This window comes from Serinus canaria, chromosome W (assembly GCF_022539315.1).
Source record: "Serinus canaria isolate serCan28SL12 chromosome W, serCan2020, whole genome shotgun sequence".
Lineage (NCBI taxonomy): Eukaryota > Metazoa > Chordata > Aves > Passeriformes > Fringillidae > Serinus > Serinus canaria.
The window spans coordinates 5,466,506-5,588,048 of NC_066342.1; the positions used below are offsets into that span (position 1 = coordinate 5,466,506).

General features: G+C 43.5%; 3 protein-coding genes and 2 long non-coding RNA genes across 14 annotated transcripts in view; 2 read left to right on the forward strand and 3 right to left on the reverse strand.

The window, feature by feature from the left end:
- Positions 1 to 511: 511 nt before the first annotated feature.
- LOC127060953 (endogenous retrovirus group K member 19 Pro protein-like) lies at positions 512 to 1,564 on the reverse strand. Its single transcript, XM_050986296.1, has 2 exons — positions 1,298 to 1,564; positions 512 to 691 (listed from the first exon to the last, which is right to left on the reverse strand). Exons 1-2 carry the CDS (start codon positions 1,562 to 1,564, stop codon positions 512 to 514), a joined length of 447 nt encoding a protein of 148 aa, XP_050842253.1.
- Positions 1,565 to 21,802: 20,238 nt separating this feature from the next.
- On the forward strand, positions 21,803 to 84,997 carry LOC103827276 (mitochondrial nicotinamide adenine dinucleotide transporter SLC25A51-like). 3 transcript variants are annotated; one of them, XM_050986444.1, is made up of 4 exons: positions 21,803 to 21,951; positions 33,891 to 34,147; positions 35,948 to 36,099; positions 82,763 to 84,997. In XM_050986444.1, exon 4 carries the CDS (start codon positions 82,802 to 82,804, stop codon positions 83,672 to 83,674), a length of 873 nt encoding a protein of 290 aa, XP_050842401.1. In that variant the 5' UTR covers positions 21,803 to 21,951; positions 33,891 to 34,147; positions 35,948 to 36,099; positions 82,763 to 82,801; the 3' UTR covers positions 83,675 to 84,997. The 3 variants fall into 3 exon arrangements, with proteins under 3 accessions (XP_050842401.1, XP_050842399.1, XP_050842400.1); XM_050986442.1 differs by lacking the exon at positions 35,948 to 36,099; XM_050986443.1 differs by lacking the exons at positions 33,891 to 34,147; positions 35,948 to 36,099.
- LOC127060979 (uncharacterized) lies at positions 67,821 to 74,817 on the reverse strand. 8 transcript variants are annotated; one of them, XR_007780335.1, is made up of 3 exons: positions 74,188 to 74,817; positions 73,750 to 73,866; positions 67,835 to 69,013 (listed from the first exon to the last, which is right to left on the reverse strand). XR_007780335.1 is itself a non-coding variant. In XM_050986439.1 (2 exons), the coding sequence occupies exon 2, from the start codon at positions 69,960 to 69,962 to the stop codon at positions 69,057 to 69,059; it is 906 nt and encodes a 301-aa protein (XP_050842396.1). In that variant the 5' UTR covers positions 69,963 to 70,221; positions 70,593 to 70,971; the 3' UTR covers positions 67,830 to 69,056. The 8 variants fall into 8 exon arrangements, 3 of the variants coding, with proteins under 3 accessions (XP_050842396.1, XP_050842395.1, XP_050842397.1); XR_007780333.1 differs by having other exon boundaries at positions 67,821 to 69,013; positions 73,750 to 74,817; XR_007780331.1 differs by lacking the exons at positions 73,750 to 73,866; positions 74,188 to 74,817 and adding an exon at positions 69,692 to 70,971 and having other exon boundaries at positions 67,821 to 69,013.
- Positions 84,998 to 100,108: 15,111 nt separating the features above from the next.
- Positions 100,109 to 121,543, reverse strand: part of LOC127060993 (uncharacterized) — a 33,682-nt gene continuing 12,247 nt past the window's right edge. The window contains exon 2 of the long non-coding RNA XR_007780357.1: positions 100,109 to 100,419. This is a non-coding gene — a long non-coding RNA (uncharacterized LOC127060993). The remainder of the gene's footprint in view (positions 100,420 to 121,543) is intronic.
- Positions 102,304 to 105,383, forward strand: LOC127061001 (uncharacterized). The gene is made up of 3 exons (XR_007780369.1): positions 102,304 to 102,621; positions 103,193 to 103,248; positions 105,097 to 105,383. It is a non-coding gene; the product is annotated as an uncharacterized LOC127061001 (long non-coding RNA).

Sequence of the window (121,543 nt, forward strand, 5' to 3'; positions counted from 1 at the left end):
AACTTCTGCCAATCTCATGATGCCCTTCCTGAAATGTGGATCTTGATACAGTAATCCAGAACTGAGCAGGGGACAGGCAAGGAGGAAGTAGTCACAGCTGAGGGGAAGAACCTAGCTTTACACCACAACAGCTTGTAAAAATCCATTCCAGGATCAGCAAAGGGTCTCGAAGCTGTAAGTCCCATTGGAAAATCAGTCCATGGAATCGAGGTGCTTTTCCCAGGATGATGAACTGGAAAGGCAGGCTGGGCTCGAAACGATGAGCCTTGCGTGAGGATAGGGCTTCCTGGACCTTGGTGATGGAACCTCAGGCTTCTGTTGTGAGAGTGCATGGAGAATCCAGGTCTTTGGTGCCACGCAGAAGGTTTAACAGAGGAGCAAGATCTTCTGTGGTTAAACCCAGCAAAGGACGAACCCAGTTGATAGATCCGCATAAGCTGTGTAAGTCTCTCAGGGTTTTTGGGTTGACTCGTATGGTGAGCTGCTAGGGTATGATTGTTCTTTCCCGGATCTAGACTCCAAGATAGGTCCATGGGCTGGTGTACTGTATTTTGTCCTCACGAATCTCAAATCCTGTCTTTACTATGGTTTCGATGGTCATTTTGATCGCTTCTTCTAAGTAACTCTTATCAGATGCACAAACTAAGATATCATCCATATAGTGGTAGATGATAGCACATGGAAATAGTTCCTGAACGGGTGACGGGATGTGAGCAACATACCACTGGCATATAGTTGGAGAGACTTTCAGACCTTGAGGAAGAAAACCGCCAGTGATATCTTTTGAGTGGGGCCTCTTTGTTAAGAGAGGGTACAGAAAATGCAAATTTTGGAGCATCTTGGGGGTGCAGTGGGATGCTGAAGAAACAGTCCTTAATATCTATGATAGCAAGTGACCAGTCTCTGGGCAGCATCGATGGGGAGGGCAAGCCAGGCTGGAGAGAACCCATGTCCTCGATGACCTCGTTGATCTTGCGAACATCGTGGAGGAGCCTCCACCTGCCCGTTCCAGGTTTAGGTAGTACGAAGACTGGAGAGTTCCAAGGGCTGGTAGACTCTGTGATGTGGCCTTTGTTGAGCTGTTCCTTTACCAGATCTTGTAATGCGCACAGCTTTTCATCAGAGAGGGGCCACTGAGGGGTCCAGATCGGTTTATGGCATTTCCAAGTTAGACGAGGATTCTCTGGCAGTGCACGTGCCTCAGTGGCCCCAATTAAAAATCCTGAGTGGGAATGCGAAGGGTAGCACCCCATTGGGATAGAACATCTCTGCCCCAAAGGGTGATTGGAGCCCTTACCACAAATGGGCGGATGGTTGCCAGCTTGCCTTCAGGCCCTTCGATGAGGATGTTGTTCTTGCTTTGCATAGATACAGTAGCCCCACCAATTCCCGAAATCATGCCTGCAATGGGTTGTAGGTCCCACTGTGATGGCCAATCTGAGCGAGCGATGATGGTCACGTCAGCACCGGTGTCCAGCATCCCCGGTAGGTGGATCCTCTCCCCTTTGTAGTTAAGGCTGCACTCAATGGTAGGCTTGCTTGGACCCACAACTTGTGCCCACATTGCTGTAGGGTTGGAGGAACCTGTTCCCTGTGATTTTTTGGGAGTAGAAAGGCTTGTGAGATTGGAGTTCCCTTTGAAAGAAAAAATGCTAAGTCCATGCAACACACCTGAACAAGAATCTCTTGTCCTGGGAGCACTGTTTTCACTTCAGGAACAACAAAAATTTCCTTTGGGCTATTGAGAGTATCACCTATAATTAAGATGTCAGAAGGACTACCTTTTGGTCCATATTTACCTGTGGGAACATGATAAACCTTCTTATTTTTAAAGTCAATAGACAAAGCAGTTACCAGTTGGCGACGGGTTCCCATCTGGATTGCGTCGCGTGTTGGAACCTCCTCCTGTGGTCCTGGACCTCCTGCGATGGAGCGTGGTTGGATCTGGGTGGCCTTTGATTTGTTGTCATAGCCCGGAGCTCCACCGGGCTGCGCGAGGCGTTTCCTGGATGCGGCTGGTAGTGGTCCTGATATTGGGGTCTTTGATAGGTGTTACGAGGATATCGGAGAGGTGTCCTTTCTGGACAATCCTTTATATAATGACCTATGTTACCACAGTGATGGCATCGAGCCTGTTCTTTAGAGGCTATTACTGCAGATGCACCAGAGACACCTTCAGCAATGCCCTTAGCAACAGCTTGGGCCACTGTATTGTCTGTGGATAGGTGATGTGTACAACATTCCAGCATTTGCTCTATGGTAGGGTCTGTATCTATAGGTAGAGACCTCAGAATTGTTTTACATTTTTCATTTGAGTTACTCATGGCAAGCTTGCATAAGAGTTCCTTTCTCGCCTCTGGGCTCTCTGTCTGTTTTTCCAAAGCATCTTTAAGTCTGTCCACAAATTTGAAAAAGTTTCCATCTACTCCTTGCTTAATAGTAGAAAAATGCAAATTAGGCATAGATTCATCATTTATAAACAATAAAGAGGTTTTTTTTGCTGCAAGTGCCACATCTTGGAGAGAATCCTTATTCAAAGTTTCAAGCTAGTCAGCTGGTTTCTGTAATTCGCCTTCCCCAGCCAGCTGTTCTACTGTAAAATTTGTTGTATCAGCATCTGCTGAATAAGAGTCCGATAATGTTTTTAATTGTTCTTTCCAATGTCTTTCCCATAACATGTATTCAGCTGGCGAAAGCAGGCAATGCGATATGTTTTTAATATCATGTGGAAGCAAAACATATGCTGAGAACATAGCTTCTAAGAAATTTCTAAAAATTTGTGAACCTCTACCATGTTCTTTGGCTATATTTCTTAATTGTACTAGTTCCTTATTTGAATTAGGCTTCCATGTCTTAATTGCAGACTCTCCTCTGTTCCTCCCCTGTCTATATTCTACAGGGAAGGCGTTTATTTTTTCTGCCATCTGCCAATCACCTGCTTTGGTTGCCTCTATCTTAATTAAAGACAAGGATCAATTTGCAACGAATCAGAGTCCGAATCACTGGCACTGCTGTTATTCTCCAATGAGGAGTTAGGGCGGGCAGACCGTGGCCTGTGCTTTTTGCAGCTTTTAGAAGCAGGTTTATTCAAAAGCTTTGTACTCTGTGAGGAAGCACTAGGTGTTTGACCAGAGGGAGTCATCATTGAAACTGGAGTGGCACCACAGCAAACACAGACATGAGGGCGGGGGAGTAACACCGTGGGGGGTCCCTGAGATACTGCAGCGGCTGCATTGAGAGTGGGAGGAGGGTTGGGTAACATGAGAGTGGGGACAAGGAGGGGGCGGGGCAGCCAGATCGGTGTGTGACCGCTCAAATGCAATTGCTGAACTTGGGGCATGGCTGCACCCCAGGAATCGTCCTGCCGCTGCGAGCAGGCTGCAAATAGGGGGGGAACTCGCGTTTCCGGGAGTGGGAACAGTCAGAGCTGCACCTTGGATCGGTAACGCCGCGACCGAAGGGCAAGGGGGGGGAACGGGGCCGGGGGTGGGGGGAACAGGAAGAGGGGTGGGAGATGGGGGGGAGGTGGAGGAGGGGACTCAACGGAAGGGGATGCTGAAGTTAGCGCGAGGGAAGGAGGAGCGGATGTCTGGGAAGCCGAGATAAGAAAGGGGGGGGGGGAAACAGGGGCCGTCGTGACAGCGAGCTGAGCCCCGGTTGAGGAGGCAAGCAGAGGTGCAGCCTCTCTCTCAGAGGGAGAGCTGTTTTTTTCAGCGATTGGGGGAATATGTGGGGAGGGGGAGGGCAGCACAGATCCCGTAGACGGAAGAGAGAGAGGAGGTTTCGGAGCAGACCTCGCAGAGGAATTTCGATGGTTATCGGGCTCATTAGCATGTAAAAGAACATCTGCCTCTATTACGCAATCAAGGCTCCTTTTGTTAGATTTTTCGACCGCTTTGGTTATAACATGAAAAAGAGGCATGTACACAGTTAAAGAAAAATCCTGGTTAGTCTGTAAATTATATATTGTTTTCCCAATCATATCCCAAAAGTAATCTTTTGTAATTGTTTCTGTGTTAGTATCAGGAAACTGAGAAAGTATCCATTTTATAAATCTCTTTAGTTTAGTCTTAGAAAGTTTACCATTTGATAAAGAAAGGTTATTAGCAGATAAGATTTCTAGGATTAGTAAATGTAAATCTCTCTCAATAGGGGATAATCTTAAACTCGAAAATTTCATCCCCATATTATCTATTCCCCCCAGCAGCTAAAACAAGAAAAAAAAGAAAAAAACACCCCAAAAAATTCCCTGAAAAATTTCTAGCGCTCTTAGAGGCTGGAATAAACTTACATACTTCTTCAGCTGTGGGTCAAAGGAGCTGCTGGGAAGATGTCTGCTATGAGTCGTCTCCTCGGAATTCTATCCAGATGTCTTAGGTGAGGGTCAGCGATCCCCTGCTGAGAGGAGCCTGATAAAACGAAGGAGCCACTTTACAGGAAGACCCAAAGAAACGGCAGTTACAGTTTCTTGAAGAGAAACGCTGCTCCATCAGTGAAGAATTTTTCTTGTTCATCTGTTTGATGCGTCAGTTGTAAAAAATGAAGCCACAGGGGCTAGCTTCTTAGACAGATAGCTGAATCCCCGTAAGGTCAAAGCGCCCCAGGCAAGTAGCCTTAAGGCCAGATACCTCAGCCCTTTGGGGGCTGAGTTTCCGAGCCCGAAACTACTGCACAGCTGTGGCCCCTTAGCAAGCTCAGTGATTGTCAGCTCTTAGTGATATCAGCTCTTTTATGGTTTCAGCTCTTTAGCTTGCCAGGGGCTTTGGCTGGTCGTGGCTTTCAGGAAAGCAGACGGAGATGAGAAGGCTGGCATCAGAGCATTCCACGACGGTTTATTCTGAGGGATTCGCGAAGGGTCCGAATGCAGCTCTTCCAACAAAATGGGCCAAGACAGCCCCTTTTATAGGGTTAGGGGGGCTTAGAAACTGACCAATTGTAAGGGTTAGGGAAACTAACCAATTGTAAGGGTTAGGGAAACTAACCTATGGGGTCACAGAAAGATAAGCAGGCCTGCAGGACTGGAGCGAAGACTTCCGGTTCAATTCTTATGACTCAGCATATTCTTATCTCTAAGTATTCCTCCATGGGGCCGTAGCTGGCCCTGTGCCTGCTACAGGGGGTTACCAAAGTTGCCCCAGCAAGTTCATCTGGCCAAGAGGTGGGAAAATTTCTGGGCTATTGTCTCAGAACAGGTGTCAGCATATAGGGCGTGTCACCCCTTGGCAGGCTCTGCTAGAAGCAGTCATTGTAGACACAGCTACAAACAATCACTTGGCAGGCCAGAACTATGCTCAGGGGCCTCAGGATCTTGGCGTGCATCCACCTCAGGCAGGCCAGAATTCCGATCAAGTTCCTCTGGGTCCCGAAGCCTGTCCTTGGAGTGGTCGTGAGGCAAATAAGGGGAACTTCAGACCGTCTTTCACACCATGCTGTGGTTCCATTCTTTCGCGAGACAAACGGCCAGTAAAATGACAAAGTGAGAGATAAAAGCAGTGAGAGCATCCCCCGTGGTAACTGGGCCTGGGTCTCAGTGAAGGGGTGGGACCCCTTGGAGAGAGGGAGCCGAGGGTTTTCCTGGCACAATCCACTGGGAAAGCAGGATAAAAAGTGAAAGGGGCCCCTAGAATTTTTGCTAGGTTGAGGGTCTAAAACCACACAAGAGACTCGAGCGTGTCAAACACAAGAGCACCTAGGCTTAAAAGCTGCTAGGCTGAGAGTAGCAAACACTAGAGACTCAGGGGTGTGGGATTCAAGTGCACCTTGAAATAGCCAATAACATCTGAGATTTTGACAAGTGATTTGAAAGTAAAAGGTACCTTATTTTTGTCTTGTTGTGTGTCAGAGTGAGTGACACACAAAATCAGCTTCAGCTTCCTGGGTGGGTGGGGGGCTGTAGCAAAAGGTATATGTGACCTGCAAACAAGCCATTGTTCCCTCGTGTGTGGAAACCGTGAGGAGAGAGAGTGAGTCACATGCAGACAGCCTAACAGGTGAACTGGCACCAGAGGTGACCAGATTCAGGGCCCTTCCCGGAGGCCTGGCGGTACTGAAGCCCAGAGAAGCCAACACCAAAGCGAGGGAGGGCTATAGTATCATAAGGCCTTTTAGCACTGCAGCTGCAAGGGGTAGTTGTGTGGCCCATTCCCTCAAGGATACGGGGAGTGGGAAGTCCAGCTTGAGCAAGGTGCAGAGGTCCAAACCCCTGACTCTGAGGCTATCCCTAGGGAAGAGGGATAGCCAAACTTCAGGGGAGGTGGAAGGGGTCAGGGTGGGGGGGCCTACACGGACCAGTGGTTCTCGAGCAACAAGGGTCCGCTTCGTTTAAGTCTAAGAGTTTTGCTAATGTTTCCTTCCTCTGTCCAATAAAATAAAAGGAAAATTTATGGGGCGTTGAACCTAAGTCAGTAGGGAAACTTAGGAGTATCGGTACTTAAAGTTCTGGGGTGTCGAAAAAAAAGTACCTTACGCAGTCCGGGTGGGTCCGGCACCAAGAACCAAAAACTCGGCTAAGCAGAAGTTGAGAAGTATGAATGAATAGGCCTAAGGGTGTGAATGAATGTGTGAGAAATAAAAGTGAGTAAATGTAGATGAATGAATGTATATGTAATATAGATGATTTATTTTAAGATTCACTATATCTCCTTAGAGGGAAGTGTATTGTATTGAATTGTATTGTGAGAGGAAGGGTTTTTATGTGTTGTGGGAAGAAGGTAGTATTTAAGTTGTTAAAGTGGGAAACAGAGGCAGGAGACAAATAGATAAGATCTTGAAAAATGGGACAGAAAACCAGTAAGTTGAGTACTGGAAAAAAAAAAACCAAAAAAAAGGGGAATAAAAGGGTACCAGCAGAGATACCCCAAGATAGCCCTCTGGGAGTTAAGTAACAGGGATACAAATCCTTGTACAAGGAGAAAGGACAAGGTAAAGATGATCCAATTTTGTATGATAGAATGGGCAAAGAAGGAAATAAGATCTGACCACGTTTATTGGCCTAGATATCGGTTTTTTGATGTTTAGATTTGTCAAAATGTATTTGTAAATTCAAAAGAACCATTTAGTCCAGAAGAAAGAGAATATGCCGCATGCTGGATGGGAGATAATAGGAGAATAAAAATCTTTAAAATTTTAGAAACTCCCGAGACAAAGCAAGAAAAGAAAAAAGGGGAAAGAAAAGGACTGGAAACAAGAGGAAAAAAAGAAAGATCCTTTACAGGTATTACCTCCTCTGTTCCCGCTTGCTCCTCCACCGTTCGCAGCCGCACCACTCCCCCCAGCCCCTGTCCCAGCTCGTCTTGCCGCTCGCAGCTGCACCACTCGATCCAGCCCCTGTGCCGGCTCTGGCCCCGGCAGTGAATTTGTCTGCCCCAGTCCCGGCCGTCTGGCCCTCGGGCGCTCCACTGGCCATGCTGGGCGTCCCTCCTGCCCCGTGGTCTGTGGTCACCATGCCGACTGTGCCAGGGGTCCCGTCTGTCTCGGCCGTCCCATCCCCAACCGCTTCTCCCGTGGCTGTCCCCACTGCCCCACTCCTGGCTGCTCTGCTCGTACTGACTGCACTGGGTGCCACCACTGCTGCTGCCCCCACCCTGCCTGCTTTTTCTCCATCAGCAGAGCTGGGAGCTGCCGACCCAGCCGCCATAAACCATGTGCGAGCCATCCACGCTCCAGTTTGGTTTCCACTGGAAGATCCTCCTCCTTTGGCGGTTCCGGCAGCAGACCCTGCCTATGCCCTCCCCTTAGAAGATCAAGACTCGGCACGGATCCCTTCCCTCATCCCCTTTCCTCTGACACTTCCATCTGTCCCTACCCTAGGTCCTGTTCCCTTGGTAACGACAGCTCCTGCTGTTCAAGAAAACTTTCTCCCTGAAGAAGAAGCACCTTATCGAAACACAAGAAGCTCAGCCAAAAGATAGCCCTCCCCTAATCTTTCCTCAAAACAAGGGAAAAATCCCATAAGCACAGATGAACAATTAGACCAATTCTTAAGTCCAAACATTTTTACTCGAGAAGAGATACAATCTATAACGAAAATAGGTTTTTTTTTTTCAGGAAGAGAGACAAATGATCGGGACTGCTGGAACAAAAATTTGGGAAAGGGAGAACCAGCAGGGTCCCCCAGGAGATTAGAAAATGCCAATAACACCTCCTAATTAGGGTCAAAATAATGAGGAGGGGAGAAAACACATGAATGATTATCGTAATTTGATAATCAAGGGAATAAAAGAAGCAGCACCCTGAAGGCAAAATGCTAAAAAGGCTTTTAAGGGACAGCAGGGGAAAGAAGAAACTCCAACTGAATGGTTAAACAGACTTAAGAGAAATATGAAACAATATTCTAAAATAGACCCTGAGACTATTGTAAGACAAGCTCTGTTAAGAATTAATTTTGTCACTAATACCTAGCCAGATATTTTAAAAAAACCCAGAAAAAATAGAAGACTGACACGATAGATCACTAGATAGGTTATTAAAGGAGGCTCAAAAGATGTATGTCCAAAGAGATGAAGAAAAAGCTAAAGTGAAAACAAAAATTATGGTAACCACTATGCAAAAAAGTAATTTTCAGAAGAATGTAAAACCCCCAAGCACCACTCCTAAACATGAAGGTCGTAGAGACAGGGGAAAGGCAAAGAACAGAACTCCAGTAAAAACCAAATCTCAGGAGCATTCTTGAAATATCTGTTTTTACTGTTGAGTCAAAAGACATTATAAAAGAAATTGCCTTGATCAGATAAAAGATCTAAAAATCTTCTGAGAGACGGGCCCAGAGGAAGAATAGGGAAGTCATAGGCTATATTTTTTAGAAGACAAATACCATCTAGAGGCTGTGATAACTTTAAAAGTGAGTCCCCAAGAAGAAAAATTAGAATTTGTGGTAGACACAGGAGCAGAAAGAACCTGCCTATTAAATATTCCAAAAAGTTATAGTGTAAGCAAAGACACTGTAAAAAGTAACAGAAGCAAAAAGAGAGTTTTATAGTACCTGTCACTAAAGATGTGATAATTGAGGGAGAAACTAGAATTTGGATGGGAGGTGTCTTATTAGTCCCTGGGGCAGGTAGCAGCTTATTAGGAAGAAACTTACAGATGATATAAAATGGACCAAGGAAGATGATGTTAAATTAGAAAAATTGAAGTTAAAACTGGCCTCAGTACCAGCTTTAAGCTAACCCTCGTTAGAAAAACCCTTTCATCTGTACAAAAATGTAGAAAATGGGGTAGCTCATAGAGTTCTAGTTCAAGAGTAAAGAACAGTACAGAGACCAGTAGCTTATTTATCAAAGATGATAGACCCAGTGAGCCACGGCTGGCCAGTATGTATTCAAGCTATAGCAGCTACTGCAATCCTAGTAGAAGAAAGTCGTAAGCTTACTTTTAGAAATAAACTAGTTGTGTGTACACCTCATGCAGTCTGAGGTGTGTTGAATCAGAGAAGAGAGGAAAAGATAAGGAAAAGAAGAGAAAGTAAGAAGAGAAAAAAGAGAGAAGTTAAAGAAAGGGGAGAGATGGTTAGCAGACTCTAAGATGTTAGAATGTAATGATGTCAGTGCTAAAAGAGGACAAGAGTTTGAATACAGTTTCTTTATGAAAGGCAAGGAAGTGTCTAACACATAGTTGTTTAGAAATTGTTCAATACCAAACTAGAGTCCAAGAAAGTTTAACAGAACAGGCTCTCCTTGAAGGGAAAGAAGATATATAAACTAAGGAAAAAGAATGTCAAGAGCACCTAGGGACGCCAAGTTTAGAGTTGTCCAAGTTGAGAAGTGTTTGGCCTCTCTCGTATGAGCGGCGGGGTCTTGGGGGCTGCAGCATGGGCCAATTCATAGGGGTGACCCGGCGCAGCAACTCCCAGTGTTCGCCCACCCACTAGAAGCGGTGCAAAGCGCAGTTTACGTAGAGCACCGCTAGGGTTTGAGAGCTAGTTTAGTTATACCAATGTCCCAGAGAGCAAAAGGTTGCCAGATGCACTTGCCGTCACGGCGGCGGTGCTAGGTGCAGATTGCACGGGTTTGCTGCCCAAGAGCAAGCTAGCTCAGTGGCAGAGCTGCAGGGGCTGGCTCCAAGCCTGCCAGGGTCCCGAGTCCAGGATGGCAGCCTCTGCCCCGGCAAGTAGGTCAAGAGAGAGAGTGAAAAAGAGAGAAAGAGAGGTAGAGAGAGAAAGAGAGGTAGAGAGAGAGAGAGAAAGAAAGAAAGAGAGAGAGAGGGCAAAAGGGAGCCGAAGCATGCCCCCAGGGTCCCTGCGAGGGTAGCTGTCTGCGAGTTCTCCCCCTACTCCTGCTAGGGCAGAGTCCGCCCTAGCCAGGGCCGCTGCGGTGCAGTAGCAGCAGCGGAAGAAGAACAAGGGACAGCCGTTGAATGCACTGCTGTGAAAAGAAGGAGAAGGGCCAGCACTAAAAATAAGATCAAAGCAAAGATAGCCTTAATCTCTCGCTAGCTCTCCAAATCTCACAAAGTTATTTTTTTAAAGCAAAATTTCTTTTTTTTTTCCTGTTTGTTACTTTTCTTTTTTCTTACTGTTAAAAAGAAGCTTTTGTTCTGAAGAATGAGTCTGTAATGCTAAAACAGTTAAATGTTGCCCAAAGAGTAAAAAGCAATAGATGTGATTGATTGCATGTTAAAATGGACTTGACCTTTCTTGTTTAACTAATTATAGCTCACAAAAAAAAGAATTTGCTTCTACAGCTGTTAGCACAGGTGGATACAAGAAGAAGCGGCTGTAGAAAAAAAGCTTTTTGCTAAACCTAAAAAGTTTTGAAGAAAACTAATAGCAAAAGTTAATGTAGTATTGTTTTCCTTTTATCACTGTCCCTGTCCCCTTAAGAAGCCCTTTTCAAGTACTACTAAAAGAACAATCCAAACCAAAGAAAAAGAGTAAATTCATACCAGCAAAATCAAAGAACTTATTAAAAAACCTAAAGAATAGACTATCACATCAAAACCAAGTAATACTAAATTAACTTTCAGAGACTAAGTAGTAATAGTTTACAAAGACCCAAATAATCCAAAGAATGTACAAAAAACCACACCTTCTTAAGAAATAAAGCCAAACTTACATCACTAATTTCAAATACTACCTAAATAAACCCTAAGATGCTCCAACACATCCTTAAAGAAAAAATACTTCCACTTCAAACAAAAAAATTACGACTATTTTAGTCAGTTCTCATATTCTAACCTTAACCTATAACTGTTATAACTCATCTAAATTAAGTACCTGTAAGCAAAACAAGAAAAAATATTAGATTACAAAAAACTTAAGAAAAAATAGTAATAAACAGAGAATTGAATGTCCAAAAAGAATGAGATAAATTGTTTTACATTTACTCTTATAGTCCAAGATTCAATAAAAAACAACTAGTAAACAAAAAAGTAAAACCAACACTGCAATCTAACTCTGTATTAACCCCAAATTATATGCTAAATCATATTATAAAACTCCAAACAGTTATAAAGATGATAACAAAGCTACTCAACCATTAAAGTTAATGTCAAGTCAGCAAAGCCAAACAAAAACTGTAATATATCAAAATAAGTTAGCTTTAGACTATTTATTAGTTAAAGAGGGAAGTGTTTGTAGAAAGTTTAATATATCAGATTGTTAAAAATAGATGACAGCCGAGATGTCATCCTGAGAAAAGCAAAATATATCAAAAAAATAACCCAGGTACCAGTCCAAAATTGGAAAACAATGTCAAAAACTAGCTAGTAGAGTAATGTATTGAAGATAAGATAGTAGAAAAAGTTAAGATTCTTCCTTTTATGTGTTACAAGTGTTTTGATATTTCTTCCTTATTTAATCCCCTGTTTTATTTAATTACCAGCATAGTCCAAAGAATGCAAGTGTGAAATACGCCAATCACTTGTTTTAAAATTTTAAAAGTTTAATAGCAATTAAATGGTTATAAAAATAGTAATACAAATTAGAGCAATAAGAATTTGGACAATCAGAGTTAGGACAATAAAGGACAACAAAAGCAAAGAATTATGAACATTCGTATGCTTTCCTTAAAAAAAGCATGGCTCGATAACAAAGGATTAACTCTTAAAAGCAATAGCCTGTTGCATATTCATATATCTCATACATGATGCATAAATTATTTTCAAACAAAGGGTGTTCTCTGGTTATTGTCAACTTCTCCTCAATCCTGTTGGCACCTCAAAGACGAAAAGGAGGTGGAAGAAAGTTTGTCTTTTCAATAATGAGGCAATATTTCTTTTCTTGGAGCTTGTTGCTGTTATCTCTGTGCGAAGAATTTCTTGCTTATCTCCTTGCTTTCTTGAGCTAGTTAAAGAGTATTTTACATAGCATAGTTTCTGTTTTAACATTATTTTATAACCTAAAACTATAACACACTACTTCCGAGAATTAATACATCATAACTTTCTAACATAACACATATAATATTTATTTCAATATTTGCGAAAAGCCAATCATAAAGTAAGCATTTTTCACACAAGTAGACAAGAAATATTACTCAAACCAAATGATTTATAAAGAATAAGAGGGGGGATTGTGAAAAATGCATATTATATGATTGACTCTTCGCAAAATATTAAAATTAATACTATGTGTGTTATGTTGGAAAGTTATGTTGTATTGATCTCTTTTAAGTAGTGTAGTAAATATAGTTTTTAGACTATAGCATAATATTAAAATAGAAACTATGTGATGTAAGATACTTTTTGTAACTGCTCAAGGAATAGATAAGATAATCAAGAAATTCTTCACATAGAATAACAGCAACAAAACACCAAGATCCCAAGAGAAAAATTATTGCCTCCCTATCAGGACACCCCAGACTTTGAGAGACCAAGAGATTGATTTACAAAATAAAAGGGGGAAGTTTACATTAAGCAGAAACACCCTTAGTTTGAAAGGAATGTTTGAATCATGTATGAGATATATGAATATCCAATAGGCTATTGCTTTTAAAGGTTAATCCTTTGTTAGCAAAATATGCTTTTGTGGCAGAGAACAAAAGTACCCGGATGTCCATAATTCTTTGCTTTTTATTGTCTTTAATTGTCCTAACTTTGATTGCCCAAGTTCTTATTGTTCTATTTCTTATTACTATTTTTATTATTATTTTCATTACTATTAAACTTCTAAAATTTTAACACAGTAATTCGAATAGCTGTTAAGAGTTAAGAATGTTATGAAGAGGAGAGAGAGACACAGACAGAGAAGGGGCAAAGACTGAAAGGAGAGAAGGGCAAGAAGGAGAGGTGCAGAGGAAGAGACAGAGGGAGGCTGAGACCAAGAGAGTGACAGGAGGGGGCAGAGAGAGAGAGAAAGGGGAGAAGGCCAGAGAGAGAGGGGTAAGCCTCTTAGGAGAATGGATCCATAAGAAGGAGAGAGACAGAGAAAGGGGCAGCTACAGAGAGAGAAAGATGGATGAGGTAGAGCGAGATGGGGGGGGAGGGGGTGTGTGATGCAGGGAAAGCAGGAGAAACCTAGAGCGAAATATGACAAAGAATGAGACACCAACATTGAAGAGACTGTCAAGGAGTCTGAGAGAAAGAGAGCAGCAGTCAGGGAAGGAGGCAGAGACAGGCAGGAAGTCAGAAGGGCAGGGAGAGTGAGAGGTAGTCAGACTAAGGCAGAGAGAGGCAAGCAGGCTGAGTAGCAGGCATCCAGAAGAGGCAGGCAGAGAAGAGAGGGAGAAAGAGAGAAAGAGATCCCAGCAGGCAGGCTGAGATATGGGGTGAGTGGGGCAGGAAGACAGGGAAAGGCAGGCAGAGAAGCAGATGCAGAGAAAAAAGGTGGGCAGGGAAAGAGAGAGAGAGGAAGGAAGACAGAGAGGGGTGGGCAGGGAGGCAGAGAGAGAGGCAGGGAAACAGGCAGAGAAGAAAGGCAGGCCTGCTGAGAGGCAGAGACAGGAAGACAGATGGGGAAAAGCAGACAGAGTCAGACTCAGGTGGGCATAGAGAGAGACAGGAAGTCAGATATAGAAAGATGGAGTCAGAGAGAGGGGCTGGCAGGGAAAGATACAGGCAGTCAGGCAAACAAAGTCAGGAAGTCTGAGAAGGAGCAGGAAGAAAAGGAGAGGGGCAGAGAGTGGCAGGCAGAGAGGAGAGACAAACAGAGGCAGTCAGGCAGAGAGGCGGGTAGGGAGAGAAAGAGGTAGACAGGTGTGGAAAAATACTGAAAGACAAAGCTCAGCAAGGAGTGCACACATTGGCAATAGTACATCAGAAAAAAAGCTGTCTGCAAACTTTAGGAGCAGGAACACTGAGGGTGCTTGGTGTACTCCCCTGAGAGAGCAATAAAACAAAGGATGGAGGGGCACAGAGGTGCTGTGGTCATGCTCTGTTTAAAACAATGCAGCTAACAGGAGCTAAGCCAAAGGAATGGCCCAACCAGTGACTGAAAGCTGAACTTTCATTAACTTGAAAATACATATTGCTTTTCATGTCCCTGCATATGCAAATGAAATAAAATCTGTACAGGCTTTACATGTATGACTGAAGTCACCCAAACTCCACCTAATCATGAAATGAAATCAACTGAAACTTTATCTTTTCACCAACCTCAAAGAAAACAATATTTATATAACTTAAGGGACTTGGACAGACAGATAATATACTGACTAAGAAGGGAAAGATCTAGCTGCCCTTGGGCCCACTACATCTGCTGATAACCCAGAAAGCAAGAGGGTCTCCCTTTCCTAAATTTTTATGTGACAACAGGGAGAGAGGAAAGCAGGCAGAGAGACTGAAAGGCAGACCAGCAGAGAGAGGCAGGCTGGCAGACAGGGACAGGCAGAGAGAGACACGCATGCAGAGAGAAAGAGAGGCAGACAGGAAAAAAAGGAAGGTAGGCAAGCAGAGAGGGAGGCAGATAGGCAGTGAGACAGAGAGCCTGGCAGGGATGCCATGAGAGGCAGGGAGGCAAAGAGGCAGGCAGAGGGGAGGGGGAGAGAAAGGCTGGAAGAGACAGAGGGAAAGAGGGAGAGAGAGAAAATAAAAGAGCCAGGCAGAGAGAAAGAGACACACTGAGGCAGGAAGAGAGGGAAAAAGTCAAGAAGAGAGAACAAGATGGGAGTGCAGGAGAGAGAGGTGGACAGAGGGGGAAAGTGCCAAAGGAGGAGAGAGGGAGAGGAGCATGTAGAGAGAAATATGGGGCAAGCCTGGAGACAGGCAGAGAGGAAGGTGGCGGGGGGGGGGGGGCAGGACAGAGAGAGTTATATACGAAGTGGGAGACAGTGATAGTTTGGGGAAAAAGAGAGTTGCTGTGGTGGGTCAACCTTGGCTGGCCAGCAGGTGTCCACCAAGCCACTCTATAACTCCCCCTCCATCAACAGGATGGGGGAGAAAATACGACAAAAAGCTTCTGTGTACAAATAAAGACAGGGAGATCATCTACTAATTACCATCACAGGCAAAACAGACTCAACTTGGAGAAATTTAATTGAATTTACTCCCAGTTAAACAGAGCAGGACAAGGAAAAATAAGAATAAATCTAAAAATACCTTCCCCCCACCCCTCCCTTCTTCCCAGGCTCAGCTTCACTCCTGACTCTTCTACACCTCCACTCAAGTGGCACGAGGTGATGGGGAATGAGGGTTGTGGTCAGTACATAATGTTTTGTTTCTGTGGCTCCTTCCCACTCATGCTCTTCCACTGCTCCAGTGCAGGGTCCCTCCCACAGGATACAGTCTTTCATGAATACCCAGCAAAGTGGTGGAGTTACCACCCCTGGAGGTACTTAAAAGACGTGTGGATGTGGCACTTGGGGACATGGTTAAGTGGTGAACACAGTGGTGTTAGGTTAATGGTTTGACTGACTCGATGATCTTAGAGGTCTTTTCTAACCTTAATGATTTTATGAACTTCTCCAGTGTGGGTCCTTCCCACAGGCTGCAGTTATTCACAAACTGCTCCAGTATGAGTCCTTTCTATTGGGTACAGTCCTTCAGGAACACCTGCTGCTGCACAGATCCCCCACAGGGTCACACGTAGACATGGTGCTTAGGGACACGGTTTACTGGTGGGCTTGGTAGTGTTAGGTTTATGGTTGGATTCTATGATCTTGGAGGTCTTTTCCAACCAAAATGATTTTATGATTCTATATCTATTATTCTTTTTGCTGTATTCCCAAAGCTGTTTTTCCTGCAATTTGTAGGGAGCTGTAGATCACTCCAGCCAAGTTCACTGCAGGGTATTTCCTACCTCTTGAGTAGTTGGAGTACAATTAGCATGAAGTGATTAAATGAACTATAGTCTGAAACCTGTGTGGGAGAGAAGTTTTTCAAACAATAGGAATGTCTCCCTATCTCTCCTTTACTATGTTCTAAGGAATATCTCCTAGGGAAAAATCCCTGGGCACATCACAGGAGTTTGAGCAACCCCACCTCCCCAGAAATTTTAGGGAGTGTCTCTGTTTCAGTTTGTTGACCCCACCTTCTTCATCCTTAAATACCTAATCTCAGCTGGTGGTGGCTGAGTAGTTAATTTAGAGCATATTCAGTTTGAACTGAAACACTGAAAGCAAAGTTTTTGCTGCTTTGGTGAATAAGCCTGGTATTTCTGACTCCCTGGCAGAAAGAGGGTCTGAATATTATCTCAGTCCCTTCCCCTGTGCTGAACCCTGTTTGCTGTGGCCGCCTTTAGCGCTTACATTCAAGGTGGAGGAGGGGTGGGGGGGTAGTTCTGCAGGACAGCACCAAAACCGTCACCTGACTCATCCCTATGCCCAAATTGTTGTTGCTCTTTTAAGGACCCTAGAAAGGTTCCAGCTCTTTAGGTGAGGAAAAAAATCATGTATCTCCTTGGATCAGGGACAGGCATCAGGCATCCTTGGAGACAAGGACCTCTCACATCACTAATAATTGGACTGGCTGACCCTGGGCTGTCCTGTCCAGCCACCTCTTTTTTATAAGCAGGATGAAGTGCATTTGTCTAATGAGGGATTTACATTTCCACTAGGTATATTATTGGCAGAGTCAAGTTATATTTGTTCCTCTACAATTCAATGATTTCCTCTGTTCTACTTGGGTCTACTATTTGGCTCCATCAGGTTTAAATATTTGCAAGATGAGGCTCTTTCTTTTCAGCTGTGCATTTCCCTTTTATACCTGATTATTCACAAATTTGGAAATTCAGTTTGTAGACAGCTCAGCCTTAGCCTGATTCTCTCAGGTTTCCTCTGGCTTTATAGCAAACATTATTATCAATTTGATAGGTAAAAGTGATTTCTTACTTACAGGAAGTCTTGTACAGACTCTAGTTAGCCTCTCTTTTCATCCCCTGTAGCAGACGCAGGGCTGGCTACGGCTCGGTGGAGGGATGTTTAGAGATAGGTATTTGCTGAGTCATAGGAATTGAACCAGGAGTCCTCACTCTGGTCCTCCAGGCCTGCTTATCTCTCTGTGACCCCATAGGCTAGTTTCCCTAACCCTTACAATTGGTCAGTTTTCAATCCTCCCTAACCCTATAAAAGAGGCTGTCTTGGCCCATTTCTTTAGAAGAGCAGCTTCAAGGCCCTCCGCAAGACCCTCAGAATAAACCATCGTGGAACACTTGGCTGCCTTCTCCTCTCTCTTCATCTGCTTTCCAGGAGCCACGGCCAGCCACAGCCCCTACGAGCAAGCTAAGAGCTGAAACCATAAAAGAGCTGATTTTCACTAAGAGCTGACAATCACTAAGCTTGCTAAGGGTCACGGCTGTGCCGCAGTCTGGCCTAGGGCACCCCAGTCTCCAGAGGGCTGAGGTGCTCGGCCTTGAGACTGCTAGCCTGAGGTGCTTACTCTGTGGGGAACCAGCTATCCGGCTAAGAAGCTAGCCCCTGTGGCTTCATTTATTTTACAATCCCCCAAACTACAAATCCCAGTCACTAGTCCTGCAGTTTGAGCCATTTACACATCATATTGTCCTTCTAATATTCTGTAAACATATTTTCAGTCCAATTGTTCCAATTAACCCAAGGATTTATGAACACGGGTTCTGTTTGGGTACTTGCATAGAGCTCTAGAAAGTTGGTTACAAATTTATCACTGTAGGCACATTAGCAGTGGATCAGTACCCTTCACATAAGAGTTACATATCTGTAATCTCAGAAGTACTCACAACACAACGAGAATGAGTGAAAGCTATGAAAATGTTAAGGGATGTTAGGAGCACAGCTGCCTCCTCCAGCAGCCATGGCCAGAACTCTCCTGCCCAGCTGCTGGATACCAGCCCAGGGAATTCAGAGTCTCTGCCCAGGCTGAGGGATTCAGCTGTTAGTTTCCCAGTTTCCCAGTTGCAGGCTCAGCCAGCAGTGAAGCTGAGCACGTATCTGAGACACACACGCACACAGAGGACATTTACAGGACATTGATACAGCCAGTCACACAGACTGCCACGGACAAGGTGTTGTTAACATCACACACAAACTAGGATTCAAATAAAACATGAACACAGAGATCTGGAAGGGATCTAAATTCACTACTGAAAGCACACATGCACACACACATTTGCAGATCCCTGAGTACCCACATGGATGCTTCTATCTTCTCACTACCCCTACTTGCATCTTGGACTCTCTTTTCTGACACATTACAGGGGAAGGAGGCGCATTAATGGGTGTAGAAGTGGATTCCAGGAGAGAGGTTTGAACAAATTCCCCATTCTGACAGGAATCATGAGATTGGTTCCCTTGTGGAGGGGGAAGTTTCCATTGCCAGACATAACTATTTCAAGTATACCAATAATGCATTTGCCCTGGGAACTGTTCTTCCAATTTGAGCCACAAAAAATACAGCCTATTATAATCAAAACTGCCCACCTCAGGCCACCGTTGGCTTGCAATTCCACCAATTGGCAGTCAATGTGGGCCAGGTATTCAGATGCAGTTCCAGTGCTCTTTTCTTAGATAACCCACAGGTTCCATTTATTTTCACCCAACTGGTTAGCAATTCACGTAAAGGTGAACCTTTCACTATACTGTGTCTGGTCCTCATTATTATTAACTCTCACCTCCTTGCTGCAAAAAAATGATCTGTCCAAATGGTACCCCCTGTGCTCAAATTCCCCAGGTGAACTCACCTTTTGCCATCAGTGGGTCATTGACTCGCAGGGGATTGTAGTGGCTGGTGTAGCCAAGTGAGTTGCCCAAGTCCCTTCTGGGGTGCCAAAACTGTCGCAGGATTCTTTATTGCTAAAAAATGAAGGAGATGCAGACCTCCCCAAGTACAGAATTGCAAAAGGAAATACTTTACTGCAATGTGCATGCAGTGGCCCAGCCTGGTTCTGAGGGGCCCTAATCATAATTAACACACAGGTTATATAGAATATACAAGTGGACTATCACCCAATTACAGTCCTAAGCTTATCTACAGTGGGCCGATCCTTTGTGTGGCTGTGTGATGAGAGACAATGGTCTGGGCTAGTTTTCATCCTTTGTTACATGCTCAGAACCAGTTTCCACAGGTTTATTGTCAGGCAAGGTTGTCATAACTAGCTGAGCTTTTGTGCTTCAATGTCTTCCCTCCTTAAGTTCTTGGAAAGCTCACTGAAACTAGGGTAAGGTTCATCCTATTAAGTGACCTAAGTTTGTACTTTTTTTCACAGTGCGCCCATTGCTCAGTGGGGCAGGGGACCCAGAAATAAAGTACATTGTGAAATCCAAGATACTCAATGCTTTTTTGCTTCAGTTTTTACTGGTAAGGCTTGCTTTCTCCAAGCCAATTGGATGTATATGAGTCTATGGGACCAGATGGGATGCATCCAAGCATGCTGAAGGAGCTGGCCAATATAATTTGGAGGACACTGTCTATCATCTTTAAAAGGCTATGGCAATTGGGGGAGGTTCCTGATGGCTGGAACAGGCCAAACATCACTTTCATTTTCAGGAAGGACAAGAAAGAGGATTCAGAGAACTACAGGCTGGTCAGCCTTACCCTCTTTTCCCAGAAAGATTATGGAGAAAATCCTATTAGAAGCCATATCTAAAGAGATCAAAGATAAGGTGATTGGGAGCAGTCAACGTGGTTTCAGCAAGGAGAAATCATGCCTGACCAATTTCATTGCTTTCTGTAATGAAGCAACTGACACTGTGGAAAAGCAGAAGACAGTGGACGCTTCATACCTTGATTTTAGCAAGGCCTTTGATGCAGTTTCCTATAGTCTTATCTCAAAATTGTTGGGATAGGGGCATGATAAGGTAGATGGAAAATTAGCTGGACTGCTGAGCTCCAAGAGTTGTGACTGGTGGTGCAAATCCCAGCTGGGGACCAGTAACTAGTGGGGTCCCTCAGGGATCAGTACTGGAAACAGTACTGGTATTTAATGTCTTCATTAATGATCTGGAGAATGGGGTGGAGTGCATTCTTAGCAAGTTTGTAGATGACACCAAATTGGGGGAGTAGTCAGCATGCTGGAGATCAGGGCTGCCATTCAGAGGGACCTGGAGAAATGGGATTACTGGAACCTCATGAAGCTCAACACAATCATATCCAAAGTCCTGCATCTGGGATGAAATAGCCCTATGCAACAATACAAGACAGAGACCAACTGTCTGGGAAGCAGCTCCCCAAAAAAGGATCTGGGGGTCCTGGTGGACAAGTTGACGATGTCAGCAGTGTGCCCTTGCAGCAAAGATGACTAACTGCATCTGTAGCCAGCAGGTCCGGGGAAGTGATCCTTTCCCCTTATTCAACACTTGTGAGACTACATCTGCAGTACTGTGTCCAGTTTTGGGCTCCCCAGTACAAGAAGGATAGTGACATACTGGAACAAGCCTAGCAGAGGTCCACCAAGCTGGTTGGGGGCTGGAGAATGTGACATCCTAGAAGAGGCTGAGAGACCTAGGCCTGTTCAGCCTGGAGAAGAGAGAGAGAGATAAGGACTGGGAGATTACCTACCAATTACAGGCAAAACAGACTCAACTTGGGGAAAATAATTGAATTTACTGTCAATTAATTGTAACAGAGCAGGATAATGAGAAATAAGAACAAATCTAAAACCACCTTTCCCCTACTTCTCCCTTCTTCCAAGCCTCAGCTTCACTCCTGACTCTTCTACACCTCCCCCTCCCCTGCCAAGCAGCACGGGGTGATGGGGAATTGGGGCTGCAGTCGGTTCATAATGTTTTGCCTCTGCAGCTCCTTCCTCCTCATGCTCTTCCCCGACTCCAGCATGGGGTCCCTCCCATGGGATATAGTCCATCACGGACTTCTTCAATGTGGGTCTTTCCCACGGGCTGCAGTTCTTCACAAACTGCTCCAGCATAGGTCCTTTCCAGGAGGTACAGTCCTTCAGGAGCAGACTGTTCCTGCATGGATCCCTCACGGTGTCACAGGTCCTGACAGAAAACCTGCTCTTACATGGGCTCCTCTGCACAGACCACAGTTCCTCCCAAGAGCCCTGTCCTGCATGGATTCTCCCATGGGGTCATTGCTTCTTTTAGGGCACATTCACTTACTCTGGCATGGGGTCCTCCACAGGCTGCAGGTGGATCTCTGCTCTGCCGTGGACCTCCATGGGCTGCAGTGGGACAATATGGTCTTTGCCACAGACTTCAAGGGAATCTGTGCTCCAGTGCCTGGAGCACATCCTCCCCCTCCTTTTTCACTGACCTTGGTGACTGCAGGGTTGTTTCTCTCATCCTTTTTCAGTCCTTTCTCTCCCAGCTGCTGCTGTGCAGCACATTTTACCCTGCCATGTATTCTATCACAAGCACAACTCACCATGCATGAGGAGTATTTATGACACTCACGATAACCTTCTGGAGCGAGGCCGTATCTAGGCAGCTCTGTGATTAGCTGAGGAAAAGGGAGACGGGGTGGGGTTTACTCCTCCCAGCTGCGCTTTTTCTTGGTCACGTGTAGTTGACGCGAGTCGTGTTTCCGTGCTGCACTTGCTACGTCATCGAAAGTGTGAGGTGGTGAACGCCGCATCCAGTTTGGTCGGCGGCAGTGGCAACTTTTATCTCCAAATTGCGTCTTCAGGTGGTATGGAAGACGCAACAGGTGAGTCGCTGGGGAGAGGGTGTACTACTGCTCGCATCTCTCTCTCTCTCCACTGCGGCAGGACCATCTTGTGCAGCCTCTCTCTCTCGTCCCTTATTCCTGTATCATAAGGATTCCCGTCGGTGGTGAAGGTCGCGCCGGGCTAGACCGCTGCTGCCTCTGGAGCATGGACGTCCTAGATTATCACGGCAGCGTGGAGGGGGGTGGGGAGCACCCGGAAAAGGCAGGGAGGTGGTGGTGTACGGTAGCCGGGCTGCATCAATTCGTCCCCGCGCTCCAGACTGGGAGTAGCGTCTTGGGACACGCTACTCAGTGGGAAACGCTGGAGAGACGTTCCGCCATGCTGCGGAGTAGGTGATGACTGGACATGAGTAGGGAGAATAGTAATAGCACGCGGCAATTGTCTGCAAGCCGCCTGGAATCCTAGCTGCTGATCCCTTGATCACTTTCTCTCATCCACGCAGGCAGTGAGCTCTGCAGTACCTGTTGCCGAGGAGCTAGTGGCAGAGCTTGAAAGCCTAATCCTGCTCAGTACACAAACACTCTCAGAATGCTTCTCTAAATCCCTGCATTGTTCCTGATGCAGACACTGGGAAAAGGCTAAGGCTAAACGAGAATGAAGTGGTTGCTGCCTTCCAAACTCAACATTGTGTTTAGGTGTCCTTACTTTTGGCTGTTCCACTTATTTTCAGAGAGCCTCTTCTCAGGTTAGAAGACCAGAAAAAGAAAAGAGAACAATTAACAGTTCAGGTTGGAAGGGACTTCTGGAGGTGTCTAGTCCAACCTCCTTGCTTAAATTAGGGTCAACACCTAAGTCAGACTAGTTTGCTCAGGGTTTCCTCTGGTCAGGGCTTGAAAACCTCCAAGACTGATGACTGCACAACTTCTCAGGGCTCCTGTTCCACTGCTTGACTGTCCTCATGGTGAAAACCAGTTTCCTTATAGTCAGTGTGAACCTTGCTTGTTTCAATTTGTGCCTATTGTGTCATCTTCCCACTATACAACACTGTGAAGAGCCTGGCTCTGTCTTGATAGCCTCCTATTAGGTGCCCCTGCAGCCTTCCTTCCTCCAGGCTGAACAAGCACAGTTCCCTCAGCCTCTCCTCATAGTGCAAGTACTCTATTGCCCTGACATCTTGGTGGCCCTCTGCTGATCCTCTTTAACATTTACTTTCTTGTATTGGGGTGCCCAAAATTTGACACATCATTTTAGATGTGATCTAATGAGCACTGAGTAAAGGAGGATAATCACTTCCCCCAATCTACTAGCTATGGTCCTGGTAATATAGCTCAGGATACAGCTAACCACCTTTGTTGCCAGGGCATGGGTCTAGCTCGTATTCAGCATGCGGTTTTCCAAGATCATCAGGTCCTTTTCAGTGGAGCTGCTCCCCAGCCAGTCTGCAGATGGTATTGATGCCAGGGGTTCTTCTTCCCTAGGTGCAGGACTTGACCTTTGTCCTTGTTGAATTAAATTAAGTTTGTGTCAGCCCATTTCTCCAACCTGTCTAGATCTCTGGAGGCAGTCCTGCCCTTGAGTGTATTTACTTCATCCTCCCAACTCCTGCAAACTTGTCAAGAGGAAGAGGCATCACCTCCTCCCGGTGTTTGATAAGATTTTAAACAGGACAGGTCCCAGAATAGACCCCTGCAGTGCCCCACTAGTCACAGACATCCCAGCAGACTGCAACCCATTAACCACCACTCTGAGCTCAGTCATGCAACTAGTTTTTAAACCCATCTAGTTGTCTGCCCATCCAGACTATAATATCTCAACTTGGATACGAGAATATTGGAGGATACAATATTGAAAGCCCTGCTAAAGTCGAGGTAAATGGCATCCAATGCTCTCCATCCACAAATCCTGACATTTTATCACAGAAGGCAATTAGGTTGTTCAGGCATGATAGTCCCTTGGTAAATGCATGCTAACTGTTCCAAATCAGCATCTCATTCACATGCTCAAAAAAAATGTTCCAAGAGGAATTTCTCTATGATTTTCCAAGGAACTGAAGTTCCCTGGGTTGAAACTTTGGTTTTGTTTGTTTGTTTTAAGATGAATGCAACATTTTTCCTTCTCTAGTCATCAGGGAATTCCCCTGAACTTCATGACTTTTCAAAGCTGATAAGAGAATAGCCTCACCATGAAACCAGACAGTCCTCTCAGCATACTTTGATACAGCCCATCTGGTCCCATGGATTTGCACAGATGAAGTTCCTTGAAATAACCCCTGATTCAATCCTCTTCCACTGTTGGTAGTTTTCCTTGAACCCTGTCTCTAAGCACAGAGGCCTGGGAGACCACCAGTGAGGATTTGAGGCCAAGAAGGCGTTGAGTGCCTCAGCCTCATCTATGTCCACTGTCATTAGATCACCCATCCCACTGAGCAATAGGCCCACCTTCTTGTTCAGTCTTTTACTATTAAAGTGGTAGTAGAAGCTCTTGTTGCCCTTGATCTGTGGTTGGTAGACTTCCTAAAGTTGCTTTAAGAGGGCATTGCTTCCTTACCCTGTCTGTAACAGACTCCTGCCACAATATCACACTTGTTAGCCTCTGCTTTGATCTCGTTCAGTTCCTATTAGTTGTGAGGGTATTTTTTGGAAGTTGAGACCAGATGGAAGCAAAGATATATATCCTGGAAAATAAAAACAAACTGGGCAATCAAATTAATTTCCTTTATTATATTTAATTTCTGATTAAATCATACAATCAAGAAGGCTGGACTTGATGATCTTAGAAGTCTTTTCCAACCATAGAAATTGTATGATTCTGTGAAATATCATAAACCTGTGAGCTTGTGGTAACTATTGGTTGTATGGAGAGCGATCTGTGGAGAAACAGGTTAAAGTTGCGGGGGGGGGAGGGAGGAAGAGTTCACTTCAAATTTTAGTGTATTTTGTTGAGTAGTTCAAATAGCTTTGTGCTTTTTTAAAATTTCCCCATATTTTACTTCAGAGTAAGTAGTAACTATGCAGCCATTTTGGCACTAGCAAGTCACTAATCCCCTTCTAGTTTTACTTAGCCCTTCTTCCTTTAACACCAAAATAATTATAATGATTCTTCAGTGTGTTGACTACTTGTGCAAAATACTATAGTGCAACTAATAGGTCTGACTTAACAGGCCTTCACCAGTACCTATAAGAAGTATTAAGGATTCTTCTATTATAATGAGCTACCAAGACCAAAGAATTTCTTATTTAGATGCATAGCTATGTCTTGAAAAGTGTCAGACTTGAAGGTTAATGCAGATAGTTAGAAACCATCTGTAGTCAGATTTTGAAAAATATTGTATTGTTCCTGTTTGAAGTTGGTTGATATTGATTAATAATTACCAACTCAAGAACTAGCAGGCAGTAATTAGACACTGTCCTAGTGATAAGTTATCAAACCTGAAAAATAAACAAAAACCCATAAAACCTTTTACTTTAATTGTCATCCTTGAGCTTGGTATTAGGATAGGGATAAAAACTAAATAGATAGGACCAGCATTTCCCATATTTGGTGGTACAGGTCTACCAGTTTGCAGTATTGTTCTGGTTAACTAATTGAATAACCTGTGACCTGAAAGCAATCAGGCCTTTTCAGTGGTACACACTCTATAGTGCTCAGTACTTCAATCAAGATGGGAAACATCCTGATTGCTTATTAGGGAATTGTTGAATCTAGCAGCACCATAGAAACAAGTCTGCCACAGCTCAATATTCCCAGATCCAACCAGTAGCAAGGCTGAGAATGTATTCCCAGTAGGTACACAAATACATATATAGTGTACATATACATATGGCCAACAACACAGAACACAGACAGAAACAGCACTCAGACAAACAGCAACAATCACCTCTCTGGCTGATCAGGATTAAGGTTCATTAGTGGGAAATATATATGTATATGCATATGTATGTGGATCCATCCAGTAAATGGATTTTGACACACTTAGTCTATCTAGTATCTGGCCCCTGGATCCCCATGTCTCCCTAGTAGCTCGCACCTGGGCATATGAGCCTGCAAGGCTCATAGCCCCACTCCAGTTGCTAGTACAGACCCCCTCTCACATGCACACGCTAGCTGGGCTTAGACACTTGATCTATATAGTAGCTACACTTGATCTACATAGTGGCTGGCCCCTAGGTCCCCTCAGTCTCCCCAGCTGCCCCCCACAGAAACACACACATAAATGAGTTTCTAATTCCACTCCCAGAGCCCACAGTCTCATTGGCAGTTGTCTTGGACCCTCTGGTCCTTCCAGTAGCCAATTCCTCCAGATGCCCTACCTTTAGAGACGCATGCATACCATGGTCCCAAGCCACAACCTTCTCCAATGTGGGTCCTTCCCATGGGCTGCAGTTCTTCACAAACTTCTCCATCTTGGATCCCCCATGGGGTCATAGGTCCTGCCAGAAAACCTACTTTTGTGTGGGCTCCTCTCCACAGAGCTACAGGTCCTGCTAGGAGCGTGTTCCTGTTTCAACTATCTACAGGCTGTAGCTTCCTTCAGGGCACATCAACTGCTTTGTCATGGGGTCTTTCCTGGGGTGCAGGGTGGGCATCTGCTCCACCATGGACCTCCATGAGCTGCAGGGGAACAACCTGAATCACCATGGTCTTCACTACAGGCAGCAGGGGAATCTCAGCCCAGTGCCTGGAGCACCTCCTCCCCCTCCTCCTTCTTTGACCTTGGTGTCTGCAAGATTTTTTCTCCCTCATATTCTCACTCACCTCTCTCCAGCTGCTGTTGCACAGCCGTTTTTTTTATCCTTCTTCAAATAGGTTATCACAGAGGTGCTACCAACATTGCTGACTGGCTCAGCTTTTGCCAGTGGTGGGTCCATCTTGGAGCTGGCCGAAACTAATTAGCTGTTGGACATGGGGGCAGCTTCTGGTGTCTTCTCAGAAAAAACACCCCTGTATCCCCCCTCCACTACCAAAACCTTGCCATGTAAACCCAATACAATGTCAAATACACCTAAATATAAATTGTTACTGTTGGGAGGGGATGTTAAAGTGCAAATAGTAAATTGTTTTAAATTTATCTGGTAAGGAGAAAACTAAATTTGTTTATTTTTAGACTAAATATATTAGTATGTTATTTTTTAATTTATTCTACTTAAAGGAATATTTGAAGCATACTAGATTTTGATTACATTATAAAACCAATGAAAGAGAGAAGTTACAGTGAACTTTAAGCAAGCTTTTGTGAGAGGGAAGAATTCGGAGGCTTACTTAGGTGTTGCTTGGTGAGATTTTTTAAAATTGCACTGTCATGTAAACCATTTTTAATGCTTTATTACTGGGAAGAGTAATAAAGTGATGAATCACAATTAAAAACTACTATATTCCATATAACTTGATACTGATGATTTTGTTTTACAAGTAACAAAAGGTTTTGATCCCAATGTGTTTTCACTGCAAGTACACTCACATGTGTGCTTTTTTAAGTGGGACAACGTCTTATTGGGCAGGTGAAAATATGTAGAGTGGCTAGTTCTTAGCTACATGTGTGCAAACTGACTATTCCACGCACTACCACCCTTTGTAAGAGGATAAAGGTTTCAGTTAAGATTCTGAGAAAATAGTTATAAATTTGGCTCCTTCTGTACCCAGCTACTAACTTTAACAAACCTTCTAGGAATTCAGTATCCACTTAACCCTCTGTTAAATTTGGTTGGGATTGGCCAAGAGACTCGGAAGTTAATAAATGGAGATGGGTGAACAGCTGATGAGATTCCATCTTGTTCTCCTAGGAAATCAAAACACTTTCATTTACTCTTTGTAGCTTTTATTTATAATCTATATAAATAAAAAATTATTAGTTTCAGAAAATTATACTGTATTTCTTTCTGTATTGTAGGGATGCTTGCTCACCAGTAGTAAATGGTGATGTAAGTCAGTAACTCAAACATTTATTTACTAAACACACCCTCTATTAATGGTTCTTTCAAGTTTATAATCAAAATATTAAGTGAAAAAATGCTCATCCTCTTATTCTTGAGAATAAATCATTCTGATGTGAAAAAAAGGTGTCCTAAATTTCTTTCAGGAGATATCAAGGCTAATTGTAGAGTTATAAGCCATGACAACAAATATGTGGGACAAATCCTCCAGTAATTTCAGTGTGACTTCCCAAAGCAGAGGTAGTGTCTAAGTAGTTCATTGTCCTTAGCAGATTTTTCTTCCAAGAATGAATGTAGTTGCATTTGAACCTACAGGAACTTGTATGTGGTAACGAGTTTTGTAGCTTAACTACATATTGTGAAAAAGTGCTTCCTTTTGTTCTGAACCTGCTAGTTTCATTCTATAGCCCCTAGTCTTAGGAGAGAGAGAACCACTTTTTTCTCCATTCAGGATTTTATAGTTTTTCTTCATATTTTGCCCTTTACATTTCCCCAACCCTGAAAATTTCTATAGTTATAAAATATTTGTAGGCAAGCAATTTGTGTATTTTGTTTTTACTTTTAGTGATTTGTGTAGTTACAGTACTAGACTGTTCCCTTTCCTGAGGTTTACCGAAAGACAGTTGAACTGAATGTCTGCTGTTTGTTGGTGTATGAATGCGAGACTTACAAGCTGAGAGCAAAATGAATCTCTTCATTGCAGAGTTAAGACAGTACTTATACCCTTAGTGTGAGAATCTCTGTTCAGTCCTTCGCACACAAGCCAGTTGCAGGCCTATAATAAATCCGTCAGCCTGACTGGTAGTTTTCTCAAGATTTGCAGGCTTTGAAGAAAGAGGATGCCTTTCCTGTTCTCAGATTGTGTGTAATCTGCTTTCTCTCATGCTTCCCAGGAATTTTCTGCAACGTCAGGCTTTGCTGTTTCTTCACATCTCCCCCTTTTTTTCTTTTTATTGGGGTCATAGATGAGGCTAAAGTAACCATGACTTGGTTTTGCGTGCTTTTAACAGCTCTGATTATGTCAAAAAGGACAGGACAGAAGATTAAAAAATATATTGTTGCCAGACAACCTAGTCCAATGAAAATCCAAACCTGTAAATTTATCCCAAAAAAACAATTTTTGGGATTTAGCCAAGAAAGATCACTTTTCAGATCTGTCAGCACATTCTGTTCCTCCAGAGTTTGTAAAAGTCTGAGTTGATGTTTTAATTGAGTGTGAAGTGACTGTATATTCTGTGGCTAAGGATTTATCAAAGACCCCTTTGTAGGTGGTTTTTAACTCTCTCTCAATTCTGTTCCGTGTTGTTCCATGGAAGAGGAGTGACACATAAAGAATTATGGATATGTTCCAAATCACAGTGCAGGAATAGATGAGTTTTTTGGGCTTCAACTCTCTCGCCTACCCATATAAGAGGACTTTCCAAAGCATCTAATCTAGCCATTATTTCATTATCAATGTTTTCCTGTGTTTTTAATTATTTTGTGATATTTAAGTCAAAGCCTGTTCCATGGTAGGGGCAATTTGAATGGAATGAGTTAAGGCAGCGACAGCCACAGAGGCTGTGGTTAATATTATTATGGCAGAAACAAAAGCAAAGATTAACCCAGAAATTTGCGAACTCCTTTCTTACTAGTTTGGATTTCCTCTTGGACTATTTGAGCCATTTGCAAGAGACCATCCTGTCCTTCCCAAGCCCCAGTCAGATTTACAGGTACCCAAATTTCAGATCATCTTTTAAATGGAAGAAGGACAGAATAGTTACACGTATCTTCATAGGTTATACATGATTTGAAAACAAAAGAATCAGCAGATAAAAAATCAAACCATTTCTATAATTGATCAAAAAATCATTAGCTAAAGCAAAAATATATAGGTGTGAAGTATAAGTCATTAGTAATTGTTCCTCTAGCAGAGTTAAATTAGCAATTGTAGCATTCTTATCTAATTTTACTTGGTATATCCTATTGCCAAAAGCAGGTAATAACATTTTCCACAAATGTTGTGCACGCGGGAGTGATTATTACCTAAATAATATTGAATTAATGATCTGGCCATCCCACCATCATGCTAAACAATACTGCGGTTTGCCTTTTGGGACAGGAGAATGGTTGCATTGGTCCCACTTTATTTACAGATACCATGTGATCCCGAATCAATTGCCCTCTGTCCTAGGGTGACATTATGATGCTTGTATCCCCATTCGTGTGTTCTGTTAATGCTGGATATTATGTTCTGTGCCTTCAAGACTGGCTCTGAAGAGCGAATGTTTTGTTTTGGTTTCTTATCAGCCACTCCCCCACGGCTGGCGGGACACAGAGATGGGACAGTACACAGTGCTGCTTTTGCTTTTTGCTTGGCTTTTTGCTTTGCTCTTGCTCTTGCTTTGCTCCTGCTTTGCTCTTGCTTTTTGCTTCTGCTCATTAGTTAGTAGCTAAGCAGTCCAAATTTTTTCCTGGACTGTTTCTCCTTTCCCTTTTTTTGGACCTTCTCGAACCTGCTCTAGACTGGGACCTGGGAAACACTGAGAGTTTGCACCTTGTGGCCTGCAGCAGCTACCCCAGCGCTGGAGGGACTGATAACAAAGCGACCACCCCCAAGAGAGACTTTCTGAATTAGTCATCTTTTTTCAGAGCGGTGAAAGAGTGGTGTCATCCGGTATTGTTCATTTTGTGAGCTGGGGGGTGCTGTGGCTGTTAAATAAACAGGTTCTTTCCACTTCTCTCTGAGGAATCCTTCCCGAACCGGTTCGGGGGAGGGGCCGTGTGGGTTTGCTTTCTGGAGGGGCCCCCTTTTGGAGGTTTTCTCCAAAATTTGCCCTAAACCAGGACACCCTCCCATACTGTAAGAATCGTTGTTGCGGCTGTTGTCCTATACATGATGTCTATTCCAAATGCCGTATATTGGAGATGGGTGTAAAATGACATTTGGGGGAATGAGGTGGAGTGGCATCCACAGATTTGTTGGAGGTGGACAGAATGGATGGCAATGTAATAGTCAATTTTCTTGCATTCTCTGAGCGTACATATATTAAATGCTGTTGCATGGAAAAGTTAGCATAAGGTAAAGAGGTACTTGTTTGATTCTATCTTAAGCATATTGGCAGTAAATCAGTAACTAAAGCAGTATTAATACTATATGTATCTACAATATCCTGATCCAGGGGAGGAAGCCAACTTCTTCCTACCCATTCTGTTCCATTGTTGCTGAGGGGAGGCTCTGGATCCCACCAAGTCAGAGGCCAAAACAGTGGAGGTTGAATGATGTGGGCCCAATAGATTCTCCCTTCCACCACTTGATGGCAGTACAGCAGAAGAAAGACAACAGTGTTCATTGTTGTCCTTGGCTGGGTTTGATGTATCTTGCCAGGAGCCAATATGGTCCTGCAGGTAAAGAAACACACCCATAACCTCTCCCCCAAGCTAACAGTGGAACTGGACCTTTCCACTGACTGCTATGTACATCCTTGTATGTAACTTTTGGGTAAACTCCTCCATCAGCAGACTGTCACAGGAGCCTTTTATGTGTGGTTAAGTTGTCTCTAGAGGAGAGATTAAAAAAATTTAATATATAGGTTGCTTATAGAGTGCTTTGTCAAGCTGCTCTTGAGGGAGCATTCCTATTGGGCTCCTTCTCTTTTGTTTTTGCAGCATGTTTTTCAATGTGTAATGTGCCCTTTCCACTATGGCTTGCCCTGTTGGGGAATGGGCAATACCTGTGACATTTGATACCCCAAGTGTGGAAAAATTCTTTTATTTTATGAGATGTATATGTGGGTCCCTTATCTGTTTTTATCTGTTGAGGGACACCCATCATGCTGAAGGCACAGAGCCAGTGTCGGGTGGCATCTCTTGATTTCTCACCCTTGTGTGCTGTTGCTACTATGAATCCTGAAAAGGTATCAATAGAAACATGGACATATTTAAAAGTCCCAAAGCCAGATATGTGTGTTACATCTCTTTGCCAAATGTCATTAGGTTTCAACCCTTGTGGTTTGTACCTAATGTTTGTGGCAAAGTGTCTGCTGACATTGTGAGTAAGTATTCACTACATCCCCTGCTTGTGGCAAATTTAGATGGAATTGTTTTGCCAGTGCTTGGGCATTTTGATGGTAGAAATAATGAGAAAATTTTGCCTGCCCTAACTTTTGTGGTATAGTGACTGTCATGGTAAGGGCATCCACCCTCACATTGCCTTCCACTGTAGGTCTAGGCAGAGTGGTGAGTGACCTATGGAGCAGGATGTAATATTCATGAGACCTGTGAAGTAAAAAGTTGTAGAGTGGTTAATAACGCAAAAAGATTTTTGTTAGAGACTTCCTTCAGGAATGAGTGCTCAATTCTCCCAAGCATTCCTGTAACATAAAGAGAATCATGAACAATATTAATAGGTTCCTGTGAAAAAAGGCAGAATGCATCTACCACAGCTGCCAGTTTGACTAGCTGGGTAGATCCAGGTTGAAAGGTTATTGAATGTTCCCACTGTCTCTTATAATTTCTCTACGGGGTGACAGCTCTGTGTGTCTTTCCTGATCCATCAGTGAAAACAGTCTTTGCATTAGGGATTGGAGTTTTCATTTGTAGTCATTGTTGAAAGGGGAGTTCCTTGAAGGATTGTAGCAGGCCATGTCGAGGCATCGTGTGAAAAAATTGTCCATTATAGTCTGCAAGAGCAATTTAAAATGACAATGAATCCCTGAAGAGATTCTCCAATTCTGCTGCAGTAATAGGGAGATGCATTACTGCCAGATCATATCCTGTCAGGCTCTGGCATTGGAGTTGTCCCATCTATAGCAGCTGAATAAGCATCTCAAGCTGAGTGGTTATAGTTTTTGAAAAGGTGTGTGGCAGAAAACCCCATTCTAATAGCCAGAGACTATGTTCCTGTACATCACATTGACCAATAAGAGCATAGGGTTGGAAAGATTGCAGAATCACAAACAGTCGCAAAGGCAAATCTGGGTTTTGTCATGTGGCAAAGGACTTATTGATTTTATCACTTACAGTCTCTTAAGATTTTTGGGCAGTTTTTGTCACCTGCCATGGGGAAGAGAGATCTGGGTCCCCTTCTAACAATTGAAATAAAGGGGATAATTCCTCTAGGGTGATTGCCAATAAAGGGCGTATCCAATTCATAGTGTGTTGGGGGTTGAGTTTTCTGTTCGTTCCTTATCACCTGTAGAATTTCTTCCCATTGAGTTGCTAATGGAAACTGATTGCTGGGTGCTTGAGACAAAGGGGGAACTCCTCTGGGTTTTTTGGAGTTTTCTCCGGGAGGGAGGGGCAGATATACTGGGGGATTCGGGCTGGGGGAAGGGGCTGGTCCCAGCTCCTAGCCCTCTCTTGGCTTTGGAGGAGGACGGTCAGAGTCGCTGCTCTTAGGTGAAATAAATAGGGCAGGAGATCTTTCTCCATTTTAATGCCTTTATTAAAAATCAGCTTGGGTGGGAAGAATCGACGGGTCGCGCTCACGCCGCCATGCTTCCAGGAGTGGCACGGAGGAGGAGGAAAAATGCAGCTTTGTCCGCTGGTCTGCAGGCAGAGCTGGGGGTTCTGTCTTCACGAGAGCACCAGGAGATTCCCACTTTTTCAGTTTGATTTTCAGGGTCCTCTTTTTCTAGACGATGTCTTTTTAGGTTAGGGTGAAAGGTAAAAAGGGTCTCAGCGGACACTGGATTCTGTTCTTCACATCTAGACATCACTTCGATCTCTTAATTTCGTGTTGGCTTGTTGTTTTTAGGGGTTTTTTCTAGGTTTGGTGAAATATTCCCTCATTTGCATGTTAGTCCCATCGTCCCCTCTTCTTCACCGTCCCGCGGAGGTGGGGGGGGGGGTGCCATCCTCCAGGCAGCAGCAGGGTGGTAGTCGACAAAAAAGGGGAAGTCTCAAACATCAACAACAGGGAGTTAGCGACCAACTATTAACGGGTGATTACAACATGAAACTATCAGCAACAAACAGTTAGAACTCCACCCTGGCAGCAACTGGCCCAACCTGTGAACTCTGTAACCTTTAAAACAAATGGATAACTTTTCTACTCACAACATTAGGGAAAGGAATTGCACTGCTGCTGCCAGAGCCCGGCCCACAGCTGCTTCTGTCATTGGGTGAGCCTCTGCTCGTGAGAACAGCCAGTGAACTGGGACCTTATTAACACCTACCTCACTAAAAGAGAGACCTATCACCGTCTGCTCGTGTGCCCGGGATCCTGAGCTTAGCTCTCCCTGCCCTGCTGGAAGCCCCTCACCCCCTGCCTGCTGAGACATCCTGCCGGCCCAGCTTGCTGCTGTCCGAGACTCCTTCTGAGGTACTGGTGTGATAGATGAGTAATGCGATGATTGACTTTCACAATTAATAGACAAATATCATGTATATAGGTTAAGAAGTTTTATAGCTTTATAGGTATGTTTTACCCCCTCACGTGGTTATCAAGAGAAAGCTGGAGTTGGGGCATCTGGGAGGGCTGGCTTGTCACTATGGCGACATCTGACCTCCAATCAGGATTTGAAGAAGAGCTCTCCACCACTGGACAGTAAAGAAGGAGTTGATAGACAGAACTTTAGAAGGGGTTTAAGTGTTAAAAGGGGAAACCTCCATTGTGAGGGGGCTGAGCACATGGTGGGAAAATCTTTTGCTCCCGGCGCCGTAACCTTTTTTCTTTATTCAGTCCTCTGTTGTACTTTTGATAAGGTTTAATAAACCTTCCTAAACTATGAAAAGTGAGTAGCTATTTCTCACACTGGGATCAGCTGCCCCCAGGGTTTGTGAAATGAAGCCTCTCTTCAACCCCTTCCTGTCTTCAGACAAAAGCTGCCATTGCCACCTGCTCGCCGAGCCCATGCCAGAGCACCCCCTGCAGCCACGTGGGGATCACCGCACCTGCCCTGCTCACCAGGTGCTTGCCAGGGCCCCTGCCTTCTGTGAACGTAACTACACCAAAGGGGAAAGTGCCGCAGCTGAAAGGCTGTTATTGGGTTCCTGGTTCTGTTTGTTGTTAATGCTGTAGTTTTTGTTGTTTGTTTGCTTTATTATACACACTAGTAAAGAACTGTTATTCCTATTCCCCTATCTTTGCCTTAGAGCCCCCTTAATTTCATGATTCTAATAATTTGGAAGGAGGGGATTTACATTCTCCTTTCCAAGGGAGGCCTTTTCTTCCTTCCCTAGCAGACACCTGTCTTGTAAACCAGGACATAGTGCGTAACAACTTTTGCAAATCCTTCAATGTGTGTATGTTGGGTTTTAGGGTCACTGGCTGTGGGGTGACTGTTGTCTCCAATAATGTGAAACCCAAGTATTTCCAGGGAGGTTCTGTTTGGATTTTTTTTTGACTATGCACAAGCCTGTGCTGGCAAGTGTTACCTTTAAAGCAGCAAGACAATCACACAATAATGGGGAGTTGTCAGAAGCAATTAAAATATCATCCATGTAGTGATACAGCAAAACAGATAGATGTTTTTGCCATACTGGTTGTATTGCTGAGTGAACAACAAATTGACAGATAGTAGGACTGTTTTTCATACCCTGATGTAGCACAACCCAGAGATATCATTCCATGGGGGTCTCATGATTGACAGATGGTAAAGAAAAGACAAATTTAGGTGCGTCATCAGGATGCAAAGGAATTGTAAAAAAGCAGTCTTTCAAGTCAATTATCACTCATTCCCAGTGTTCTGGAATCATTGTGGGGTTAGGTATTCCTGGCTGCAATGCCCCCATAGGTGAAATGACTCTGTTGATTGCCCTGAGATCCTGTAAAAGCCTCCGCTTTCCCCATTTCTTAGGGATAACAAAAATAGGTGTATTCCAGGGGCTGATGGAAGGAATTATGTGACCCAAACATAATTGTTCTTGCACAAGGATCCGGGCTTGCTGAAGCCGCTCATTTTTCAGGGGCCATTGGCTTATCCAGATCAGCGTGTTTGAAAGCCAAGTCAGTTTTACAAGCGGCTTTTTATCATTGGCCCCTATCAAAAATATGTTGAAATTATCAAACCCCATTGTGTCATCAGGTCTCACCCCCACAGAGTGGCTGGGATCGGGAGTACATATGGTCACAGGGTGTCAGTCTTGCCCTCTGGTCTGATGATTTTCAGTTCCTTTGTAGACTGCCAGGGAATCTGCTAACCTCCAATGCCTGCTACGATCACAGCTGAGGGGGCCAGGGGCCACTCCAAGGGCCAGTCCTTTTGGGATATGATGGAAACATCTGCTCCAGTGTTGACCAAACCTTTAAAGGACTTAGATACTATTTGACAAGTGAGTAATGGTTGTTGTACCCTTATGATTTTTGGCCAAAATTTTTGCATAGTGCCTGTGTTTCCAAATCTTCCTGCATCTCATTGTTGCTGTAAGATCAGTGCTGAACAAGTGTCCTGGTTTAGGGCAAATTTGGGAAAAAACCTCCAAAAGGGGACCGTCCAGAAAGCAAACCCACACGGCCCCTCCCCCAAACCGGTTCAGGAAGGATTTCCTTGTAGAGAAGTGGAAAGAACCTGTTTAACAGGCAAAGCACCCCCCAGCACACAAAATGAACAATACCAGATGACAAAACTCATTTGCTGCTCTGAAGAGATGACAAATTCAGAAAGTCTCTCTGGTGGTTGGTCACTCTGTTATCAGTCCCTCCAGCACTGGAAAAGGCTGCTGCCCAGAGTAGGTCCCGGTAGGCTACCAAGTGTGGGCTCTCGGTGTTTGCCCGGGTTTGAATGGTTCCAAGAAAAGGGAGAGAAAAACAGTCCAGGGAAAACTTGGAATGCCTCAGGTAGCTAAACTAACTAACTAACTAACTCAGAAGCAAAAGGAGCGTGGTGTTCTGCCCCATCTGTGCCCAGACAACATCAGTGTTCCAGCATACTGTGGAGGAGTGAGTCTAGTTCTTGATAACAAAACTCTGTGCTTCTTCTTCTTCTCCCCGCCTTTGCTCTTAGCCAGTCTTGAGAGCACAGAATATAATATCTAGCATAAACAGAACACCCAACTGGGGATACAAGCATCATAACATCACCCTAGGACAACAGGGAATTGCTGGCAGCGGTATTAATTGTGCCAGTCTGCTCCCCTGTGCCACAGTACAGGGAGGATTAGGTGTCGAGGCCATGATTTTAATTTCCCCCTTATAGTCAGCATCAATGATTCCTGGTAAAATAAATAGTCTTGTGCGGGTGGTAGAGGAGCGTCCCAGAAGTAAAGAATGTGTTTGAAAAGGCAGTGGCCTGCACACGGAGGTGGGTAGTAGGTGAACCGAGGTATCATTCAGGGTTGTAGTAGTGCTGATGGCCACATCCAGACTGGCACTCCCAGGGGTATCCCTTGCAAGGCTTGTGCTTGTATTTGTGTCAGATTGAGTGGGCTCCTGTTGGATTGAGGGGCACTGGACCCCAGTGTGCCCCCCTTCGAGATTCCCTGCTGTGGGAGAAGGTTGCCGTGTTTGTCATATTTAGACCCGCATTGATTGCTCCTATGAAACCCTTTTTGGCAGCGAGGACAAGGTTTACTGGGCTTTTTATTGCCACTTTGTCCCTTTGGACACTGTTACATAGTATGCCCTTGTTCCCCACATTCAAAGCACTTAATAGCTGCTCTGGCCACTTGCAGTTGTTGGGCTATTGCAGTAGCAATTAGTTCTGCTTTAAATTGTTCCGAGCTGATATTAGCACATCCCTTGATATAATCAGAACGTTCAACATTAGCACAATTATGAATTTGGTCCAGGGCTTTTTTTATAGTCATTGTTAGCATTTTCATAAGCAAGAGATTTTAAGACAGCATCAGCCGCTTCCTGCATTTCAATTTGCCATCTAACAGCGGATTGTAATTGATCAATGAAGGTAATATATGGTTCCTGAGGCCCTTCCTTCACAGCAGCAAAACCAGACTCCAACTTTTTGTATCAGGTACCTTTTGTGGTGCCTGCATGGCAGTAGCAGTAGACTGATCCCACTCGTGGGGGAGGAGTCTTGAGCCTGAACAGTAGCGTATATGTCTGTGCCAGAGAGCTGTGACGCAGTGATATTAATGGGTGGTTGTTGATTACCATTGTTCAAAGCCTGAGTTTGAGCCAAATCTACAAATTCCATCCACCAGACAGAGTATTGTCCTCTTGTCAAAATTGTCTTAAAAAGAGATTTCCAAACCACTGGTAACATAATATGTCCTTCTGCAATTGCATCAAATAAACTCATAGTAAAGGAGGAATGTAAACAATTTTCTTTCACCAATCTCCTCAGTTCCTTTACCATCTCATATGACAATTGTTCATGATGTGGGTTTGATTATGATATGCAACAGGCATAGCTTGAAAAAATTGGATAGCACCCTCCTCCAATGCTCACCTCTGGCATTTCTGTATTAACCTTTCTGGCTCAGGTCCTATAGGTGGTATTCTTTCCTCATCAAAGTCACTAAAGGAATAGGACAAGGTATAAGACGGTGGTGGAATACGTGAAAAGTTTGCTGCAGCCTTTTTGAGTGATGTTTGTAGTATTTCTTCCACACTAGGAGCACCTGCAGCCATAGCACATACTGGGCCTAAGGAGGATATAAATCTGGTTCTTTTCCAGAATCAATAGGACCAGGATCAAACTGATCCTTTTTCTCCAGATCATTATCCTCAGGTGATGTTTCATTAATAAAAACAACAGTATCTGATGGCGATGCAAGTGGCGCATCCGCAAGGACGCTGTCTACTTCCTTAAATAGTTGAAAAGCCGCACACCAAGTAATAATATCATCAGGGTGGACAGAGTGATGAGAAATTTGGTGGGTTTGTAAACATTCACCAACCTTTCACCAGTGAGTAAGATCGTAGGAACCATCTGATGGATACCAGGGACAAAATTGTTTGACCCAAATAAGTAATTGGATGAGGCTTTGGGGTTGGAGTTTTTAACCCTGTTCCCTGGTGATGCTCAACAGACAGTCTTTATACAGTTTTTGGGATTTTATTGCACCTTGTCCCATTATAAGAAATGCTGCCCAACTGTTCACAAAAGGCTAACTTGTTCTATAGCCAGTGATGAAAGGAGCTCCTTCGAGATCAGCTGAACACATGTATGCTTGATTCAGTCAGGGTACACCACCAGACTGGATCATGTCAGTAGTAATGAAGTCCCTGTAAATCGGGTGCCATTTGTTGGTGTATGAATGCGAGACTCACAAGCTGAGAGCAAAATGAATCTGTTTATTGCAGAGTTAAGACAGTACTTATACCCTTAGTGTGAGAATCTCTGTTTAGTCCTTCACATGCAAGCCAGTTGCAGGCCTGTAATAAATCCATCGTCCTGACAGTTTATTAGTTTTCTTGAGGTTTACAAGCTTTGAAGAAAGAGGACACCTTTCCTGTTCTCAGATTTTGTGTAATCTGCTTTCTCTCATGGTTCCCAGGAATCTTCTGCAGTGTCAGGCTTTGCTCTTTCCTCACAGCTGTTTATACCAGTGATGTCTAATTTGTGACCCACTGATTATATCTGACTCTCCAGAAGAGTAAAACCAGGTTTTTCTTGGGTTCCCGAGATTGGAAAATGGTTTGAGACCTTATAAAGACTGCAGAGTGGCTACCTAAGCAACTTATGACACAATTGGAAGCATATGTTATGTGGCCAAAAGGGGTGTCCCTCATTGCTAGGCATGCACCACCACATAGCTGAAATGCATGCCTTCTAGTCATTTGGTAGGGGAATGGTTGGGATATTGTTATGCCAAGATGGTGTTGACTCAGAGAATTTAACTTTAAAAATATTTAGTTATTAATTTAGATATTGAGAAACAAAGAAGACAAATAATTAAACACTTAGGGAAAATACTTTTCTTCTTCCTTCCCCAGTCTCAACTTCAGTCCAGACACCTCTCTTCCCCCCTCCCTAGTCTCCACTGCCCTTATTTTTGCCATGCATTACACTCAGTCCCTTCAGTGAGGCAAGACAGGGCAGGATGTTTGGAATCGTGCATAGTGTTTTTCTTACACTGCTCCTGGCTTTTTATAAATTTCCTCTGTTCTGGCATGGTCTTATTTACAGGCTGCAGCCCCTTTTGGGGGTATACCTCCTTTGTTGTGGATTATCCATGGGCTGTAGTTCCCTCAGACACACACTACCTCCTCTGACATGGAACATCTTCTGAGAGTGTCTCCAATTGTGTCCCCAACAGTGTCCCTTTCCTTGTGTCCTTCTTTCTTTCTTCACCAGTCCTCATGCTCCCTTCCTGTGTGTCCTGTCCCTAGCTGCTGCCACTCTTTGTCAAATATGTTTGTGCAGAGGCATCACGTTGAAGTTTTGCTATGTGGTGGGTTGTTTTCATCAGTTGCTGCACTAGCTAGTTGTAACCAGCTGTGACTAGCACAGGACAGTTCATGGCCTATGCATGCTCAGATCAGTCTTGCAGACCCATTCTACCAAAAACCCTCCATTTATGCTAAGTATAGATATACCGCAAGCACTTCAAGGGAGTCTTTGTTGCCAGCTGTTGCTGAAAGGTGAAGTATCACTGAACCAAAAAGGAAAAATCAGACAATGTATCAAACTAAGCCTTTCAAAACTATAATTTTGTTATTGACTTAGCTGCATTGCACATATTTAATAACCTGAAGTATTAAAGCATTTTGCTGAATGTTGCATGTGCTGAGCACATAATATACGTGTCCCAAACAAAGCTTTTTACTTTAAAAATGCTCATGTGTAAGACCTCAACTTTAAGATTGCTTGGAGAATTAAATTAAATTAGCCTAGTGATGCCTTAAGGAGCCTGGAAATAAAACAACACATTTTTGAGATATTATTAGTATAGGAGGTAATATAAAGGTTGGTCTTTATTGGAGGCCTTCAGGGACAGATTTGGAAAATGTCTGAAAAATGACCCCCCCCCCCATGGGGTGAATAGAGTTTTTTAAGTTTAGCAAATTAGCATAATTGACAAAAATCACCAATTAGAGACATAAGAGGTGAGGTAATTCCCCCCTCTCTAAATCCTCCCCCCTCAGGTGGAAACTGAACTTTGCTTATGAAAATGTGTATTGGAGAGCTGTTTTTCAGCCTTGGTTTCTAAGGAGAACCAGGATAGCATAGGGGGTCTTGGAATGTGTTTTGTCTTTCTGCCTAAGAAAATACTGAAACTAAGTTACAGTAACAGGCTACAGAGCTACAAATATATGTGTAAAGAGTACAGAGAATATAATAAAAGAAAAAAAGGCAAAAATCAGCACAGCATCACTAGGATGCTTTGTTCCTTAAAAGAAACATTAATGTAATAGCTTACGATCACTAATTCTTGTGCTTTGAGCGATGCATTCACAAAAGTAATTCGCACATACATTTACTGGATTCCCCAGTAGCTGGGCTTAGAAAATCTATCTAGTAGCTGCCCCCTGGATCCCCCTCAGTCTTCCCAGTTGCCTTCCACAGAAACACACACACATATGTAAACATCTCTTAGTCCATCCCCAGACACCACAGGCTCTTCAGCAGTGTTGTGGATCGAGTGAGAGCTTTAGACAAGCCCTGCCTTAGGCTCAGATTTTTGGCAGCAGCTCTACTTAGGTGACCTGCACCTAAATTGCTCTGGCTTGCAAGTTCTTAAGAATGGCCGATTAGGTCTATTATGACTTATTTATTGAATAGACAGAAGGTAACACACAAAAGGCCTTAAACAGAGTTACTTAGTACACAGTATAAAACAAAAGTGCTACTACTAGATTACATTAAACAGTGCACGACATTAAGGTGCCTATATTAAAGCTAGCAAAGAAATAATATAGATTAGGACTTAATACAATTTACCACCAAATTGACTATACTGTACACAGAGTCCTTTCACTCAACCCCTGGGAGAGTAACCACAAAAGGCAGTGTCACGACTTTGGGGAGAAAACTCCAGGTTTCAAGGAATGAGCAGAAGATTTCTGCTTTGTGAAAGTATGGTGTAGCTTTCATAGTTTGTAAAGTGAAATGTCTGTCAGTCAGAAATTCCAGCTTATCTTTCCACATCTTGCTTCCACAGCAAGATGTTTACTGTCAGCGGAAAGCATTAATTCCATGGCGCCGAAATAACTCACTACAAGGCAAACTGCCCTGATTGACTTACGCCAAGGCTCATGTGAGAGCAAGATGACCTGAGTTATTGCACTGGCTTGCAAGCAACAGACAAGCTCTCCTGTGGCAGGGGGAGATGCCCTGCTACAGGCAGTTGGCTTGGATTCCCTGGTCCCTCTGAAACCCACTTCCTCCAGATGCCTCACCCTTAGAGACACATGCATACCCAGCTCCCAAGCCACTTCACCTACTTGCTGTCTATTCTGATTTGATAGTTGCTAGCAATCATGCACTGACCTACATACCCTCACTCACTCACTCTCTCCAGTTGCTGGCACCACAGACACATGGCCTGTGATCCCCACTGCAGCTGGTGACACCTAAATCTTTGTACACACACACAGAATTGAGAGTCCCTCACCCAAGATATTAGTTAGAAATAGAATTTAGTGACAAGACAGGACAGGTTGCGTTAGTGTATTGGGTCTAGCTGAGATGGAGTTCATTTCCCCGTAGCAGCCCTCACAGTGCCCTGCTTTGCATTGGTAGCTGGAAAGGTGTTGATAACACACCAGAGTTTTGAGTACTGCTGTCCACTGCTGGCATAGCATCAGTGCTGTCTCTCCAACATTCTGCCCCCCCATCAAGGGGACTGGGGGTGGGCAAGATCCTGGGAGGGAACACAACTAGGCCAGCTGACCCAAACTGACCAAAGGGGTATTCCACACCATATGACGTCAGCTCAGATATAAAAGCTAACGGAGGGAAGAGGAGTAGAGAGCATTTGTTATTTACAATGTTTGCCCTCCGGAGCAACTGCTGCATGTGATGAAGCCCTGCTTCCTGGGAAGTGGCTGGATATCACTCACTGGTGGTGTTAGCGTTCAGGAACACATAATGACGAAAAATGATTATATGCAGGTGCTTTTATTGAAGAGCTCTGGGTGTCAGGGGTACAAACCCAAATCTGACTCCGACATGGGTTCGGGATGAACCTGCTTTTATATTCTACCGTTATATAACTTGCATGTTAGTTATTAAACTTGTATTGTTCAATTGTATACATAGATTTCAGCCAAGCATAGCCTCCTTAGATTAGGAACACATAGTTTCTCATGATTCTTCTTATGATTATACAATTATTATATTTAATTACTAAACAATCATCACATCTAACAATTATATCATTTAGCATACTACTTACGTAGGTGCAACGCAAAGCTTAGCATTTCAGAGTCTATCTTAACATTTTTTCCAGGGCCCCACTGTCATTCTCCCCCCTTTGAAAGTATTTTCACTTCACTATAGGTCTAAATGTTTTGACTTGATACAGTCCTTTACTTCTCAATTTATACTTGATGTTCTTCAAATCCAGGGTTGATGTAAACGTTGTGGTGGATGCTATCACGAAGTGGAGAACCAGAAGATAGTGGGCGTGGATCTCATGTCAGTGCTTTTATTATTTTCTGGTTCCAGGATGTTTTCTTCTGTATTTCTCTCCTTAAGATGCTGTAAACTAACCAGATTGCTAAGAATACAATTAGTAAGATTACCAAACTCTCAGTGATAGATTTAATCCATGAACTCACATTCCACCCTAACCCTTTAAAGATTTTTCCTAACCAGCTTGTAGTCAAATCCTTTTGCTCTTCTTGTGCTTCATGCTCTATTTGTTTCAACTGATTGATGTCATATTCTACATCTGCAGTTACATTTGGCATGTGAATGCAGCAATGATCAACTCGTCCTTTTAAAAATCCACATACTCCATGCTCCTTCAGAAGTAACAAATCTAAGGCTAATTGATTTTGTAAAGTCATTTTTGTGGTGGCTTGTAATTGTATGTTTAATTCTTTAAATCCTTCCCGGGTGACTCTTGCCAGTCTATCTACTTGACCTGTAAGTTTGTACAGCATCTCTCTACTCTGATAGTTTGCTAAAGGACCAAGCAAAGACTCTAAGGCCCACTCAAATTTGACTCTACTAGAGGGTTTTTGCTAAGTGTCATCTGGATTTTCATTGTCTAGAACTTCTCGTCTTGCTCTTATCTGTGGAAGTTCATGTCTTCCATTAAATGGGGACTTTTTCTAAATTGGACATAAGGTTGGGAGGCCCAAAGTAATTTCCTTTACTTTCCTGTCTACCGGCAGATGTGTTGTTCAGGTACCATCGCTTGTTGCCCATACAAATTGTCATGGACTTTTGATTGGACTTCTGGTACATCCTACAATTACTTTATGATTCATTTTGCCTTGTTTATGTTTGATCCCTCTGCAAGCACAACTAATTTATAGGGCTATTGCCAGGGGTGGGATCTGTTTTATCTCTGCATTATCAGAAGTGCAGTCATATGTTTTATTGCATGCCCACCAACTTACTTTGTCTGCCCACGTTCTGCTACTAGTGGCAGTGTATGTTACTGCTGGATCGGTTTCATTCTCAGAGCCTTCCCACTTAATACACTAAGGGGTGTTTGCCATATATTGGAATTTTTGAAGTATACTCACAGACCACGCTCTGTCCCAAGGCTCTATCTGATCTTTCTGATCTTCGGCCTCACACTTCCATACCAGAGTGGTTTCTGTAACATTTTCTATGATCTTTTATAGTGAGGCAAATAGCATTGCCCATGTGGGATGCCTCCTGACTGTCCCAAAGGGGCTCCTAGTATGCCATCACTTAGAATACAGTCTTTCTGGCTCATGGGTCTCATCCATGTTCCTATTTTTTCCCAAGTTTCCTTGACTACTTGCCTCAACTCGGGTACCTATTTGCATGCAATTGTTTTGTTCTTTTGTATTTCAGGTAGTTTTGATGTTATGATTCTCCAATTTACTGGGTCTCCTGCTGCCTTTGGTATTGGCAGACAGGCAGTTATTCTACTGGTGTTTTGCATTTTGGCAAAATCTTTGACTAATCCAATCATTACATTCTCAGCCCAAACTGCATTAGAAATTTTTATCACCTGTGTTTCTGCCTCTCTCTTCATTCTAGAATGAAGAGTGATTAGTTGATCTTTTCGCATTCCACAACCCAAAGACAATAATGACCATAACATTAGCATAATTAATAATAGCATTCTCAAAGTAATTAAACACATCTTATCTGCAGTCTTGGTTCCACCGTTTATATAGTCCGTGATCCAGGATGGACTTTCTTCACTCGTGTATAGTGAATCCAGGGGTCCATGCCGGCTACTTTGACTTCTGTAAAGGTGGTCAGCAGTACCTGATAGGGTCCATTCCACTTTTCTTTCAGCGGTTCTTCGTTCCAGTTTTAATGTACACCTCATCTCCTGGATGTATGTTATGAACTGGATTCTCGAGAGTTATTGGTCTATTCCACACGAGGATGCTCCAGAGCCGAGCTAAAGTTTTCCCAAGAGACAGAACATAATTATACACTTCCTGCTTTCCTGTGACTTGTACATTAGGGTTAGGTTCAGGAGATTCATATGGTTTCCCATACAATATCTCATAAGGACTGACTGACATCCCGCTCCTAGGTTTTATCCTAATCCTCAACAGTGCTATTGGCAAAGCCTGGGGCCACTGCAGCTTGGCTTCTTGGCATATTTTACTGATTTGCTTTTTTGGTGTCTGATTCATCCTCTCTACCTGTCCACTTGACTGGGGTCTTCACGGTGTGTGGAGGTCCCAAGTTATCCCCAGCAATCTATTTACTTCTTTTACTACTGTAGCTATGAAATGGGGCCCCCTATCTGATGAAACCCCTAGGGGTACCACAACTTGGGAATAATTTCTTGTAGTAACCACTTAACTGTTTCTTTTGCTTGGTTTGTGTGACAGGGAGGGCCTTCTAGCCATCCAGAAAATGTGTCAACCCCTACTAACAGGTATTTGTATCCTTGAGTTCTTGGCAATTCTACAAAATATACTTGCCAATAGTCTCCTGGCTCTATTCCTATCTGAATTCTTCCTAGCTGTGCCTGTCACCTAGCCACTGGGTTGTTTTTCAAGCAGATATCACATTTTGACATGACTGATTTTGTCATTGTTAACATCCTTACTGAAATTAATCTCTGCTTTAGCAATTTTACCAATGCCTCTGCACCCCAATGACATTTGTTATGTTTAATTTGTAGAACTTCTCTCATTTTCAAGGGGAGTACCACTATCTGTCCTTGTGCAGTCACATGCCATCCTTCCAAATTCTTTTGTGCATTTGGTAAATGTGCCAGTCTCTCATCTTCTACTGAATATTTTGGTTCTGGAGGCAAATTAAATTGGGATACACTGAGCTTTGAAGGTATCAATGCCATTGTTGTTTACACCTCTCGAGCAACCTGTCGGGCTGCCCAGTCTGCCTTTCGATTTCTTTCACAGATTTTGGAGTTTCCTGGTTGGTGTGCTTTACAGTGTATAATTGCCACTTGTTCAGGTTTTTGTACTGCTTTTATCAATTGCAGGACTGCATCTTGGTGTTTAATGTGTGTACCTCGAGAAGACAAAAATCTTCTTTCTTTCCACAGTGCTCCGTGTACATGCACCACTCCAAAAGCATATTTTGAGTCAGCCCATATATTTACCTTTTCCCTTCACTTAATTCTAGTGTTCTGGTAAAGCAACCAGTTCTGCTTTCTGGGCAGATGTATTTGGTGGTAATGCCTTTGCCTCCACTACTGTATTGACTGTTGTTACCGCATATCCAGCATATCTGGTTCCGTTTTCCACGAAGCTGCCCCCTTCCGTAAATAGCTCCCACTCCGGCTGCTCTAGTGGGACGTCTTTCAAGTCTTCTCTTGCTGAATAGGTGTACTCTATTACCTCTACACAGTTATGCTCTAATGGGCCTTCTTCAGTTGTGGTACCTAGGAACAAAGCTTGATTCAAAAGGTTAGTTGTTTTTAATGTGACATCATCCTGCTCAGTCAGGACTACCTGTAATTTTATCATCCTGCTTGGAGATAGCCAAGGGCCCCCCTTCTGTTCTAAGACAGTGGTTACCATGTGTGGTACATAGACATTTATGTGTCTTCCCATAGTAAGCTTCTTGGCTTCTTGTATCAGCATCACAGTGGCTGCGACCACCCACAGACATGGAGGCCATCCGGCACTTATGTTGTCAAGTTGGTTGGAATAGTAGCCCACCGGCCTTTTCCAGCTTCTCAGACGTTGGGTCAGGACTCCTAGTGCTAGGCGTAGCCTTTCATGTACAAACAGCTAAAAATCTTTAGACAGATCAGGTAACCCTAATGCTGGAGCAGTGGTCAGTGCTTCCTTTAGTTTTTTAGGAAGGCTTCTTTCTGTGGCTTGCCCGAGATGAATGGCTGCGTCTTCTGAGGTTCGTACAGGGGTTTCGCAATCAGTCCATATTCCATGATCCAGAAGCGACACCATCCTGCCATCTCGAGGAAGACTCACAGCTCATGTAAGTTCTGGGGCTCTGGAATAGCACAAATAGTTTGGATACGGTTAGTACCTAGTTTTCGTTGCCCTTGTGAAATTACACATCCCTGATAGATCACAGTCTGTTGGGCAATTTGTGCCTTTCCTCTGGATACTTTGTAACCTCCCATTCCCAGTGAATTTAAAATCTCAATGGTTACCTTTATACAGGTTGCTTTTTCTTCTGTAGCTATTAGTATGTCATCAACATACTGCAACAATAGGTATTGGTCTCTTGGTACTTGCCCATTTTCGGTCCAAATCTCCAGCTCCTTTGCCACTTGGTTTCTGAATAGGGTCGGCGAGTTCTTGTCCCTTGTGGAAGTCGTGTCTAGGTGAGCTGGGTCTTTCTTCCGTTCCCTGGGTTTTCCCACTCAAAGGCAAACAGTTTCCTACTTTCTTTGTCAAGGGGGATGCAGAAAAAGGCATCTTTTAAATCAATTACTGTAAACCTTTTATATATCTCCTTTACGGTTGTCTGCAATGTATAGGGATTTGTTACCACTGGATAAATGTTCTTTGTTATTTTATTTATTGCTCTCAAATCCTGCACTAAATTATATTCACCATTTGGTTTCTATACTGGAAATATTATGTCCTAACCTATTTTACAGATTCTATGTCTAGTCAGCTGCTACATTCTCCCAACGCCATCGCCTTGGTAACATTTTCCTGCTGGAACTGATTGCCCCCGTGAAACCTGTCTGGGCACTCTTTCCAATGCTCCTCCCGCTTGCAATACGCACATTGATTTAGGCTTGACCCTTGCATAACTGGTCCTCTACCACGACTACCTCTGCCATGTCCCCTGGAACTTGGGTTCCCTCTTCCTTGTATTACTGCCAAAAGATTTTGCTGTTGCCTTTTACTAGCTTCTCTTTTTGGATTATTATATACCTTCTAGGCTACCTCAAGTAGCTTATCCAGATTCCCTAATTCTTCCCCTTCTAATTTTTGCAATTTCTTCTGAATATCGTCTTTTGACTGACCCAAGAATATGAGAGCGAGCTGAAGCTTTGCTTGTTCTGTGTCTATTTGGAGATCTGTATATTTCCTTGCTGCCTCCTTTAGCCTCTCCAAAAACGCAGTGGGAGATTCTTTCTTTTCCTGCCGAACCTCATATAGTTTAGACCAATTTATGGTTTTGGGCACAGCATTCTGAACTCCTATTTGGATCCACTCCTGATATCTCTGTAGTCTCCACATACTCCAAGGCAAGTTAGGGTCCCATTTTGGATCCTCAATTGGAAAATTTTCATCTAGAGTTCCTGTTACGAGCCCGTTTCTCATATCTTCCTTTGCCCTTTCTTTGGCTGCCTTAAGTACCATCTCTTTCTCAGTAGAATCTATCAAAGTATCTAATATTACTTGTATGTCATCCCAGTCAGAATTCTGAGTTTTCATGACCATTTTTACTACTCGTGCCACCTTATCAGGATTTTCTCTATAAGTTCCAGCTGACTGTTTCCAAATAATTAAATCTGCAGGAGAAAAAGGCACTTTAAAAATACTGGCCCTTCCGCTCCTATACCTTGTCACAAAGGGGGCAATCACAGTCAGTTTTTGTCTGCTTACGCCTTTTCTTTCCACAACCGGGGGAAGTTTAGACCAGCTTCAGGTTCTGTGGGCTACTGGGGTCGCTGATTCCATTACTATTACTGTCTTTTCTACTTGCATCCCTCTCCCTCCTTTCTATCACAGTTAGGTTTTGCTCATCTTCTGAGGAAGAGGAATCAAGTGACGTTGGGAGAGGAGGATAAAGAGAGAAAGGTGTACTAGATGAGACAGGTTCAGGATTAGGTGAGGTAGGGGCAGGTAGTGGGATAGGGACAGATGAAGCAGGTGGGATAGGGTTAGGTTCTCTTGGTCTTATTGGAGCTACCTGTAAATCAATATCTGTATAATTTTCCCTACTCAGACTTTCTTTCAATGCCAAGCGTTCTAGACAACATTTCTCGCAAACCCCACACTTATCACTTGCAGACGCTCTAAGCACCTTTAATCCACATTCATCCTGCCATTCTGGCTTTTCCCGTAAATAGAAAAACAAATCAACATACGGAAGCTCATCCCATTTTCCTTCTTGCTTACAAAACGACATTAACTGCGAAATGGTGTTATATTGCAAAGTCCCGTATTTTGGCCATTTTTCGCCATTCTCCAAGACATATTCTGGCCACCATGTATTACAATAATCAATCAACTTAGCTTTACGTAATTCTTCCCCAAAATTACCCTGTTTCCAATGTGCTAATAAGAACCCCAAAGGAGAAATTTGTGGAATAGAGGCATTGCTTCCCAAAATCCATTTGAGCTTCTCCATCCAAAAATACACCACAAATGCCAAACCTGCAACGCTTTCGCAGTTGTCTTACGGAACGGCGCCTAGGCAATACCACCAGGAATTCCTTAGCCCAACCAAGCATAGCTTTCGCTGCGTCTTATTGGCAGGCACCCAAACCAAAATAAAAGCACCTAACCTCTCTCCCGGGGACGTTGTGAGCGGCAGAGGCGTTCGCAGCCAATGGGCTCCCCGAGAATCCCTCGGTGCCGGCTGGAGCGTGATCGAGTCAGGAACTCACTCAACAGCACTCACAGGGTCCCATCTGGGTCGCCAAAATGTTAGTGTTCAGGAACGCATAATCACAAGAAATGATTATATGCAGGTGCTTTTATTGAAGAGCTCTGGGTGTCAGGGGCACAAACCCAAATCTGACTCCGACATGGGTTCGGGATGTACCTGCTTTTATATTCTGCCATTATATAACTTTCATGTAAATTATTAAACTTGTATTGTTCAATTGTATACATAGATTTCAGCCAAGCATAGCCTTCTTAGATTAGGAACACATAGTTTCTCATGATTCTTCTTATGATTATACAATAATTATATTTAATTACTAAACAATCATCACATCTAACAATTATATCATTTAGCATACTACTTACGTAGGTGCAACGCAAAGCTTAACATTTCAGAGTCTATCTTGACATTTTCCAGGGCCCCACTATCAATGGCAAGTAGAGATTTTTTTTTTTCACTTTGCTTGTGTGCACACAACCTTTTGCATTTGCTTTAGTAAACTTCCTGATCTCAACCTACGAGTTTTCTTCCATCTTATTTTCTCTCCCTTCTTCAGCTAAGAAGCAGGAGTGATAGAGTGGCTTGGTGGGCACCTGGGGTCTTGTCAAGGTCAACCCACCACAGTTGGTCAGACATAAGGCATTGCCAGACAAGCATACTGACAGTCCACTTGCTAAGACATAACTGGCCTTTTTTATCCCGTTATCCCTCTCTTTTCCCCAGACTTGTTCTTCCCCAAGTCTCCTATATCCCTTTCGTTGTCCACCTTTGGTTCCTCCCCTAAACATCCCATAAGTCTTGTACAATCCCCAAAGTCTCTTCCCCTGCATCTCAAGTGGTATGGAATACACTCTCACAGTTACCACCCTCAGTGTGAAAGGTGCTTGGGGGAGCTGCCCATTGATTCACAAGAGGGTTGAGGTTGGAAGGTGTGAAAAATGCCAATCACTTGTTTTTAAAATTTTAAAAGTTTAATAGTAATAAAATGGTTATAAAAATAGTAATAAATTTAGTGTAATAAAAATTTGGACAATTAGGATTAGGACAATATGAGACAATAAAAACAAAGAGTTACCGGGAGTCCGGGTACCTCTTTCTGGGCAATATAAGCCCGAAAATGACACACGTTAACAGAGGATTAACCCTTAAAAGCAATAGCCTGATGCATATTCATACACCTCATACATGATGCATAACTTCCATTCAGACAAAGGATTCTGTCTGGTCAGTGTCATCTTCTTCCTCTTAATCCTGACGGTGTCTTCAGGGCTGAGCAAGGCGGGAAGAAGTTAGTTTCTTCTGATAAGAGAGCAATAAATTCTTTTTCTCTGAAAGATTTAGGTGTCCTGTGACTGCAATCTCGGTGCGAGTACCTCATTCCTCTCTTTAAAAAAATATCTTACATAGCATAGTTTCTATTTTAACATTATGTTATGACCTAACACTATATTTAACACAATACTTAAAAAAATTAATACAGCATAACTTTCTAACATAACACATATAATATTCATTTTAATATTTACAAAAAGCCAATCATAAAATATGCATTTTTCACAGAAGGGACCTCAGGAGATCATCTTGTCCAACCCCCCTGCTCAAATAGGGCCACTGAGAGCAAGATGCCCAAGACCATGTCCAGATGGCTTTTGAATATTTTCAAGGAGGCAGACTCCACAGCTTCTCTGGGAAATCTGTTCCACTGTTTGGTCACCCTCACAGTAAAGAAGCATTTCCTTATGTTCAGAAAGAATCTTCTGTGTTTCAGCTTGTGCCTCTGGTCCTGTCACTGGGCACCACTGAAAAGAGCCTGCCTCCATCTGCTTTGCACCCTCTGCTCAGCTATATGCATTGATAAGATCCCTCTGAGCCTTCCCTTTTCCAGGGTATAATGTCCCAGCTGTCTTAGCCTTTCTTCATATGAGAGATGTTCCAGTCCCTTAATGTCGCAGTGAGGGAGACTCGGGTCATCTCAATATGAGAGTTCAGCAAGCTTCGTTTATTGATTAGAGCATCAGACATTTAAGCACAACACGTAATAAGCTCATGCATATTCTGTAAGCTAAGCAATCTATTGGTTATTCTTACTTCCTCATTCTTTACAACATATATCTCCCTTTTCTCATGCTCTGCTCTCTGCTACATCATCTTGCTATCAGACTACAGCTATACTCAAGGCCACTGCGGCCTTGCAGGTGCAGGGACTCAGATTAGTTGGGTTCGGTACTTTTCCAATTCTCAGCTATCCAGAGCATGTCTACGTGGCTTTTGTCATGTAACTATCATCCCTCTACGCCTTAATTATCTTTGTGACCCTTCATTGGACTTTTTCTAGTATGCCCATGTCTGTGGTGATTTAACCTCGATAGGCAACTATGCGCTACACTATGGGGTTCGGCTGTTTGTCTCTGCTCCCACACACGCTTAGGATGGTTCTTGCACGCTGGGCCTCAAAAGATGAGTCTGGACTCTAGGTTTTTTCGGTCTTCAGAATTGTTTATTATTTCTTATCTACAAAGTCCCTTCTCTGCCCGACCGGGATCTGACCAGCACGGCAGCCAAAGGCACTCTGACCCTCCCCCAAGGCGGTCACATCTTTTATAACAAAAACTACGTATATCATATTTACATTTTATACCCAGTAACTATCACCCTCGTCATCAAGTACACCCTCACCCCAGACCAATCCCCAAGTGCCAACACCCCAGCAGAAGATGGACGACAAGAAGAAGAAAGAAGAGTCTTGTGACATGCCCTGATTCCTCCATCTTGTCTCCACAACCCCCCTGTACCAAAACCCCAAAATCTGTAATTTACCCTATAACTATGTTTTCCCTTCACCATTCACATCCGAGTGATTCCCACAGGTTCCATCTCCTCATACATCAGTGGCACATCCCTAGATGGATCAAAATCAAGCCACCAAGTGCTTTTGGCAACATTCCAAGGCCCCCGAGCCCCCCCAAGGGCTCTCTCGGCAGCTCTGGACATCAGGAGTGATGTGCTGGGTTCCCACACTACATAGCCACTTGCTCACTCCCTCAGTGGGATGAGGGAGAGAATCAAAAGGGTAAAAGTGCAAAAACTTATGGATTGAGATAAAGGCAGTTTAATAAGAAAATAAAAAAGGAAAAAAAAAAAAAAGAAAAGCATAATCAAGAAAAACAATTGCTGAAAAATATCCCAATTGCTCACCACCAGCTGACTGATGCGCAGCCAGTTTATGAACAATGGCAGCCCCAGCACACTTTCCCCTCACCTGGGTTTTATTGCTGAACACAACATCATATGATATGGAATATCCCTTTGGTCACTTGGGATCAGATGTCCCAGCTGTGTCCCCTCCAAACTTCTTGTGCACCCCCAGCCTACTTGTTGGGGGAGAGGTGTGAGAAGCAGAAAAGGCCTCAAGTCCATGTCTCTGCTCATCACTAACAAAAACACCAATGTGTTATCAGCAACGTTTTCTTCACAAATCCAAAACCAAGTCTGGCAAGGTCCCTGTTGACTCAGAGCTAGCCAACAGTATTCCAATTTACAAGAAGGGTGTGAGAGAAGACCTAGGAAAGTAGAGAGCTATTAGACTAACCTCAGTACCTGGAAAAATTATGGAGAAGATCATACTGGGTGTTATTGAAAGGCATTTAAAGGACAATACAAATCATCAGGCACAGTCAACATGGGTTCAAAAAGGATCCTGCCTAGCTAATTTAACATCCTTCTACAATAAGATCACCTGCCTAGTGGATGAAGGGAAGGCAGTGGATGTATTTTTTCTGGATTTTAGTGAAGTTTTTGATGCTGTCCCTCACAGTATCCTTCTGGACAAGCTGTCCAACTATGACATGAGTGGGTACACAGCGCACTGGGTGAAGAACTGGCTGAAGGGCAGGACTCAAAGGGTTGTAGTAATGGGATACATCTAGCTGGTGATCAATCACCAGCGATGTTCCTTGGGGCTCAATTCTAGGGCCCATTCTGGTCAATATTTTTATCAGCGATCTGCATGCAGGAATTGAATGCACCCTTAGCAAGTTTGCTGATGGTACCAAACTGGGAAGTGCTCTTGACTGTCTTGAGGGACAAGAGGCCTTGCAGAGGGATCTGGATAGATTAGAGCATTGGGCAATCATCAGTAACATGAAATTTAACAAGAAAAAATGTTGGATTCTTTACCTGGGATGGGGCAATGCCAGACAGAAGTATAGATTGGGAGAGGAATGGCTGGAGAGCAGCCCTGCAGAAAGGGATCTGGGAGTGCTGGTTGATGGTTGGCTCAAAGCCCCATCCAACCTGACTTTGAACACTGGTCTTCACCATGGGCTGCAGACAATCTCTTAAACTGCAAATCCACATTTTCGCTTCTAGCACCTAAGTTTGGAAGCCTTTTCCAAGGTCTCAGATCAAATCCTGTGTTTAATTCTAAGCTTTGGCTTACAGGCCCAAATTTCTGAGAGTTCCTTGTGTTTCAGATTCCAACAGGTGTGCATCCAGAGGAGGGCAACAAAGCTGGTGAAAGGGCTGGAAGGCATGTCCAATGAGGAGTGACTGAGGATGTGGGATTTGTCTAGAGTAGAGAGAAGGAGCCTGAGGAAGGAACCTCATTTCTCTCTACAGCTTCCTGAGGACAGAAGTAGAGAGAGAGGTGCTGATCTATTGTCTCTGTCCAATGACAGGACATGTGGGAATGGTTCAAAGCTGTTTTAGGGGAGGTTCAGACTTGATATTTTTAAGCATTTCTTTTTTGATTGGGTGGTCAGACACTGGAACAGGCTTCCTAGAGACGTGGTTGATGCCCCCAGCCTGTCAATGTTTAAGAGGCATTTGGACAATACCCTTAATAAGATGCTTTCCAGCAGAAACCAGTACATTCTCCAGCCCTCATTCCATGTAATTTTAATCATGCTCAGGTCCCACAGTATCCAATACATCATCATTAACCTCCATTCCCTATTGGAATGAACCAGGCAAGACTCCATTTTCTTCATGCAGGAAAAGCCAATTCTTTATTCACACAATTCATTTTTATACAGTTTTTACAGAACTCATGTGCAACTTTAATTGGTTAATAGCTTTCTTGCCAGTTACTCTATTGGTTAGTAAAAGGTATTTACCCATTTACTCCATGTAGCATCAGTTGCATGACCGTCCCTTTGAACTGAGCTGAGCAGAGGAAATTGTGGTGCCAAGAAGAGCTGTGCTTCAGTACTAACTACTTCTAAAGCAGCTCGAACCTCTTCATTAGCTGCTAATATTTCTTTTTTCAGTTGGAGTGTAGTGGGGCTCAGATCCTCTATATCCCCAGCATCTGCTGTCTGAAGAAAGTATAGACCAAAGCCCAAACTGGAAGTGATAAGGAGAAGGAGCCAAAACCACAGCCAAGAAACACACATGCTCTAAAAAGGTGGACCCAAGGAGAGGCCATGTAAAATAGTTCCTGAAAAATGTAAACTAGTTTATGGATATTCATAAGGGTCTATGAATATGCAACAGGCTGATGTAAGGGAGAAGGTATTTAAGGGGTATCCCCGAAGGTGACCAGTGTGCTCTTGGCTGAGTGCCAAGATGCACCAGGCTGTAATAACCTTTGCTCTATGGTCCTTGTCTCCTATTGTCCTTTATTAAACATTTTTAATTTTCACAGGAGAGTGAATGTGTGTTTTTCACAATGACAAAAAAGACAGTCTCTTTGAATTGCTGGAACTGTTGGAACAGTCTCTCTACAGCCAAGATGCAAGGCCCGTAGGGAGGAAGAGAGATTCTCTTCAAATTGCTGGAATTGGCTGGCCAGTCCAGACAGTTGTGTAATATATAGTAGAGATAATTCATGCTATATATGGGTATAAAATATTGTAAGATCCAACTTATGTCTTTGACCACCCTGGCTGAGAGCAGAGTCTTATTTCTATTCAATTAGTTCCTGGACATCATTAAGATAATATCAAGTCTGTTAACGTAAGAATGAAACCTCTCCGGGCCATGGGGCCATGAGTGCCGACTTCCCAGGAATGTCTGAGCCGCTGCTCAAGAGGACATGCACCTGGGGAGATTGCATCTACCAACTCAAGCACTGGGCACCACTGTTACATGTGAAAGAAGGCTATTCTGAAGAAGTTCAGACAGCCATCCGGACATCTGGACTGGCTTTTGTATATTTCTGCATCTGTATGGTCCCAGTTATACATGTGAAGGGACACAAAAGAACCTTCCATCATTTCTGCCTCAGGCAGAATAAACAGGATATAAGCCAGCTGCATGAAGCAGTCAGGGTGAACCACTGAGATGACTCTGGCACTCTGTCAGTCGGATCCAGGTTCATCTAGAGCCAACTTCTGGGGTTGACGCTGCCTTGGCTGTGGTGGTTTTTCGAAATTCTATTTTTGTTGTCGATCTAATAAATCTTTGTTAAATTTTTTATAAATTTGTCTGCCAATTTGATCATTTATATCAGTTGGAATCTTCATATCTGTCTAGGTCATTATTGCTAGGGTGCTGGTGAATGAGGGTGCACTTTGTATAAACTTTCACCATATGGACTGCCTGTACTGGATTTAATCTGGGTCATTGTATGTCTGGTTATTGACCTGGTTGCTATTGTCAGGAAAATTAATTCACAAACATCAGAGGTTTTTGTCCAAAAAGGAGACAGAGGAGTCCCTTTACTTTATTTGAATAAAGGGAGAGGCCATGGGGCATTCCCCTGAGGTCTCTCAAATTTTTGGAGGATGCAGCCTCCTTTTTATCCTAATTTCCCAGCCACATTTCCTTTCTCTCTTTCCCCATTGGCTGAGGTACTTGAGAGGTACAGACTCCCCGATACGCCTGATACCGAAGATTTCCCTCTAATGTATAACCCTCCCTTTTAATTTTTAATTCTTATGGAATTTAGGGTTTTTCCCCATTGTTTCTTTCATCTTTCAATATCCAATTTCATTTATCAGCAAACCTAAAGTTTATTTGTAAAAGCAAAAAAAGCAAATATCTTTTTCCATTCATCAATCAGTGGAATCCTTCCCATTGTTTCTTTTATCTATCAGTGCTAGTTTTATCTACCAGCAGACACACAGCTTGTTTTTAAAGACAAATCCGTCATTCCTCTCACTATAGATCACCTCTATCATGCCTAATTTCCTTGGTGGTGGTCTGCTTGCCTCTGTAATTTACAAGTTCTTCCTTGAAGGCATACATGACCTTCACATTCAACAGAAGGCGCCTCCAGAGGCTGAGGACTCCTGCCTTTTTCCCAATTCCTTTGCCAATGGCCTTATCCTTAGCAAGGAATCCCAACTGCTGGGCTTCCTTCTGATTCATGACTATTGGCCTCAATATCTCAGCATCAGAGCAACCAGCTGATAATTTTCTTGCCTGATTGATGGCTAAAATCTTTTTACAGATCTCGCAGTTCACTCAAGAATAGGGATCGGGTGGTTACTGACTCATTTATGATTTCAGTCTCTTCTTCCTCCTTTTCTTGTGACTGCTCTGCTGCAGAACAGGCTGCCTCTTCTGAATCTTTCTCCCCCTCCCTCTTAGTAAAAGCTTCTTCTTCCCTTACTAAATGAGTTGACCTTCATTTCTATTGTTTCTTCTTGACTATCTGAGCAACAGATATAGTTGATGGCTGGGTATCTGGTTTAGCCACAAAGTCTATTTGTATGTCTTCATCCAGAGACCCTCTCTTGTCCTTGAGGATTCTGAATAGTGCTGAATAGTGCTCAATAGGCATAGGCTAGGCCCCAGCACAGTGCGAGAATTTGTGTCTCTGGCATAGCCAGGGCCAGGGCATCCTCTTTTCAAACATCTCATACTTGTTCAGGAGTGAAGTTCCAGACTATCAGTGACAACTGTTCTAGGTACCTGCCCATATTCTCCCACATTCCTTGCCACCCATAACCATACTGCCTTGGGGCATATCCCTGAGTGATAGTCCTAAATATTTGGTTATCTTTAGAAAAAGAAAAAAAAATTTCTTGAGAAGTATTGATAGGAGTATTTTGGTTATGGATGTTCAAGATAGCAAAGAGTTATTGTAAAGAGGGAGAAAACATCTACCCCATAGGAGAAGAAGAAGGTGCCATTCTGTGTTTCCTACACCAAATGCCTCTCAGAGGAGAAAAGGGAAAAAGTGTAATTTTTGTTAATTGTCTCCATAAGATAGTTCCTGAAGTACAGGTAAGGCATCAGTTCAGGGCCCAAATACCAGATTAGGCTCAAGGCCAGTGCTTTTATCTTAATGCTTCCAGGCAAAACACCACCAAGCACTGCAAACTGTAAAAGCTAAAACCAGCCTTTAACAAGCTCTCAAATTTATTGTACAGTAAAAAAGGGAGCATTGCATGGATTAGATAAAGCACTGTTGAGAACACATAAGCCAGCATCATGACCAGCACCTGTTAGATATAATTATTATAAGTTCCCTTCAATGCACTTTGATCAAATCTGTCATTATCTCAAACCCTTTAAGCCTCATGTTGGGCACCAAAATGAACTGTCAGTGGTATGGGGAAGAGAATCAGAAGGGTAGAAGTGTGGAAACATGTGGGTTCATATGACAGTTTCATAAGAAAAAAACCCAAACAACCAAAGAAAAGGAAAAGCAATTGACAAAAAAACCCAACAATTGCTCACCACCACGCAACTGATGTCTAGCTGGTCTCTGAGAAATGGCCGCTCCAGCAAACCTCTCCCCTTGGTTTTATTGCTGAGAATCATGTCATGTTGTATGGAATGTCCCTTTGGTCAGTTGGGGTCATCTCTCCCATCTGTGTTCCCTCACAGTTTCTTGTGCACCTCTAGCCTACTCACTGGTGGGGCAGCATGAGAAGCAGAAAAGGCCTTGATTCTCTGTAAACACTGCTCAACAATACGTAAAACATCCCTGCATTATCAACATTGTTTTCATCACAAATCTAAAATTTAGAACCATAAAAGCTACTATGAAGAAAATTAACTATTCCAGCCAAAACCAGTACAATCTTGTACTAAGGAAGCCCAGAACCTGACAGAGTACTCCAGGTATGGCCTCAATGGGCTGAATAAAGGGGAGGGTTCACATCCCTTGACCTGCTGACAATAATTCTCTTCATGTAGCCCAGAAGACAATTAGCCTTCTTTGCTGCAAGGGCACATTGTTGGCTCATGTCCAACTTGATGTCTACTAGGACCCCCAGGGTCTTCTCTGCAGAACTGCATTCCAGCTGCTCAGTCCTCAGCCTGTACTGGTGCCTGGCGTTGTTCCTTCCCAGGTGCTGGGTGTGACACTTCTTGCTGAACTGCATGAGGTTCCTGTCAGCCTGTTTTTCCAGCCTGTTGAGGTCCCTCTGGATGGCAGCACAATGGTGTGTCATCCACTTCTCCCACTTTTGGGTTATCTGTAAACTGAGGGTATACTTTGCCCAGTCATCCAGGTCATTAATGAAGATGATGAACAAGATCAAGCCCAATATTGACCCCTGGGGTACACCACTAGTTATTGGTCTCCAACTAATCTTTGTGCAACTGATCACCACCCTCTAGGCACGGCTGTTCAGCCAGATTTCATTTCACTACATTGTCTGCTCATTCAGCCCATACTTCAACAGCTTCCCTATGAGAATCTTGTGGGAGATGGTGTCAAAAGCTCTACTGAAGTCTACGTAGACAATACCCACTGCTGTCCCTTTGCCAAGCTAGTAGTTTCATTGTAGAAATGTATTAAGTTGGTCAAGCATGATTTCCCCTTGGCGAATCCATGCTCACTACTCCTGATGATTTTCTTGGTCTTCAGGTGCCTGGAAGTCATTTCCAAGATTAGCTGCTCCATCATCTTCTGTTAGAAATGGAGAGGGGAGAGCTTAGACAAATCCCTGCCTTTCCAGGTTTCTGGCAGAGGATAACAGCTTTACTGAGGTGGCCAGCACCCCAAGACCCACTCTCACTCACAAGTTCTTAATAATGGCTGATCAGGCCTACTACAAAATGAATTATTTATTGAGGAGACCAAGGAAAATAGATGTAAGACTTAAACAGATTTACTTACTACACAGGAATAAAAAAAGAACTACTTGTAGATAAAGATACAGTGCACAATAATAATAAAGGTACCTTATGTTACAGCTAGCAAAGAAATAGTATAGATTAGGAGTCACTGTCACTTACCAATAAATGATAGCAGTGTGCCGAGAATCTCCTAATTTCTCTCAATCCCCTGGGGAAGTAACTCAATGTGTGTTGCAGCTTGAATTGCTGCTAGTAAAGTCCAGGGTAAGGAAGCAAAAAGGGCCTTTGCATGGTATCCACAGATGTTTTATTCAGCCACGCGGTGAGATGTTCAGAGTCCCCAAGCACACACTTGTGCAGAGACCAGGTTTCTCTCCGCTGAGGGACCCCGGGAGTGAACCGGGTCTTGGGGCAGTACAAAGATAAGGGCCAATCAGGGAATAAGGAGGGAGTGGCTCAGGGACATAGGATCAGAATAATGAGCTAATGGGGTCTTAGGAGCTTTTTGAGGGAAGCTTCTTGTGTCTCCCTAAACCAAGGAATGCCCCTCAGGGTCTCCATAGATGTGAACATCTTCTTCATCAAGGAGAACTCTACACACTCAGAGTGTTTAAGAGATTTCTGATTTCATGAAAATCATAGTGGTCTTTTATAGTTGTAAAAATGCTTGTGTTCTGCAGTCACTGATTTTAGGTTTTCCTTTCTCACCATTCAAGTCAGGACGTGTATTGCTGGCAAAGGAGGTCCTCAGCTGAGATAATTTGTCACATGACAAACCATTTCAGTCTGATTTTAGCCATATGTGATGGGAAGATAATGTTTTGCTGGATCAGGGAAAAAAGGTCCTGTCACATCTTCCCAGGTATCAAGGTGAGGCTGACCAGCCTGTAGTTCCCTGGGTCCTCCATCTTGCCTTTTTTGAAGATAGGACTGATATTTACTTTCTTCCAGTCTTCAGGCACCTCTCCCAATTGCCATGATTAATCAAAGATTATTGAGACTGGCATCAATGATATCAGCCAGCTCACAGCACTCATGGGTGTATTCCAACAGGACCCATGCACTTATGTACGTCCAGATTGCTTAAGTATTCCCTAATCTGATTGTCTTCCACTACAGGTAAGTCTTCCTTGCTCCATCTTTTTTTCCCTGTCTGTGGGACCTAGGATCCCTGAAGGGTGGTTTTGCTAGTAAAGACTGGGGTGTAGAAGATAGTACCTCAGATTTTTCCATGTTCTGGGTCACCAGGGCCCCATCCACATTCAGCCCTAGCCCACATTTTCTGTAGTCTTCCTTCTGTCACCTATGTACTTATAGAAGCCCTTCTTGTTGTCTTTAACATTCCTGGCCAGATTCAATTCCATTTGGGCTTTAGCTTTCCTAACATGTCTCTGCATGCTTGGATGGTGTCTTTATTCCTCCCAGGTTGTCTGTCCCTGCTTCCACCCTCTGTAGGCTTCCTTTTTGTGTTTGAGTATGTCCGGGAGCTCTTTGTTCACCCACACAGACCTCCTGGCATTTTCACCTGACTTCCTGTTTGTTGGGATGGACTAGTCTAGATCTTGGAGGTGGTGATTCTTGAGTATCATCAACCAACTTTCTCGGCCCCCTCTCCCCTCCAGGGCCTTATCCCATGGGACTCTTCCAAGCAGATCTCTGAAGAGACCAGTCTGCTCTCCTGAAGTCCAGGGTTGTGATCTTGGTTTTTTTGTCCCACTCCATCCCCTTGAGGATCCTTAACTCCACTATTTCATGGTCACTGCAGCCAAGGTTGCTTTTTACCTTCATATCCCCAATGAGACCCTCTTTTTCTGTGAATATGAGGTCCATAAGGACACCTCTCCTCATTGACTCCTCTATCACTTGGGTTGAGAAGCTGTTACTGATGTTCTCCAGGAACGTCCTGAATTGCTTGTGCCCTGATGTGCTGTCTCTCCAGCAGATATCAGGGTGGCTCAAGTTGCCCATGCAGACCAGAACCTGCAAAACTGAGGCTACTTCTAGCTGTCTGTAGAATGCCACATCTGCTTGCTCTTCCTGGTCAGGCGGCTTGTACCAGACACTCACTATAATGTAATTTTTACCTGTCTTCTCTTTAATCCTTACCCATAAGTTTGCAGCTGGCTCATCATCCATCCCCAGGCAGAACTCCATGAATTCCAGATGCTCTCTTACATAAAAGGCAACTCTCCTTGTTTTCCCAGCCTTTCCTAAAGAGTATGTTTCCCTCCATTGCAACATTCCAAATACAGGAGCTATAACACCACATCTCCACGATCCCAACAAGATCACAGCCCTACAACTGCACACAGATCTCTATCTCATAATGTTTATTCCTTATACTGCATGCATTAGTGTACAGGAACTTCCACTTGATGAAACTGAAAAGCCACAAGTCTATGATGAGATGCATCCCAGGGTCCTGAGGGAACTGGCTGATGTAGTAACCAAGCCAATCTCCACCATATTTGAAAAGTCATGGCAGTCAGGTGAAATCCCTGGTGACTAGAAAAGGGGAAACATTACTCCTGTTTTTAAAAAGGGGGAAAAAGGAGATCCAGGGAACTGCAGATGGTTGAGTCTCACCTCTGTGCCTGGGAGGATCATGGAGCAGATCCTCATGGAAGCAATGTTAAGGCACATATAAGACGAGGAGGTGATCTGAGACAGCCAGCACAGCTTCACCAAGGGCAAATTGTGCCTGACCAATTAGGTGGCCTACTATGATGGAGTGACTGCAAAGGTTGATAAGGGAAGACTGATCAATGTCATCTACCTAGATTTCTGTAAAGCCTTTGACACAGTCCCACACAACATTCTTATCTTCAAATTGGAGAGACATGAGTTTGAAGAGTGAACTATTTGGTAAAAAAGTAATTGGCTGGATGGACACAGCCAGAGAGTTGTGACCAATGGTTCTATGTCCAGGTGGAGGCTGGTGATGAGTGGTGTCCCTCAGGGGTCTGTCTTGGGACCGGTGCTCTTCAATATCTTCATCAATGACATAGACAGTGAGATTGAGTGCACCCTCATCAAGTTTGCAGGTGGCATGAAGCTGAGAAGTGCAAGTGACACAACAGAAGGAAGGGATGCCATCCATACAGACCTGGATAAACTTGAGAAGTGGGCCCATGAGAACCTCTTGAGGTTCAACAAGTCCAAGTGCAAGGTGCTGCACCTGTGTTGGAACAACCCCAGACATGAGTACAGACTGGGAAATAAACTCATTGAGAGCATCCCTGCAGAGAAGGACTTGGGGGTGCTGGTGGATGAAAAGCTGGACATGAGCCAGTAATGTGCGCTTGCAGCTCAGGTGGCCAACTGCACCCTGGGCTGCATCAAAAGAGGTGTAGCCAGCAGGTTGAGGGAGGTAATTCTTCTCTACTCTGCCCCTGTGAGACTCTACCTGAAGTACTGTATTCAGCTCTGAGGCCCTCAGCACAAGACAGAACAAGTCCAGAGGAGGGCTGCAAAGATGATCAGAGAGCTGAAGCACCTCTCCTATGAAGACAGGCTGAGAGAGTTGGGGCTGTTCGGCCTTGAGAAGAGAAGGCTCCAGGAAGACCTCATTGCAGTCTTCTGGTACTTAAAGGGGGTTTATAAAAAAGAGGGAGAGTGACTTTTTACATGGGCAGATAGTGATAGGACAAGAGGGAACAATTTTAAAATAAATAAGGAGAGAATAAGATTAGAAGTTAGGAAGAAATTCTTTACTGTGAGAGTGGTGAAGCACTGGAACAGGTTGTCCAGAGAGGTTGTAGATGCCCCGTGCCTGGAAGCTTTCAAGGCCAGGCTGAATGGGTCTCTGAGCAACCTAATCTAGTGGGTGACTTCTCTGCCCATGGCAGGGGACTTGGAATTCAATGATCATTAAAGTCCCTTCCAACTCAAGCCTTTCTATGATTCTATGAAGGCGATAATAGTCAAAGGGTCTGACAAGCTTCAGCAGTTTCTCCATTGCATCTCAGATTCACACCTCCAGCAAGCAGCAAACCTCTCTATATGACCTTCAGGTCAGCAGATTGTTGTCTCCATCCCTTGCAGCAGGGAGTCACCCACTACTACCACTCAGCACTACCTCCTGGTAGATGTTGCATGGTTTAGGGTCAGTTGGCCAGGTAATTTGCTTGAAAGCACACATAACTCCTCAGTTTTGAGTGCAGTGAATCTACTCCATAGTTACAAGCCTTCTGGTGGAGCTGGTAGCCTTCTCCTTGTTGCCAGAAGTAATTTTTCACCTTTCCCTGAGGCTGCACCTGACATTACTGCTAGGGACAGACTCTTGCCTGTGTTTCCACTGCAGCTGGGGTACAGGGCTCTTAAAGCTGTTGTGTCTCTGAGAAGATCTTGATTCTATATGTGATGCTGCACAGCCTGCTGACTTTCTTGTCTAACTCCTCCACTCGATGACTAAAGAAGGCTGTTAGCATTCAGGAACACATAATCATGGAATGATTATATGCAGGTGCATTTATTGAAGAGCTCTAGGTGTCAGGGGTACAGACCCAAATTTGACTTTGCCATGGGTTCGAGATGAACATGTTTTTATATTTTATCGTTATATAACTTACATATTATTTATTAAGTTTACATTGTTCTATTGTATACATTGATTTCATCCAAGCATGGGTTTCTTGTGATCCCCCTCAAACCCTTGAACATAGTTTCTCATGATTCTTCTTACAATTAAACAATAATTATATCTAATTACTAAGCAGTCATCTCATCTAACAATCATTTATCATATACTGGTTACACAGGTGCAGTTTCACATGATCTGGCAAACACAAGGCCTAACATTTCCCAGGGCCTACCCTTAACATTTTCCCAGGGCCTACTAAGCCTAACTTTCTAACTCCCCTGAATATACCATGGTTTTAGAAACATTTTATCCCTATACTATCAAGGCCACCTCTTCCATCCTTGGGGAAAGGCCCCAGGCACTCCCTAAGCCTATACTTACAAGACTGTATTCACCATCTAAAGCTCTATCTGGCAGGGATAGCTGGTCTAATACCTGCTGAGGAATATGGCCTATGACATGTCACCACCATACCTGAGAACATATTGGCTGGTTTGAAATGTGATGAAGATACCCATCTGCAACAGCTGTTGTCTCTGGGAGGCTGTACTCCAGGCCTGGCTCCTTTATAGGCCTTTCCTTAGCACCAGCTAGAAGAGAGTTTGACCCTCTAATCAGCAGCTAACTAACAAAGGCTCCAGACACTGTGTCAGGGGTAGCTGACTATGCCTTTATAAGCTGCTAGAGCTTCCTTGGGCCCACATCCTCATAGCTTCCCTTAGCTTGTCCTTATTTGATAGCAACAGGCATCCTCAAGTTTTTCAGAGGGTTCCCAGGATTTCCCCAATGATCCTGGACCCTGTCCTCAGAAGCTCCCAAAGCAGAACCCAGAGACTGCTGTGCAAACTGCTGCATCTGTTTGCTGCCTCTGTTACCTGTACTCATCTTGATGGATAGTGCATCTGGATACTGGAGCTGAGGCTCTCCTGGTGCAGTCCTGGGAGGGACCCAGACAGGGTGCCTGTTTCTGAGTCCTTAATTTGGGTTGCTCACCTGCCTTTGTGCCTCTGCAGTCTTGTGGGCTTGTGGAGCTGGGTCTTTGATAGTCTTATAGGTCTCCTGTGATGGACCCGGGAAGAGCCAGGGTAGGATATTATTTAAGCTCCTCCACTTGCCATGTTTTCTCTGTTCTTTTTTGTGATGTGTAGATAAGCTTTTTACCACATAGCATAACATCTGTCACCAGAGTTATGAACACAGAAAGATAAAGGGATGTTTGGTAAAAAATATTTTTTTTATTTCCATGTGGCTAGAATTTTGCCATTTGGAAACCCATGGTAATTTAGGCAGGTAATTTTGCTGAACTCTTAGTCTTCTTAGAAGGACTAGATATTATATACCACAGGATGGTATGGAAGTGATAGGAACCTGAAAGGATGGACCTTGGATCAGGGAATATTCTGGACTTTTGTTCAGTCTCTGGCTAGATTACTAAGGACAGCACAACTTCAGTCTAGATCAGTGGTCTCTAAAGTCAGTGTGCAAGACAATCCATTGTGGTATGGGAAGAGAATATTTTGGAAGTGTTAATAAATAAAAATTATTTAATACAGTATTTATGACATCTTTATCTCATACTTTTTAATTTCTATTTTTGTGCATATTTATAACACATAATAATACAATAGTACATGTGTATAATTTATAAATAAATACATATATTCAAGGTGCATATTCAAAAGATTTTTACGATGGGGTGCATGATTAAAAAATTTGGAGACCAGTGGTCTAGATGATCTTCTTGTTACATGTCAAGAATAGAATTGTCTATGTCCCCCTGTAGTGTGTTCTGAAACTGGGGGGTGGGGGGAGTGGGGTGGACTTCTGCACAGAAATTGACTATTGTAATGACTGCAGAAACTTGTGCATATTGGGAACACAGGTATCGAAATACGACACGAATGACACTCGCACTCTGAGAGGTCCAAGGTAAAAAAGGGGGCCAGTTATTTCCCAACCTCGATATTTATAGAATTCCAAAAGTGACCATGGATTGGAAGATGAAATTGCCACCTCTCCAGTCACACTGGTCAAACCAACAGTCCCATCAATTCTTTCCTCCTCCAGAAAGGAATGCAAAACAATCATTATTTACATGAAAAGTGCGTGAGAAACTCCATTACAAAAATGTAAACATCAGAAGGCTTAGAACTTTAGAAGAACAGGTAATCCACATCTTCCAAGAACTGATTCCCTTGTAATAAACTCTAATTGGGAAGCAGCTCATGTACTCTACCACTTGTGGTCTATGACTCACCCCTGTAAAATGTCCCTAAAATGTCCACAAAACATCAACAGTGTCCATTGTGCTCATTTAGTCCACCTGTTCTGGTGGTCACTCAGGACAAGAGAGGTGGTGTGTTGTGTGGAGTTACTGGGCACCAAATGTAGCTCAGATAGTGTCACTGCTGCACTGCAACTGCTTCTTATAAGACTTTTCCTCCATTGGTTTGGGTGGTTCCTGCTATAGTAATTCCTCTGGCTTAGACTTATCCACAGACCACAGTCACTTTGATGTGCACGTGCCCCAGCATGGCCTCACCCACCTCCACAGTCCCTTCGGAAGTAAACCTTTTCCAACATGGCCTTACCCATGTGTTGTGGTTTAAAATAGGAGGAAAATTTAAGGAAGTGATGTAGAAGTTTTTTATATAATTGATAATTTATTAAATTATTAAGGAGTTAGATATGTTTTTGTGAAACATATCTGTTAAAAATAAAAAAACTTGGGAAATTTTTTTCTTTTGTTAGGAGTGAAATAATATGGTTGGGCGGGTTCTGTTTCTGGCTGGGTTTACCGGTCTTGTTGCGGGGTTGGGGTTTTTTCCCTCGGGTTGCTTGCTGGTTCCCTTTCCTTTCTTTTATTTACTTTTAGGTAGGGAGAGGGGGTGTTGTGGGCTAGATAGAACTAACTTTATTAACATCTAATGATTTTCTACAACTCCTTAATCCAAAACCTAGCTGTACTTGTTACACCCCAGGAGCAGTCCTGGGTTGGTACCGGGATTTTACTCTGTAGAAGTTACTTATTAAATATGAAAAAAAAGACTACCCCCTCACCCCTCAATCCCGGTGTACTACTACTAAGTTCTAGCCTAACTAATTAAATCCAAGCCACTTCCCCTAACTACCATCTAAAGTACCCAACTCAACCAAGGATCAAATAACCATTTAAAGGGCCCAGGCGTAATATTAACCCTTTCAGTACTTCAATCTTCCCTCAAGTAAAAGAAAAAAACAAGATACAAACATGAAAAAGAACAACATAAAAATATCAAAATCAGTAAAAAATAAGTTAAATCCCAAATAAAAAGAATAAAAAAATACCCTGTTTTTTAAACTGAAATCCTCTTATAAACTACAGAGAAAAGACTCTTGTTTCCTATAACACATAAAACTATGGGGAAATGAAAGTGTTCAAATTAATATTGAAGAAAAGCCTCCATACTAAAATAAGTAGATGTTAAAATAGCTGTAATCCCATGAGAAGTTTAAACAGAAAAAAAAAAAAGTACTCCTGTACTTCCAGGAAAAGAAAAAGAAAATTTCTGTTCCCAGAAATGAAGATGATTTTAAACATAAATAATAAAAACTTTTACCTTTAAACAACTTATCTTTAAAACAATACCCCATAAGCCGACACAGCTATGAGAGACAACTGCTCACTTTGAAAATTTAAAAAGGTTTATTAAACCGTAACAAAAACACAACAAAAGGACTACATAAGGAAAAATTCGCAGTGCTGGGAACTGCCTTTGTGGCTACCTACTGTTTTGCGGAGAAAATCAAAAACTCCACAACTTTGTAAAAGTTTTAAAGCTGGTATGTTTATTGCAGCGCAGGACGCATGCGGGGATTACTCTCCTTAAAAGGCATGCGTACCTCTGGGATCTTCAGGTCCCCTTTTTATCTTTCTCCCCAAATACATATGCATACAATTTCACAATAGGTTCATACATATTCATTTTACAGACTTCCCGTGACATTTAGCGCTAGTTCTTTGTTATCAGAAAGAATTCCTAGGCAAAGTTGACTTGTCTCTCCCCGCCTTATCTCTGCCCTTCACTGGAGCAATTTTTTTCTGAGCTCAGACTAAACAGCTAAGATTCCAAGGCTTAACTAAAAGATGTCAAAATGGATTTCTACCCTGGAACCTGGAAATTTTCTACTTTGCTCATTCCCCCCTTTCCTAGAAAATAAGTAAATTCTTTTACTTAATGCAGACCCCTATGTAAATAGCTGTCTCTTAATGTTTTGCCATGTACATTTGATAGGGATGTTAACATAGCTACTCATTGTAGTATTCTCAAATTCCAAATTAGCAAGATCAGTTATAAATATATACAAAACAATTCTGCAAGTGAAAGTATGAACCATTCCCGACTGCCATATACTCATTTTTGCCCGTGTAAGCTTTAGTCTCAGTTCATTGCCTCCTGATGTCACTCTCTAAGAGGGGGCTTCTGGGGCCTTCTTCACTCGAGAGTGATGGATCCAGGCATTCTGCTCCTTGATCTTGATTGCAGTGAAGGTGGTGAGAAGCACCTGGAACGGTCGGTCCCTCCTACAGTGGTTCCAAAGTTTTCTCTGTAAGAGACTTAACATATACATAATCTCTAGGCTGTATGTTATGTATTGGCCTATCTAGCTCCCTGCTCCGAGCTCCAGCCACGTGTTTGCACTATTTTGGAAATGAAATGTGATTCTCTGTCTGAGGATATTGTGGCTGGAACTTGGAAGCGTGGTATTATTTCTTGTAATAACACTCTGGTCACCTCTCGAGCTTTGATAGTTCTGCTGGGGAATGCTTCTGGCCACCTTGAAAATGTATCTGTCAATACCAATAAATACCAAAGCCCTCCTTTACTTGGGAGTTCTGAAAAGGCAATTTGCCACTGCTGTCCAGGCCCATGGCCTCTCCCAATCTGACTGAGTTTCGGCTTGGGAGCAATTTTGGGGTTAGTCTGAAGGCAAAGATCACATTGTCGGGTCACCTGAGTAATAGTGGCGTATAAGTTCCTAGCAACTACTCTTTCAATCAAGAAGGTGCATAGGGCATCTATTCCCCAGTGTGCTTTCTGGTGCTCTTCTCTTACTAGTGACCACAATAAATGGGAAGGGATTACCAGCTTTTTTTCAATGGTAGCCCACCCTTCTTGGTTATATGTCCCTTTTTGATCTTCAATTAATTTTCTATCTCTCTTATTATATTCTGTCTTACCTTCAAGGGAAATTTCTCCATCTGGAATTAGGGCTCCTTGAATAGTTACCTCACCTTTTGCTGCTTCCTTTGCTTCTCTTTCCACCAGCTCATTTCCTTCTTCCAATTCTGAACTCACTCCTTGGTGTGCTTTGATATGCATAACTGCCACCTTTTCAGGCAGCTGAACTGTTTTCAACAGCTGAATTATCTCTTGTGCATGTTTGATGTTCTTTCCCTGTGAGGTCAGAAGTCCCCTCTCTTTCCAGATGGCTCCATGTGCATGCACGACTCCGAATGCACACTTCGAGTCTGTGTAGATGTTCATCTTCTTTCCTTTTGCCATTTCTAAGGCAAGGGTCAGGGCAATTATCTCAGCCTTCTGTGCAGAGGTGCCTGTTGGTAAGGGTCCGGATTCTATTACCTCTCTGCAGGTGGTTACTGCATACCCAGCATGTCGCTTTCCATTGGCAACGTAGCTACTCCCATCAGTGAACCAGGTCTCTGCATCGTCCAAAGGAGTGTCCTTTAAGTCTGGGCGGCTGGAGTAGGTAGCTTCAATGGTCTCCAGGCAATCGTGGTGCACTGCTTCCCCTTGATTTCCACTGTGAAAGGAAGCTGGGTTGAAAATATTAGTCACCACTATTTTTACATCATCTTGCTCTACCATGATGGCCTGGTATTTCAGGAACCTCTGTGAGGAAAGCCAATGGCCACCCTTTACTTCCAGTACTGTGGACACTGTATGGGACACTAGCACAGTCATTCTTTGTCCCAGGGTAAACTTGCGTGCTTCTTGAATATTCAGCACAACTGCTGCTACAGCTTAGAGGCAACCTGGCCATCCTTTGGCTGTTGCATCTAGTTGCTTGGAGAAGTAAGCAACTTCCCTCCGGTATGGACCCAAGTCCTGGGCCAGTATTCCCAAGGCAATTCCTTATTTTTCATGGGAAAATTGAAAGAATGGTTTACTTACATCTGTAAGTCTTAGGGCTGGAGCTGACATGAGGGCAACTTTTAGCTGGTGAAAGGCCCGTGTGGCTTCTTTCGTCCACTGGAGATCTCTGTTTCCACAGGCAATAAGAGCATAGAGGGGTTTGACGAGCAGTCCATAATTATAAACTCACAGCCGGCACCACCCTGCCATGCCCAAGAAGGTTCGGAGTTTTTTTATTGTCTGGGATTTTGGGGTTTGGCATATGGCTTCCTTGCGAGCCTGCCCTAGAGTCCGTTGCCCAGCACTCACCTCATACCCCAGGTAGATTACTTCCTGTTTCACTACCTGTGCCTTTTTCTTTGATACTCTCTATCCTTGGAGTCCTAGGAAATTCAAAAAGCTTACCGTCCAGGCCACACGTGCTTCTTTCGTCTGAGTGGCTACTAGAGGGTCATCCACGTACTGTAACAGCCTTCCTTCTTCCCATGGAGCTTCTCAGGACTCCAGATCTTGTGCAAGTTGCTCCCAAACAGAGTGGGGAAATTTTGAAGCCTTGAGGCACATGGACGATGTGAGCTGGGTTTTGCACTGCTTTCAGGGCTTTCTCATTTGAATGCAAAAATTTTCTGGCTGGCTTTGTGGATAGGGAGGCAAAAGAAGGCATCTTTCAGGTCTAAAACAGTAAACTAGGTTAGCTCAGGTGTTAAACAAGTTAGTAAAGTATATGGATTTGCTACTACAGGGTATAAATTCTTTGTTATCTTATTGACAGCCCTCAATCCAGTACCATTGATTATTGGGCTGATTTCTTCCCTATCTTCTTTTCAGGGGGTACTGCTTAATTCTCACTGGTTGTGTTCCTTTCTTAAGCCTTTTTACTATGAAGGGGTGCATTCTTCACCCTCCCTGGTACAGCAGAAGCCTATACTTCTGAAAATACTTGTTCTAATATCTCTTTACTAATTTCTTTCTTAATTTCAATGGCTGTCTAATGTTAAGCCTAACATCTTTATATCATTTGCCTCCAGAGTAACCCCCCCATTTGAGAATGTTTAGAGAATTGGGCATATACAAAAGCTTCTAAGTACACATGTTACTTTAAAGATTTGCAAAAGTATGCCTTCTCAGACTGGTCAGTTGTTCCCCACACTATAACACAATGGTTCTCCACAGGTACTAAAGCTTTATTTAAAACTGAATATACAGCTCCTGTATCAACTAAAATTTCACCCTTTTCCTTTTTCTGGTCTCACTGCCTCTCGAAGAGGGGTTTGTTACCTCCTAGTTCTGGATGAACTGCCAGGAGGGGGATGGGTGCGAATGGGTATACCTTTGGAGCCTGAGTCCTCTTCCCTTTTGGGGAATTCCTCCTTATCCTCTTTTACTTTAGGAGGAGTCTTTAATAAATTATAAGTACTTATTTTGCGAGCTGTAATCGCTTTGCATTTCAGTATGATAAACTTTCTCTGACTTCATACATTGCTATCTTATGCTGCATGCTGAACAACACGTTTCATTTGCTTTCTCTTTGCTTTGTTTTCTTTTTCAAGGGCTAACACCAGTAGGTCAGAGGGAGCTCTGAACCCACAGTTACTCTGCCATTCTGGGTGAAGTCTTAAAATAAAACTACATCAACATATGGGACTTTATTTCATTTCCTTTCTTATTTTAAAACATCATTAACTATAATAAGGTATTATAAATCCTTTTTTCCTGAGCCGCCCCTACTGGCAGCTTTCTCCCAGTGAGCCCCTCCCAAAGGGGCTAGTTCAGGAACTTCTTTGCTCTGGTTAGTTCTCATTTTCTCTTTCTCTTTATACTATCTTGTTTCTACCCAAGCCTCACAGTGTCGTCTTTTCTCAGTTTTTCCACACACACAGACCTTCAGGTGGCAGGCATTAGATGTGATCCTCCACACATAAGCTTTAAGATCTCAAGTTCTGAATTGGCTTGATCAGGAACCTTAAATTTACACTTAAGGCACAGAAATCTGCATTGCACACAAGGTGCCAGCTTCTCAATGCACCAAAAGCTCTCAGGAATTGCTTGCAGACTATTCCATTTATCACTTCGGCGTTTATCACTTAACCTCTACGGCGGGCTGTTTTCAGTTCAAACTTACTATATTACCAACTGAAGTCTCATAAACTCATTCATCTCTTCTATCTAAACTCTGTTTTACAAAATCTCAGTTTTTTCTAGTTCTCTTCTCTCACAATCTAATTCAAGCATTTTTACTGACACTCACTTTACTGCCTTGCAATAGGCTGTGCTTGTTACAGCAAAAACTTTGATATGCCCACAAACACAGACACACACCGCTCCCCCCCTTATCTCAAATTCACAAGTCAGGGCTGGAATTGCTGGGGGGGGGGAATTCTTGGAATTCCTTTAGTTCGTTTTACCACAGTTAAACATAAATCACCATACCCTAGTTCTTCTGTGTAAAATGCTACATTTGTTGCAAACAAAATCCTAAAATCTCCACAAACACCACTATACAATTCGAGCATCAAATTACCACAATGTGGGGAAGAACCACACAAACTCACCGGGAAAGGGCATATCTCTCAAAGTGCCTGCTTTTCTTAACACAACACAGCATACAATACACTTCAGAATTTACCCACACAAGTTTCCTCTACACACACTCTGGACACAATCAAAATAACAGCACACAGCAAAATTCTAGAGATAAAGTCTAACTACCAGGGTAGCGGAATTCCCTGAGTTTATACTCACGGTTAAAATGTGCCCAGTCTACACAAATCACTACCTTTAAACACAATATACATCTTGACCAACGTTTCTCCATTAGTTCGACTTCACCGCAGGGCACTCCCTGCCCCATAGCCTGTCCCGGCTGGTACCTCAGGCCTCACTTGGCTCCTTCAGTTGCGGGTAGAAACTCCCCCGCACTGTAGATATGCTCTTTTTGTACAACATGCACTCACACAAGTAAAACCACACACAATGCATTACCTACTCAGCAATACAGTGTCTAGACACCACACACACGCGCGAGTTCATTTGAACCCACCCCCAGGGTTGCTAGCGGCCGCTCTATCGGACAGTGAACTCTCACCTCTCAGTCGTTCTATCGACTGGTCTGCCTGCAGGCACAGGCTGAGCACTCAGACGTCTCTGAGTGACTTATTCAGCCTTCTTATCCCCCGGGAGCCTTTTTAATACATACCGAATCTTCTGCACGCCAGCAGGTCCTTGTCTGTCTCCGCAGAAGGCAAAATGGACAGTGGAGCTCCTCTGGGAAGATCCCGGGGCGCGCCTAGAAGGTCCTTCTATCCCTCCTGCCCTGCGGGGACAGAGACGGAATCTCCTGCCTGGCTCGCCAAAATGTTTTGTGGAGAAAATCAAAAACTCCACAACTTTGTAAAAGTTGTAAAGCCGGTATGTTTATTGCAGCGCTGGACGCATGCGGGGATTACTCTCTTTAAAAGGCATGCGTACCTCTGGGATCTTCAGGTCCCCTTTTTATTTTTCTCCCCAAATACATATGCATACAATTTCACAATAGGTTCATACATATTCATTTTACAGACTTCCCGTGACATTTAGCGCTAGTTCTTTGTTATCAGAAAGAATTCCTAGGCAAAGTTGACTTGTCTCTCCCCACCTTATCTCTGCCCTTCACTGGAGCAATTTTTTTCTGAGCTCAGACTAAACAGCTAAGATTCCAAGGCTTAACTAAAAGATGTCAAAATGGATTTCTACCCTGGAACCTGGAAAATTTCTACTTTGTCTCACTACTATGTGGTCAATCCATCTTCAAGATGGATGCTCAGTCTTTTATACCCCTGGGGATTGCATCAGCCAACCCTGGCCCCTCCCAAAGTCTGTCAGTCAGCTCTTCTTTGCCATTTATCCGTGGAGACTTCTTTCCTCTAACTTGATTGCAGGGTCAGCTGTTGCCATGCTGCACCCCCTAAGCAACAAGCTTTTCCATTCCCAACTGCCCCATGGAAGGGGCACATGTGCATGCCTTCTTTCTATCTGTCCTAGACAACCCCGGCTGTCTGATGGCAACAATACAGAGTGGGGGAAAAAGGAACTATGGGGAGAACAGAGGACATCTAAACTACAATAACATAACTATACATCACTAAAGCTTCTCTTAATATTCACACAATATTCATCCCTTAATTGTGAGAGGCAATCATCTCATTATCCAACTATAACATGGCCCTTCAACAAGCTGTGAGAAGGCTTATAAAAATAAGAAAAACTTCACAATAGCAGGGTTCCCCAAACAGCTGTTATTTGTAACAAAATTAAGAACCACAAAAAAGCTTTTTATCCCTCGTGTAAAGAAGTCTCCAAAACCTTAACAAAAGAGACTTCTCTCCCTAAGTAAACTAAAAAAACTATTTTAAAAGTAGTAAACTAACTAGAAACCTTAGATTTAGTTTCTTTACATTATCAGGAAAAAAAAGAGTTAAAAAGGGAGAAAAAGTATTCTAAAGAGTTTAGTTTAATTCTTACTACTTTTTTTCCTTTAATTACTTTTAATAAAATTTTCTTTATACCCTTTTGAAGTTTTTAACTTACTTTACCTTTCTCCTAATCCTATCTCACAACAAGAAGTAAATACCTTAATAATTATCCAACACTAAAACCTACCACACTCATCAACACATTAATTGAAAAATCTCAAAATTAAATCTAAAATTAAGAAAACAAAACCACTACACAAAATTGGTGTTTCTGGCCGGTTTCAAACTGAAACCACCACATCTTTTAGTAAAAAATACAGACAATTAATAAATGCTGTGAGATGGAGAATTTATTTAGAGAAATAAATAGTGAAGCACGTATTAAATAATAAAATTAAGTAGAATGATAGTGAAAAAGTTTTATTGTATGTAATTTCCTTAAATTTTCCTCCAATTCTAAACCACGACACTCTACCTTTCGCTTCTGTGATGCAGAAGCTTTTTGTATAACTGACAATCTATTAAACCACTAAGGAGCTAGACACGGCTCTGTGAAAGACACATGTTAACAACAAAAAAACCCGGGAACTTTCTCTTTCCTTCCCGGTCAGCAGCGCAGTAACACAGCTGGGCAGGCCCCATCCCAGGCCGGGCCCACCAGCCCTGCCACTGGGCTGGGCCTGCTTTCCCTGGGCCGCCTGCCGGTTCTCCCTTCCTTCCCCCATCTACTCCCAGGCAGGGAGAGGGGGTGCCACAGGCCAGATAGAACCAACCTTACTAACATGTCGGAACAGGGATTTTACCCTATGAAGTTACCCACAGCCATCAAACATGAAAAAAAAAGACCACCCCTGCCTGCAATCCCGGCATACTACTACAAAGTTCTAGCCTAACTAATTAAATCCAAGCCACCTCCCCCAACTACCATCTAAAGTAACCAACTCAACCAAAAATCAGCTAATCATTTAAAAGGCCCAGGCTGCAGTCCCTCTAGGAGTGTACCTGCTCTGTCATGGGCTTATTCATGGCCACACATTTTGAGGTCCTCCAGTGTGACCTCATGCACAGCCACTGATGCTTCAAGATCTACCTGCTATGGCACAGACATAACCACAGGCACATATGCTTTGAGATTTACCAGCTCTGGTATAGATTTATCAATGGCCACAGACACTTCAGGGTGTCCTGTTCCTGCGTGGACTCATCCACAGTCCCTTCAACTTGAATTCACACTGGAGTTCTAGCCTGTCCAGTACAGCAGCACAGAAACAGCAGTGATGCCCAGGCCATCTGCCTGCACATGCACATGGCTATTGCTGTTATCAAAATGTTCCCAGGCACAGCAGAGTAAGAAGATGAGCAGATGAGCAGCACACCGAGCAGCACACCGAGCAGCAAAAAGCAGCCATGAGCAATAGACTGATATACAGTTAGACAAGCAAGCCCCATGGCGAGTACAGGAGCCTGCCCTTTGAAAGCTAAAGAACACTGATGCCTTGAGAAGGCTGACCTAGAACAGAGGCTAGACAGAGTTAAAGAATAAAGTAGGTATTTATTAAAAGGCCTCAATGGGCCTTGGGTAGTACAAGAGCCCAGCCAGGGATACACCCAAGATGGACCCAAAATGGTCACAAAATGGACAACCAGTCACAAAGTCTCACACTTTTATAAGTTCTGGTCCATTTGCATATTGGAATTAATTGTCCAATTGTAGCTTTAGGTTATGAAGTTCCATCCTCCTTGTCTTTCTCTCTTCAATTCACCGTTGTTTATACTTTTTGGGCCTGGAGCTTGTAACGGTTGTCCTTGGTCAAGCTGGAAAAGGATTGTTTTGTCTACCTACCCTGTGAAGGGACCTTGCTAACACTTAATATGAAGCTCAGAGCTACACATTAAAGCAGCACAGAATCTGAAAAATATGAAAGCTAAAACTTAAGGCATCAGCACTAACAGATATAAATTCCATCTATCACATCCCAATCAAATCCATCATTATCCTGAACCCTTTGAGCCCCTCGTTGGGCACCAAAAAGGGCTGTTGCGGTTTAACCCCAGCCAGTATCCAAGCACCATGCAACCATTTGCTCACTGACTCACTGAGTGGGATGGGGGGAGAATCAGAAGAGTAAAAGTGGGAAAACTTGTGGGTTGAGATAAATAGACAGTTTAATCATAGAATCATACAATAGCTTGGGTTGGAAGGGACCTTAAAAATCTAATTCCAACCCCTCTGCCATGGGCAGGGAACCTTCCACTAGATCAGGTCGCTCAGACCCCATCCAACCCAGCCTTAAACACCTCTAGGGATGGGGCATCCACAATTTTTCTGGACAACCTGTACCAGTGCCTCACTATCGGTGCTATGATGCCTAACAGGCGGGAAGAATGACGCGCAGAACTCCATGCTATCAGAAGGCTAATTAATTACTTTATTATACTATATTATACTATAACTATATTACACTATATTACACTAACATGAACTATCACTAACTAACTGGAAAATATGTGACTCTCTGCTTGAGTGTCCTGACACACACACGTGGATCTAATTGGTTAATGAATCTAAAACACTATCACTAGAATTTAATTAAGCAATCACTTTGGGTAAACAATCTCCAGAACACATTCTACATGGGTACAAACACAGGAGCAGTAAATGAGATAAGAATTGTTTTGATCATTCTTTTCTCTACTTCTCTCACAGCCTTTCTCAGGAGAATCCTGAGAAAGCTAAATCTCTCTCTGTTCAGAGGGCAAATGAATACCACACCTCACCACTCTCACAGTAAGGATTTTCTTCTTAGCATCTATTCTAAACCTAATCTCTGTCAGTTTGAAGCTATTCCCCCTTGTCCTATCACCACATGCCCTTGGAAAAAGTTTTTCTCCATCTTTTTTGTAGGCTCCCTTCAGGTACTGGAAGGCTGCAATTAGGTCACCCTGAAGTCTTCTCTTTTCCAGGCTGAACAATCCTAATTCTCTCAGCGTTTCCTCATAGTAGAGGTGCTCCATCCCTCTAATCATCTTGGTGGCCTCATCTGGACTTGCTCTAAGAGCTCTGCCTTCTTCCTGTGCTGAGGACCCCAGGGCTAGATGCAACACTTCAGATGGGGTCTCATCAGAGTAGAGGGGTAGAATTCCCTCCCTCACCCTGCTGGCCACAGTGCTTTGGATGCAGCCCATGACATGATTGGCTTTCTGGGCTGTGAGCACACATTGCTGGCTGATGTCCAGCCTCTCATCCACTAGCACCCCCAAGTCCTTCTCAGCAGGGCTGCTCTCAATCCGTTCATTCCTCAGACGGGATTAATACCAGGAGTTGCCCCAACCCAGGTGCAGCACTTGGCACTTGGTCTTATTAAACCTCATGAGATTCCCATGGGCCCACTCCTCAACCTTGTTCAGGTCCCTCTGGATGGCATCCCAACCTCCAGGTGTGTCAACTGCACCACTCAGCTTGGTGTCATCTGCAAATTTCCCGAGGGTGCACTCAATCCCCTTTGTCTATGGCAATTGATGAAGATATTAAATAGCACTGGTCCCAATACAGACCCCTGAGGGACACCACTTGTCACTGATTCTCGGGGTCAGAGTGACCTCGAGAAATGTTAGAAAGTCTCTTTTCCCAGTCCGGCACTCAAAGAAGGAGTCTGAGCTCTTCATTTCTTGGTCTCAAGGTTGTTTATTGTTTCTTATCTATAAAATATTTTCTCCTGCCCAGCCGAGGTCCTCTCAGCAAGACAGTCCAAGGCACTCTGCCTGCCCCCGGGGCGGTGTTATGTCTTTATACTAAAAACTACATGTACAATATTTACAATTACTTTCCAATACCCATCACCTATGTTAGACAGTGAGCTTATACTCTAAACCAATCTAAAAGTGCCAACATCACAGCAGAAGATGGAGGCCAAGAAGAAGAAGAAGGAGAAAGGCTGGACATGCCCAGATTCTTCCATCTTGCCCCCTGAACCCCCATTCTAAAAACCCCAAAAATCTATTTTTCACCCTGTGATAAATTCACTATCATTCTACTTAAACTGTCATGGCTTGTAATTCTTCATATAAAGGTTGGTAATTGTTTTTTCCAAGGGCTAAATCAAAGGCACAGGGGTCTTGGGCTCTGTGCCAAGGCATCTGAGCCCCCTGGGCAGGGTCTCGAGCTCTCCAGGGCAGCTAGAGGAATTTCCTGGGTTCCCACAACTGATCTCCATCTGGACTCTGAGCCATTGACCACTGCCTTCTGGATGTGACTGTCAAACCATATTCTTATCCTTTTAACAGTCCACCTATCCAATCCATATGTCTCCAATTTAGAGAAAAGGATGTTGTGGGGGACCATGTCAAAGGCTTTACAGAAATCCAGATAAATTACATCTGTAGCCCTTCCCTTGTCCACTGATGGAGTGTCTCCATCATAGAAGGCCACTAGATTGGTCAGGCAGGACTTGCCCTTGGTGAAGTTGTGCTGGCTTTCTCAGATCGCCTCCTGTCCTCCATGTGCCTCTGCAGAGCTTCCCGGAGGATCTGCTCCATGATCTTCCCAGGCACAGAGGTGAGTTTGACAGGTTGCTAGTTCCCAGGGTCTTCCTTTCTGCTCTTTTTAAAGATGCGGACAATGTTTCCCTTTTTCCAGTCACCTGGGACTTTACCTGACTGCCATGACTTTTTGAATATCGTGGAGAGTGTCCTGGAAACTCCATCAGCCAATGACTAGAGGATGCATCTTATCTAATCCCATAGATTTATGTACATTCAGGTCCCTTAGGTAGCCATGAACCTGATCTTCTCTTAGGGAGGGACTTTGCTCCCCCTGTCCCCATCCTGCTGTCCATCCTTTCAAGAGCTGTGGGGAGAGAGGTCACCATCAAAGACCTGAGGCAATGAAGTTAAGCACCTCAGCCTTCTCCTCATCCTTTGTTACGAGTTTTCTAGTACTGTTTATCATTACACCTTCTTTGACCTTCCTTTTCTGATTAATGCCTGTAGCAGTCCCCCACAATGTCACCTGTCCCTGCCCTCCCTTTAATCCCGACTGATAAGCTCCTAGTCAGCTCCTCATCCCTCCCCAGGGGAAACTCCATTCACTCCAGCTGCTCATTTACATAGTCTGTTTAATGTACCAGTAGAAGCCCTTCCTGCTATTCTTTGTGTCCCTTGCCATGTTTGGTTCCAACTTTGCCTTGGCTTTCCTCACCCCATCCCTACACAACCAAACTTTATACTCTTTCCAGGTTACCTGTCTTTGTTTCCACTGCCTGTGCATTTGCTTCTTCCCTTTGGTTTTACTCAGCCATGCCAGTGTCTTGCCTTCATTGTCTGATTTCTTGCTCCTGGGGATTGCTGGTTCTTGTGCCCTATGGTAAACCAAAAGCCATGCAAGCAAAGTAAATCAAGGAATTCATTCCCTACTTCCCATCAGCTTTATATCCTAAACATGATGTCATATGGTATGGAATATCCCTTTGATCAGTTGGGGTCAGATGTCCCACCTGTGTTCCCTCCCAGTTTAACTGTATCCCAGCCAAAACCAGTGCAGTGATACAGCTGGGCCTTGCGAAATTAAAGCTGAAAGCAAAAGTTCTGTCATAAACACATCTGAGAAAAATTGCATTGCCTGATCATTACAAGTTCTCAAATCATAATCATGACAACTTACTTAAACTACATGAGAAAATATGTACCTTATAAAACTGAGTCAGAGCTCTTTTTTTTTTCTCAAGAGAAATCAGAAGTGATATTGGCCAGAGATTGCTATTGCCAACACAACTGGTGACTAGTCAAAAGTCTTATGAATCCTGTGGTTTAGATGTTGTATTACTGAATGACACATTTATCCAGAGTTGGTATAACTCTTAATATGAAAGTGGGGTGCCAGATAAGACTGTGGCTTAGTTGTGGGTGTGGCTATTTTACTATATGCAGATAGAACTAAGTTGATCCTAGGAACAATATATATTAATATAGATGAAGTGGTACAACCTCCCTAATGTGAATTCCTCACTACTGGTATGACTTCATATCAGGGTGTAAGTCTCTGTCAGAAGTTTCCCTCATCTGCCTCATGATCATCATGAAAGGGACAGAGATCGGGACCACCGAAGAAAAAGGACCCTTGTCTGAAATTCTGGTCTTGTTGGTGATGGTCACTTGCCAAGACCCTGAGGCCTGAGCACAGCCTCTGGCATTGCTAAGCTATTGTTCACGGGTGTCCTTGCTGTATGCTACACTGGGCCCAGTGAAAGGAAAAAAGGGGCACTCTGCCCTTTTTTGCAACAATGACCCTGGAATTTCCCCACCTCTCGGCTTGGCTGGACTTCTCCTGAGGAAGTTTTTGGTGGTCCCCACAGAAGACCCCTCACCTGTTCTACAACCACCATGACAGACTGAGATGGGAGAAGCTTCTCCATCAAGGACTGAGACATGAAACCCCTATGGAAAAGCTCCCCCTCCTCCCAAGGACTGAGACTGAAACCTCTAACCTGATGAGAGGTGTGTGGGGGAGGCAAGCTGACCAAACCGAGATGTTTGCCTGCAGGTTGTGACCACTAGACCAAGAAGACAATTGCTCTCGCTTACTGCTGAGAACATGGACTACCTGTTACATCTATTCTTTATTGTATCTGGTTTCCCCCCCCCTCGCAATTTTTAATAGAGTTATCATAATAAAAACCTCTGGGTTAGCTAGAGATTTCAAGATCTCCCCAACATAACAGGCGGATCCTCGGCTGGACTGGACCAAAGGACTTTGTCTCTATGTTTGGTAGCTATATCCCCCCCCCCCTCTCTTCTCTCTCTTTCTCTATCTTTTTCTCTCCCTTAATCCCTCTACCGCATTTGCTGTGGTCATTCAATGAAAGGTACATTTGTTTATAAGTATTACTGCAAATCCCCTTGCCGTGTTGGTTTTTTGCACTCTGAGATCAATTAACGAATCATTATGAAACCCGTTTAAGGACAGATCGTGACACAGGGTAAAATACTTAACCTTTGTAAATTACTTCTATGGTGCTGTTCCTTGGAAAACATTGAAGAGTGTAATATTATGCAAGTGGCAGATAATGTATCACCTATTAAGGACTAATTCTCAGTTTTATTTAATGAAACTCTTTTCACTGTGTCCTTCAGGACCTTAGCTCTAGCAGAGCTCAACATATTCTTTAGCATTTCTATATTATTTTACTACTCTATAGTAAATGAATGCTGATTATTAAATTCCTATTTAAATTATTCATTGCTGTCTGCCACAGGGAAATACAGGCAGGAATGATCAGAATTTGTAATGCTGAGCTGTGTGTAGTGTGTGTGTTTTCCAAAACCTTGGTAACTTGTATTGTATCTTACTAGTGTTAGAATAGATCATTCAGTGTTTGAATTCCTTGGCATACTGTACTGGCAACTTAATGTGTAAACTTCCTATTTCTGCCTCTCATTTTCAGTTTAAGGTGGCACTGGAGGGGTTCATATGTCTATTTGTTTTAATTTAGTTTGGTTCTAATCAACAAAACATAAAGGGAGGAAAAATATCTAGTTTTTCAGGCCCTTGGATGTAGTGTAGAAAATTGTGCATTTTGCATCATCTATCAGTTGATGACAGTTTGTCACACTGTTCCACTGAATTTGATGAATTTTCTTCAGGACGTAAAATGCTGCACAGTGTGATGTTGAACAGTGTGCACATGATGTGTGTGTGTGTAAACTAAAAAAACTGTGTGACATGCCATTTTGTTCACATTCTTTTTTCTTTTTTTGACATAGGAAAAGAAATCTAAGATATATATTGAGGGGGAAAAAAAGATGGATTCACAAGATTGTGTCCCAACAAATTCAAAGCAAGATATGAGCCATCACATAAAGGGTAATGCTGGTAAACATTATCTTTGTGGCTATTGTGCAGCCTTCACCAATATAGTAGTCACCTTTCCCATCCAGAAGGTCCTCTTTCGACAACAGTTGTATGGCTTGAAAACAAAGGATGCAGTACATCAGCTGCAGAAAGATGGAATTCGAAATCTCTATCGTGGAATCCTTCCTCCATTAATGCAAAAAACAACTACCCTGGCTCTAATGTTTGGCTTGTATGAAGATTTCTCCTCCTTGCTCCATAGTCACACAAGTGCACCTGAACTTCTAACTTGCAGCATGGCAGCAGTGCTTGCAGGGACCACAGAAGCCCTTCTTACACCTTTTGAACGAGTCCAGACTTTGCTTCAAGACTACAAACATCATGACAAATTTACAAACACTTACCAGGCTTTCAAGGTACTAAAAGTCTATGGGATTAGAGAATATTATCGGGGTTTGGTGCCTATTCTGCTCCGGAATGGAAGCAGTAATATTCTCTTCTTTGGCCTACGAGGACCTATCAAACACTGTCTGCCTGAAGCAACTTCTTATAGCACTCACTTGGTCAATGACTTTATCTGTGGAGGGCTGTTGGGTGCCTTACTGGGATCCTTATTTTTCCCAATGAATGTTGTAAAAACTCGCATGCAATCTCAAATTGGTGGCGAATTTCAGTCTTTTTCAAAAGTTTTTGTGACAATATGGCTAGAACGTGATAAAAAATTGATGCATCTTTTCAGAGGAGTCCATCTGAATTACCATCGTTCTGTCCTGTCCTGGGGCATAATCAATGCAACATATGAATTCTTGCTAAAGCTATTATGAGAAATGTTACCTTCTTCTGAAACACCTCTATTCACTTGGGTATTTGTACATTTTAGGTCACTTTGTCTCTGGAAATAGGTTAATTTATGGAATTTTTTGTGAATAATATGGAGTACCATGAAACTTGGAGAGAATTCAAAGCAGCCATTACATTTCAGTAGGGAGATGGATGATATTGTTAGTGGCTGCTTAGTGTGGAAGGTAATTAGTCTTATGAACAACCTTGAGTATTTATGGGGTAAATAGCATATATCTAAATCTTTATGCAACTGGATATACTTCTGAACAAGTTAAAGTATTTATATATTGGTGGACAAATTTATCCATAGTGGAATAACTAGACAAATGCAAAGTAAAAAATATCTGTATATTGGTCTAGTAGCTTATTTTATAATCTCCAATATTTCCCAATACTCACAGTAATCAAATTTTATGCTGCACATTGTATAATTCGAAAATTAAGAAGGAGCCAATGAAAGTGAATTCTTTTGTTTGAAACACTACAGAGGGTTAAAAACTGAGCTTCCAAATGTCTTGGGGCTCTAAATTATCTTTGGAGTTTAAACAGAAGCTGCCAATTTTGATTAGGATGACTTTCTTTCTGAACCTCAGGTTTTAAACTGAGCCTACATAAACTATTTTGTCAACCATTTTACCACTCAGCTTTAACATGAGCATCATCTCATTCATCAATAGCTACTGAATATTAAACTTCAGTGTAAAATGACCAAGTGCAAAATGGGATTGTGCCTATGTATGAGTATGCCTTGAAATGGAAAAGTGGAAGTAGCAAGACAACAATTTTATCTCAAGTTTTAAAAGTGTTCCTTTTTGAAAAACCTATTTGCAAATTTAGTATACTCAAGTTTTCTGCTTTTGTATTGCTTTGTTTCTGTTGCAAACAAAAAACTGATCTCACTCAAATGTTCAAACAGTAATACATCTTCCTTTGATTAGCAAGCTACTTGATTTACAGCTTTTTTTTTCTTTTGCAAACTGTTTTTGTTTAATTTGTGCTGTGATAGAATTTTATACCAGCACTGACAAAGTGAGATTTCTGGGTATAAGCACTTAAGGCCTTAAAGGGAAAGCAAGCATAACTACCAAACAGGTGACTGTCTTAATTCTTTCTTAGTTCTTTTTTCTTTATTTGGGGGTGTGTTATTCATGAAAAGTTTATGAAGCATTCTTTGTTTTGGATTTGGGGGCAGGAAAACTTTCAGAAACTATTTTTAATTGATTTTTTCCTATGTTTTAGGCCCTGTATAACTATCAGTGGTAATACAGTAAAACAATAAAAGGAGTTGCATGGCTAATAACTTACACTTCAAGCATTTGTAATTTGGTTAATAGATAACAATATGCAGTAAAGACAGGGGTGTGGTCAGTAGCTATGCATGAAGGTTACTTGCATGTTTCATTCACCAACAAAAAGAAAGGTGTAAAAGGGTATTAGCAAACATAAACATGACCCAAATTGAATCCTAGAGTGAGGAAGAAAACAACCAAAGAAGCCATCAACATGAACATCATATTCCTCCTGGCCATTGAGAGCAGTAAAAGAGCAAGCATAACACCAGGGAAAGGAATAGAAACTAAGAAGGGTGGGGGTGGAGGTGTGTGGGGGTGGAGGTGTGTGGGGGTGTGTGTGTTGCAATTTGAAATACATGATTCTTTCTTTTCATGTAACAATTAGATCCAGACTAATAATGATTAGACTCTCAAGTTTTCAATTACACTAACAATAATTTTTTTGTTTTACTTATGCATATCAACGCCTTAAAAAAACTAGAAATGAAACAATGCGCTTTTGAGATAATATTAGTATAGGAGGTAATATAAAGGTTGGTCTTTATTGGAGGCCTCCAGGGGCAGATATGGAAAATGTCCACAAAATGCCCACCCCCACACAGGGTGAATACAGTTTTATAACTTTAGCAAATTAGAGTAATTGACAAAAATCATCAAGTTGAGACATAAGTGGTTAAGTAATTTGCCTCCAGTTCAAGTCCCTCCTAAATCCTCCCCACTCAGATGAGAAATAAACTTTGTTTATGAAAATATGTCTCAAAGAGCTGGTCTCCACCTTGGTTCCCTGTAGCAGGCACAGGGCCTGCAATGCCTCCATGGTATTCAGCAGCCTAAGATAGGAAATGCCTAGTCATGATGACTGGACCTAAGAAGCCCCTCTTCTGCCTTCGGACCCTTGCTTATCTCTCTGTAAGACTATAGGTCACTTTCCCCTCGACTCCTACTATTGGACAATTTCTAAAACTCCTGTACCCTATATAAAGAGCTACTTTTGCCCAGCTTGGTAGAAGAGCTGTCCCTAAGAACCTTCGCAGAAGACTCCAATAAAGACCTCTCTGTGGAACCTCATACAGCGCTTCTCCTCTCTCTCTCTGCGTCTGCCAAAGGCACTTAGCAAGCTAAAGAGCTGAAATCATAAATGAGCTGATAATCACTAAAGAGCTTGAGCTGATAATCACTAAAGAGCTGATCTCACTTAAGAGCTAAGCTTGCTAAGGTAGCCTGCCACTGGGAGCTGCCAGGCAGGCTGCGCAGAACAGGACTGCTCTATCCAGACCTGCGACAGTCAGCCGGGGATATCCTGAAACCCGGCCAAAGCGTGCATTAGTTCCCAGGAAGAGCCAAGATAGGATTGGGGCCTATGTGATTTGTCTTTCTGCCTGTCAGGGTTGGAAAAAGTACTGGGGCTAGCTAGTAACTATATAACTACAAAACAATAGAGCTAGAATATATGTGTAAAGAATATAGAGAATATATAAGTAAAAATCATTCTGGCAGCATTCCCCCCTTTAGTCTTTTCTAATCTCTACTCTTTACATTGAACCACAGCATCGCATCACACAGCCAGCTATTATGCAAAGACTAACTAGAGATACAAGTAGCATGAACTGTTCCTTTTATCCAGGCCCAGTTCAGTAACCATGAAGTGAGTGTATGGAAGGTATATTCAAAGTTCAGTGAGCCTTTTGAAAGTTACCTGATGTAAAATTTGAGTTTGCTTCCAAACTTCAACCTAATCCTTATTAATTCTTTGACTCTGATCTGCATAAGAACAACTAGTGTTAATGATTGTGCAGCTAGTAGGAAATTAGGAACCATTCTATTTTGTAAAAATATACCAGATAAATCATGGATTTCTTCTTGTAAGGCTGAAATTGCATCTGAAATTTGCTTTTCAATATGTTCAGTAATCCTCAATATGATCTATTACAGCGGTTCTCTGGGGGTCCCAGGAGGAGGGAATTGACAAGACAGTTGACTCCATGCATCAGAAGGCTTGATTTATTATTATATGATATATAAGATATAAAAACTATACTAAAAGAATAAAGCTAGAGATTTCACTACCAAGGCTATCCTAAGAATAGCCAAGAATGTGTAAACTGAAGTCTTCTCAGCCCGAGACGGGCCGAACAGGTGAATTGTGATAGGCTCTTAATTGCAAACAGTCTGACGGGGCCAATCACAGATTTCTCCCCGTTGCATTCCACAGCAGCAGATAAGAATTGTTTACAGTCCGTTCCTGAGGCTTCTCAGTTCTCAGGAGAGGAAAATTCCTAAGTAAAGGATTTTTCATAAACTATGTTGGTGACAATGATCAAATATTATTATGTCTGGAATTACAGCCCAAGGGCACAGGACCAATCTTTATCTAGGGACAAAACTTACCAGGCCTCTTGTTCACATATCCAATACCACCTTGACATGCCATTCTTATAAAGAGCTTTTGGATACATTTTGGACTAAAGCCACATGCAAATTTTGGGGCCAAACCTGAATCATGGCTACCAACTGTGCAGATAACAGGCACAAAAAGAACAATTTAAATCACATTATCCTGAATTGTCTTGGTTTCTCTTTTCCAGTTATTTCAGGAGCAGAGGTCTTCTTAACTCTGGAGCAGTGAATTCAGGGTTCTCTGCCAGCAACTTCAGTTTTGGTAAGGGTAGTCAGGACATGGAATGGCCCTCTCCACTGTTCTTGGTTTGGTTTGATGCCTATATAACTAAGGTCAAAGTTACAAGGTGCTTATATAGGTTGAGTTATAAGATATCTATATAACCTGATACCTATATAACCTGAATTATAGCTTTTTATACCTTTATATACCTGATAAAAATAACTTTTTATATGATCTAATGGCTAATATATGGTTAACTAGTTGCTTAATGCTGAATAGACAAAAAAAACCCCTCGCCAGGTGGATAGCTTTAGAGATCGATAAGTATAGTACCAATGAAAAATTGGCAAGTGCAAAGCCAATTAGCCATAAAATAAAGAATTTAGACCGGTTAGGACCAGACAGACCAGGGAACACCATAACTGTGCATGCTCTTGAAGCGATACGCGGAATAAATAGACTCCACAACCTGATGTAGTTATGAAGTGGGTATGTATTGTCAGTGACCGGCACAAGCGAGATAGCTCTCATGAAAACTTGTGCCCCGAGCCCTGGTCTGAGCACCATCTTTTATTCACAAAGGGGTTCCATATACATAACATTGCACAACCTTTCCATGCATATTCAACCCCTGGCCCCGCCTGTCCTTGCCTCGCATGGTAATTAGATCCACGCCCTTCTGAGCATGCATTGTTCACGGTGGTGGTCTCATGGGGGTCTTTGGTGGTCTCTGAGGCTGAAGGCTGTGGTCTTCCTCATGGTTTAACTTTTGAACTTTTCTTCTTTGCGCGTGCGCTTTGGTCCCTTGGTGCTTATCTGAGTATGTCTGTCGATCTTGATGAGCTTGGAGACAGAGGAGCCCCTTCATCTGGTTTTCTTGCATCCTTTGGTCTTCTCCCAGTATTGTTCTTTATCGCAGGAAGCTTCAGAAATTTGCATTTTCCTATGCCCTTTGTACCATGGCAGAGGTTTCTTAAGTAAAAGGTTTAAATTCAGCACATAATTCTACAAGCTAAAATTTAAATGCTTAATTCATATTGCTAACTTAAGTGAACCCCCCAAAACCTCCATTTCACTCTGAAGACAGAGCTGAAAAGTTCAAATGCGAAGAAGATCTTGGAAGCCTTCATCAAAGACCCCCGATGACTCCCAAATTGGGAAGGTGCAAATGCAGTGCAAAAGAACTCTCCAATAACCATGAGATCATACTACGTAAATTAGTTCCAGTGTGTATATCATGATGTTATAGTGACACAGTAACACTAAGCAATACTTGCTGTATAAATATACCACAGCACCTGACAAAGGTGGGTGAGTTAGGTGGAACTATCCCCCTGTGAAAAACAAGTTTCACTCTTTAGAAATTTTTTATAAAAGTTTAATAAGCTACAAAAGGGATAAAATTCAGTGCTGGGGTGCTTGGCTATCTGCCAAAAGCACACTGTCAGCTTAAAACAATGTCCTCTATATATTGTTACATTACAGAGTGTACATGCATATTCATAAGAGTTTATACCTATTCTATCATTTTTGTGAGCTTAGGTGTTCCATTAATTTTTGCTTGGTTTTAACCTTTGACTTGTCTGCATGCTATCTTTCAGATTAAATCACTATATTTTATTTCTTCTCATGGTTTCATCCTGTTGTTTTTACACTCCCTGATAACAGGGAGTCATTAAATTGGGTTCTGGTTTTTGTCACCATTATATTATCACTCAGATAGTCTACAAATGCGAGGAACTACCTAATTATCTTACACCAGTCTCTGAGTTAGTTACATAAAAGCATTTTAACATCACATAGTTTCTATTTTAATATTATGCTACAATCTAAGATATATTTATCATATTACTATTTACTATTTATATAAGCTATATGGTGCATACATAAACTCACAGATTATACTATACTAAAAAGCAGTTACAAGGAAATATAAATTGTACCATATCAACATTCGTGTGATTAATAATAATATGCAAAAGCTAATACATAAATGCAAAAGCCACTACTATATTGTCATTTATAACACCCCTCACCACCAGCGCTGCTATAAACAAATACCTGCTTTATAGACGTCATCTATGAGGATATATTTCCAGCCTATCTTTTGGGCATTAGGTTTTTTCAGTGAATTTTCTCCCACCTGCTTATCTGGAAGAAGATCAATGCATTTCTAGAGAGTCAAATGGGGGCAATTAGGAAACAAAATATGTAGCTGGATGTCACACCATTCCATTGAAGGTGTTAACGGAAGAAAAAAAGGTGAGGGGGCTATCCCAGAGGTTTGGCTGGGTTTTTGGGGAGTCCAGTTTCCAGGTTCAGGGGAGGAAAATGTTGTTTGCCATTTTCCCTGCTGCCTGACTGCTCGGAGCTCAGGACCAGCGCATGTGGTGCCGAAACATCAGGACTGGCTCTCGACAGACCCTCTGCCCGCGAGGCGTTGCCGTGGCCACTTAAGTGGGTTGTACTCCAAGATCCCGCTCTGCTGCGGTTCTCCTGTGCTGCAAGTCAGCTTAATTTTTTTTTTTTTGTTTTCTGGCCGTTTGGGGAGGTCCAGAGCCAACATGTGGGGTGTCCCCTTATGGGTCGCCTCTGCACCGTAGCCTGGGAATTACCCGTGTGGTCTCAGAGGTGATGACACACGCCCCCTGCAGCCACGGGAAATCGTTGCACCTGCCCTGCCCAGCCAGAAGCCCATCAATGCCCCTGCCGGCTGTGACCATAACCACACCAAAGGGGAAATTGCTTAAACAGCGCTAAGAGACCGTATTTTGGGTTTTTCTGGTTTTGTTTGTTTGCCTTGTTATATATACACATACTAGTAAAGAACTGTTATTCCTTTTCCCATATCTTTGCCTGAAAGCCCCTTAATTTCTAAATATTATAATAATTCAGAGGGTAGGGGTCATATTTTTCCATACCAAGGGAGGTTCCCACATTCCTTGGCAAACACCTCTCTTTCAAACCAAGACAGATTTTGGTGCCCAATGGTGGGGCCTGAGGGCATCGAGAGAAAAGGGTGAAAAAGGAATAACATATCCTGGATAACCTAATTTTTTGTGTGCTGACTATTGAAACCTCATTAGGTGTCACTATGTGATCTAGTTTACCCTGTTTTGGGTGGCACATGGTTGTGGCTATATTTTTCCCATTTGCTGCTCCTTATCAATACATGGGTCCTATGACTAAGGCTACTGTAGCTGTTATCCAGTTTGCACAATGGGTCAATAAGGTGAGGAACTAATGGATTTTTAACTTCCTGTGTTGTGGTTTGATACACTGGCCAAATACCAGGCACCCACTAAAGTTGCTCCCTCACCCTCCCCTGCCACAGCTGGGCAGAGGAGAGAAAAAAAATTAAATAAAGGCCTCGTGAGTTAGGGACTGGGACAAAACACTCCAAGGGCAGAACCGGCTCAACTTAGAGGTTCAAAGTGAGTTTATTACTAACAAAATCAGACTAGTATAATGAGAAGTAAAATAAGCCCTTAAAACACCTCCTCTTCCCCCAACCCCTCCCTCCTTCCCACTGACAGTGCAGGGAGACAGGGCATGGGGGTTTTGGTCAGTTCATCACCAAGATATTCTTCCACTGTGCAGGGAGAGGAGTCCTTCCTCTGTGAGACCGTGGGGTCCCTCCCATGGGAGACAGTTCTCTGTGAACTTCTCCAGCATGTGTCCTATCTCACAAGCAGCAGTTCTCCCAAAACTGTGGCCACATGAGTCCCTCCCGTGGGCAGAGAGTCCTCCCAAACTGTTGCAGCGTGGGTCACTCTTCCACGGGGTGTAGTCCTCCAAGGACAGGCTGGTCTAGCCTGGAAGCAGGGGCCCCCTCTCTCCACTGAGTCCCCCACTAGATCACAGCCTCATCCAGGCATCTGCCCACTCCAGTGTGGGCACTTCCCCCACGGGCTGTGGGTGGATCTTTGCATCCCCCAGTGGATCCCCATGGGCTACAGGGGGACAACCTGCTTCACCATGGGCTTTACCCCAGCCTGCAGAGGTATCTTGGTTTTGGCACCTGGAGCACCTCCCCCCCCCCCTCCACTGCTCTTGCAGTTGCCATGTCGTTTTCCTTCACATCCTCACCTCTTCCGCTTCTCTAGATGGAATTAAAACTGTGTGCATACTTTGTTTTGATTTTCTTCCTAAATATGTTATTACATAAGCGTTACCACCATCTCTAATTGGCCCAGACTTGGCCGGCAGCATGTCCATCTTCAGAGCCATCAGGAATTGGCTCTGCTGGACATGGTGGAAGCTTCCAGCAGCTCCTTACAGAAGCCACCTCTGTGGCCCTCTCCTACTACCAAAAACCAGGCTGTGCAAAACCAACACACTCTGGAAAGCAGGCACATGACTAACACAGGCTAAGTGTATGTTTTTGGGGTTTCATCAATAATTGTGAGGAAGTAATACCTGGGGAAGCTTTCTCCCAGCCTGTCGGTTTTTGCCTTCCTTTTTCTACCTCTGTCGAGGTTGGGATTGAAGGCACTTGAGACGATAGTTCACATTCAGATTCAGGTGTTTATTATTTCTTATCAATGTGACAGTCTCACAGCAGTGAGTTCTGCAGTCTTTCATTAGCAAGGCACGAAATGGCTAACTATCCCTTGTTACAAGGTCTTTTAAGGCTAAACTATCTAATTAAGAAATGACACCTAAATTATTTTTCCTTTTAACCCAATAACTAATCCCTCAAAGTCCGCACTGCGGACTTTTCTGTCCAATTACACAAAACCACCCAAACCCGTGAAGAAGAAGGAAGAAGAAGGTAAAGAAGAACAACCTGTTTTCACCCTAAAACCTCCATCTTGCTTCATATTTATTACTATATTCTAAAATCCCAAACTCAAAAGTTTTCCACTTTGTGATATTACACACTTCTATTCAAACTACACCCCCATAATCCCAGTTCTATCAATCAATTTTGGAAGCCAGTTCCATGGCCTCAGGTCAAATGCTGTACTCTCCTGGGGGTCAGTGCGTGTCAGCACAGAAAGTCTAAAATTCTCAGCATCCAAGGTTCCGACACAAACCTTTTGTTGGGGAAGATGAAACAGGAAAGCCTTACAAATATGATTGCCTGGCAAAAGATTTTGAGAATATAGAAACTATAAGCAAGATTGAAATGAAAGCAAGCTTTGACATCCCTTAGTTACTGAACAACGGGAAAACAATGGTGTGGCCGGCTGAATGTAATCCCCTTTTGATGATACAAGACCCTCTGCAAGCAGGCGGGTCTAAGGGTCAGAGCAGACCCTGCCAGCTTGGCAGAAGGGGTCCGAAGAATAGTTTTTAGGGTTTAAAATGTAGCACAATATGGTAATATAGTGATTCTTATAGGCTGTATGTAAATGCTATAGGATTTGTATGCTCTACTAGATTGGTTAGTGAGAATCAGAATATTCAACACAGAAGATGATTTATTGTATTGTAACGGGAAATTCGCTCTCTTGTTCTCTTGCTTTTGCTCTTGCTCTCATACTCTTGCTCTTACTTTTCTATGCTCTTAGCTCTTGCCTTTTACGTTATTACCCTCTCATCCTCTCTCTTCTCTCGGGCCTGCTCCGAGCTGCAGCTGGCAGCTCCCAGCAGGGCCCTGTACCCACGCCCTTTGCAATAAACTGCAAGTTCCACGACCTGGCTTCAGAGATCTCTCGTCTCCGTCTGTCCTGACCGTGCAACCCCCAGAGTCGCCTACACCTTTCACCCATTTCTTTGAGCCTGCCCCAACAGCTTTCGAATGGTTCAAATCTCTAAATGCTAATGATATTGTACAGTGGCTGTTGTTGCTGATAGGCCTATTCTTTTTAGCATTCAGAGATAAGGTGAGATTGTCTTGGGTAACTATTCTAACGTTTACCTCAGCAACTAGGGATGCTGTCCCAGAGCCTGACGCTGCCCCACAGTCTGGCACTGCCCAACAGCCCACCTCAGAAATGAACCACTGGGATTGGATAGGGGTATTGGAGGAAATATGCCAGAAGCTGAGAGAATACACCTTCCCAGTTGGTAGGAAACCCCGTCCCTGCCTCAAAGAGGGAGACTCTGATGGTGCAGCAGTGGAACAGTGGAACCCACGAACATTACAACTGTCCAGGTTCCAGCTGAACCACAAGGGCAGTCACAGACAGCAGCCCTTGCCCTTGTGTAGAGAAGGAAGTATAAGACCAAATTAGTATGCCCAGTTAATGAGGATGAGGCACCAGGGGCCTCACAACCAGCAGGAGAGCTGGAGCCTGAAATGGTCACTGTGTCCCTGTCACTGACATGTTCTATGAAAAATCCTTTCCTTAGGATTTTTCCCTCCTGAGAAGCTGAGAGGCCTCAAGAACAAAGTGTAAACAATTCTTATCTGCTGCTGTGGAATGCAACAGGGGGATCTGTGATTGGTCTCATCTGGTTGTTTCTAATTAATGGCCAATCACAGTCCACATGTCCAGACTGTCTAGGTCAGACACAAGCCTTTGTTATTCATTCCTTTTCTATTCTTAGCTTAGCCTTCTGAATAAATCCTTTCTTCTGTTCTTTTAGTATAGTTTAATATATATCATAAAATAATAAATCAAGCCTTCTGAAATATGGAGTCAAGATTCTCATCTCTTCCCTCATCCTAAGACCCCTGCAAACAATGCAACATGTCCCTATCGTATGATGGTCTCCATAATCTGCAAAAAGACATTGTGCAACAGGAGCACAGGGCTTACTCACCCTGGTTACTTTAGGCTTGGGACCTTATGGGTCCAGATGTGCAACTGGATAGTGGCAAGGCAAGGAATTTGGGGTCCTTGACCCAGGATGCAAGTGTTGATCAGATCAGAGGGTTGATCAGATGTTTGTGAGGAAGCCAGGGCCCCTTTCTCTCTGGGAGCAGCTTCTAATGAATCTTAGAGAGAACTTCATTCACAGAGACAGAATGCAGGAGTATCATCATAGAATGCACTGGAAGACCATTAAGGACGGGATCAAACAGCTGAGAGAATAGTACTAGAGATACTTCTTGGAAGGAAGAGACAGCATGATAATGACCCTGACAAGGTCAGATGCATAGGGCAAATGTAGAACCTGGCAAATCTAGGGCCATCCAAATATACCACCTTCATTGCAACAATTAATGCTAAGGACAACCAAAAGACAGTGGGTTAGTTCCCATGTAGCACCAGTGCAAGTCACAGGCCCCAGTCAGAGCCCCATGTCCCCCAGCTAGGGAGAGAGGTTACACCCCATGGACTGACTTTTGGTTCTTCCTGTGAGACCATGGGGAAGACATGAGAAGGTGGGACTGAAAACCCACTTCTGTCCTGGCAGCACGGGTGCATCATCTCAAGGACGAAAACACTAACCAAAGGAGTTCTGCTAAAGTGAAGGTAGCCTCAGCCTCCCATTACTGAGCTGCCAGGTATAACAGAAGGGAGGATGATATGTTAGATCCCCTTGAATGCAACTCTAGAATGTATGCCCAGGGAGGAAAAGATAACCAGGGCTAGAGGAGCCCTGTGTCTAGCCAGGTAGAGAGGCATGGGAAAACCGGATCTTTTGGATGGTGTGGATCCAATGACCTGGCACATCAGAGCCAGAAAAATATGAAGCTTTAGTCGATACTGGTGCACAGTGTACCCTAATGCCATCGGGACATGTGGGACCAGAACTCGTTTCTGTTGCTGAGGTGACAGGGGGATGGTAGCAACTGACCATGTTGGAAACCGAGATGAGCCTGACTGGGAAGGAATGGTAGAAACACCTGACTGTGACTGGTCCAGTGGCCCTGTGTATTCTGGGCTTAGACTTTCTCCGAAACAGCTATTTCAAAGACTCAAAAAGGCTCAGGTGGGCTTTTGGAATAGCTGCTGTGGTGGCAGAGGGCATTCAGCAATTAAACACCTTGCCTGGACTGTCAGACAATCCTTCTGCAGTTGGACTCCTGAAGGTGGAAAAGCAACGTTGTCCTAGATGGCAAGGTAATGTGTGTATTCTATTTGCCATCTGTTAGAGGTGTGGTAGTTATCAGTTATCTTTTGTTAATTGGGTAGTTTTCTTTATCTCTTCCACAAACCAATCCTCCCTCCAGGAGATATCTTCTGTTAATGGGCCACTGAGTCTCACTGCATGACTGATAAAAATTACAGCATCCCATTGTGAGATGCTCTGCCCAGAGGGAGGAGCCAAGCATTCCTGACTGGATATAATCTGAGATTTTGGCACACCAGGACAGCCTTTCCTCCGGATTCCCAGAAGAGCTGCCTTTTCCACTGGATTCCCAGAGGAAGACCAGGCCCATCTACACCACCTCTGGATCTTCAGAGGAAGACTACACCCTTCTACAGGATCACTGCTTCAACAGAACCACACCTGACAGTCCAGGAGGACTGCAGCCATCATTTCAATTAGACTGCTACCAACAGGGTGTCAGGTCGTATTCTGACTCTGTCAGTGTTGTTTTGTATTACTGCATTGTTTGTTTGATTTTTATTTTCTTCTCTAATAAAGAACTGTTATTCCTGCTCCCATATCTTTGCCTGAGAGCCCCCCTTAATTTCAGGATTATAACAATTTGGACGGAGGAGGTTTACATTTTCCAGTTCAGGGGAGGCTCCTGCCTTCCTTAGAAGCCACCTGTCTTTTCAAACCAAGACACAGGAGCAGATGGAGATGAATTAGGAGTACCAATTTATGAGGACCTATAAAGAAATAAAAGGGAATTGATTGGAGGATTTCAAAAATGGGGAGATGAGGAATGGCCCCCTGAATGCATAGTGGAAACATATGGGCCAGCCATCTGGGCACATGATGGGAGTTGGGGATATCAACCCCCAATTTATATGATGAATCATAATATAAGACTCCAAGCAGTTGTTGAGATAATAACAAACAAAACTGTTTAGGCAATAGAATTAATATCAAGACAACAAAGCCAAACAAGGCTGCAGTGTATCAGAATAGGTTGGCTTTAGACTATTTATTAGCTGAAGAAGGGGGTGTTTGTAGAAAATTTATTACATCAGATTGTTGTTTGAAAATAGATGACAACGGGGATGCCGTCCTAGATATAGCCAAGAATATCAGAAAAATAGCCCATGTACCAGTCCAAAAACGGGAATGAACGTTAAAAACTGACTAGTGAGATAACGTATTTGGAATAGAATGGTGGAAGAAGTTAGGCTTCTTCCTTTTATGTGCCGCAGCAGATGTTGTATTGCACTAAATAGTTTATTTAGTTGTTGTTTGCACTGGGTGATGGGAATTCATTACTGAGTATGTTAGGTCATGTGGATGGTTTTTTCCCTCCCTCATCACATGGTGTCCCCCTCACACACCCCCCCTGTTATACACACCTGGTGGTCTGTCCCATGGGTACCACTCCCCTCGCCCCTCCCCAATACCATCCCATTGGCTGCGGTCCTCTCTCCCCGCCCCCATCCCCTTGGGTATAAAACCTTCTGTGTGAGAGTCCCATGCTCTCTTTTTCTACCTGGGCGGCCCCGTCACCAGAGTGTCTTGCCACCAAGCCAATAAACAAGATACTTGTACCCAAGTGACAAGAGCACTTCTCGTCTTTTACTTTCTTCTATGCAGTTCCGTGTGGGCTAGAGTCTGAGCTAGCTGGATTTGGACTCATATAAGGCCAGGAAAACCACGGATTACTGCAAGCAGGTTTGATATTTCTTCCTTGCTTGATCCCATTTTATTCAGCTAATCACCAGCGTAGTCCAAGGCATGCAAGTGGTAACAATGCCTATGGACCCAAAATTGGCTACATCTGGAATGGCACAAAACATCATGGTGTTAAAGAAACAAAATAATATAGAAGACCCCTTTAAAGAAGCAAAATTGAGTTGTGAAAAAAATGAGCGAATAATAGAGTTTGGAAAACAAGAATTGTTGATCAAGCCAAATTATTTATAAAAAAGAAGAGGGGGCGTTGTTATAAATACATATTATAATATTGGCTTTTCACAAATATTGAAATGGATGCTATATGTATAATGTCAAAATAACTTTGCTATAAAGATATAGTTTTCATTTCTGCTGTTAGCTAAACTTAGACATAGTAGTGAAATAGCTGATATAGTTATGCTTGTGGTAATTGAACTGCCTGCTTGGTTGGAATAACATCCAATGAACATATGATGAAGACTCCTGCTACTGACATGCCAACTATCAGCACCTATACCATCTGTAGAAAGCATGGACCAAAGCCCAAGCTGGAGGTGATAGCAAGAACGGACTAAAACCACAGCCAAGAAATGTGCGTGCTCTAAAAAGGTGGACCCAAGGAGGAGCCATGCTAAACAGTTCTTGGAACATGTAAACTAGTTTGAGGAAAAGTTTAAATAAACATAATTGTTTATGATTATGCAATAGGCTGATGCAATAGAAAAGATAAAATAAATAGAGAGTGTGCTCTTGGCTAAATACCAAACACCCAACTGTTAAACTTTGCTTTATTTTTATATCTTATTGTCCTTTAGTAAACTTTTAAGTTTTACCAGGAGAGTGAACCTCATTTTTCACACCAACATCTCAGCACAAGCTGTATTTGGGTCTCCTAATGGGGTTGTAGGAACCACTGACTTGTAAGGTATTAGAGCAGGACAGACTCCCTTCTGGGGGCTCTTATCTCTTTGCCTCTACATTTTTACCAACATTTGTTTATCCATCAGTTCCTGAGGGATACCATTTTCCAATCCCTCCCTCCACGGGTGGCTTCTTAAGAGTTTGCTTCCTTGGTCCTGCTCTTTGAATCAAGAAGGTTTCCCCTCAGCTCTGCTGTCCAGAGAGCAGTCTGATTTTTCACTTCATTTCCAATAAATCCCACCTGTCTTCCATAAGTTACCAACTCCTCTCCTATTTCCCCCTGTTACGAATGGAGTGAGAGTTTAGACAAATCCTGTCTTTGACTCAGATTTCTGGCAGTAACTCCCTTTGAGGCAGCCTGCCCCCCAAATGGTTATCACTCCCAAGTTCTTAAGAATGGCCTGTTAGGTCTGTTGCAAAATGAATTATTTACTGAATAGACACAAGATTAACAGACAGAAGACTTTAAACAGACTACTTACTACACAGGATAAAACAAAAAGAACTACTAGTAGATAAAAAAATACCGTGCATGATAGAAGGTACCTATTTTACAGCTAGCAATGAAATAGTATAGATTATGAGTTAATGTGACTTACCACCTAATTGATGATGGAGTACACATAAAGTCTTTTCCTTCAATTTCAGAAAAGTAACCGTGAAATTTGCATCCAAACATCAGGGAGAAGTCCTACACAATTCCAGGGTGTATGTAGGAGACTTCTGCCTCTGAAAGTTTGTGTAGCTTTTATAGTTTGTAAAGTGAAGTGTCTGTCAGTCAGAAATTCCAGCTTATCTCCCAACATCTTGTTCTCAAAGCAAGCTGTTCCTTGTCAGTGGGGATGTTTACTGGATCCCACCTCTCTGGTGTCAGAGATAACTCCTTCACCAGAGGTTTATGGACTGGGTTAATTCATCCATTCATGTGAAGGGGGAGAATGCCTGGAATGATCGTACCAGTTGATGGACAACAGATAAGCTCTTCTGTGTTAGGGGGAATGTCCTGCCACACCCCCCAACATAAGATCAGGTCCCCTTTGTGGTTCCACTGTATGAGCAGCTTGTGCAATTGGTTGATCTAAAGCTTTAATGAGTGTCCTGGTTACAAAAGGAGAATGCCAATGGGTGCAACCAAACTGTGTGTTCTATTCCCCTCAACATCATTTCTGACCAACTGTTAATGATGGGACGTTTGCAGTAGCTGCTCAGTGCACACCTGACTTCTCAGGATACAAGCTGGATGTTAAATTAGATAAGGAAGAAGAGGCAAACCCTGATAGTCAGGGTGGTGTTTCTTTTTCTTCACACCAATGACTCAGCTGTGATAAGTCCCCTCTGGGAAAATATCAGCACAGTCCCACCCATCCTGAGGGCGTGATCTCTGCTAATGGGCCATAATGGACTCAATGGCACCAGCATAATGGGCAGCTGCAATAGCTTAGACCATCAAGAACTCCCAAAAATATCCTATGACTCATAAGATTACATCATTACATTGTGAAACTCCCCACCCTGGGAGAGGTACTGAGCATTCCTCCCTGAGCCTAAGTATATATAATTGGGGGCTTGGGACACCATCTTCACCACTCAACATATCTAGAGGAAGACCAGAACTTCCACAAGACCACCGCTTTCAACTGCATCCATCAGTTCAACAGGACTGCAACCGCCACGCTGACCAACAGGGTGCTAGGTTATACTCTGACTTTATGGGTTTAAGCCAGTTTTCTGTGCATCATTGCATTTATTGTAATCTTTTTTATTAAATCGGAACTCTGATCAGAAATCTCTCCAAAGGTAATTGAGCAGGGTTCATTTCTGTCATCGTTTGAGCCTGGCACAATGCCAGTGCCCCCACGAGATCACCTCCTTCCCTGGCACCCACTGTGAGATGTGATCAGAGACAGAGCAAAGCAGGCTCCAACTTAAGGTTAAAGGGGAAAAAACTTTTATTAACCTAAAACTACAAAGGAAGACACACAAAACACATAGAACATAAGATGAAAACCTTCCAAATTCTTCCTCCTCCCCCCACCAAATTCCCAATTCCATTGCCACCCTTTAGATAACCAATTCTCAGTTCCTCGAGAAGAGAGGAGTCCCTCTTGCATCACATTCCTTCCATGTCCAGTGCTCTCACCACTGCACATGAATCAGAGCTGCTTCTAGGGTTTTTCACTTTAAGGATACTTTGTCCAGTTCCAAAGAGAGCACAGTCCCTCTCCTTTTGGGACACCTGTCCCCCCCACATTTCACCCCCTGGGGCCGAGGGGTCTCTTGAACAGAGATCATCTTCTTCTTCCTCTTCTTCGCAGATGGAGGGCACCACCACCACCCTCCTCACCCGTCGTCTCTGTTCACACACCTCCACATCACTGCACTCTCCTGGCTCTGAGCCATCGCATCCCCCTAGAATGCAGTCTCTGTGTCACAGGAACACCCGTGGTTTTGCTGTGGCTATACAAGAAAAGTCCAGCCAAAGGCCACTCCATCATCTCCTCCCACCTAGAATTCTTCTCAACATCTTCTCAGTCTGATCAACTTCAGGAGGAATTTGCATTTGCAAGGTTCCCATCTTCCTCAGAGGGGTTAAAAGTCCCAGGCTCTCTGCCGGTTTACTTCATCAACTCCCACACTTGGCTGCCCTGCTGGGCACCCCCCACCCCTTGTCCTTCACGCCGGGCCACTATCACAGGCACCGGCTCTGTCTCTCTCTCCCTCTCTCCGGGGGGGGGGGGGGGGGAATGGAGGATGGCTGCCCGAAGCCCTTGCAATGTTCTCCTCCACCCTTGGGCCCAGGCCTGGCCTACCTCTCTCCGGCCGCATGGCTCCCCTCCCCCCCCAGCCCAGCTCTGGCTGGCAGGGGGTTCTGCTCAGTCTCAAGCCGGAACTCAAAGAGGAAGTTCCCCTGGGAGATCACAGCTTTTAACCCCCTGTGTTCTCAGAGGCGAATCCATGCCCTCAGTGGACAAACCAGGTGCCAATATTAAATCTGAACACGGATTGGCTTGCCCACACTATCACAAAAAACTTCATTTCCTCTTAAACCACGACAATTTCTCCCACCAGTTTACTTTCAAGCCAAAACAACAAGTCAGGCAGACCTTTAATGAGGGGATTCTTCTTATCTGGGTTAGCGAGCAACAACATGGGGGGGAGGGGGCATCTGACAGGTTACTAGCTGCCTATTGTGTATTAATTGGAGGCAACCAGCCTTCTGCACACTTTCAGTGAGTTTACCCAATGTTGGAGTGGGGATAGAGATGGGTTCTCCCCTCTTAGACAGGTCTCCCACCCAATATGCTGCCTTTTGAGTGAGAGACCAAGGCTCTCTGCTACCTGCATTTTTAAAAATATACCAGGGCCTGAAAAGTCGTGGAACTCCTCCTCCAAAAGCCTCATCCTTGAAATAAACAGGGTAGGAGATCTTTCTCCTTTTTAATGCCTTCATTAAAAGTGATCAGCTCAGGATGGGGGGGTTAATAGGTCTGCAGTTCCCTGCAGCCACTCCCAGGAGTCACTCAGAGGAGGAGGGAAGTGCAGCTCTGTCCCCTAGGGGGCAGAGCCGGAAGTCCCGTCGTCATGAGGGCAATGGGGGGTATACCCCAGGTTCGGTTTGGTTCACCGGTCCAGGGGTCCTAGGTCCGACTGACTTCTTTTTTACCGGGGCGAGGGGTGACCAAGGTTTTCAGCGTTTCTGCCGGCTTTGGACCTTGCCCCTGCTGTCCAAACACTAAACACTACTTTGACCTCTCAATTCTGTTTTGGCTCGTTTTTTGGGGTTTTTTTTCCGGGATTTGGTGGGGGTCCCGTCCCGTTGCAGTCTGGGTTGAGACTATATTTGCATGTCTCCTGAGATCTCCCTTCCCACCGTCGGGGGGGGGGGTGGGGGGGGGGGGGGGGTGTCATCCTCTTGGCAGCAGGCAAGGGTGGTACTGAAAGATGAATTCTCCACAATAGAGGGTTAATGACTTGATACTCAACAGGTGATTACAACATTTAGCTAACAAAAGAATTCTCCTGGCCAGTGATCAGTTCCCAGCTTAAATTTTAACTCTGCAACCCTTTTTTAAAAAAATGGGTAACTCTTTTTTACTCATAACAATCCTACCGTCACCTGTGAGCAAAATTCTCCAAACATACTCCATTTCAGTTCGTTTTGCATGTTTACTATATTTTTCTTGCAGGTTAGCCAGCTCCACGGTGCTGTGACTGTTCAGTTGTTACAGTGGGCTCTGCCTCCTTGTTAAAAACGGGACCAGACTTCCGGTACTAAAAGTGATTTCAGCATTTATTGTAAGAAAAAGAAAGGCCTGAAGCATGGGAGCCCGCAGGCCGAACAGGAGCATTCCCATCGAGGATGCTGCAGCAGTGGCGCTGGGTCTTCTTCAGCAGCTATGTCCCCGATGTTCCAGGTGGAGATGCACAGATTCAGTGGGTCAGATGCCCTTTTTATCATGTTTTTTATCCCTTTGGATTGGTTTCTTTTTTGATCCTTCATTTGCATGAAGGTTTGAGGCACTTGATTGGCCCATTACAGTTCTGTCCAGGTTGGCTCATTTTGCTTGGGGGGGGTGGTGGTGGGGGTGGTGGTGCACTTTACTTAGGTGTAATATGGTACATTGAGTACCGTAATTCTTATAACTACCCATTTTAACCCCTTTTACCATAACCAAACTAACAGTACATGCTTAACAATCTATCAACTCTTTTACAACAGTTTCTAACCTATTTGTAACATCCTCATCTTCCCCTTGGTATACAAATTCAGTCTTTACAACCTAAAGCAGCTTTTTAACAGCTGAAACACTCTCTAATGTCAGCTCCAGCACTGAGACTGCCAGACTTAACTAAACCCTTTGAACTTTTTGCACATGAGAGACTGAATATGGCTCTGGGTGTACTAGCACAGTGCCTGATATTATATATAAAAATAGGAAAAAAATTATATGTTTATATTTACACATAATACATGTAAATATATAGACTGACTCTAAATATGCATTTAGTTTTATCCATGCCCATAGAGCCATCTAGAAGGAGAGAGGACTTCTGAACGCTCAAGGTAATCAAATGAAACATACTGAACAAATACTTACCGTCTTACAGAACATTAAAAAACCTGCAGAAGTAGCTATCATGCATTGTAGAGGTCAGCAAAAAAGGAAAACCACTCCAGAATTAGGAAATGGCTTTGCTGATAAAGCAACAAGAGGGATTGCAAAAAAAAGTGTTCTCACAATAATTCCACAAAAAGAGATTGATTTGTCAGAGTTAAGCCCAAATCTGACCAAGCAGACCACAAACTAATTGCTTCTTAAAGCTGAGATCACAGAAAGTGAATAAGCTGTTACACCAGCAAATCAGGTGGTAGTCCCACTCCTGATCCTTCAGGAGCTAGCTCAGAGAGAACATGAAAACACACATTTCAGGGTTAAAAATCTTCTGAAACATCTAAAAAAGGTAATAATAAGAAATAGAATAACTGATATTATACAATCAGTAGCGAGCAAATATGAAATCTGCTGTAAAAAGAACCCTGACATGAGAAAAAGAGTTGCATTAAGAGTAACAAAACCAGGAGAATTTCCTAAAGATTACTGACAAATAGATTTTGTGGAGTTACCATGCAAAGAGGGATACTGGTACATACCAGTACCAGCATTAGTTGACACCTTAAGTAGATAACCATAAGCTTACGTGTCACACTAACACAGCCAAGAAAGAGGTGAAAATTTTTCTCAGTTATATACTTCCAAGGTACAGGGTTCCATTGGGGATGTCATCAGATAGGGGAGCACACTTTGTTGCAACAGTGGTTAAGGAAGTTAGCTGGATTTGGGGAATTTCTTAGGATCTACATGCACCTTATAAACCCCAAGCAAGTAGTAAAGTTGAATGCATGAACAGGACTCTCAAAACACAAATTAGCAAAATTTGTCAAGAAATATCCATGACATGGGTTCAGTTCTTGTGTATAGCTTTACTGAGAATCTGCATACAACCAAGACAAAGGGATAACATCAGTCCCTATGAAATACTGTATGTCAGACCATATCAGATTCCACATATTCCAGGTGAAATTCACATGAAGGGGAAACTTGATTTGCAGAAGTATCTAATAGCTTTAGGTTCCCCATTACAGAAGCTCCAGAATTGCATCATATTATCCAAACCCATAAGACTAGACAGACCTACACATCCCTTCCAACCTAAAGACTGGGTCTATGTTAAGTCGTGGGACAGTGATCGTCTACAAGCTAAGTAGAGAGGACCATTCCAAGTTCTGCTAACCACCCTCACCAAAGTCAAAGTCACTAGGAAAGTACTCTGGGTTCACTACTACAGAGTTAAGAAAGCTTCTCCTGAAACAACTGTAAAAACAGAGACTGATGAGGATGAAAACCTGTTTTAAATGGTTCCCCTTCTGTGGCCAAAGAATTGTTCACAATAATCATTATTCTTCTTTGCATGATACCCGACTGTGCAAAGCATTACAGTTGTTAGATGTTTATTTCTGTTTATTATTGTTTATTATTAAATATTTATCTCTTATTAGACATTTAGTGTTAGATATTTGCTTTTATTAAATATTTATCCAGTATTATATGTTTATTTACAATTAGATATTTATCTGTTATTAGATGTTTATTATTAGATGTTTATAATAAATGTTATTTATAGCTGTTATATATTTATCTGTTACTAAATACCTATTATTAGTAAATATTTCAAATAGAAACTTGGTAAGGTAAAGGCCTTGTCAAGCCTCTAAGGGGGGAAATGATGCCTCAGGTTTTAGCTTTTATATTTTTCAGATTCTGTACTGCTTTAGTGTGTGGTTCTGAGCTTCATATTAGGGAATAGTAAGCTCTCTTCGCAGAGTAAGTAGAAAAAACAATTCCTTTTCTAGCTGGGGACCAAGGACAAAGGATCCAAATTTCAGGCCCAAGAGTGTAAACAACAGCAGAATGAAGAGAGAAAAACAAGAAGGATGGGACTTCATAAGCTAAAGCTGTAATTGAACAATGAACCCCAATATGCAAATGGACCAAAACTTATAAAAGTGTCAGACCCCGTGACCGGTCATCCATTTTGTGACCATTTTGGGTTCATCTTGGGTGTAGCCCTGGATGGGCTCTTGTACTGCCCAAGGTGTATCCATTGAGGCCTTCTAATAAATACCTACTTTATTCTTTACCTCAGTCTAGTCTCTGTTCTAGGTCAGCCTTCACAAGGCATCAGGAGCATGAGGTAAGGTGGGGGGATGGTTGTCCTTACAAAGTAAAACTCCTCCTCTGGAGAGTGGAGGGAGGTGACATCAGGATTAAGAAGATCCACCTCTTTATTGAGGCTATAAAACCCCACCTCATTCTCCAGCTCTCCAGCCATGTGGGCAATTCACAATTCTAATTCACTCTCCTTGGAAAGACTCAGCCGGTTTCTCAGGTTCACAGTAACCCTCCTTTCAGCATTCTGTATATTCGCCATACTTGGGCAGTGATCTCTGACTTCAGGCTAGTTCTTAATGTTTTAGTTAGCTCAGTCAATGCGGCAATCACCTCTGTCCTGTTGCTTGGTAGCTGTGCTTCTCTTTCTGGGCAGCCATTAACGGCACCTTCAGCAATGCACAAACCAAAGCTTTCCTTTTACAAAGTTTTTTTGTTTTATTTTCTGTTGGCAAATCTTTTATTTTCTCTGCAAACAACTGAAGATTGTGCCAATTCCTCACAGCCCACATCTCTCTGCTTGGGTCTGGACAATCTTTATAAACTTTTAGCAATTCTATAAGTGGAGAGAAATTCAGGTCAGATTTTACTTGGGATTCCATGACCTTTCTGCTGGAGAATATCAGTTTTGACCAAAAATTAATTTCTCCTTTAATCTGCAATGAGCAGTTTTATCCAAATAAAATACCTCTTGGTCACCCCAAGAGTACTTTGCTCAACTGTGCCAATTAAAATGTAAGGCCACAAAACTCACTCGATGAGACACTTAAAATGCCTTATCATGTTTCATGTACTCTGAGTTAGATACAGAGGAGAAATAGAGACAAGATATTCTCAAGAAGTCAAAACTAAGCAACCCCTTACTGGCAACTTCAGAAAATCAAAGAATGTTGGCAAAAGATTTAGAGCAGCATACAAGGAACATATAGCACTTCTCAATGCATTAACTTAGCTCATTTAATGTGGTAGTCTGCTATTTTACAGTTTGTTCTTCTGTAGTAGGTTTTAAATATTCCTTGTTATAACTTTGTAATGGTTCATTCCATGTACCCCATTTGGCTTCCCTGATGGTTCAGTCCTGAGTTGTTTACCCCAAGATTTTCCCGCCAAGTGCATGTCAATCCCCCTGTCTATCAAAGATAGCACAGCCTTTTGTTCTGGAGTGTTCCCTGCCTCGAAGCAAGATTGGATTGCAAGGTTTGCTCCTTCCCCTTGTTGGCTTCTATTGGATAGCCCTTACCCTGCACTCCTTCCCTAATGCCATCCTATTGGTAAAAAGTTGTGTCCTCCCCTTATTCCCTCCCCTCCTTAAAAAGCAGTTTTTTGCCCTCAGTTATTGTCACTTGTCCCTGACTCCTCTGGGTAAATAAACCTTCATTAGAACTCAAACAAGTGATCCCTCTCGATTCCTTCACCTCAGTCCCTCATATTGGGTTGCTGCTGTGTCACCTGTGCCACAGCCGTCTGCTGCAGGGAGCTGTGAGCCCCTGTACGCACGGCCACCTGGGAAGGTCTCCGTAGAGATCCGTGGATGGCCTCTCTTGTGACTGTCCATCGGTCTCAGGGAGTGAGCTGGCTGGAGAACATATTCCCTGCAACCTCAGCTGCACAGTTACAATTTAACTTAATAAATTCTAAGTCCACCCAATTTTAAATTACTCAAAATTCTACGAAGAAAGAATTAAAATAAGAAGAAAGAGAAAAAGAGAAAAGAACAAACACAACTGCCAGTCCTGGTTCCAGTGGTGTTCGGCTGATAGAAATTCCAAGAGGACATAGGGTCAAGACGTGCTTCCCTCAAGTCTTATTTAAGTACTCTTTTGCTTTTCCTGGGCCCTTCCACCACATGGGACTTCTGGTCATCTGGACACTTAGGAGCTGGGCTAGGGACTCCAGAGGTGGGGCCTGTAGCATTGCCTTCAGTGTACCAGTGATTGGAGATCACTGCAGGGCTGGGATATGGGCCAGGGGGAAAGGCATGCAGGGAGGGTATCACCTCCCCAGAGCAAGGCCCGAGCTCTCATTTCCCCACACACAGGCACCTGAAATGTTTCAAGCAAGCAATCCATACAGTCTCTCTCAGTATGTGATAGACAGACTGCCCACCCTTGGGCCCTTGTCGCTATCGGACACGAAAGAACCAGACGCACACCTTTGCTCCGAGGTGAAGAGCAAAAGAGAAAGTTTATTTTCTGACCCCAATATTTATAGTTTTCCAAAAGTGACAGTGGATTGGAGGGTGACAGTGCCACCTCTCCAATGCCACTGGACAAACTACCAGTCCATCAAGTTTCTCCTCCTCCATAAAGGAATGCAAAACAATGTGTTATCTACAGAAAGTGTGTGAGAAAGTTCTCCACAAGGAGGTAAACATCAGAAGGCTTAGAAAATATTAGAAAATCAGGGCGACAGGCCCTTTATCCACAACCATCTGGAATCTATTGGTCAGGCCCAGGTAAGCAGCATGCTTCTTGCCAACAATCATTACATGCCCAAGAAGCTGGAGAAGGAAGTACAAACCCATAAATAAGTCAAATAAAAAAACAAAGGAACACACAAAGAGCAGAGAGTGCAGGAAGGGAAGAAACAAGAGCAGAGAATCACCCAGAGAAAGCAGCTAGCCAATTCCCAGTGTAAGAAATGATGCTCACTTTTAAAACTTTAAAAGTTTATTAAATCTTAACAAAATACAAAAAAAAAGACTGAATAAGGAGAAAGAGCAGCACTGGGAGCATGGAACTGCCACATGCTCGACACAAAATGGCTGCTTCACATTTTATACTCCTGGTGTTGCATCAGGTAACCCTAGCCCCTCACAAAGTCTGTCAGTCAACTCTTCTTTGCCATCTATTGGGGGAGACTACCTTCTTGCAACTTGATTGGAGGTCCGGTGTTGCCATGCTGCACCTCCTAGTAACAAGCCTGCCCTCCCCCCAAATACCAAAGCTGTCCAGTGACAACAATACAAGGGGGAGGGGAAAGAGGACTATGGGGAGACCATAACACAATAACATAACTATACATCAATAAAACTTCTCTTAACATACACATAATATTCATCCCTTAATTGCGAGAGCCAATCATCTTATTACTCATCTATAACACCAGCAATTCAATCATTGTGCATTAAATTACTGTCCATCTGACTGCTTGCAACTGATGCTTTCTAGGCAAAGTTGCAAAGATTAATTATGTATAGAATAGGGGGGGAAAGAGCCAGGCCTTTTTTTCAAGCTAGACAGCAACAGACTACAAAACAGCCACAGAAGCTGTGCAAAGAATCTAGCACCTCTCAACTAGCTTTGCCCTTACTCACCCCCAGCCACAACACTGCATTTTGCACCAGAAGTACACACCCAGGAATGAGCACTGCTTTATATCACTGCTTTTAGTCAAAAAGCTCAATTCCATTGCCAGTTAGAGGCAAAAGGTTATAGTGCCACAAATGCAAAGTAGCCTACTATGCCCTGTCAAGAGGGAAAGGGAGGGATGAGAAAGTCTAGTAAATCAGAAACTATCTACAGGTACAGTTTAGTGTACAGAAAGCTCCAAAAGTACTTCCGGATTCACCATAATCTCCTGCTTCAGACAATCTGTGAAAAACGCCAATCACTTGTTTTAAAATTTTAGAAGTTTAATAGTAATAAAATGGTTATAAAAATAGTAATAAAAATTAGAGCAATAAGAATTTGGACAATCAGAGTTAGGACAATAAAAAGCAAAGAATTACGGATGTCCGAATGCTTCCTGGGCATTAAGCCCCCAAAAAGCATGTTCGCTAACAAAGGATTAACGCTTAAAAGCAATAGCCTGTTGCATATTCATATATCTCATACATGATGGAAACATTCCTTTCAAACTAGGGATTTTTCTGTTTATTGTCAACTTCCCCCCCTTCATCTTGTTGGCTCCTTGGAGTCTGGAAGGAGGTGGAAGGAGTCTGGTTTTTCTCAATAAGGAGGCAATAATTCTTCTCTTGGTGATTTTGGTGTCTTGTTGCTGTTATCTCTGTGCGAAGAATTTCTTGATTATCTTATCCATTTCTTGAGCTAGTTAGAAAAAGTATCTTACATTGCATAGTTTCTATTTTAATATTATGTTATATCCTATAACTATATTTAACACGCTACTTAAAAAGGATTAATACAGTACTACAAAATAACTTTCCAATATAACACATGTAGTATTCAATTTAATATTTGTGAAGAGCCAATCATATAATATGCATTTTTCACACAACCCAAAAATTGGCTCCTTAGGCATGACTAGGAGAAGCATCCCAGCTTGGGTTTAAAGATCATGAAACACAGGGCACTGGAGGAAGAGCAAACAGTTGAAACATAACTGGCTTTGAGGTAATGTTATGCAAATCAACCTGTCCCACTGAACTACAGAAGCAGATTACCAGATACCCTAAACACAAGCCAGAACATTGATTTTTATTGCATGATAGTAATGATTTCTATACCCAAAATGCAACATATTTACAACCCCCCCCAGAAGTGGTGTTTGATCTGCAAGACAATGGGGGAGACAGGCCACGACTAGCAAACTTCAGTATGTTTTAGTTCAGGTTGAGTGTTTTCTAAGCAGTTTTTCTATTGGATGTGGTCCATGCAGAGGCAGGAGACAAATGGCTTAGATGAATCAGCAGAGAGTTTAGTGAAGTGGGAGAGCAGCGGCCATTCACTTTCCACGGGACAGGGAGCTCAAGTATTGAATAAACGCATAATGAGAAGAAGCCTGCAAGTGCATTAGGGTGAGTCTGTCTTCTATATTATTTGCAAACCCTACCTTCAAAAGCAGAAGACATCTGTACTGGGTCTGACTGAGATAAGGTTCATTTTCCCTTAGCAGCCCTCAGAGTGCTGTGCTTTGCATTGGTAGCTAGAAGGGTGTTGATAACACACCAGTGTTTCGGCTACTGCTGAGCAGTGCTGTCTCTCTAACATACCCCCTCCCCCCTCCCCCCCATCAATGGGCTGGGGTTGGGCAAGATCTTGGGAAGAGACACAACCAGGCCATCTCATCCAAATTAACTGTTGGAAATCATACCAAGTTTAAATTTTTTTATATAACTTTAGTCAGTGGTTTTGTTTGCCTTTGCCCAGAGGGAAAGGAAGTGAAGTTTCTTTTCAAAGGACTGTTTCATCACTGAGGCCTAATGACCTTAACATCTCAGCAGATTTGGAATAGCACAGAAGATACACAAAAGATAATGACCATTAATGAACATGAACTCCAAACATCACCCCTGGCATGGTCAGAGACACCTGGTCTGGGAAAAATTAGATGAGAGACTAAAGAATGATACGCTAATTTGTAGGCGAGACTGGGGGTAGCACGGTCGGGACGCACGGAGACAAGAGATCTCTGAAGCCAAGTCGTGGAACTTGCGGTTTATTGCAAAGGGCGCGGGTACAGGGCCCTGCTGGGAGCTGCCAGCTGCAGCTCGGAGCAGGCCTGAGAGAAGAGAGAGGATGAGAGGGTAATAACGTAGAAGGCAAGAGCTAAGAGCATAGAAAAGTAAGAGCAAGAGAGCAAGAGTAAGAGTAAGGGCACAAGAGCAAAAGCAAGAGCAAGAGAACAAGAGCAAAAGCAAGAGAACAGAGTTCCCGTTACAATACAATAAATCATCTTCTGTGTTGAATATTCTGATTCTCACTAACCAATCTAGTACAACATACAAATCCTGTAGCATTTACATACAGCCTATAAGAATCACTATATTACCATATTGTGCTACATTTTAAACCCTAAAAACTACTCTTCAGACCCCTTCTGCCAAGCTGGCAGGGTCTGCTCTGACCCTTAGACCTGCCTGCTTGCAGAGGGTATTGTTTCATCAAGAGGGGATTACATTCAGCCGGCCACACCATTGTTTTCCCGTTGCTCAGTAACTAAGGGATGTCAAAGCTTGCTTTCATTTCAATCTTGCTTATAGTTTCTATATTCTCAAAATCTTTTGCCAGGCAATCATATTTTTAAGGCTCTCCTGTTTCATCTTCCCCAACACTAATTAACATAAAAGGTTAAGGGATCAATAACCAACAGGAAACCAAATACTAAGAACTGTGTAACTTGGGACTAATGGACATTGAACCAAAAAGTTTCTCAGGGTTTTGACTGCATAAGTATGTGAAAAATCTAGTAAAATTAATGTGTGATGGATGAATTTTCTGTGTACAACTGATTTGCAGAAGCAAACAAACTCCACAACTTTTGTGAAAGTTGTAAAGCCGGTATGTTTATTACAGCGCTGGACGCATGTGGGGATCAGTCCCCTTAAAAGGACATGCGTACCTCTGAGAACTCCAGATCCTTTTTTATCTCCCTTTCTAATGCATATGCATGCAATTTCACAATAGGTTCATTCATATTCATCTTACCGATTTCGTGTTGCACTTGCAGCTAGTTACCTTTACAGCTAGTTTTTACAGAAAATACAGAAAGAACTCCTGGGTCACCCTGCTCTGTCTCCTGCAGTCACTCCATCTGTTTCAAAGTTCAAAGGGCCTCCTCGCTTATCTCTGTCCTTCAGATGAAGCAGCTTATTCGAGCATAGTTTTTTGGCAAGAACAGGCAGTCAGACCAAACAGCTATGTTTGCAAGCTACAGACTTAATTCAAAGATGTACATTTCGCCTAAATCTGAAATGGATTTCTACTCTGGAAAATTTTCACTCTGTCTCAGGGACAAAATATAATCAGAAGCCCTTAATAAAATAAGCCCCAAGAAGAAGAATTTAAATTTTTGTTGAACATGGGAATTAAAAACAAACAACTTGTGTTTATAGAATTGAAAGGGGATATGGGAAGAGTCAAAATACCATGCAAGTAGTGGGTACAGAAGGAGAAGGGTTTAAAGCATTAATTCATAATGTTGACCCTAGAGATTAAGTACTGATCAAATCATAGAAAGACCAGCTTCCAACTCCTTAGTGGGGAAGTCCTTTTCAGGTACTGCTAACCACTGAATCGGCTGTGCAACTCTCAAGCAGAGATGGAGAGGTAACCAAAGAAACACCAAGAAGTCTGGAGAAAAAAAATAGAGTCAAGTTTTCACCAGCCAGCTTGAAGACTGTTTTAAGTAACACTTTGGGTGGGGAGTTTGAACTGTACTTGTTATTGATATAATTGTCCTGTTTTAATGCATAGAGATTGCAAGTATCTGTTGAGGGGAGGTACCCAAAGAACCATAAGAGGTGCTGGGGTAGTTTGCTTAAGAAGACAAGAAATACAGGGCAAGACCAGGTTGGCCCCTGTGTTCACCACCGAGAAGATTCCATAGCCCTACTGCGGACAGCAATCCCATAGGATTACTGGGGCAAAAAAGGCCTTACTGGACTTCTATAATTCCTCAGCTGTCTTTTCCCTTCAACACCCAATGCAGGTACAATTAATAACAGGGATTAGAGGGCAAGACTGAGTTGGCCTCTGTACTCGCCACCAAGATACACCTGCTATGGGTAGCAACCTGTCTTAGGTTGGAAATGGGGGTGTGTATTCTTTTTCTATCTGATAGGGCAGTTATCTTCTGTTAATTGGGCAGTTTACTTTATCTCTTCCACAAACCAATCCTCCCTCTGGGGAGATACCTTCTGCTAATGGGCCATTGAGTCTCACTGCATGACTGATAAAATTGCATCATCCCATTGTGAGCAGCTCTGCCCAGAGGGAGGAGTCAAGCATTCCTAACTGGATATAATCAGAGATATGGAAGACCACAGTCAGTCGTTTCCACTGAATTCCCAGAGGAGCAGCTGTCTTCTCCTCTGGATTCCTGTGGATGTGACAGTGTGGTCAGAGAGTGAGAAAACAAGATTCGTTTTCTCACAGTGGACTTGTGAGACCTTTCAGGTAGTTGTAGAGAAACAATGAAAACTTGTTATTATAAACAACCTGCTGGTGGTGTTTTGCTTCTCTGTTTCCTGTTCTTCTCAAGGATTGTTTATGAGAAAAGTGTTTTTGTTAATTAGCCAATCAAGTGGAATGTGTCAGAGCAGTCTATAAAAGAGAAGAGTTTTCATATTAAAGCGGCTTCCTGCAAACCAGCCTTCTGGTGAATCTGTGTCATTTCTTACTCAACGACGACATCTGGTGACGACCAACATGTATTACATGGATCGGGCCCCCGTGGGTCCTGGGACAGACGGAGACACATGGGACCTCTGCTGGGACCCCTGCCAGACCTCTGCGGGGACCCCGCAGCGCCCACGCAGTCTGCCCGTGTTCGGACACCCGCTGTTTCCCTGGAGAGGTAATGACATTTCCCTGTGCCCTTCTGAAAGGGGCTGGGTCCACGGTTTTGCCCTGGTAGCTTAGACCAGCGGGCAGGGACAAATCCCCCAGCACAACAGGCAGTCCGTGTTTTGCTGGGGTCGGGTGCCAGTGTTTCCACGATGGGAAGCAACGCTTCTAAAGAAGACACTGTTCTTTCCGTGTGGAGGGACCTGATTTCCCTTAGGGGACTCTGTGTCGGATGATTCGCTTTGTGATTTATTAGCATGGGCCAAGTCTCATGATTTCCTGGTGGATCTGGTCACTGCCTTTAGTCCAATCTTGTGGGAGGCATTGGGCCACTGGCTCGCTGATTAGATTTTTGGAGGGGACTTCACTGTGCCTCAACTTATGCCTGTGTGGAAACTTCTGTTCTGTGCCATCCCGGCCCTGGACAGTGCATTAGAGAGAGGGAGTTTGGAAGGCGGGGATGGTACTGGCACCTCAGGGGGAAGGTTGTCAGACCAGCCGGCTGCCAGTTTCTCTCTGACTCCAAGCAGGAAGTGTGGGGACTCTCCGTGGAACCCATCTCTCGTCTGGACATTGTGTTCTGCCAGCAAGCCCTGGTCCCAACATCTTTGGGAGGTCACCGTCTCCTCTTTCTACAACATCAACGCTGCCGAGAGCGATAGCCACATGTCTGCCATGCCTGAGAGACGGCGCTTCCTGGCCTGCGCCTCTTTCAACCCGTCGGTCCCCGGTGGGTTGGTTCTCCCCTCTCCTGTGAAGAGCGGCTGGGGGGTCACGGCAGCGATCAGCCCTGCCCTTCCCCCCCTGCACACCGGGGACCGATTTTCTCACGGCCAGCAGGAGCCTCAGTTCCCGGCTCAAGATCCCCCCCTGCATCGCGGGTGAGGGCGGAGTCAGCTCCGCTGTTGGTGGTCGCCACGACAACACTGGCCACTCCGTCAACTCCCTTGTCGTCAGTCATGGAGCTTACACTGCTGTGCCAGCCATGCCCATCATCAGTGCCTGTCAGCAAGTGCCCGCTCCAGCCAACGTCACACCCCCAGCTGGTTTCCCCCTCCTTTTCCATGGTGCTTGCGCAGACAACAGTGACTGTGACCACCACTGCAATACCATCTCTCTGAACGGTAAATCACACAGTGGGGGCTGTGTCTCCTTACATTCCCCCGCCTTGGGTTGCTGAGCAACTGCTTCCTCCTCCTTCCAGCGGGGTGGCTGGCTTGGTTGACTTAATGTCTTTTACACCTTCACCAGTGCAGCCCACAGCAGTGGTGGTAATGCTGCCGGTCGAGGCTGCGCCGCCCACCGCCATGCCTCCAGCCGCGCCATCTGCAGCTGGGCCCCTGGCCACGGCACAGCCAATGGCCAGCCCCCCTGCGTCTGAGCTTGTAAGTAGCCCTACAGCCTCGCAGCCTAGGGTTGGTGTCTTGAGTCCGGAACCTTTGGCCAACCCACCACCCCCTGCTACCCACTGGCTGCCTTCCCCATCCCTGGATGAGGACGGCGTCATCGGCGGCAGCCAATGGTGAGTCCCCTGGTGGGGGCGTGCCCTGGTGGTAGACCGCCAGCACCGACAAGTGGAATCATTGTCCGTGCATAACCTCTGGACTTTGCCTCCCTGTCGGGTGACCGCACACCCCAAGAATCCTTGCAGCTTTTGGGACACAGTTAAGACGCGAGCTGTAGAAGCTGGGAATGGGGATCCATGGCACAGGGCGGGTAGGCCACGGTGTACAGCTGACACTACACTTACTCCAGGGGAAGGAGCCACAGGTGTCGGTCAGATAGCTTGTCCGGCATCAGTGGGGGGGATACAGATGGTTCAGGAGGACTATGTTCTGCCACAAGGTGAGCTGCAAGCTCTTCCTGTGTTTAAAGCTGTCCCAAATTTAGGACACGCTGACAAGCATGATGTGATTGCCTGGCGGGTGATCCAGGATCTGCGAGACCAGGCTGCGAAACATGGCCTTGGCTCTGTGCAAGTCATGCAGGCTCTCAGAGTGATAAACTCGGACCAGCTTGCGCCATTTGATATTAGACATATTGCTGAGGCACTGTTCCAGCCTGTGCAATATGCGGGTTTTTTTTGAAGTACTGGACACAGGCTGCTGCAAAGGTAGCAGCAAGCAACAGGCTTCTGCCTCAGGGTGACCCTAGGTATGGCGTGGGGGTAGACTCTCTCCTTGGAGAGCATGCCTTTTCCAATCCTGATTTTCAGGCGACCTGGGATTCTGCTGTTCTTGAGCAGTGTCAAAGGGTAGGATTTAATGCTTTGTTGAAGACTATTGAGACAGCCTCCCTCAGGCCACAATTTACAATGATAATTCAAGAAGCAGGTGAGCCTTTTTTGCCATTTGCCAAAAGGCTTGCTGCTGCCCTGGAGAAACAGGTTGAGGATGATGCCTTAAGGGAGACTTTATGCAAGCTCTTAGCCCGGTTCAACTCAAACAGTGAGTGCCAGAAGATCATAGATGCGGAATGTGGAATGTGTTGGAACAGTCTATAAAAGAGAAGAGTTTTCATATTAAAGTGGCTTCATGCAAACCAGCCTTCTGGTGAGTCTGTGTCATTTCTTATTCAAGAACGACAGATTCCCAGAGGAAGACCAGGCCCATCTACACCACCACTGGACCTTCAGAGGAAAACTCCACCCTTCTACAGGATCACTGCTTCAACAAAATCAGAAATGTTACTCCTGGAAGATGGCAGGCACCATTCAATCAGACTGCTACCAACACCCTGACCTACAGGGTGTGAGGTCATCTTCTGACTCTGTCAGTACGTTTTTTTTGTTTGTACTATTACATTTGTATTTTTAGTTTTCCTAGTAAAGAACTGTTATTCCTATTCCCATATCTTTACCTGAGAGCCTTTTAATTTCCAAATTATAATAATTCGGAGCCAGGGGGTTTACATTTTCAATTTCAAGGGAGGCTCCTGCCTTCCTTAGCATACACTTGTCTTTTCAAACAAAGACACAACCCCATAGGCATGGTAAATGGGGGTAAAAAGCCATACCAGACCTCTGTGATCCCTTTTTTTGTCAGCCCAAGCAATTCATCAATAAGTGTGCCTAAGGAAAACCTGAGATTTTTTCCTGTTCACACTGTCCTCACCCACATCAACAGATGCTAGTATGACTCATTCAAAAACATTTTATTTTGAGAAGTAGGAAAAAATTATTAGAATTGAAAAGAGTTAATTGTTTGAGCCAAATGACTTATAGAAAAGGTAAAGGGGGGGTTGTTATAGATGAGTAAGGAGATGGTTGGCTCACAATTAAGGGGTGAACATTATATGTATGTTAAGAGAAGTTTTGTAGATGTTTAGTTATGTTACTGTAATATGCCCTCCCCCTTACATTGTTATCATGGGATGGCCTTGGTTCGGGGCATTTGGGGAGGGTTGGCTTGTTACTATACTAAGACCTGACCTCCAATCAAGATGTAAGAAAGTGATTTCCACCACTGGACGGCAAGTAAAGAGTCGACTGACAAGACTTCAAGGATGCTAGATGTATAAAAGGCGGAGCATCCGTTTTGAAGGGGAGCATGTGGCTGATAGTCATGGGGACTCCCAGTGCTGTAATTTTTCCTTATTTAGTCCTTTTGTTATATTTTTTGTTAAGGTTTAATAAACCTTTGAAATTTTAAAAGTGAGCAGTTGTTTCTCACATACATGAAAAGGGAAAAATAGTGCTTAGTAGGTGTGAAACTTCTGTTAGTGTGTTGTTTGTTCTGTTCTGTTTTATATATTTTTTTTTTCTAGTAAAGAACTGTTGTTCCTCTTCCTACATTTTTGCCTGGAAGCCCCATAAATTTCAAAGTTATAATAATTTATAGGGAGGGGTCTTCTTTTCCATTCCAGGATGGTTCCCACCTTCCCTGGCAGACATTTGTCTTTTAAACCAAGACATTAATTGACATTCAATGTTGGGCTCGAGAGGAAAGGGTGAAAAGAGAATAACAGTTCTCAGGTGACCCATTTGTGTATTGGATATACAAACCTCATTAGGTATAACCATGTGGTCCAGTTTAACCTAGTTCAGTCGGCAGATGATCATGTTAATGCTTTTTCCATTTGCAGATCACTATCTAAACATGGGCCCTACAACTAAGGTCATTGTGACTGTTATCACGTTTGTAGAATGGGTCAATTGGGTGGGGAATTCAGTGTTTGTAAACCTCTTTTGGAATGTGTGCACATGGCTATATAACTATCACAGCCTAAATTCCTATCCTTGAAGGTTCACTAATAATGGTACCTATTCTGGGGGAGGAATGCAGGGGATGTTTTCTCCCAACCCTTTACCCACTTCTTCAGGTCTACCACAACAGATTTGAAGGGTTTAAATTCTCTCTGGATGCTAAAGATACCACACTCTTGCTGGTGTTTTTGCTAAATTTATTCAATGCAGTACATTTAGCATTTAGAGACAGGGTGAGGTTGCCCTCAGTAGCTACCCCAAGATCTACCCCAGAGACTAGGAATGTGATACAGAAACCTGCCGCAGAGGCCAGGGACACTGCCCAACAGCACTACCTGTAGTCCGAGGGAAAGGTAGATAGCGTAGCAGGTAGAACAGATGTTATAACCATTCCAGCTCCAGCCAAACCACAAGGGCAGCCACAGCCAGCAGTAGTCGCCCCTGTGCAAAGGACAAAGTATAAAGCCAAACTGGTATGTCTGGTTAATGATGATGAGGTACCAGGGCCCTTAAACCAGCAAAGGAACCAGAGCCCAAAATCATTATTGAGTCCTTGTTGTTTGACAAACTCTGCAGTCTGTGGAAAGATATTACATGATGTGCGGGCAAGGCAATTTTGGCCTGGTTGATTCAAATTTGGGACCTTACAGGTAAAGGCATGCAACTTGATGGAAACGAAACAAGGTTTTTGGGACCCTTAGCCCAGGATGTGGCTATTGAGCAAGCATTCATGAGGGAGTCAGGACCTCTTTCTCTCTGGGAGCAGCTTCTAACAAGTATAAGAGAGAGGTTTGTTTACAGAGGCAGCTTGCAGGAGCACCATCATAAAAAGCCCTGGAAGACCATGGAGGAAGGGATCCAACACCTGAGAGAAATGGCACTGTTGAAGGTACTTTTTGGAAGAGATGGGCAACCCAATATTGACCCTGCCAAGGTCAGGTGCATATCACAAATGTGGTGGAGCCTTGAACACCAGGGGCCATCTGAATACTCCAGTTTCATGGCAAAAATGCATTTCCAGGACAACTGAGAGACAGTGGGCTCTGTAGCAAGCAAATTCAGGATGTATGACAGCATGGTCCATGGGTCCAATACAGACCCATATCTCTGCTGTAGAGACATGGGTTGAGAGTCTCAAGGATGACTGGAAAAAACTCAAAGAGAATATTTGGGAGGAGATTTGGGAGGGGATTAGGGAGAACAGTTTCCATGTGGCACCAGTGCAAACCAGAGCCCCTGAGGTCAGAGCCAGACTACCTCAGCTAGAGAGAGTGGATACACCCCAAGAACCTACTCGTGGTACTTCCTACTTGACCGTGGAGAAGATATGAGACAGTGGGACAGGAAACCTACCTGTGTCCTAGCAGCCCAAGTACAAGAACCGAAGGGAAAAGGAAAAGGGAAGTTGGGGAGAATGAGTGCGGTACCAGTTCCCTGTGGGCAAGGATCTGACCCATTGCAAGGTGCCTCCCATATCTATTCACAAGACCAGTGTTAGAGGGGCCCTGTCTCTAGCCAGGTAGAGGCACCAGTGGATGACTGTGTCTACTGGACTGTGTGGATCTGATGGCCTGGCATGTCAGACCCACAAGAATAAAAGGCTTTGGTTGATGCTGCCATGCAATACATGCTAATGCCATCAGGATATGAGGGGCTGGAAACAGTCTCCATTTCTGAGGTGACAGGGGGACCCCAAGAACTGATAGTGCTAGAAGCTGAAGTAAGCCTGACCAGGAAAGACTAGCAGAAATACCCCATTGTAAAAGGCCCAGATGCCCTATGAATCCTGGGAATCTGATTACCTCAGAAAAGGATACTTCAAAGACCCAAAGCAACATCAATGGGCTTTTGTAATTGCTGCTGTGGAGACAGAAGGAATTATGCAGCTGAACACCTTGCCTGGACTGTCAGGAAATCCTTCTGCATTAAGACTCTTAAAGGCAGAAGAAGAGTGTAGTGGTTTTGGTTCACCAATTTGAGATTTTGCCAATTTTGAGATTTCCTGGGTGGTGCACCAATGAGTGTGGTGGGTTTCAGTGCTGGCCAATCACCAGTGCACTCACTTCCGGCTGTGAGGTAGGATTAGGAGAAAGGCAAAGCAGGCTCAAAACTTTAAAAGGGTATAAAGAAAAATTTATTAACAGAAACTAAAAGAAAGAGTAATAAAAATCAAAACAAAACCTTCAGAAAACTTTTCCTCCCCCCACAACTTTTTCTTCCCACTGACAATGTAAAGAAACATAACCTAAAATTTCAGTCAGTTTACCACCTCTAGAAGTCTTTCTTCAGTTCACTTAGGGAGACAGGTCCCTCATGTTTATGTTTTAGAGACTTCTCCTAGAGAAAACAGTTCTCTCGTGGCTCTCTTCACAAATAGCAGCTGCCCAGGGAAATCTGCCATTGTGAAGTCCCTCCCATTTTCCACAAGGTTTTCCCACAGCTGTGTTTATGGGCCATGTCAACTTATGGAGTACAGTTTTAAAGATGAGCTGTTCAAAGACAAAGGTTCTCATTATCTATCTCTAAAATCATCTTCATCTCTGGGAACAGAGGTCTTCTTCTCCCCCTGGGGGCACAGGATCTTCTCTCTCTCTCTCTGTTCAAACTTCTCATAGATTACAGCTACTTTAAACATCTACTTACTTTAGCATGGAGGCCTTTGCTCAATAGCTACAATTTAACACTTTCATCCCCCATACCTTTATGCGTTATAGGTAAAAAGGGTCTTTTCTCCATAGCTTACAAGAGGATTTCAGCCCCAAGATTAAGGCATCTCCTCATCCCTCCCATCTGGGACTTGACTTCCTCTTCACTGATCTCGATGTCTTCATGTTGTTCCTTTACACACTTGCATCTTGTTCCTTTCTCTCACTTGAGAGAGGATTGAAGCACTGAAAGGGTTAACATGTCACCTGAGGCCTGAAAATGGTCACCTGACCTGCGGGTAGCTTGTGGCAGGAGCTGTGGCTAGGGCTGTCTCAGGATCGGCTGCATGGGTGGTCTTTGGTTTTTTCTGCATCCCATTCCAGCCGCAGGGCCACTCTGCGTGGCTGCAGGGCTGCCTCTGGTCTCAGCTGCGATGGGGGGAGGGGACCTGACGTCAAGATCTTAACAGCTGTGGCCTGGCTCTGCTTTGGCCAGGGCTCCACAGCCTCCCCCGCCTTCCTGCCTGGCAGCTGCTGGGGGCCCAGCCCCGCCAGGACAAAGCCCGACGGGCTCCCCGGAAAGGGGCCTGGCCCTGCGTCACTCCCTCTCTTGCCCGGCAGCCAATGGGGGCGTTGGCAGGCATCCTGGGAAAGGGGCCCGGCCCCAAGGCAGTGCCGCCCGGCCCGGCCTGACTGAGACCAGGGCCGATGTTATGAACAAGAAAAGGGTTACCCATTTTTTTTTCCAAAAGTTGTAGAATTACAAGTTTAACCAGTTCTGGCCGAGGAGTGCTTTTGTTAGCTGCTTGTCGAATCACCTGTTAAGTATCGGGTCGTTAGCCATCTATGGTTGAGAATTCACTCTATTGTATCAGCATCACCCTGCTTGTGGCCAGGTGGGAGGATGGCATCCCCCAGACAACCAGGAGTTGATATGCAGATAAGTTTAGAGCCAAAATGCAATGGGGCAAGCCCCCATTCCAAACACAATTAATAAACCCCTAAACCAGCGAGCCAATATGGAATTCAGAGA

What these genes read in the sequence shown, in the direction of transcription:
- LOC127060953 (XM_050986296.1), bottom strand. Translation starts at nt 1,564, where the DNA reads ATGTGGGCACAAGTTGTGGGTCCAAGCAAGCCTACCATTGAGTGCAGC. An exon ending in CAACCATCCGCCCATTTGTG is followed by an intron (nt 692 to 1,297) that starts GTAAGGGCTCCA and finishes TCACCCGTTCAG; the next exon opens with GAACTATTTCCATGTGCTAT.
- LOC127060979 (XM_050986439.1), bottom strand. Translation starts at nt 69,962, where the DNA reads ATGGCAAAAGGAAAGAAGATGAACATCTACACAGACTCGAAGTGTGCA.
- LOC103827276 (XM_050986444.1), top strand. Translation starts at nt 82,802, where the DNA reads ATGGATTCACAAGATTGTGTCCCAACAAATTCAAAGCAAGATATGAGC.